Here is a 131,672-nt window from a genome sequence, read left to right as displayed (position 1 = left end):
TGGTAGCATGCTATCAGACAGCAGAGCTCTGAATTAGTACCATGTTTTTTCCATTTAATTGAAATGGCTAAGCTTGCCACTAAAATGTTTTATTATATGGTAAAAAATAGATTATTGTCGGTGTTGTTAGATCCCTGTAGTTTTCAAATATGTATCTTTGTTTCAAAGTGCACTGGTTTTTGCTCTGAGATGACTAATGGGGATTCATCTGTCTTCATAAAAATTGGTATTTGTTTCTATGTATTTCTTTTAATTATTTGCAGTACTACAATAAGTAGGTTAGGCATCTGCTCCTTTGTCTGAATTCTTACGAATATGTGTAAGCTTTATATCATTACAAACTTATTCAGCATTTTTCAGTCCCTGCTGATTCTTAGCTATTGCTTGATATTCCTTTCTTAGTTTCTTTAATAGCTGCTGGTACCTAATAGATGTAATTTTATTCAGTAAGGTTAGTTTTTTCAGAATTTTAGGAATGTTCAAGATTCTGTCAAACTATTACCTAAATCGTGAGGTTTTGGATCCAGAGCCTATATCCAAACCGGTGCTTGTTAATAGATGCACTGAAGTGAGAAATAAGTATACCCTACCATCTGAGTGAATGGGCCCATTCTATTTGTTATTCCTGTGAATCAACGTGTTATTCAATCAGAGTTGTATGTTGGAAATTTTTTTGTGTTATTGTCTCATGATCCATGTGTTATTCTGAACACCAGCCAATTATCTACCCGTGCCACTTTTATTTCCTGAAAGTTCTTTCTAGACTACAGAGTCCAATATTTGAAGTAGCAGCTAAGACCAAATTCTCAAAGTGGCATAGGTGAAGCTTCAGGACAGTAGATCACTACTAAAAAATGGTTTTTAGGGGTGGGTAAAAATATATTTTTAGGGATAGGTGCGGTACCTGCCTCTACTTCTCGTAGCTAAAAATACGATTTTTAGGGGCGGGTAACGTATCCGCCCGTGAAAATCGATTTCCAGAAAATAAAAAAATCAAAAAAATTGAAAACAGCAAAATAAAAATAAAAAATATTGCAGCCAACCAGCACCACCACAAGCTCTTTACTATCAAGTTATAATTTTTTTGATGAAATATGCACACTTGCATTACCCGGGGTTCAAACCGCATACCTTAAGCCTTACGCGTACCTTTCTCTCCACCGCACTGCACAGTCAATTATGACTCTATGAGGTATGTTATTTTTTTATATTAACTCTGAAATTGATTTGCAGGGGAGGGTGACCTAGAAATGGGGCGGGTGATGCTACCACTCGCTCCTAAAAATATTTTTCAATTTTATTCAAAAATTCATTTAAATCTTTCTATATAGCAAAACAAATCAAAAAAAGTAAAACTTCTACACTATGGTTATTGTGAACTATAGATACAAAGAAAAATATGACAAGTATATTTTAGTGTATATAAAGATTAAGATTGTTGAAACCTCCAAGTATGACTTGAGTTGTATGAGATACTATACAGTCATAGCCATATGTAGGTTCATAATAATTTTTTGGACCACTAAATAACCTTAAATGAAAAGTTAGCAACTACAAAGTTTTAGATCTTATCATTCTCTACAATTTTGATATAAAGTTTGACTTCATCCGAGATCATATGAAAAAGTTATAATTTTTTTGTGTGGAACCATTTTTAGGGACGGATAACGCTATCACCTGCCCTTAGAAATGTCACTATTTGCAGGGTCGGGTGATGGCGTCACCCGCCTCTAAAAATATTTTTCTAGGGACGGATCGGATGCTACAGTAACCACGCTCCATTTATAGAAGCGGGTTACATTTTGATCCGCTCCTGGAAAAAACAGAACGTTCCTACAAATTATTTTTTATAGTAGTGGATTGCTTGAAAGAAGCATCCCTGATCTGACTCTACTGGCTGAGGTGAAGTCTCTGAAACACCGAAACATTTACTCCATATTTATTTGATGCAAATTTGAGTGTACCGAAGGAATAAAAATTGAATTCCTTTGGCATGTCCAGTTAGGACTTTATTTTAAGTGATCTTCACTTCAGAGCGTGAGGGGAAACTCGACCGTTCTTTGATCAGAATATGCTAGATTATAGTTTTCAATCAACCTTGCAATAAGGTATAATCAACCCAAGATATTGTATTAGTAGGTAGTTTACCTAACACATAATGCTACCTGATAATTATCTTCGATCATGCAGGAATACACATCGGTCAGACTAGGGTGACCACTTCATGGAGGCATATTGAGTTAGCTCGTTTCATGTGTGAACGATTATATTGCTGGTGATGCTCTAGCTAATAATGTAATGAACATGTAATTAAGAGTCAGTTTCGTGGAATTATAACTATATTTGGAAGTCATTCAAGCATGTTTGAGCTTTTTTATAAGAGATAAATATACAGGAAGTTAGCTATATTTTCAAATGAGCTATACATATACATATATTGAGTAAAGTTATTAATGCACAAATGTAGCAGCTATGGACAATTTTGCATGGTAAAGAAATGATGTTTTGGCTATCTTATTACACTAAAAATATTTGACATCCGTAGCAACGTATGGACATACACCTAGTGATCTATGAATCGCAACTCAAGCTGCTAGTGGTTTGGGCTGAGTCCAGTTTCAATGGTTTGGTTTTGCTACATGGTCTCATTTGGTTTGGTGGCAAATGGGGTAAGATGTCTACCAGCCTGGTTTGGTCTGGTACAGCTCGTATAAGGACTGGGTTCGGTTCATGTTGGGTTTTTAAATGACTATTTACAGAATCAGCACACTTGAATTTTCCAGCCATTGGATGAAGATCCTACGGTTGGCCTTCATCTTCAACCTCCAGTCAAGAGCATCAAACAGGCTTCTTCCCAACAGAGCTCATCGGAAGCAGGCAACAGCCAACAGGCAAGCGGTGTAGGACGTGGCTTGGTCCTCCTCATGGGAGGAATCGCTCATGGTGCTCATCGGCGGCATGGACACCGGCGGAGGCGGGGGCTGCGGTGCTTGCCGCTTCACCAGCGTGAGCGAGCGGAGCCCTGGGCTCAGCAACCGGTGACGACGCCCACCTCAACCATGGTCATAAGCGGGTCGTAAGTTCATACAGTTTGGTCTTGGTTCGGTTGCTGAAGCAAGCAGGTTAGTGTGGTGCGGTTCAATCGATGAGCATACTAATAATTGGTTTGGTGTAGTTTTGGCTCGTGTCTTAGACCATTAGCAGCTTGAATCACAACTCTTTAATTCCCCACTATTTAGGCATGGTTGGGCCAAGATATTGAAATGGAAAAAAAAAATATTAGGGCAATAGAGATGTTTTAGAGATTGCTAGAGCTATTCTTCCAATACTGATAATTTTATTTTTTGAAAGAGGAACCGCTGGGGATGTTTTAAGCAAACGACCAATCCGCACCTGTAAATTGATTCCCCTAATGATCATTTTTTAATTATTTCAATTATTTATCTAATAACTTAATTAAACTAGAGGTGGTCGGTGGTGACCCAAACGCCAATCCGCACCTCTCTGAGAGTGAACTCTGTGAAATTTGGACGAATCAATTCAAGGGGCCAAGGAGGAACCACAATTTTGTATTAAGAATAACAGTAAAAATGCTGAGATCACCCTGTCCGTCCTATTTTCCTTCTATGATTATATCAGGAAGTGGGCGCCATCGACCTTCATGGCAGGAGGCCGGACGGCGAAGTGCGAGCCAGTGGCCAGGGGAGGAGGTAGTTGGCCGCGTGCGAGGCCGTGTGGCGTGCCATCCACTGATGGCCTAGGATAGGAAGGCGGTGGCCGGTGGGCGGCGGCGTGCGGGTCGGCGCCGAGGGCAACCCGATGAGCGGCATTCGCGGAGGAGCGATGCGGATGGCGCCTGTGTAGCCGACGACTCGCAGCAGCGCGGCCGCTGAGGTCTGCGGCTGTGACTGGCGCTAGCCAGAGCCTAGGGCGGCATGCCGGCATGCTTCTCAATGGCCTAGCTAGGCAGCCTCACAGAGAGTCGGAGACCCTTCACAAGCCCATCATGAGCATTTGACTTCTTCATCACAGGCTGCATGCAGCGCAGTCATCAAATCCACCATCTGCTCCCCAGGAACAGGGGTGGGTGCCTCAACTGCAACGGGAGCCACCTGATCCCTGCCAGATCAGAAAACTTTGGTGAGTTCGTATGCACGAAAGGACCTGCTAAGGCACAACTCAAACAGCTAGTATCTGTTACTTAGGATGCTTAAGTTCCAATTAACAAGGAACAGGGAACAAGGCAAAAGGCAGCAAGAACTTGAATATACGGAAGTCCATTCCTATAGCTCTTCGTAGGTTACCAATCTCATTATCTCGAATCAACAAGATAACACACTCACCTCTCGCGATAGGTTAGATTGGTGCAACAAATTTGGGGAAAGTATTACCACATGTAAACAAGGTAACCAGCTGTAAATCAAACCTAATCAACCATACAATTAGCCGGCCATTAAAACCGCTCATTTCTTTTAATTTGTGCCAGTAACTGGAAGCTTGAAAAATTGCATACTGAAGTGACTTCGAATTATTTATGGTACAAACTACAGCAAGCCAAGTACTTATCACCAAATATCCAATCATGAATTGTGAATAGACAGACTTGCAAGACATCATTACAAGAAACATCAATGCGGTCTGGCAGAAATATCCCTAAAATAAACAGGGCCAGGGTGCCATTACAAAGTTCCACCAATGTGATGATTGTGCACAAGTTCAATCATTCATGGTGCGGTTTGAATGGAGACCAAACAAAATATTTTCATCCCAAGCAGTACAGTTGGCACAGACCGCAACGAAACGAAACTCAGAGCAGGTACATCGCAGAAGACCGGCAACAGTTCAGGGCAGAACATTTACAACAATCTAGCACCGAAGCAATCAGGAGCTATTACTCCTTTGGCCGCTCGCGAAACCAAGATTTAAAAAGCGGGCAGCTACAAAGATTTTGATGGGAAATTTACGCCATCTTCTGCGCTGTGAATGAAGGGCGAACTGCCGGCTGCGCAGGGAGATCTGGAGCAGGCAAGCGAGAAGCCAGTACCGATATATTAGCGAGATAGAATGGATGAGGAGAGGGGAGACGGGCAGACGGCCATGTGTGGGACTTGTTTTGTTGTAACGCGGCTCTCTGAGGCCTTCCTGGGTCTAATGTTTCTCTGGGTTTATTTCTCCGATTTCATTCATTTTCCAGATTTAAGTTGTCGTTCAATTCATACTTATATAAATTATAGTTTCTTTATGTAAAAGATAAAAAATAAAGCAAAAAGGAACTTTGGGCTAGCACTTTCTTGATCCACGTAACATGTTGCTGCTAACTTTCTTGAATACTAACCAGGGTGAGCTCACCCGTAAGGCCGTAACCGTTTTTACTAAACGAGTTTGGTTTTAAGGGAAAAAAATGAGCTTAGGCATCCAGCACAGAAAAACTTGGGGTCACCGGGCAGCAGATACGCTGCCCGGTCTGGATGCTCATGCATCCATCCAGAACCAGGGCGTGGTCTGGGTCTCTGGGATAAGCAAACCAGAGCAAATTTTTCCCCTTTCACTATTCAAGCAACCTCAAGATGCACAGACACTTGTTGGGTAACAATCAGTAGTTATGTATCAAACATTAATTCCTTACAAAAAATATTAACTCATACTCAATCCTCCAAATTTGATAACTTAAGATACAGTATGTGGATGAAATGTTCAAAATAGGTCACACTGATAGGACATAAAAGTATTTGACATGCATGAATGTGTCAATTGATTTCATGGAAAATGTGACCCACTTAGCCTCTAACCCTCTTTGAAGTAAAAATTGAGTGAAGGATGGTTGGGATGATAATTAATTGTCTTCCTAATAGCATCCTGGGCTTTGGAGCGCTCGGCCCCCACTAACTCAATGACGACATGTTTTGTTTCACTCTTTGTTTATGACAATTGTTTTTGGTCTTGCTAGGCTTAACCTGCCTTTATTCTTGCTTGATTAAATCTCTAGGTGTATTGTACCGTGCCAATGCTATGTAGAGTTCATGTTTTTTCCACATGTAGCAGCAACCAGAGGTGTTTGTTGCCTTTGTTCATGTATTTTGTTTGATATGTCAAGCAATTCAGCCAAAAGTAGTTTCCCTAGCCTTGTAATTTTGACTAAAATTTACTTTTAAACCTGAGAAAGAAATTCAGTACAACTAATTTTTACAATCAACTGTCTTGTAGTGAACTGTCATTTACTTTTTCAGTACTGTTTGCGAAATCCGGTTTCTTGTACATCATTTCAGTTTTGCAGTTAAATTTAGCACCTTCACCTAAGTTCAGGACTCCACTGTTGATAAAAATTGATGATATGGCATGAGCCCATGCAGCTACAAAATTCCTTCACATTGCGGACATGCATTTCTGATGAAAACTTATGTTTTTGAACTTTCTAGATTTGAATAAACAAGATGCTTGGAGGGATACAATATTTTGTAGTTTTTCTTGTGAGCTTACTATGATTAGTTTAATCATCTATCCTTATTTGTTTTCTGATGATGATGCTATCTATCCTAGTTTGATTATCCATGGTGATTACTGGGGGGTATCAAAAGGCCCTGTGAGGTATCAAGTTTACAACTGGAAGAAGCCAGCGGTTCCTCGGACAGTGGCGAATCTAGGATTTCATGCTAGGGTGGTCCAATAATTTTTTTAAAAAAAATATTTAAGCGAACAAATTAATCTAATCTTATAAAATTATAATTCCTTACTTTTCACATTCTCAATTTAAGTATTAGTTGTTGTACACAAGAAAATAATAGTAGCAGCAAGTTCAGAGGCACTACATAATTCATTCAACAGCAGAAAAAATAAATGATGGAGGTTAATGGGCTGGATCTTAGGGTGGGCCGGAGCCCACCCAGCCCACACCCTAGATCTGCCCCTGTCCTTGGAAGAAGCTACCAGTTCTTGTTTATTCGTGATGATGTAATATAATTCTAATTTGAATATTTGATTGATGATAGAAGACACGGTTGTTCTGAGTATTAATGACCCTTTTAACTTTTGTTTTGTTTCAGTATTTTATTTTTTTATCAGCTATACTCGATACTTATTGGTTTAATCAAATGGAGTTGCACTGTGCAAGAAAGCGCGCTGCCTGTCCGGGCAAGCAAGCTAGCTGCCTTCAATGCGGGATTAAATTTTCTGCCACAAAGCCCACGACCGGTTTGTCGCCCGCGTGTTAAACTTTGTGGACATCCTCGGACCCGCAAAAATATATTAGCGGCGAGCTCTGCAGGTTTGCGGCTGGCCGCAACCCGCCCCGCCTGCAACCTGACACGCCAGACTAAATTTCTACCACGTCAGAGGTCAAGGCCTGAAGTTGTTCAGCAGCTTCAGCCATTCCTCAACTTTCTTCACAATCCCTTTAGCTTTGTCTTGATAAAGCCTCAATATCTATTACTATCCTCATGTAACATCCCTAATTAAACGATTCTATTCAATGTTTATACTCGAGATCTGTTAACTTCCCCACCAATTCTAGCACAATGAACAATTTGATGATAAACTCAGCTACATTGCTTTCGGAATATAAATCCCCACATTCTCCAAGAACCATTTGGTCCAGAGATTGGTTTGTACGATAAAATATGGTTCGATGCTGATAATGATTTTGTCCTGCTTTAATTAAAGAAAGAAAATCAAAGAGTATGTGATTTAAAGAAAAATTATCATGTCATGAAACAGTCAAGTATCTCGTCAAACATGAACTTCATCATTAGGAGAGCATTTACCAGTGATGTCCTCTGTAGCTCAGGGTTCAAGAACTCCAAAACTCGTGCAATGACATAGATAAAATTAAGATCAGCAACCAAAGTATCTTCAATACCAGGCTTTAGAACTTTAATCACCACATCCTTCTGAGAGCTCTTCAACCTAGCCGCATGAACCTGAGTGACAATGAATTATCTCAATGCTTCAACAGCAGACAGCATAATGTAATTCAAAAGTTCCCAAGAGAAACCTGTGCTATTGAGGCAGAAGCTATTGGCACCGGATCGATGTATTCATATATACTATCCAATGGTCGCTGCAACTCCTCACACAATATTGACTGAATCACATCATAAGGTACAGCTGGTGCTCGGTCAAAGCAGTTCTGGAATTCCTCGACGTATTCTGCAGGAAACAAAGTTGGTGCAGATGCTATGAACTCCACCATCGCACAGTCAGTTGACTATCAATACCCAGATAATTAGAAATAGTACATGGTTTTTTCAATGGAGCAGAAATGGTACATAATCATGGAATCAGAAAGTTATTCAGATTCGACCCCCGCACCCACCTCAAAAGACCATCCAAGAAAAGGTAACATGTTGGTTCAACCCAGGTATAGTAATCATCTAAGGATGCTATTTGCATAATCAATTTGTTCATTAGGAGCCTCTTTCATTTACCATGTACACATAATTACTACAACTAAGAATGTCATGAATTCAACTTAAACCACATTGATCACTAAACATTAAGAAATTTAAAAGATTTCTATTGGTATCTAATATATTGCGGATTACCATCAATCATAGTACAAAGTTTGAAGATGCCCTTACCTGGCCTAGCTTGATATAAGTTGCACCCATGCGCTCAAAAAGCCTCCTAAGGTAAAGAGGAGAAAGCAAACCAAGCTGCATCTGAGCTGGAATTCCTGCTGATGTGTTAGCAGTCTGTAATAGATTAAGAGCATGAAATGAAATTATGTTCCTGCTGAAATAAAAATTCATATCACTGATAAAAATTATCTCAGTCAAGCATGGCAATTATTCAAAACTCAACCTCAGGCTAACCTGCGACGATGGAACCTCCCTTCCACCTTGACCAGACTAATGTCCCTTAAAAGCTTACCCAATTCAAACAATCAGTATGGCAATAGTTTTATGCTGATCCTTCCATGATCAGCTATGACTCTTTGAGCCTTAGCATACAAGCATGTATGTGGGGCATGGGTGTGATTGCGCAAATGTGCACCACTGATGCATGCATTGTGACAGGAGACCTTTCATTTAAGCATGACCTCTCTTTTTGGAGAGCTACAACTACAAGAACACTAGCATTTTCAATCGCACCAGATACGCAAAGACAAAATTAAAGTATAAAACAGGAGAAGCCGAACCTTTGAGAGGTCATTCAGCCACTCCCCACCAACCCCAAGCACAGCTTGGATCCCTTGCGCTATCCTGAAAGCACCTTGGGGCCCTGTGCTAATCGACGTCTGGAGAAGGTCCTCCACTAGCTTAGGCAACTCACCAACTCTATCTGCGTATAAAGAAAAAAAACAAGCGAAGAACCAGATGATCAGTTCACAATGAAGAAACAAACTATAAGTCACACAATAATCTTGGTCACTCCACCCCACTGTTAAATAGCGTTAAAACCATTCGTCCACCCAACAGATCACCATTTAAACTATCAACAGCGCCACAAATTCTGAAAGAGCCACATACATATGGTACTAAACATCTTGATTTCACATCATCCCGACATTCTCCGTCCTAGCTAACTAGCAGATGCCATGGACACAGAAATTGCAGAATCGGTTTAGCTGAGGGCGACATATGCTTGCCAGGTGATAACTACAGCCACGGGGATCAATCGAAATCAGCTGGTTACCTTGGAGGCGCGTGGAGAAGTCCTGGGCCTGGGAGTAGCGCGCGAAGACCCTAACCCCGACCCTGGCCCGCCTCCGCCCCTCCTCCCGGCCGCGTCCGGGCCCGCCCACCCGGAGCGAGCCTCCCCCGCCGGACGGCACCTGCAACAGACCCCACCCCAGTCAAATCCGCCAGCCCCGCCGCGCAGTCGAATCGAGGGCAACCTCGCTCCAGCGCCGAGAGAACCCGGAGCAGCTGAACGCGACGGACAACTACTCTCCCAGGGAAAATGGCGAGATGCGAGAAGGGGGCGTACCTGGGGGAGGCGGTGGCGGTGGTGGTGGACGAGGAGAGGGGAGCGCGCCGCGGAAGCGGCCCTCGCGGCCGCCGCCATCGGTGAGAGGAGAGGCTAGGCGGGGGGCTCGCCGGCGACGGGCTGCGGCAGCGGCAGCGGCGTGGGTGCGCGAGGGAAGTGTGAAGGGTGTGTGGGCTTGGGTTTTTGGTGCCCCCGCGGGTGTTCACGGGGCTGTAACGGCGGAGGAGGCGACACGTGCGCCGGATAGCGGCCTCGCCTCTGTCCCGTTCCGCGCCGCGTGATATTCTTCGTTCTTCCCAGGTTCGGCCCGCGTGAGCTTGGTCAGAAACTCGAGCTCTCGCCTCTCGTGTCCCATGGATGATCCATGACTTGCCCGTAGTCCAAATTACTACCAGATTCCATATCTTTGTGAACTCGAAATTACACGTCTTCGAAACATCCTGTTTTGGAATTGCAGAACAAGAACTGACGACTAACAGTAACCATCTGTGGCACGAAACCAGCCTCGGATTTTTTTCGGTGTTCAATGGCACCGTATAAAAGAGCACTTTTATACCACATAATAGGATCATATACTACTATCTGAAAAGAATTTATATGTAAACATGGACGGTTGAGAACATTCTTCAGCGCACCTGCAATTTCCACTCCTGTAACATCACTGAAGTATCACAGGTCACATTCAAATATTCTTCTTCTTCTCCTAATGTTATAATATCTCTACTAATCTAACTCTTATGCATGGAATATACTAGTCGTAAATTTTAGACTACTAGTTTAATTTCAGATGAAAACTGAGGAAAAATTCTAGAGCTTTTCCCTTTTTACTATTGAATGATGTTCTGGAACTCGGCAAGTACCATCTTAGGGAAAACATTTTTGAACAGATATTCGTATATATTGTTTATTTTTCTCTGAATTTAGCATATGGGTCTTTTTCTATGTTTTTCTGAACATAAAAAATCAAAGAGTACTATAAACAGTGGAGCAAAAATCCCCCATTTCATTCATGCTCACCTCTTTCATCTCATCTTCTCTACCATTTTTTAGTAAAAACAAGCCAATTTTTCGTAAACTAAAAGGACAGCCATGTAAACCGGGGGAACTAATTTGAGAACTCAACATTGTATGGAAAACCTCTGGAACTTCAAGTGCTTTCAAGCAAACCCTTTTTGTTACTTCATTCGCCTTTTTATGGCATGCAATTTCCCATGTTATAAAGTTGGTTGTCATATCATTGGTGATGAAGCCTTGGGATTAGGCATTTTTACCTTGATGTGCTTATCCTCAAATTTGGGGAAGCTAATAGCTGCTCAACAGAACTTGCCAACTTTTTGTCTTTAGATGCCACCACCATTGCTACAATTTTAAAGTTAAATAACCGTGATCTTCAATCCAAATTAGCAGATTCAAAGTGCTTATGAAAGGAAGAAATCCAAAATACTAGCAGAATTTATCATTCTTAGCATTATTATGGTGCCTTGGATTCCACTGAATTTATTTTTACATACAGATATGTGAAAAGAAAAGATAAAAAGAATTCATGTAGAAATAGCTTAGCACCAATCAAAATAGGGCCTGAAGAAGATATAACAGGTTAACAATATGAAAAATAATATCAGCAAACCTGTAGGCAATTTGCTCATTAGTTCTACTGCAAAAGAAGGTCCTGATAGAACAATAAATGGTTGGCGTCGATTTCCCAATGCTCGTGGGATGATTTTAGACATTGTCCGAAGGGTATTGAGTTCCAGCCCTTTGCTAAGTGATATGAATGGCAACTTTGGATCAACATGTGTTGAAATACCTTCAAGAAAGGATGAACTGAACTGCCGCAAAAAATATCAGAGTCAAAAAGGACGAAATCCCTGCAGAACGCACAATGCTTCAAAAAGACATTTGAACACCTGAATCGGAACAGCATGGAAGCAGAAATCAGCTCCTGCTAAAGCATCAGCAGCACTTGTTGTTGCAACAATATTTTCTGGCAATCTGTGTTCTGGTAAGTATTTGCTGCAGTAAAATGACAAGCTGTAATGCAGATGACTCACATTATTTCCACGCTGAAATGAAAACAGGTATCTATAGACATGAGCAAAATATTTTATCTTGTTCTCTTCTGTGTGATGCCAAATAGTACATCTACATGAATTGCAATGCAGCATATTCTTGATAAAGCAAAATTAATATCCAGATTGACCATGTTGCAAGCAAAATGGACACTTAGGACAAAATGATAAATGACACGCAGTTATATGTACTCTTGAATTCAAGTCAGTTTAGATCAAATGTGGTGCCTTTGCACATTCTCCTCCCTCGGCAACAATGTCCATCAGATATTTTACCTAGGACTATTGCACTTTCAGGAGCAATATTGATGGGAATGCACAGTCGAAATCGATCCTAAATACTTGTGCCATGGGTGCTGACCAAGAATCTAAATTTTGATGGACAAAAATATGATCTTCCTAACAGATGCTCCGAGAATAAAAGAAGAATGTAGCAAACTGTTTCCCTGCACCGATCAAGAAAGGTACAAAGGAGGCAGCCATAGTTTTTTTTCTTAGGAAAAGGAAGCAACAATAGTTACGAACCAATTGATATGGCTGTTGTTGATGGACCGGCAGACGAGGTCGTCCCTGAGCAGCATGGACACCTCGAGGTCGGCCTTCTTAGCCGCCACGTGCGCCGCCATGGCCGTCCCGAACGACCCTCCCCCGAGAACCACCACCTGCGAAACCCACCCGCGCAGCCGCTCCCAATCAGATCCTGCAACCGCAAGGAAGCTAGCGAAGCGTCCCGGCCTACCTTGCGCGTGGTCTCGAGGACGTCGCTGCGGTTGCGGCGGCGCCAGGAGCGGGACCACCGGACCAGCTTCTCCCACGCGATGCGCACCGCGCGGCGACGGTCCTTGCGGGCGCTCCTGCGCGGCGCGGCGGCGTCGCCGTCGTCGTCGTCGCTGGAGTCCTCGTCCTCCGGCAGGGGCACGGCATTGGCGGCGCCCGTGAAGATGGGAGGAGGGCGGCGGACGGTGGCGGCGAGGCGGGGGCGTGGAGTCGGGAGTGGAGGGAGGAAGGTGGTGGTGGCGGCGGCGGCGGCGGCCATTGGAGAACGGAGCGCGATTTTGCGGGGCCTCGTTTTTGTTATCTTATCCGTTCCCGCCTTTTGCAACTTCGCTTCTCTATTTTTTTTCTCCTTTTTATTTTTTTATTAAAAAGGCTGTACCTTTTTTTCCTTACATGAGCATTTTCTTGTCTTTTTTTTTGAAAAATTACATGATCATTTTGTACCTCACGAGTCATGAGGTGCTACAAAGATTGTGCTTCGAATTAGAGCTAGTATTCAGGTTTATTGGGATCTTGGGTTTGCTTCTCAAGCTTACTGAAGGTGCAAGCTTCCTTCAGTACACAGAATTTTTTTTAATCCTCTGTTTACAGTAATTCTGATTTGATTCTGCTAGGCTGTCTGAGCATGCTAGATGAATGTGACAGCGGTGGATACAAACTATGATACATGTTTCAAGCGGTTTGAATTCTGAAAGGAAACATTTGGCATGTACCAATTTTATTACACAGAGAATCACATTGCTTGGTCCGGCGGATTGTAACCACTCCATCAGATCACCTGAATTGGCTGTGCAACTGATCAAACTTTTTACAACGTTGATTGTTTTCCTCTGCTGTTTCCAACCTCCATTCTCCGGAATAACAGTTCGAACATAATTTAACCTGCTACGCAGCACAAAAGCATTTTCATGGCGGCGTTTGCAATGTGGTTTCTGGTGAACTACAAGTAATTCGCAAAACAACAAATTATGCTTTCATAACCGCTTTAGGCAAAGCATAGTTCCTCCAATAAACATATCAGGAAAGTAGAAACTGCATTCCATAAGGAGCATACCACATACAGTTTCGTCAAATCAAATGCAACGCAACCAAACCAGTGCCATGCAAAGTATGACTGGCAGACATCAACATGGATATAAACATCAAAAGATAACCTCAGCTCTTGACGATTTTCATTAAAACCAGGTGACAGCACCATAAAAAAATCAGATGTCCAAATTGCCTGTGTCCTCCGGGCTCACCTAATAAATTGCTCTAATCTCATAGCAAGCCCCAGAACCAAGCTTGATATTAAGCCCAGGTCCAAAATGCAGAACATTACTGAAACATGCTATATCTAGTGCGATTTGACGTACTCCTGCACTATGTTAAGGCCCTCAGATTCTTCACCATAGTCCTGATAATAAAAAAAAACAGTGAAACGTCATGTTTTCTCCGATGTAAACCTAAATAGTTACTTGCAATAGGACAGTAGGTGATTGATATGTTACCTTGACAACGACACAGGAGCAGCCTACAACCTTCCTTGCCTTGCCCTCAGAGTCAATCTTGCAAAGCTGAAAAGCACCATAGATGAAGCTTGTAACATTCAAGACGTAACTTCGTACAACAGAATGCAGTAGAAAAGCTGTATACAGCATGGTGGAGAATGGCATGCTCGAGAAAGTTGAGCTCAACTGAATGCAATAAAAACAAATTGTAAACGCATGCCCTTCACAAACACTAGTAAATTTTCCCGTGTTGGTAGATGGAGAACTGTAAGCTATAAAATGAATGCTGGAAAGGATAATCTACTAACACCATCTAGGCAGCAACAATAATGCTATGTAAAAAGAAGTAAATGTTCTACAGAAGGATTTTCTAACTTACCCCAGCCCACTCGCCAAGAGTTTTAGCGCTAGGCACAGTGACCAAGTGAACATTGTGCTCACCGCACAGTGCCTTCACCAGCTTGACATAATCAGGCTGGTCGCAGTCCTCAGCAAGCACGCAAAGCTGTGCGGAATGCTTCTCAATGGCCTTGGCAGCCTCACGAAGACCCTTCACAAGCCCATCATGAGCACTTGACTTCTTCATCACAAGCTGCAGAGCAGTCATCAAGTCCATCGGCTCCCCAAGAACCGGGGTAGGTGCCTCAACTGCAGCCGGAGACTCCTGATCCCTGCCAAATCAGAAAATTTCAGTGCGTTGATTATGCACGAAACAACCTGCCAAACCATAGCTCAAACAGCTAGTATCTGTTACTTATGATGCTTAGGCTCTAGTCATTAACAAGTCCATTCCTACAATTCCTCGTGAGATACTATTCTCACAGTTGTTTAAATTGGTGCACTAAATTTGGGGCAAATCTATGTAAACAAGGCAAACTCGGTGTAAACTAAACCTAATCAACCACCAAATTATCCATCAAAACTGCTCATTTCTTTCATGCCAGCAACTGGAAGCTCGATTTCCCACTGAAGTGATTTATAAGCTAGAAACTACAGCAAGATAAGTAACTTATCACCCAATATCCAATCATGAACTGTGAATAGAATTGCAAGAAAACGTTACAAGGAACCCCAATGCACTCTGGCAGAACGTCCCTCCACCAAATAAACAGGACTAGCGCGCCATTACACAGTTCTACCGATGCGATGATTGTGCACAAATTCAATCATTCACGGGTTGGAACGGAGACCGAACAGAATCTTTCAATCCCAAGCAGTACAGTTGGCACGGAAGGCAACAATAATCTACTGAGCTACTACAACGAAACGAAATTCTCGAACAAAGAAGGTACATCCCAGAAGACCAGCAACACTTCAGGGCAAAACATTAACAACGATCTATCACCGAAGCAATCAGGAGCTATCACTCCTTTCGCCTACGCGAAACCAGGATTTAAGAAACGGGCAGCTACAGAGATTTCAATGGGGAACTTACGCCATCTCCCGCTGTGTGAAGGGACCGCCGGCTGCGAAGGGGGATCTGGAGCGAGCAAGCGAAAAGTCAGTAGAGATTAGCGAGATAGACGGGATGGGAGGAAGAAGAAGTGACAGGAGCGCGCCGCCACCTGGTGGGAGGGGAGGGAGGCCTGAGCTGCTGCTAGGGTTTCGGCGAGGAGAGGAGACGGCCGTGTGGTGTGGGGGACTAGTTTTGTCGTATCGCGGCTCTCTGAGGCGGGCCATTCCGGTCCTTCGTGGGCCTAATATTTCTCTGGGCTTATTTCACTGATCCATTCATTTTTTAATTTAAAGTTATCGTTCAATTTTTGCTCAAAAAAAGTTATCGTCAATTGATACTTATATAAATCATTATAATTTCTTTATGTAACAAATAAATAAAAATACGTGCATGATGTAGTTATTGGAAACACGTAATGAATAGTCATAAAAGTATTTGAGTTTGACATGAATGGATCAATTGATCTCATGGAAAATGTAGCACACTTAGCCTCTAACCCCATAACAAGCACATGACGAGCGACAAATCCCATAAGCTGCTTCCATCCTACAAAAGAAACAAGAAGAATTAGAATGGAGCCTTAACAATGTAGTAGTAGTTTCTTACTTCCACTATGTTAAACAACGGTAACACAAAGAAAAGATTTGCAGTTGGCTTGACAACATATTTTCTTAGCGCAAAAAAGAAGTGACAAAACGATGGTTTCAATCACAAACAAAATACCGCACGGGGACGATAGACAGGCCACATAAAATCAAACTATCTTGATGCAGAGGAGCCAGCTCTTACCTTCAAATCTTACATATAGCTAGGAAAAATCGAGCGATGGATGGTTGGGATGATCATTAATTGTCTTCCTAATAGCATCCTGGGCTTTGGGGAGCTCGTAATTAAAAAAGTCAATGACGACATGTTGGAGAGAAGGGAGGTTCTCGAATCCATAATCGAAGGTATTAGTCCGAAAATGCTCAGCGGTCTTTCTTGCATCAAAGCCAAGGCAGAATCTTTGGAGCTTCCGCATAGCCCCAGGTTGAAACTTAAGGAACATCAAGGGGCAGGAAATCCGAAGCTCTGTTAGACACGGGAATGAAGATGGACTGCTGTGAATAACGAGCTTTTCCTGCTCATGCGGTGGTGACAGTGCACGTATCCTGAGAAAGCGAAGAGATGGCAGCCCAGCAAGCTTGTCAAGGTGCTCAAGCTGTACACGCGCACGCCATAGAAGGATGGACAAGACGGTGAGACAAGAGAGCGACGAGTCAATCCACCTTGGGATTGCCATTAAGTGGATATTGCACATGAAGGTCTGTAGACCGGAAGGAACCCGTGCCATGAAATCCATGGAACGAAGTACTAGTGGAGCTCTTAGCACCAATACTTGTAATAAATTGGGGCACATTTGGAGGCACGTGCGAACCAATTCCTCCCAATTGTCAGTACTGGTCTCGGGTTCTTCCTCGATGAAAAGTTCAAGGGCCTTTAGCTCTCTCAGTTTACCAATCTCTGTCATGGCGTGCAAGGTAAGGCGTATGGCTACTAGCTCTTGTAGAGATTTCATATTCTCCAGAGCCACACCATCCGGCAGTTCCACGCTGTCAGCATGTAGCCGGACCAGTTTTCCTAGTTTACCAAAAGACAGTGGTAACATTATCACTGACTCATAGGCACCTCTGATGTCCAATGTTTCCAGAGACTCTAGCTTGCCAATACTCTCGGGGAGCTCGGTGACTTTCAAACCCTGTAGCCGCAGAAACTTCAGGAGGTACAAATTGCTGAGATCCTTCAGATGATTGTTATCCAGACCAGAACAGTCCTCTAGCTGCAGCACACGTAGAACGCAAAATCTTGACAGGACCGGCATCATTAAATCTGCACGGCCAAAGACATCAAGTGACCTCACTTTGGACAGCAGCTTTCTTTCAGTTATTGAGGCATTGGCGTTGCTGCTGTTGTGGAGGGATAGCCGCCTGATGATCTCCCTCTCCCTCTGATGCGAAGAAGCACCTGCTTGTTCACCATCTGACAACAAAGTGGTAGCAAAGCCTTCTTCGGCTGACAACTTGATAATAAGCTCAAGCACCATATCATGTAATTGGCAAGCATACGCACCCCTCTCTCCAAGCGGGTGAAAGTGACTTATAACGTTCACGGGCTGTATCAGGCTTCTATTAATAAGCTCATTGAAGTAACCCTCCCCTGTCTCCTGCAAGTTTGACCCTACACGTGTAATGAAACCCTCTGCTATCCAGCTCCATACCAAAACATCCTTTCTAATCACCTGATCCTCGGGATATTTGCTCAGAGACAACAAGCAAGTCTTCAAATGGAAAGGCAGATCATTGTAACTAAGCCTTATTATCGTGTTCATCTTGTCCACATGGGGGCTATTTTCAGATCCAGAACCAATAAAATTATTCACCTTCTCCCATTCCACTGAACACCTCGGTTTAGTAGCTAGTAAGCTTGCTGTAGTAATAATGGCTAATGGTACACCACCACATTTCTTTAAGATTTTTTCAGTAGCTTTGCTCAAATCAGGAGGAAAATTATCTAGAGAGTCGAATATCCGTTTGTAGAACAACTCTCTGGAGTCATCATTAGAAAGAGGCTTTAGTTCATAAATACCACCACCAACATGTTCCGCGACAGCCTTATTGCGAGTGGTTATGATTATCTTGCTTCCATGAGTACCACCCTGCAAAGCAAGTTTGATTGTATCCCACGGCAATTCTTTCCATAAATCATCAATCACGCACAAGCACCTGGTAATGGTCAATAGTATTCACAGTCATGACGTAATTGTGTGAAAGTCTATCTAAAAAATTATAGAAATAAGAAATCTGACATGTCACATAGTGAAAAAAGTTGTGATGAAATTAGTAGCAAGGTGAACTGCAAGATGCATGAATAATCACCTTACAATTCAGAAAGGTGGAACACTTAATGCAAAACATGAATTGGGGAAAGGCTTTGATCAACAATAGTCATCCTCGTCCTCCATCCCAAATGTAAGGCTTAGTTTGTTTCATTAAGAAAGGGCTTTGACCTACATTACTCCACTAATATCATTTGTACGATGCAGATCCATAATCATAAGTATGTACTTTTGAATATGAATCTAGCAACATTAGTTGTCAAAAATTTATACATTTACAGGGTAACTTTTGGTTAAGGTTTGTCCTAACAAAACAAACTATGTCAGTATATCTTACGGACTTTGCTACGGTACACCGAAATGACTGTAGACCGTTGATCTAATGTCATATTACCTCTTAGGATGTAACAGTTTAATATTTATTTATATATTTTAAATTAGAAAATAGGGAATTAGATCTAACTTGCATGCATGATTAGTTGAGATCTCATATTTCTGTTTTTTTCCCCAAGTGATGTGCCGGCCATGGGAATTAGATTGAGACTAGTAACATTTTTTTATCCTAACGTGACACACTTGAGCTGTAACATTTTTCCCCTAACGTGACAGTTGCATTATACAAAACATATCACTCTGAGTATGCATAACATATACTCAAACCCGTCTAATAGTATTTTTTTAACGAGGCATATGTGATTGTAGATACAAATACTCGTAAATATGGCATGCTTGTATGATCTATTTTTGACGTGACAACCTGTGTCTAATTATTTAAGAAAGTAATACTTGTTTTACACATATCACACATAACATTTGTTATGATAGCTAGGTCCAATTAATTTATTATTGGAGAAATGGTAGTTGCAATATATTGCGATTGATATGTAAAATTATTTCGTTGAGTGCCACGTGTCGAACTAAATAGACGTGAAAGCGTGATGTTGCTCAGGCCTAAAAAATCCATCGCACAGATCCATCTCGTACATATGCATGGACATCCAACAAACTAAAGAGGTAACAAACCAGAGACTTGCAAGCATGTCAATTAGCTAGAGAACTAAAACTATCATAGTAATTTGTTGCAATGCATGCATGCATGCTAATCCAAACCGAGATGCCGTGACCTCCGCTTCCGTGAATCATGGAGTACAGTTATTTACATTTCTTTTGCCTTTTATTTTGTAAAAAAATTAATGGTTCAGATTTATTTGTGTCCTTACCTTCTAGAAGGTAATCAGAGTACCTTAGCAAAGCCCATATCTTACATATAGCTACTACAAAGCACAAGCCAGGTATCCCTCCTACCTCAGATGAGAATGTCAATAAAATTTTTTACATTTGCAGTTTCCTTAAATAAAATCTGACCATTATTTTCTAATGATGGTTATCCTTGCTGGCATAGCATCCATGGCCAAAGACCATGATTTGAGTCCTACAGCCTACATGTAAGCTAATAATTTTGTTGGATAAACTATCAGCAAGTCTATGTCTATTGAAAGTTTCACAAAATAATCACTAATTAGTTTACCAAAAATGCCATAAATATCAATAGGCTAGAGAAGATACATGAAGGTGAAAACACCCGTTGCTTCATACATTATCGCTCAATGAAATGGAAAAGTTATTTATTTACGACGACGAAGAGTAGGTATAGCATAGAAATGTACCTTCTATTCTTGAGGAAATCTATAATTTTGTTGATGAGAAGGTTTATTTCCCATGCTTCATCTATGTGGCCATACTTGTTCTCATCTAGTTGGACAAGAATATTCTTGAAAATCTTCTTTATATCAGGATTAAAGGATACGGAGACAAAAAAGTGGCAATCAAATTTTGCCTTAAGGTCCTGAAGCAATGCATTTGCAAGAGTTGTCTTCCCCAAGCCTCCAACTCCAACGATAGAAATTATCTTTGGTTGCTGCAACGATGAGATGTCCTCATTCATGAGCCTCTTGACTAGCTCACTCTTTGGCCCATCAATTCCAACTATCTCTGCTGCCTTTCTGTACATAGCTTCTAGGCGAGGATCAACAGACACCAAACTTGGTCCGGCAGCAATGTTGTCAACCTTGTACCTATCACGACACTCACTGACCTTCTTGACCTGGTCCATGATGTCTTTGATAACGTTGTGGATCTTATGGTTATTCCTGGCCTTCTTGTACAAATTGGCAGCCTTACCAATGAGCCCCTTGAGGCTGGAAGTGTCTTGGCCTTCTTGCTCGCGGCCCTTGCCACGCAACATGAAGGTGTCAACAGCATCTTCGATGTCATAAGATAGCTCCCTCGCGTCACGGGCCCAGACCTTGACCTGCTCATCAAGCTGGTCTACCGGCACCTCAGATACCTTGCGGAGGGCTGCACTTATGTATGTCAGCTCTTTCTCGAGTTCCTTGATCTCTCCCTTGACACCCTTCTGCAGCTTGTATTCGCCCACCACCAGCTCCGCAAGCTTGGGGAGCAGGGTGTTCATCGCCCCTGTGGCGATGTTCATATTAGCCGATCTTCTTTTGGAGACAGCTCTTGCTCGTGTACGTTTCGCAGCAGCGAGTTATTGCGTTTTGGAGGTCCAGAATTGCTTGAGCAGGCACCCAGGAATGGTGGATCATCCAATTAATTACCCGACATACTCACGAACGGCCTGAATAAAGAATACATTGAAGATCAAAACAGAATGAGCAAGCTTTGGATTTCTCGTCCATCATGTCAAGCCAAAAAAAAGTGAGACTAAAAGCAGTGAGCATTACTCAGTTAATAGATTAGATACAACGGAACGCGCCGCCACCGCGAGAAGCTTCAATGCCGCTGGCGTGGAGCTCTACCGGATGTTCTTCGTTGGTTCCATGCAGTTCGCTGCAGCCAAACCAATTTGGAAGGCGTGGGCTCCGCTGAAGGTGAAGTTCTTCATGTGGCTTGCCGTCCGGAGTAATATATGGGAAAAGATACAGCTCAGATCCGAGGGAATGGATTCGTGCATACCTGTCGGCACCTTCTACTTTGAACTTTGAAGCCTAGCTGCCGTCCTGTGGAGCTATCTCGCCGGTGGATCGCTGGCCGTGTCGTAAGCAGATGCCGGTGTCGTTGGAGATCTGATGCGTGGCCTTGCTACCTCGCAGCTAAGGGAGAAACCGTGTTCTTTCCCCTGGACTGGAGCAGCGGTGGAGAGCGTCTAGATCTATAAGGTGCTGGTGCTTCGGTTGACGTTGACGAAGACCTCGAGTCAGGAGGGCAGGGATGAGCAATAATTGGTGAGGAAGGGATGGATCTTTTGCGGATGACAGGATCCTAGAGCACGCTGCTGCCAAGCAAATCCTAGCCCACTTTATCAATAAACAAAGGCTTCCCAGTCTTTGCTATCACTAGTCCATCAACCCATACACCACAGGCTACTGGTTTGTAGTCACATAGTGTTCTCTAAATAGAACATGAACAAAGAAGAGTTTAAATATTTATATGGTTTTATACTGTAATTTAGAATGAAGCGATTAAGTACAGAGATTATAGAAAAAGGAGTCTCCAATCAGTGACAACTTATATACCCTCAAGAAAAAGATAAGTACACTTAAAAATGGGCAATACAGTGTTCACAAATTTGTGGGAATGAACAGATTCAGTATACTTTCTCTTATATGAAGTAAGTACAGTGATCATAAGACACCAAAATCATGAAATTATTATGTCATATTAAAATAACGTAACCCTCTTCTATCACACCACAAATCGTTGTTAATCGTTTTCTTCTCACATTCAACATGTTTGCACAAACCATGCAAGTCAATCCATAATTGTCCCGCTTCTAAATTGGCAGGGTTACTTGAGCATGAGAACTCCCAATATTTCCAGTTCAAAAGAAATAGAAACGTTCTTAGCTGCACTTGGTTTTGTCAGTTTCATTGCAGTAGGACTATATCTATGCTCTCTCAGTTCATAAATACGGATATCCTAGTCACCGTCAGAAGCTTTATAACCTTGACTATACTTTATATGACCAACTATTTGTACTATCATTTGACATGTTCTGTAATTTTACAATATATAAATAAATCTTATTTTTTTAAAAAAGGTGGTGATCCATCTTATACAACATCGATCACCTCGTAATCTCATAGAACAAATATGATAACAAAAACCATAATTCCTATGGAATTTCTAAAAGTAACATCGATATATTTAATATGTTAATAGATCAATACCACATAAACCATTTAATATGTTAACTTTGGATATAAGGAAAACATTATACGCCAAACTCATTTGCACATGTGTATTTGTATTTTCCATGCCACCACTGGCTAGATGGGTGATTTGGCAGCAGCTCAGAAAAGGAGTTTCTTCTTGAGGGGTTTTAAGTGATTATAGGTTATGAATAACTTGTAGTCACAGCCTTTAATAGTTGTGAAAATAAAAACGAAAGTTACATTGTTTACTTAGAGATATATGGAACTGTTACCTTGATGAAAGGACCCTCACACCCATCACTGCAAGTGAAAGCTTAATGTTTAACTCTAGCTCTTGAGGGCTGCATAATATTCATGTGGTCCTCAGTGACTTATGACAGGTTGGCAATGAGTGTTACCTGGCATAATAAAAATAAACATAAGATCAAAAAGTCTGCCACTTAACAATAGAGATATCTTGCATATGCACAGAAGGCCACCAGAAAATTTGGCCATGTATGGTTCTGATTTCTCACATCTTGATTGGCTTTGTCAATCTAATATACGCAGGCTCTCTAGCGAATAATTGACCATATTAGTCCATCTTGCCCATCTTGGAGGTGGTGGTGAAGACAAAACTTTGGTATCAACTGTCTCAAATTAGGGCATAGGAAGCAATGGTTTTAGTGGGATATAAACAAAGATGATTGTCTTGGATGCAGGATCAACCCAAAGTTGCATGCATGAAGTCGTGAATGACTGGCCTCATCTGCTTCTTGTCCCAGGGAACTGCAAGTCAAAATGCAAGGCAATTGAATTCTTCTGAAATACAGTCGAAGTGTGCACGAGATCCTTGTCATTCAGGCGCGAGCAGAGATGACAGCGGCGCTGGCGCGCTCACCTTCGTGAGATTCAGAGAACGGCCTCGATGGCGTCGTGCAGGGCGGAGAAGTGCTCACCGTTGAGTAAGCCATCCACACCAGGTAGGCCCGGGACTGTCGGCCGTTCGCAGGTGGCCGCAGCACCACTCCACGGCCACGGTGCAACGCCATGCCGGCGGCCGCGAGATCACATGGTTCATTTTTTTTTTTATAAAGGAATATCCCGGCCTCGAAGGCTTGAGTGTCTACAACCAACATAGACGCAGTACGCAGACTGCAACCGAAACAGTTTTAAATATCAAACACAACCAGCAAAGTAAGGACTAGCCTAAACCTCCAACTGAAGATCAACCAGGTTAACCCCCAATCGCCTCCTGCAATTCCCCACGCTAGATGCGCCAAAATCCAGCAATACACCTTCCAAGCGCCTGCACATCTTCTTCAGGAATTCCCTCGTTTCCTCCTTAGATAACAGCGACCAAATTCTCGCCCAGTATGTCCCCCTGAAGACGATCTGCAGGTACGAGTTAGGCATGTTTCTGCTAAAAGCTGCATCATTTCTAGTTAGCCAAATAGCTCAGCATAAAGCTACAACACCAACTAACACTTGTTTTCCGAACTTGTGAGGAAAACCCTCGAGCCAGGAACCCAACAGTTCTAAAACATTAGAAGGGGACTAAATTCCAGACGTACAGAACAGAGAATTCCATACAAATTTTGCTATATGGCAGTTAAAAAAAAGATGTTGTATAGTTCATTAGAATAACAGAAACAACACATACCCTCCCCTTCCGGTTTCTCTTGATCAAATTATCCTTTGTGAGTGTCGCCCCTTTTTCTAGATCACAGGGTTCATAGTCGATTTTTTGGTTTGGTGGAGGTTGGGTCGTCACCACATTGATTAGGTTAGATTACAGATTAAGGATCAGATGTCTATATATGATTTCGGTGAGAGGGGATGAAGGGCTAGGTATTTTGCTTTTTTTAGAAAATTTCTAGGATTTCTTTTTTTTTCTAGAGTATCCACTTAGGATACTAGGCGGCTTCACGTGGAGTCTTCAAAGGAGTCTTCAAAGGGGTCTTCAAAGGGAGCCTCCAATTAGTAATAGTAAGATGCCATATTTCAAAGCCTGCTTTAAAACTTTATTAAAGCTGCTTAATGTGTCACTTGATTTTGAGATTCTACTCATAAGATGATGTACTACAAATAATTCTCATCCACCGCTTGGTTTTGTTGCAAAAAAACAACCCACCGCACTTGTGTTAAAATCATTCTGTTATTTTTCCCAACATGGAGCCACATATGCAACTTTAACCAATTAGATATTCCAAATATATAGGATAAAAATAATCACTATGAAAAGCACAAGCACGGTCACACTGAATAAGCATAATCCAAACACCAGAGCAAACTTAAGTCAGCTAGCATGGCTTCTAAGGGCTATAATAGGCTAAAATGGGTAGAATCAGCTAAAGCACATACCCCCTCAAAAAAAAAGAAAGCTAAAGCACATATGCAGTGGGGTAAACTTTGCAATGAAAGGGTGGACATTTGCAATTAAAAGGTCTATCAGTGTATTTTCGAAATCCAAGGGAGATATGAGGCGAGGTTTTTTTACCTTTTTTTATAAATTTGACTACAATCACCAAATCATATACTTGTAGCTGCATCTTCAGTAGTCTGAGACGCCTCTGTTCAAATTAACCATTCGAGGGATGGATGGTTAGGATTATCCTTAAGTGACTCCTTGACAGCAGCTCTGCTTTCTGATTGTACACAGGCCCAAAGTTATAGCACCCAATGGCAACATGTCGGGGAGAGTGGAGGTTCTCCAAGCCAAAATCATATTAGATGAAAAAATTGTTATAGAACAAAATGCTCTACTTGGGAAGGAATGTTCCACAAAGAAGGAAAAAAAAAGGACTTTCGGAAGAACAAAGATTTTTGGATCTCACCATGGGCCACGTATGCAATGTATTATTACTTCACATCAGCTGACCATGCTGCCTTCAATTTCAGGTTGAGGAGACCTGGTTTAAGTCCAATTCTTTCATGTTTTAACTCCAATTTGATTGGGGTTTGTTTTGAGAAGTTCCTCCAATTAAATCAAATTTAGAGTCCGGTATATATATGCCACATGCTCCGCTGTCAGTGGCGAGCTTTTGTTGCAATTCTGTGAAACGACAATCATGTATGAGAACATGATAAAAAGAGTAAATTTCGTGGCCAGTCCTTAAATTATTAGACGATTCTCATCCAAGTCCCCATACTACGTAGTTGCACTCGGAGGTCCCTAATCTATTTTACTGGGTTTATTAGGTCCAATTCCTTTCAAGAAATTTATACATATGCCAGATACTTCCATTCATATGTCTAGCTGAGTAAAACATTCTTTTGTAAGTCTCATAAAAGAATGTCCTTTCTCTTATGTCTTATGTATCGTACACTCTTAACTTATTCATCACATGATGATACAAGAATAACTATTACACGATACATTCAGCACAATGGAACGCAGCACGGCGCTACAAATGAATGACAACAGGCACAATGAAATGCAGCACGGCGCTACAACTGAATGACAACAGGTGATGATGTCAGATCAATGATCTTTGGGCAGATGCTGTCGACACAGCCTCTTCTCCGCAGCCGGCCTACCGTGGTTGGGGTAACCAGGTCTACCACGTCGCTTCCATCTATGATATGGCCATCACTATGGTCTGAACCAGCAGCATTGAACATAAACAATGGGGACAAGTCTCCTGGCTCATCTTCCATGGCTGTTCTGCAATCATCACCGCTCAGGCTCAAGGAACATCGAGGCGATGTTCTTGGTCCATCGAATTCTCTTCTCGTGTCAGGGATTTCGCTCCATTCCATTGGAGCAAACTCGTCAATGGAGTCCTCCAACGCGTCATGTCCTGCAATCCCTGTTTGCGCACCCATTGGCTGCGCTTGATCAAAGGATGGTTCCTGCCAACAGTGTCCAGAGTGTTCATCTTGATCAGAGGGCAGTTGCTGCCAGCAGTGTCCAGAGTGTTCATCTGGATCAGGGAATGGTTGCTGCCAACAGTATGCAGTGTGTTCATCTTGATCAGTGGACGTTTGCTGCCAATAATGTTCAGAGCGTTCGTCTTGGAGAGGCGAATCAGACAGTTCTTGCCGGTCTTGAGGCTCCTGGCTGAAGCCGTCCTCCTCTTGCCTTTCTTGAGGCTCATGGCTGAAGCCGTCCTCTTGCCGGTCTTGAGGCTCCTGGCTGAAGTCGTCGTCCTCAGACGAGGGACCCTCGGTGTTGCACTGCAGATCCTCCATCGCGCAGACGACAGTCTTCATCTGGCTCGGCAGCGACGGGCAGCCGGCGGTGAACTTGGTGTTCTTCGAGGAGAAGAAATTCACCGTCAGGTTCAAGCTGATGGATGACACAGAAACATGGCATTCCACATCAGACGTAGAACAAACAGGAAAGACAAGACGGATGTTCAAGGAGGGGAGGAATAAAGGAAGTGTCATTTTCTTACTTTTCCCATGAGGGGAGGTTGAGCATGGTGTAGGCGAGGTTGACCTTGTTCCCGATGCCGCCGAGCGACTTGAACTCGGCGGCGGCCTTGCGCACGGCGAGGGACTCTATGGGGTGCTGCCATGCCCACTCGAACTGCAGAGAGCACGCCAAGAAACAGGCTCCTCAGATCAGAAAGAACAGAGCAACCTCATCCAAAAAGTAAATCTTTGGAGCTCTGAAATCTCAATAGGCTCAATACTGCGATGAAAGAACTGGAGGAATCGCAAACAGGAATCGGAGCAGGGCGGGGTGCGGTCGCGTACCTGGAGCGCGGCGACGTTGGAGGGGAAGCCGTAGATGCAGAGCACCATCTCCCACGGCCGGCCGCGGCGGGTCCGCCAGGCGCCGCTGGCGATCTCGCCGTTGTGCTGGCGGATCCGCCGCCGCGGGTTCACCGTGAAGCCGATGTAGGTGCGGCTCTTGCTGCGCGGGCACAGGGACCGGAGCAGGTAGCAGCAGAAGAACCCGCCACCGCCGCCCGCGACCGACGCGGCGGGCCCCTGTCCCTTGGGCGGCGGGCGCCCGCCTTCCGCCGCGCCGCCGTCCGCGGCGTCGCCTTCCTTCGCCGGGGGCGAGGCTTTCCTCCTCCGCGGCCTCCACGCTCCCCTCCTCGCCATGGCTCCCCTCTCTCTCTCCTCTCCTCTCCTCTCCGCGCCGCCGGCGCGTGTGATTCCGCGGATGTTTTTTTAGAGAGAGAAAGGGGGAGATTTTGCGGGGCATGATTTGACCGTTGGAGTGTCTGCGGATGGGGAGAGAGAAAGAGACGTTGCGGAGGGGAGCGGGGACACGTGTTACGGTTTTAACGAAGACGCGCGTGTGGGCTTCACGTGGGCCCAATTTTGTGAGTGGGCCGAAAGCTCTGGCTATCAGCTTGCCCCGAGTTCTGACAATTAGGCCTGTTGGTGTTATTGGGCCAGGCTTTCACGGTTTCTCATTCTCAAACAAATGGATCAATCAACAGGAAGAAGCAAACGAATTTAGTGATAGCAGTGCCGATTTTGCTCGATTTTCGGTCGACCAAATCAAATCGCTGCAACTAATCTGGGTATTTCAATGGTTCAGATGCGTCGTGTCGCTCGGTGGACGGGCCTCGCCGGAGGCCGCTCACCGCCGGTGGATTCCCGGCAGCGCGCGTCGGTGAAGAAGCTGGTCGGCGCCACGGCGCCGACGGGGTTCCAGGATGGTCCTTGCTGGACGGAAAACAGAGATCGCCGGGGTCGTCGGGCCGGTTGCAGCCACGTCAGATCAATGCGCGCATGCAGGTGGGTGGTGCGATGCGACGACGGCGACGGACAACCAGTCCACCTGATCGATCCGCCATTACAGGCGCGTGTTATGTTGGTATGCCGACCGGCCACAAGAAAAGCGTAGGGAAGAGGGGACATCAATCGATAACCAAATTAATTCTTTACCATCGGTTAGAAAGCAAAGCCTGCTTCTCCTTGCCCACATGGAAACTGTCTTTGCCCATCCTGTTCAAAAATAAGACACGTCTTGGGATTGTCTTCAATAGGGATGAAAATGGTCGGCGAAAGGACTTTCACTTTCACATTTTTTCATCGGAAACGAAAACATACCATATTATCGGAAGAAAAACGGCATCGGTATTATGGTAATTTCGGAAACGAAAATATACGATCGAGAACACATCGATAATGATCGAAACCCATCGAAATGATATTTTAGAAAATGATAAATATATTAAACCATAAACCACAACGCTAACCATATAACTTGCTACATTCCATACACAAGTACTGAGTATCCATCCATCCATGACATGTATCTCATTTTATAGTATTAAAAATTTAGACATTAATCCCACTGTCCATGGAACAATCCATAGTCCCATGAATTCAGGTCGCTAGGTTGTGATTTATAGTTAGGTTAAATTAGTCATGACTCTCTAAAAATACAGATATGTTATTCTAAAAATATAGATAGCGGGGCATGTTGGTATTATACATGAATACGGTATTTCTATCGGTGGTAGAATAGCTCGAAAATACGATATTTCTTGAAAACGAACGGAAGACACTCAAATAATTTTTCTTTTTCACTTCCATATTTTTCTATCATTTTCGTTTTTAATTTTTGATAATTGTTTTTATTTTTGTTTAGCTCGAAAAGTCGATAAAATCTCGAAAACGATTCTCAAAAATTGGAAATTACCATTTTCGTCTTCAAGCTCAATTCGAAACAACTGGTTACACATTACTTTCTACTCCCTCTATCCTATAATATAGCTACTTCTAGAGTCTTTTAAACAGATTAAGGATGGAGAGTAAGAATCTATATTACCCTGATGCACTAATTAAGAGAATAATTATAGCTTTTCTATTTAGCTAATTAAGAGAATAATTATAGCTTCCTATTTAGTTAGCATGCAGATCTGCATGCCATAATTAATTTGCATACAAGGAAGGGCATTTTAGAACTCTTATACAAAAAATCCACTTGGGAACTCAAAATTAGCTTTGAATGATAAAAATAGCTATATTAAGGTAGTACGTGCTAAGTAAAGGTGTTTGAAAATAAAAAGAGTAGATTTATCTCAAAAATATAGTTTTACAAAATGTATGCTGTGCTACTCCCTCCTTTCAAAATTACATTAGTACATACTTCGTTTCGTCTTTTAGAAACATATTTCGTTTCGTTAAGATAAGCATCATTACGTCGTTTATTACACATAATCATAAAGCAAGTATTTTTTATGAATTTAATACCACAAAATTTCTGCAAAAAATCGTGTATCAGTAAGAAAGTAATTTTTGGTCGAATACTTATCCTCACGAATGAAATGAAATACGTCTATGGCAGCGCCAGCTCAGTAAAACCATCATTTTGCCAACTGGCAGTAAAAGCGGCATCCAGATAGGATAATCATCATTTAAACAGGATGCTTGGTTTATTTGAAAAACTAGATATTTTATTTGCAGAAAAGTGGGGCACTGCCTCTGCTTTGATGGTCGAATGCCATCATGTTGAAGCGTTCCCCCATCAGGGAAGACTTAAAAGTGATGCTTTATCAGTCCTAGGAGGCTGATAACACTTTTATTACATCAGATGGTACATCACCGTACAACCCTACGCGGTAATGGGCAGTGAAGCGCCACTATCGCGAGGAATACGATTAAAACCCACACTGCTACACTAGCTACGAAAAGAGAGTCGTCAGAGTCTTGTGCCATGTGGAACTCCAGCGGTGGCCCTACCACAGGCAAGGCTGGGTGCAGGACGAAACCCTACTCAACGTCTTCGGGGAGATAATCGGGATCTTCTGCTGTAAAAAGTAAGAGTGGGGTGAGTACAATCGTACTCAGCAAGTCCAATCACACCCACGGAGGGGGTATATCAGAGATCAATGCACAGGACAATCCAAGGATAAGGTTAGGGTTCGTTTGCGGAAATCTTGGTTATATGCAAGGGTTTGTTTAAAACATTTTCGAAATAAATGTTCTAGTACTAAAGAGCACATGATGTTGTTCCACTCAGGCTCCAAGTTTTAAGTCGCTACCGGACTCCCCGTCTGCCGTAGCACTCGACACTACTGTCGGACGCTTTCCGAACAACTCACACCAGCACAACCAATCCCATGGAAAACACTAGTTATGTGACCACACCATAACTTACCCAATACCGTGGGTACGGCTATTCGAATAGATTTTAACTCTGCAGAGGTGTGCAACTTTACCCACAGGTGGGGTACCGCAACACGATCACCGTAGTGTCGGTGCAGATCCCAACAAAGCCATTACCCACCTTAGCTAGACCCAACTAGCCACCACGGAATCCATCAAGGGGTCGTTTAGCCTATCTCCGAGGTGTAACCGGGGCATAAGTCACACAGAGCTTATTCCCTTCTCCTTGATCTCCCATTGCTCTCAGCTCTCCTGATGGCTAGCAGGCTAACTAGTGGGGTTTATGCTAAGCCGTTGCCCATACAACGGTCAAGTGGTTTGCACGACAGGAAGTTAGGTGAGATGACACATCAACTCGGTCCTTAGGGGTGACAGGACGGACATCTCCCCTCCTTGCTCAACCACACAGGTACGAGCACTCCAGCGGCAATCCCCACAGGAATGCTATCCATCCCGTCTAACTCGCCTTTTAAAACCACATTCATTTCCCTCCCACACACACACATACACATTTTTGTTCATAAAACGGGTGGTCAAGGAATGGTCATCACAAAATAAGGGGTGGTTTTCACAAAACAAGGGTAGCCTCCCTACCATGTTTTCCCAAATGAAACCATGCACTTTATAAAACAGGCCGACGGGTTGCGTTCATAAAACTAGGGCAAAAACATGCATCAAAGGGCGGGATTGAACTTGCCGTCCTCGAATCCTTGCGGGAGGTCCTGATCGAAGCACTGTCCTTCGGGTTCGGGGTCGCAAAACTGGTCCTCGTTCACTTGATCATGGTCGGGACCTTCCTCGTTCACTCCGTCTCCTAAGACGCAAACAAACAGGCACACAATCAAGCGAACGAACCAAAAGCTTTTACCGATGAGCTTGAATCGGAAATAATTTAGTTATGGAGGTAGAGGTAATATTTTTGGGTGGTTTCTGTATAGCGTGGTTAGAACTATACTAGAAAGGGCGTTATAAAGTTTCGGGTCGATCGGAGATCGTTTCACACATAAAATGACGAGGTAAAGAGGGGTTCAAGGGTTAAACAGGGGTCCAGGGGCTCATTTGTAACTTTCTGAAAGGAATAGGGCTTATTTGTAAATTCTAGAAATGTTAGGGTGCAGCAAAAAGTGTGAGGGGTCTATTTGGAAATAAGTTTATATAGTGGAGGAATTTAGTTTGAAAAATGGCAAAAGGGGGGGCTTTTCTGCAAAAATACCGGATGGGTGTGGGGGCTCTTTGACAGATAGGGGAGAAGGGGAGGACCTAGGGGCAAAACTGCCCCTTTCTTCTTTCTCTTGCCACAGGAAACAGAGGAGGGGGGGGGGAAGCTCGGCGCCGGCCAAATCCCGGCGGCCCGGGGCCCGATGGCGGCTCGGGGTTGGAGGGAAAGGAGGGGGCCCCATTCCTGGCCTCACCTCGGGCGGGGGTGACGTGAGGCGGCCGGCCGACGGGGCAGGCGGCGGCGGGCGGTGCGGCCCGGCGGGGCGGCGAGCGCGGCCTGGGGAGAGAGCGGGAGGCGGCGATGGGGGTTGTGGGGAGTGACGAGCTGCGCGGGGGCCTATTTATAGGCGGGGTAGAGCAGTGGAAGGGAGGGGCCGACGGCGGGGTGGCCGGCGGGCAGTGCGGGCGCCATTAATGGCGGCCCGGCTGCTTGCGGGCGTCGCGAGGTGGCATGCGGGCGGCGAGCGCGGGGTGAGGGGACGGCTCGGGCGGCGCGCGGCACAGGTGACGGCGCGAGCGGCGGGGCCGGGGCGCTTGTGGCGAGCGGTGCGGCGTGCCGTGCGTGCGCGTGCGCGCCGTGGTACGGCCGTGCGCGTGCGCGTGGGCCGGACGCGTGCGCGCGCGGCTCGGCGGTGCGTGCGCGCGAGGGACGGGGGCGGCGTGGCTGGGGCCGGAGGCCGGGCGGCGCGGTGGTGCTCGGGAGCAGAGGAAGGAGAGGGGAGAGGGAAGGAAGAAGGAAGAGAAAGGGAGGGAAAGAAAAGGAAAAAGGGAGGGAAAAGAAAAAGAGAGAGGAAAAAGAAAAGGGGAAAGGGGAAAAAGAAAAGAAAGAAGAAAAAAATAAGTGACGCGCGCCGGCGTTATTCGCGGCGGCGACCGCGGCTGGTCGGCCACGCGCGCGCGGTGTGCGCACGCTGCGCGAGGAGAGAGGACGTGACAGCGGTCGGCTTCGGGTTCCGGGGAAATTAGGGTTTCGACGAAAAGATCCTGCAAACGATATTTTGTCGCGTGATTTCTTTAGCGAATTTTTCCGGGATGTCACACATGTCATGTGACCTCTTAATTACATGTTGCCAAGAGGACCATCACTTGCCCAACTGCTATCACAAAGTGATGACCTGCCTTTCACATCCGAGTGAAACCAATGGTCTCAATCAGAGGGGAAAAAATACAGTGGAGTTATTTCACAAGTCCTAAGGGGGTATTGGATCCTAAGAGCTAAAATTTAGCCTTGTCACATCATATATTTCGATACCAACTAGAAATACTAAACATAAACTAATTATAAAACTAACTGCAGAAGCCTAAGCCTAATTCACGAGACAAATCTATTAAGTCTAATTAATCTATAATTAGCACATATTTACTGTAGCATCATATGATCTAACTATGAATTAATTAGGCTTAACAGGTTCGTCTCGCAAATTAGCCTAGGAGTTATGTAGTTTATTTCCTTATTATTTTATGTTTAATACTTCTAATTATCAATTAAACATCCTATATACCAGGCTAAAGCTTAGCCTGCCGGATCCAAATAGGACCTAAATACTATACGCGCCACACCGTTTTGGCAGCCAGATCGAAAGGTATAGAGATTGGGGAAATTTCTGGAACTTAGTTCTTCTCACTCGTCACATACAACATATACATGCCAACATAGTAGATGGGCTGTGAGCCCATGGGCCTAACTACACAAACATATCTCAACACTTCCCCTTAAGATGGACGATAGATATCTATCATCCCCATCTGGTTACATGCTAACTCATATTCTTTTAATCTTAAACCTTTGATTAGACAGCCTGCCACTTGTTCCTAGAAATTACATGACTCAACACAATAATACCAGCATCTATCTTCTCCTTGATGAAAAAATGATCAATCTCAACATGTTTAGTCCTATCATGCTGAACTGAGTTATTGGCAATGTTGATAGCTGGTATGTTATCACATTGCAACTTTGCAGGACCATTTCTCAGCACCTTCAGCTTAGATAAAATGTTCCTTACCCAAAAGATCTCGCATACCGCTTGTGACATTGCTCTGTATTCAGCTTCTGCAGTAGATCGGGACACAATTGATTATTTCTTGCTTCGCCATGACACCAAGTTTCCACCAATAAACACACAGTAGCCTAATATCGATCTTCTATCATCAAAATAACTTGCCCAATCAGCTTCACAATAGCCCTCAATATTTAGATGACCATCGCTCCTAAAAAAGTCCCTTTCCAAGGCTACTCTTCAAATATCATAGGATACGAAAAACAGCTTCCAAATGTCTATTCCTGGGTTCATGCATATACCTACTCACAGCACTCACAACATATGAAATATCAGGCCTTGTATGACATAAGTAGATGAGCCTTCCAACTAATCTCTGGTAACTCTTCTTGTTTACTGGATCACTTAACTCAGTACATAACTTGTGGTTCGGATCAATAGGTGTTGATGCAGCTCGACACCCAAGCATACCAGTCTCATTGAGTAATTCCAGAACATATTTCCTCTATGACTGGACAATACCTTTTAAATTTTGTACAATCTCAATACCAAGAAAGTATTTAAGTTGACCAAGGTCCTTGACTTCGAACTCCTTACTAAGATTCTCCTTCAGGCATTTGATCTCTCTTTCATTATCACCGGTAATAATTATATCATCTGCATATACAACCAATACCGTGACTTTGCCCCCCGAATGTTTATAGAATACAATATGATCTCCATTGCATTGTTTATACGCCATACCACATAATGCATGTCTGAACCTATCAAACCATGCCCGTGGAGATTACTTGAGACCATATAAAGACTTGTTTAGTCTGCATACCTTCCCAACCATCTCAGACTTAGAACAACTAGGTGTACACCTTCTCTTGGAGATCTTCATGCAAAAAAGCATTTTTTATGTCCAACTGAAGCAAGGGCCACCTAAAGTTCGCCACACAAGAAATTAGAGTTCTAACTGTGCTAATCTTTGCCACTGGTGCAAAGATCTCATCATAATCAATACCGTATGTCTGACTATATCCCCTTGCAACAAGTCCAGCTTTGTATCTTTCAACCTTACCTTCACGAGTATGCTTCACAGTGAAAACCCACTTGCAACTAACTGCTTTCTTTCCCACAGGTAGTTTTACAAGGTCCCAAGTTTTGTTCTTTTCAAGAGCTCTCAGCTCCTCCAACATGGCCTCACACCATTTGGGATCTTATTTTGCTTCTTTCCAATCTCTAGGAATTTTTGCAGATTGTAACGAAGCAATAAATGCTATATATGAAGGGGATAAAGATGTGTATAAGATATAGTTAGCTATATCATGCTCAAACCCATACCTCAAGGAAGGCATTCCTGCCTTGGTTCCTGTACCTTTCCATAGTGCAATGGGTAAATCATTTGATGGGGAATCTTGAACACCAATCTCAGAAGCCGAAGATGCATCAATTATTTCTGGTTCACTTTTGTGCACTGGTTCTAAAGGACATAGTTCAGATGTCGATTCTATGTCCAAATTTGTAGCCTCCATCTGAGATCTATACTTTTTTCTTGTATATTTTCTTGAAGTATCTTTGTTTTGCAACCCCTCATGTGTAGGGTTACTTATCTGTGTGGATGCTAAACTACCGGACACCACCTCCATTATTCCTTATTATTGTTGCTAAATAGGAACATTATGAACATTACTATTCTCTCCATCCTGATGAGGCTCACCTACACATGTATAATTTGGTTCATTCATAGAGCATGGAGTTGTCCCAATCACAATTCCCATTCGCCTTGGTTGGCTATCACTTTCTTTTGTTTCTGAAGCTTCTTTCTCCCCCTCTTGACAATCACCGTCTATGCTAGGAGAGTCAAGACTAGAGAACAACAAACTCAAATCTGTCTTCTCTCCATAAAAAGGCTCAGATTCCCTTAAATTTAACATCCATGCTCACAAAGAGGCGACGTTCACTGGGACTCCATCACTTGTAGCCCTTCTGTATTGAAGAATATCCCACAAAAATGCACTTTATTATACATGAGTCTAGTTTTCCCACTGAAGGTCTCTAATAAAACAAGTGCATCCAAACACCTTGAGTGGAACAATGAATTTATTCTTCCCAAATAACATTTCATAAGGAGTTTTCATATGAAGCACCCTTGATGGGATATGATTAGTGAGATATGTAGCAGTTAATACTGCCTCACTCCATAAGAATTTTGGTACATTCATTGCAAACATAAGTGATCTTGCTACCTCCAAGAGATGACGATTTTTCCTTTCAGCTACACCATTTTGTGGAGGCGTATCCGCGCAAGAAGTTTGATGTAATATCCCCTCAGCTGAAAGGAAAGTAGAAATCTTATTATTAACATATTCTGTCCCATTATCAGTTCTAATCATCTGAACCTGTGTATTAAACTGATTCTTAACACAAGCACAGAAATCCTTAAAGCATTTGAGTACCTCACTTTTATGGCTCATGAGATATACCCATGTCATGCGAGAATAACAATCAATGAATGTCACAAAATACTTCATTCCACTAATAGAGACCACAGGGGATGTCCAGACATCAGAGTGGACTAATACAAAGGGCAATGTGCTTCGGAGTCCTCTACTAATATAGAATGCTCTAGTATGCTTTCCAAACTCACATGCATCACACACCAACTTATTTTTGTCCACCTTGCTCATAATATCAGGAAATGCTTTGCACATAGTATCAAAGGACATATGACCCAAACGACAATGTTAAAGTATCACTTTGCACTCCTCTTCACTTGCAACAGCTGACAGAGGAGTAGATATGGATTTATCTGTTCTTCTATCCAAGAACCACAAGCCATTTCATCTTACACCATTCCCAAGCAACTTTCATGTCCTTCTCTCCTCGATTAAACAATTATCTTTATCAAGAGTAACACGACAATCCATATGGTCCACCAAAAAACTTAAGATACTAGATTAACTGAAAATGGGACATATAAAACTGATGACAATATGATTGATGGAGTGCATTTCACTGTACCCATACCTCTAACAGGCTGAGCCGTCCCATCGGCAGTTTGAAAAGTTTCTTTACGTGTGACAGGAAATGGAGTATATGATACAAACTCACTTGATGCCCCCGTGACATGTCTTGATGCACCAGAGTCTAGTATCCAATTTGCAGAGAAGCACCTGAACAAGGACGAGCAAGGTTGACAAGATTGCCAAAGATAGTCGCCTGCTCTGTTGACATATTCCTTCCCATTGGCACATTATTCCCTTCTGTGCCTCCATTTGATTGTCCCATTTCCTCCAATTTTGTAGCAGAAATTTTAATCATCTCATTTGACACCTTTTAGTATGACATTAGTTCTGAACTTTTTACTAGAAATAGTTGACCTAATTTCTCAAGCTCCTGTGTTGTAAGAATTTTAGCCAACTTCTCAAACATTTGCTCAATTCTTGTGCTCTCTGTCATTGCTTAATTGCTGCCACATTCTTGCCACCCAGCCACAGACCACGACACCTCCTCTTCTCTCTTCTTCCAACACACTCTACCGTAGCAACTCTGCTTGTATTCACGAGCACAAGTCTCCTGCTCTTTCAATTTCAGCCCCTAACAAACTAACACACACAAGAACTTCCCTGCAAGGCTGCAAATTACATATTTACAGCACCACCTCCTCTCTTCAGCTCAATAGCACCACCTCCAGACTTCTTCTTCCTCCTGCTGCTAGCCTGCTGCTTCTTCTTCCTCCTCCACGCGCCTCCTCTCAGTCCTGCCTACCTTGCCGGTGCTTGGACGCCGGAGATTGCTACGGTTGCAGCTCTTCGGTTCCTTCCATGAGCTCGCGGCTGGTATACGAGTCACCACCGCGAAAAACCACCCTAAATCGACCCCTCCACAGCTTCACAGCCTGCTATGCCTCACTGCTCCGCTCTTGGCCAAGGAAGCTCGCCGCACACTCAGGCTCACCACTCGACGGCGAGTTCCCGGCCGGTCGCCGCCGATATTTCTTCCAATGGCTTTGACACCACGTAGAGATTGGAGAAATTTCTGGAACTTAATTCTTCTCTCTCGTCACTACAAGATATACATGTCAAAATAGCAGATGGGCTGTGAGCCCATGAGCCTAACTACACACAACATATCTCAACAAAAGATCTACTATTTCTTTTTGAAAAACAGGTTTACTATTTCTTTTCTTTTCTTTTTTTAAAAGAAGGTCTACTGTTTCTCACCCCAAGCAGACTGGTGCAAAGCACACTACGGCAGCCGACCGTGCGACCCTGATCTGAGCCAGTGAGCCGAGCCAGCCAACAACGTCGGCTCGGGAGCTAGCCGTTGCCCCCGGGAGGTAGCCGTTGCCCGTTGCGAACCATGGGGCCTGGGGGCCTTCTCGTCATTCCCCTACGCGTGGGCTCGGGCACCCAGACGGAGCAATACGTACCTCATGGTGGGCCCTCCTGCGCGTGGGCCTTCTCCCTCGGTTGCGTGCCCTCGGTTGTGTGCGTGAGCTATGGTGTTCAAAGCCTTCGTCGCCTGCCCCACACCACACCACCTAAGCTTCTCACGCAGCGTGAGTCATGCTCTCATCCCTCCGTGTACCCAGGTAGCTTGCATCCTTAAGCTCCACCTCAGCCACTTATTGGATGGAAGTTCGTATCGTTGGTTGTGAGATGTACTTTAGCAGTTTACATACATATTTTGAGTTTTCTCAAAGTTGCACAAAATTTTCTCGGGTTTTACGAAATGCAGCTGCAAAATATTTTGGTTCTATATATAATATGCTAATATTGTACCCTTAAAAAGTATATGTCGCAAATAGAGACTAACACTTACAATCAAATGGACTTTTGAGAAAAATCATTCATACTGCTAATTGCTAACAGATATGCCGGCCATCCATATTTCCTTATACAATAGTATTGTTGTATTTCCTCCCTCTCTGTTCAATCGATACAACAATATACCTTTGCCTCCTTTTCATAGGCCGTGTTTAGATCCTAAGCGTAAAGATAAAAAAGTTTTTTTCAAAAGAATCTTGCCAATTTGAAGTACTAAATGAAGTCTATTTACAAAACTTTTTGCACAGATGGGTTGTAAATCGCGAGACGAATCTAATGATGCTAATTAATCCACGATTAAGCAATAATTAGCGGATGGTTACTGTAGCATCACTGTTGCAAATCATGGATTAAGTAGGCTCATTAGATTCGTCTCGCGATTTACAGCCCATCCATGCAAAAAGTTTTGTAAATAGACTTCATTTAGTACTTCAAATTAGCAAGATTCCTTCGTAAATTTTGCGTTACGATTTTTTTGCGTTTACGGGGTGGGAACTAAACAGGGCCATAGTAGGATTTCTACCTTCTCTCCTTCTTTTCGCCCGCGGATCCCCGCATTACCTTCCTCTCCTTGGGGTTGGCTGCCCCCTTCTCTCCATCTCATCTCTTCTCATATTGATAAAATAGAGGACTGAGCCAAAACAACCCCTACTTTCTTTTTTTTTCACATTAAAGTATAGTATTGCCTCGACTTAGAAGTTACTAAAGGTGCCATAGTGTGACTTATTGGTAGATTCTTTTTAACCAAAGTGGTTTATTTTTCCTTAAGATATGTTGTTTGATTTCTTTCTTATCGCTTACCTTATTTGGCAACGTACTATTTGTTAGACGCACATACACTATTACATTGCTATGCCCCCTCCTCAACTCCTCCCACCTGACAATAATCCTTCAGCACCCGTAGCTAGCGATGTAGTGGCCACCTCGCTGACCTACCATCAAGCCGGTTTGGCACAAAATAACCTCTTCTAAGCCGGGAAAAAACAATATCACTAAAGAAGAAAACTGTGCACAATCATGTCTATCTTTTTTTTTTCGGGTAACATTTCAGTTTCAATCACATGCACTATACCCTATAGAAAACCTGGAAGGAAAGATCAATTAAGTTTGATCATATGAGAAAGCAACTCATTTTCAGTCGCCTGGATTGCAGGAGGTTTGAAGAAAAAGCTCAACAAGTTTGACGGCTAACGGGCTCCTACCTGTAGCCATTGATTTAGATGTGGATGGCCTAGATTGGGAGAACGTCACACCTTGCCATCACCTGGTAACGGCAGAGGATAGTGGGCTTCTGTTCTGTCCGCGTTCACCCCTCCTCCCCCTTTTTACCCCTTTCTTCCGCTCACTCTCACTCTCTTCTCTAGTGGGCTTCCTTTCCTGGCGGCGGCGGACTGGGCGAGCGCGCCGCCCTTCGCCCAGGTCTTCGTCGCGCCCTTCGCCGGCGACGAGCATCCACCAGGTATGCGGGCGCCTTCCCTTCGCTTCGTTCTGTGCGAAATCAAGCGCCTCAAACCTTAATGCGAGCTATTTGTATTCGGATCTGACCCGATTGCAAGTAATACCTACAAGCTTCGATTTTTTTTTGTCCAGAAATTACCCTGGTTCTGACCATACTTGGGGCATTTCTTCATTGCTTTATTTGGTTAAGTGCTGAGCTAACATCGCATTACTGATGCTGGCGTGTAGGTTGCTGAGGAATAAAGATGTCCACTGGCGAAATCCTGAGGGCAGAGCTATCTTCCAGGACGCCCCCTTTCGGCCTGAGGCTATGGATTGTGATTGGCATTTGTATCTGGGTGGTAATCTTGTTTATCCTAGGCCTCATGTGCTTCTGGGCCGTATACCGGAGGAAGCCGAGCAAGTCATTCGATAAGATTCCGGTGTCTCAGATTCCGGATGTCTCCAAGGAGATTGCGGTAGATGAAGTGCGTGAGCATGCTGTTGTTCAAAGCTTCCAAGTGCAAGAAAGCCAAGCGCTGGCCGTGCAGGAGAAGCACTACGAAAAGGATTCGGGGAAAATGTTGGCGCACTTGGTTAGGAGCAAGTCGAGCGATGCTGATAATCTGAGCCAATGCAGCTCCGCGTACCAGTGTGAAAGAGCTGGTAGTTCGTATTCTGGCGACGAGGGCAGCTCAGGCAATCCTAGGAGGCAGTATTCTCAGTACGCAACTGTCACTGCATCTCCGTTGGTTGGCCTCCCGGAGTTTTCACATCTGGGTTGGGGTCATTGGTTTACTTTGAGGGATTTGGAGCATGCGACGAATCGGTTTTCTAAGGAGAATGTCATTGGAGAAGGTGGATATGGAGTAGTTTACCGTGGCCGACTCATAAATGGAACTGACGTTGCAATAAAAAAGCTTCTTAATAACATGTACGGACCTCTGAATCTTATTTTTGCCTAAAAAGGACACCTTCCATATAGAACTTGAAATATTGCTCTGCCCTTTTTTCATGGGCTCAGCCTATTCATAGTGCTTGATGTGTCACTGCAGGGGTCAAGCAGAAAAGGAATTCAGGGTTGAAGTTGAGGCAATTGGACATGTCAGGCATAAGAATCTTGTCCGCCTTCTAGGATATTGCGTCGAGGGAATCCACAGGTGAAACTAATTTCTGATTAGTTGCACTGACTTATGGCTAGCTTTCATCTCAGTTACTATATATATGTACTTGAATAGGAATTATAGGATGACTCTCGGTACATATACAACTGCGCTTTATGTTCATGATAAAACCTTTTTAAATCTTTAGAAAATCTAACACTTCATCAATTTGAGACTGCATGTGCTCTAGTAAATTCGTTCAACTCTTGAGACTTTTATCCATCAGATCATAATCATTAGGTAATATTGCCTCTATAGCACTACTGGCAAACTGTTTGCAAATGTACGACTATGTGAGTCCAGATTAATAGTTTAGCACTGCCTACTTTCCCCCTTTTGCTCTGTTATACCTCCCTGTCAACAACTCAGTGCTTGTAATACTGTCGTGTTATGTGCCTTCTTCGTACACTCTGTCCATATCCCATTGTTAATCGTACCCCAGGGCTCTAAGTATGACACTATGACAGGGCTTTGCTCAGAAGATTAGCTCTAATGACACCATAGAAAAGCATGCACATACATACAAAGCACCAACAGCTGTATCCTTCACTGAATTTGTTCGTGCCTGCTGATGCTTTTGTGCTATCCAAATATTTTGAAATGGAAGTTTAAATTGAACCACATATGCTTTTATAGTAATGTGCTCTTGGACACAACAAAACTCGATGAATCTCGGAGCAAATCCATGAGAACTTGCTCCAAGGAAACTAATGTGGTAGATAAGAAAAGTAGAAAATCTAAAGGAGAGGTGGAGTGATGCCATATATAACTTGCTGTCAGTCATTTCAGATGTAAGATGGTAACCCACAAAATCTTGTCTGTACTGCTGTTCTAGGCACTATCTACACAAGCCAGCCAATTAATAGGACATGGATCATCTGCTTCATTGATGCGTCCAGCACTGACAAATTTGTTCGCTGGCCAGTGTTGGTGTTACACAATTGAAGGCATTGAATTGATGAACTGAACTCTGCCTTGTGTGGGTGATAGGGATTATGCGTATTGGTAGTGTCAAATCCACAGGACCCAGGCTGCCCAGTTAATCATATGCATTGCTGCATTGTACAGTACTACTTGATGCCACATGTTACATGGATTTTTTATAACTAAAGTTATGATACCCTGATTTATGTTTTTTTAAAGAAATCCTTATTTGGCAACATTTTTACTCTTTTATTTTAGCTTCGCTAGCTGATATGTATTTGGTTGGATAGCAGGATAGATCGACTAACTCACCCTCATGCAGGAGGCTCTGAGTTCCTTTCTTTGATGTATTCATGCTTAATACAAATGATCTACTAGATTCCTCTTATAAAGCCAGTCCTAACAAATCAATTTGAGAAACCTGCTAACTTAATGGCTAAGCTAAATCCAGGCACCCAACTAACAAAGGGTAGCCAACAAACTAACAGACTGATCCTATCTCCTCTAAATGACATGCTCCTGCTGCTGCTGAACTAGTGATTAAAGTTGTTGTGCATTCTAACAATCTATGCTTTTTCCACCTCTCAAAAAACAAAGAAAATGTATATTTGTGGCAATGATCTGATAACTGTTGTAAACAACAGTATTTTTTAAATCCAGTTTATGTGAATTAAAGACAGAAGAATCATGCTCCTGTCCTTGGTTTTAGTTGTTAATGGTGCTGTGTGATTCTTGGTAGTTAGACATTTTTTATGAGCTTGATTTTAGTCTGGGTACTGAAAAAAAAAAATCTTGATCATGCTAACTTTTTATTTTTGCATTCGCCATCTAGATTCAGTTTTTGAACACTTCAACTGTTGAATGTAAACCATTAAAATCTATCTGTTTCGTACATCATTTCTGGTTTTGTATCTTCTTGTTCCAGGATGCTTGTGTATGAGTATGTGAATAATGGGAACTTGGAACAGTGGCTCCACGGTGCCATGCGTCAACATGGTGTTCTTACTTGGGAAGCTCGGATGAAAGTTGTTCTTGGAATTGCTAAGGCGTAAGAAATGAACGAATCATCATTTTGCTTCTTCTTTGATGCATATGTTTAGTTATGTAAGACATTTTTTTATAATTAACAATATGCAGGCTTGCTTATTTACATGAAGCCATAGAACCAAAGGTTGTGCACCGTGATATCAAATCAAGTAATATCCTAATTGATGAAGAATTCAATGGCAAGCTTTCTGATTTTGGATTGGCCAAGCTCCTGGGTGCAGGGAAGAGCCATATCACAACTCGAGTTATGGGAACTTTTGGGTATGTTGTTTTTCTTTCATTTTGTAGTACTTTGCTTTACTATCTGGAACATATGGTATTCACTTTTACAGTAGGAAATTTTACATGTTGACTCGTTGAGAACTTTGTTTTTCATGTTTTAGGTACCATTAGGTTTGTGGAGCTTGACATGGAAACAACTACTCATCTTTTATTTTGTAATTACTGTTTCAGGTATGTGGCCCCTGAATATGCCAACACAGGTCTGTTAAATGAGAGGAGCGATGTGTATAGTTTTGGGGTGCTACTACTGGAAGCAGTGACTGGGAGGGATCCAGTTGACTATGGTCGGCCTGCTAATGAGGTGAGCATCTACTATCATATCATCCGTGGTAAAGCTGTCCATACTAGTAACCATTTGTTTTACAGCAAAATAGCATCTACCGACTAGGGAGACACTATATTCAGGTGTACTGGTATATTGCATTTATGCCTAGTAGTCATTATATGGCAAGTGTATTTTTTTAATTTTTAAGCAACAAAGTCTTGTCACCTCTGAATGTTAATCAGCTATAACATGGATGGCAGGTGCATCTGGTGGAGTGGCTCAAAATGATGGTTGGCACAAGAAGAGCTGAGGAAGTGGTGGATCCTGACATGGAGTTAAAACCAACCACTCGTGCTCTGAAGCGTGCTCTACTAGTAGCATTGCGGTGTGTCGACCCAGATGCTGAGAAAAGACCCACTATGGGTCAGGTTGTCCGGATGCTTGAGGCAGAAGGTGTCCCTTCACGGGAGGTTGTACTTCTCCTTTGACCCCCCTGATACAGCCACTCTTGTGCAATAAGTCTGAATCTTGTGTTTTCATTCTGTGAAGGACCGCCGGAGCCGGAGGGGCCACAGCAGCAACGCAGACAGCGAGTCCAAGGCAAGCTCAAGTGAGTTCGAGATAAGCAGTGATCGAAGAGAGTCAGGGCTGTCTGCGAGGTTTCAGTCCAACTCCTGATGAGAGCACAGTGAATCGAGAATTGGAGGAACGGGGTGGATGGATATGGGGATGGCTGTGGTAGATTTAGGGAAGGCATTGCATTTCTGGAGGACATTGGATTTTGTACTGTAGGTATGCCTTAGCCAGCTTAGAGCGCAGAGCCAGATCAATCCCCTGAGAGATACAGTCTTGCTGTGAATCCTAATTGGTATTCTGTTGGTCCAGTAGCAGCTTGTACAGAAATTTCCTTTTCTTTTCTTTTTTTTTTCTGTTAGGAATTGTCTTAGCTGGTATCTGGTAGAAAAGAAGATGCTCTATTTCCTAATGTGATGAGCGACTTGAACCACCAACCTGTTCGTATTCATTTCTTACTTAGTGACTTGGTCCATTGATCAAGCTATAATTCTATGCAACTTGATGGTACTGCCCAGTTAAATCTTGGGTAAAATTATATGGTTGTAACAATAGATTATATTCTCTTTGGATGAATGAACTAAAATGAGTGCACCACTTTGTTTTTTGTTTGACTGTACGCAGTCAAGGATCAGCATAGTATATGTTGTCGGTCACATTTCAGACTGCTCACCAGTCACCATCAGAGGTCCGGAGCACGGTGAGACGAAATGGCAGCGCGATGAAAAAAAAAGAAAGGAACAAGTTGTGTTTACCTCCCTAAACTTTAGGATTAGGATGAGTTCGCGTTTCCTTGCTAGATAATAAAATTATTCGTTTGGACTCTTTGGATTTGCGACACCGGAAACAAGATCTCCCTAGCTGGTTTCTCTCAGTTGTTTTACTCCTTTTCTTTTATATTTATTTTAGTTGAATATTTGAAAAATCATAGTAAATAAAAAAATTATAAAATGAAAAATTTAATTTTGTTGGACTCCACATGAGTAGACATATGCAGCGAACATATGATATGATATAATTTAGTAAAAAAAATTTATTGTACTTTTAGATAATTAATTCATAGCTAATCATTATATCCTTGAGCTGTAGTAAAAATTTCATACTCATTTGATCATTTATGCTTGAGCAACTAAATTCCAAGCTATATCAAAAATTCTTCAGTTTCTCAAGCATACATGATCAATGAGCATGCATTTTTTACTACAGCTCAAGCATATAATGATTAGCCCACCATAAAATTTTTATCATAATTGGACTATAAAAACTGTAGCTATGAATTAATTATAGAAAAGTATATATCTAAAAGTACAACAAATTTTTTTACTAAATTATATCATATCATATGTTCACTGCACAGATCTACTCATGTGGAGTCCAACAAAATTGAATTTTCTATTTTATGATTTTTTATGATTTACTATGATTTTTTAAAGATTCAACTAAAATAAATATGAAAGAAAACGAGCAAAACCACTGATAGAAACCAGCTAGGGAGGTCATGTGTCTGGTATTGCGAGTCCAAAGAGTTTAGGCGGATGATTTTATTGTCTAGAAAAAAATACGTACTCATCCTAAAGTTTAGTGAGGTAAAAAAGATTTTTTTTCTGAAAAAGACCCTGGGACCCTGGCCTTGCCATGGGACGGAAACACGGAGCGGGGTGTCCATCAAGAAATCGGCCCAGTACGTACCTCCATCGTCATTTTTTTTCTTTTTTGTTTTGTCGCTGTCGTCTTCGTCTAGACCTGAATCCGATCGAGGCGTACCGACCAGATTTGAAGGTGAAGAAATCAAAACCCAAGATTTGAAGGTGAACTGACCGACCAGGGGTCAATATTTCAGCCGATCAATAATTGTTTGCAGATGGGCGACGACAAGGGACCAGGACCCCGTGGCTCGTTGATTGTGCTGTCCGTTTCTAGCATGTATCCGATCGGAGTTGGGCTCGAAACTAATAAAAACATTAGTTCTGGATACGTATTTTTTACGGGTTAGTTTAAAATAAAAGCATGCTATTTAAAGTTACATGTGCTGTATAGGTAGGGTGATAAGAAAATTATAGACCTTGCAGTTTAATTTCTGCAGAAATTAGTTGTGCTTACCAATACTTTTTTAAGGCGTTGCGACCTTTTAATACCGGTTCCTCAGCCGCCACTATTTCTGTACTAGTGATGCATGGATCGACGAGCACGAGTCGGTGCATGCGATCTCTCCTTGGTCCTTGCCATGATGGCGTGGACACATCCACCTCGCGATCTGATGCGGCCTCACCTGCGGCCCATTCTAGCTAGATTCCGATCCAGTCCACTCGGCAATGGGATAGCTCATACCGGGGATCGAGCAAACAACTGATGCTTCTTCATTCACGTGTTACATACACAGTCTATTACGTTGTTGGGACGCGTCCATCCGCGTACTCTCGGCATCCTCTCAAGGATGAAAGCCACGTCACCACCAAAAGCGCACCGAACGTCCGTGGCAGGTTGAGCCGGCAGGTTTTAAGATGGACGGAGTCAAATCACACGCGTCTCGCGCACTAAGCATAACTCAGCTGTTAAGATTTCCTATGGTATAAACTGTTTATCCGGATTTAAATTCTCGACTCGGTGCGGGTAGCCGTATTTTCTTGAATTTATTTTAAATTTTTTTCGACAACAGGGCACCTCCATTTCCATTATAGCATAACGGAAATACAAAGTATGTTCAGATAACGGGAGCGTTGACAAGCAGAAAGAAGCGGGGGAAAGGCGGGAGGAAGGGGTTACCAGGCCCTTCCACCGGCAACTGAGAGGAAGCGCGTTTTGTCGCACCAAAAGAGAAGAGCACACAGATCCTGCTTCAGGTGTGTGCAGTCCCAGCGGTCGATGAAAACAACGCGACCCCCAAGAGTGCCCAAGAGAAGAGGTACAACCAGAGCGAGTTATTACAGACCCAAAGTACGGCACCTAGACAGACAAACAGGGATCGGATGAGCTAGCGGACTACTCAAAAAGAACTGGACATTCTGCAAGGAGGTCATCGGTCTTCTCCCCACGCGCCGATCAAGCTTCCAAGTTCCGGTGATATTCTAAACTGAGTTGTCCATCGACGTTGACGCACCCACAATAATCTTATCAATCTCGAAAATTTACCGACTCAATCTTTCGAAGATGTTCGTAGAGGTAAGATTGCGCATAGATACACTAAGTACTAGATAGGGAATAATTAATAAAGATATCCACCCATAGACGAGCACTGTTCCGGGCCGTTGTTAATCGTTTATTTGAGACGCAAGGATGCAGGGATGAAGACAGTCGACCAAGATTCGCACGTAAAAAGGGTCTAAAGCTAGCTGAGCCATTTCTCCAGGTGCCCCCTTGCAACCAATTCCCTGCAGCATGGACGTACAGTAGGTGCACATTTGTCCATATCCATCTGCATTTCCAACAGCTGCACAACAGTCTAGATTATTCCGGCCGGGGCCTACTACCTATGCAAGAAAGCACCAAGCGACTCAGCATGGCGGACGCGTACTCACGCCACGACGAAAAGCAGATCCAACCTACCACGGTTTGCCGAGAGGAATGGAGGCAAACGGCGCTTTCTCCCACCAAAGCTACACTAGTTGGACGACGCTGGAGACGCTGATGGCTCGTACCCCAAACAGTGCAATAGAAAAGGAAAAATGCCTGCTTCCCTATAATTTTTAGTCGTCGTCCAAAGATTTAGTTCCTCCAGTGTACAAACTACAACCGGGACTAGCTAGCTTAATTAAAAATTGAAACATTACACATAAGTTATGTTGCCGTTGACATGAAACTTTTAGAGGTCCTTTAACTGTTTCTTTTGGCAAGCTCACCGCCTTTTAGATTAGAAACAAAGAAACTAACAAATTACTCATGCATGAGTCTACTACACACGCTACAAATTACTTAAGCAGGTACCAGCTTTCTCATCAGGAGCACGCATAGTGCACATATAATTCTAAATAGAGTTGAGTGCAGACTTGAACTATGATGCATGGATTAGTTTTAGATCCACAATACCTACCATTTGGACATAAGAAGCTAAAAGAGCTCTTGAAACAATAAGCTTTGATATTGTTTCAAAAAAAATAATAGTCTTTGATATAAAGGCTAATGGTTAGCCAGTTAAAGATTAACATTAACTCATTAATTATTAGCCAAAACCACGGCTACTATTAGCCCATTAGCGTGTTGAAGAGAGCTAATTTGGGCTAGGGACGGATCCATCTTTGGGTCTATGGGGGCATAAGTCCCCCTTACCACCTCACAATACCTACCATTTGGACATAAGAAGCTAAAAGAGCTCTTGAAACAATAAGCTTTGATATTGTTTCAAAAAAACAATAGTCTTTGATATAAAGGCTAATGGTTAGCCAGTTAAAGATTAACATTAACTCATTAATTATTAGCCAAAACCACGGCTACTATTAGCCCATTAGCGTGTTGAAGAGAGCTAATTTGGGCTAGGGACGGATCCATCTTTGGGTCTATGGGGGCATAAGTCCCCCTTACCACCTCACAGAAAATAGTCTCTCTTGAGTTCCCACTCCATTTTTAGACGTGTTTCCAGAAAGAGGAACGAAATCTAGTACCACTAGCTACGGGCTATAGCCACTTCACTACTGATTTACACGTGTTTAGACGAGCTAAAAATTAAAGTTTAGCTATGGCTAAAGTTTAGAAGTCTAAATTTTAGTTGACTAAAATTAGTCCCGTACTGTTTGGATGCCTGGGGTAACCCTTTAGCTATTGTGTACTACAAAAAGTTATTTATACCCCTGTAACTAAGCACGCTTGCGAGACGATAGGATTTGGCGAAGGTATTTTGGTAATTTGCTAACCACTGCCGTAAATTAGCTCTCATTAGCTAGGTTTGGAGAACTAATGGATTAAATTTAGTTGGAGAGTTGGCTAATTTTTAGCCCATGTGTTATCCCTTCTGTTTGGATTATTTAGAGCTAAATTTTAGCTGACTAAAAAAGTTAACCCCTGGATCCAAACGGACTCTAAAAGAAGCTAACAGTCAGCAAAGAGTTACTTTTTCCATCCCAACTACCCGCGTTTCCCTCTGACCAAGGGCAAAATACACTTATGTCAGGATTCCAACATACTATTAGCCAGTATCCAAACAATACATGGTTTATTTTAGCAAGCTAATAATTAGCTCTAGCAGATCTAAGTCTCCATGATTGATTACTTACTACATAGAATGGTTAACAAAATGTAACTAAAAGTTAATAAATTTCTTTTTGGAAAAAGTCCATTTTACTTCCCTCAACAATTCACTTTGTCCACTTAACCATCTAAATAAAATTTAGGCTCAAACTACTGCCTCAAACTATTTCAATTGGTCCAATCTACCCCCTAATGAGATTTCTCTTTTTTTTATTTCTCCACTTACAAGTGGAATTTGAACTTTAAATTTTGCAATATAACTTATAATATGATGCCCAAAGCTAGAAAAATATATTATAATTTTTTTCATAAATATTTTTCATGCAGAATTGTATTTTTTGATAAATTTCGTGTTAAATATTTTCAAATTATGAAAATAACCATGGAAAATTCTTAATATATTTTTTAACATATGACATCATGTTCTCTATCCACTCACAAAATTTGAACTTAAAATTCAATTCGTACGTGGAGAAATAAAAAAGAGAAATATCGTTAGAGGGTAGATTTGACTAATTGAAATTGTTGGAGGAGTAAACTGAGCATAAATTTTGCTCAAGAGGTGAAGCGGACAAAGTGACTAATTGGAATTGTTGAATGAACTTTTTTCTTTTTTCTTTTATCATTTGGAATGTAACACCCCCCGTCCCCCCAAATGAAGGAAGCTTTTCTCGATCGAGTAAAAAAAAAAGAAGAAGAGAAGAACTCCGACCATTTCCCGCGCCCAAAATCCAGGGGACTCGCGATGGCTCGTGTAGTCGTGTGTCAAGCTACATGCGTTGCTACGCATATCCACGTCTTCAGAATTGAACAGGACGGCATACCATGCGTCCGCGTCGAGCACCGGTCGCGTACGTGTTTTACGGCACAGCGACGGCGCCGGTGGTGGCGGCCTCCATCGCCTGCTTTGCCTGTTGGCATCACGTTTGTTCCCCGCGACAGCCACGACGCCGACGCCCTAACAACCCACATACTTGATTGAGTCCCATCCGATCCGTAGCTTGATTGATCTGACGCGCGTCATTGCAGTGGCTATCGTCTCTGTAAGAATCGCCAATTTGCTGGCTGAACTTGTTTTCCTTTCCATGGACACTACTGGTCGATTTGAGATTTACACGCGGTGATCTTCGAGTGCCATCAGAACTGAAACACCAAAGTTTCAGAGTTGAGCTGGAGCAAAACTGAACAGAAGAAAAAATCCAGCCAAATGTCTACAAAATCTTGCAGCTCTGAACATGTTATGTTGAAATTTCGAAGCTATGTTTCATCAAAAGAAAAAAACAAAAAACCAAGTTAAGGAAAGAGTTCCAGTGACATTCTAACAGAAGTTGCATTGAGAGAGGAGGGCATGGCGGAAAGAGGGCCATGTATGCCGATGTCTCATCGTCGGCAAAGCTGATGACGCTCGACTTCTGAAAGCGGTCAGTGAGTGGATGGATGGATCACCTGGCCGGAGTATAGGAGGTGCTTGCAGATAGTATTGGGGACAACTACTGGAGATGACTTGGATGATTATAGACGAAGCAATCTGAGGGTTATTTGCTTGCCGTCGTGTTAGCTTCGGTATGATCAGTACACTAATCTCTTGTCTTTCTCAACTCAACACTCAACAGCTGTATATACAAGGATTGATTGGGGGCTCTGTCTATGCAATCAATACCCTAGGTTTCTAGTGCATAATTGCCTAGGCTACATCTTGTTTCAACAGATTTATTTTAGAATAATTGGAGTTGCATAAGCTTGATTATATGCATATTTAATAAAAAATGGAATATATTTGAGACCACATCTAGGTGATGGACTGGACCTCTAGCTCTGCCACTGACCTACAAGGCACGTGCACATGAAGTATGCTAGCTATTACCAACTGCAGTAGTTAACTTTTACTCCAAGGCCAGCAACTTGGAAGCAACAAGTTGTAAAGTTAGCTGAACTAATCCACGACAATTTCGTGCCTGTTGACTGATAACATGATCCGGTCAATCTAATGCTTACAATACTCTCGTGATCTTTTGCACAACGACGACACTGTCTCTTCTTCCCTTGGTAAGATCTTGTAGAAGCTAAGTGTGCAATGCAGCCACAGCAAGTATAGACAAATCATGCTGGTCGTTAACGTGCATTCTTGTGTAATCAGCAGGTTGATATGGTCAAGTCTAATCAATGATCTCACTGTCTGAAACAGTCTGACGAAACGGCACTGCACTTGCAGCGTACACAGGCCTGTCAATGCAAGCTAGCATCCTATCGCCTTTATGAACGGACTGGCTCGTAAAAGTGAACCATGCATTTGGACTAGTTCGGTTCTTCTTGTCTTTGTACGCTCAGAATTCTTGACAGATTTGGTGTGACCCGGCCGGCAGAGTTATGAAAAGCTGGTCAATTGAAACCGCAAACTGTATATGAATTCGCTTGCAGTTGCAGCTTATCCCTTTCGTGCAAACTGTGTTTCCACGGTTCTGGTAGGGAGTGTTTTTCGCCACTATTGTTTTAGGCAGCTTTCGGTACTATTCTACTAGCTCGATTACAACAACATGGGCGTCTACCGACCTCCAGTTAGTGGGTTATTTGTGTGCTTATTCACTATGTTTTGCTTGGATTTGTGTATTCAGAAGTGTCAATGCATCTTAAGTAAACTATTTGCTAGGCAATTATCCACACACTTCTACAAAATACTATCTCTGTTGATAAATGGAAGATGTTCTATAAATCGTGCAGGCGAAGCTCCCAAATTAATTTAAGAAATAAAACCCATTAATTACATGGGCACTATATGATTGGATTAGCGAATGAAACATATTTCCATAATAAAATGTTCTTTCAAAATTTATTATGATTGTATATAAGTTGAAGTAGCGATCAAAAGTTGCAAGAAGACGTTAATAGCGAAACAAATGTAAGTAAACTAATAACTAGTAACACATACCCAACTTCTGCTTAGATCTATAGGAATCATGCACCGTAGTGAATTAATGAAAATCATATTCCCCCCATTTGAGTTATTAAGGATTGAGCAAGTAGCGCAAAAGCCGTTGCACGTCAATATATACGATATAGTATCTGAAATTCATCGTTGCATTTCGATGTGTACGAGGACAACTGATGAACTGATTGCTACAATATCAATGATTTTGTTTTGAAAGTTGCCTATTCATCTGCATAATACGATGGGTTAATTAGTGAGAAATAACTTTCATTTCCTGTGACTGTTCGTAGGCCTCTGTACCACAGGGAGACGATCATTGAAAGACAGTGGACAATCACGTGGCCAGATCCTTGGACCTAGCTACTATTCTTCCGTCTGTGATCTACTCCATATCTCAACCTATTTAATTCGACACTCTTCTGATTCGCCAGTTCAATGGTGCTTAAATATGTGTAACCTTTTTCCAGTTTTTGTAGAAGATTTCAATCCGCTAGAAGGGAGATCAAAAAGGAAGAAGTTGAACTTGTACCGACCATAGTACCTTACCGCATATCATCAGTTCACAATCTATGACCACCATTGTTCAAAGTCTCCCGGTTATGGACAAGCCGCTAGAAGCCACTAGGTTGAACTACTACCTCTCCGCTCCTGTTTCTGGTGACGCCGAAGCAAAAACCTTGGAATCAGACAACAAAGCAATAAAGCAAAAAAAAAGGTATTGTCTAATAATCCTGTTGCAAAAGACCTGCTTTTGTAAAAGGTCTTTAAGAGCATAAATTAAAGTACCCTGTACTAGTACTTAACGGGTGCATGTTGAGAGGGTAAGTAGTTGCAAGCTCAATTCGCGTATGTACCTTTCTGATCTTTGAAAGATTCCAAAATTCTTTTCTTCGCAGGGAAACATCGGGCGGATAAGTTAATCTGAACATTGGTCCTTTAGGTGGACATTTGTCACTAACCCTCCCCTGTTTTGATCCTTTAGTGCACTAATTTGCAGTATAGATAGGTAAGATGACACCATCAGGTAGGGATTGGTTAAGCTAGTTGATGTAAGTACAGTCCTTTTATTTGCTCCCTCGTACTTACTCCGTTTTTCCTTTTCTCGGGTCGGTTAGGACTTCTGAAGGAGTTTCACCGTATGCTCTTTAATTACATTCCTAATTATATGTCAGCAAAGTATTTGAATATTATAATATAGTACCACCTTTTGATGGAAAATATACTATTAACATTTTCCATGTGGCAAACATAAAATTTTTTATATATGCTAATGGTATCAGACAATTTTTGAAAGATTGGCATGCACCCTGGTATGTCAAATAAATAAGAAGGATTACAAAATTATCTCAACCAAATGGTGGTCGAGGATGAACTATACTTCTTTTACCAATTCTTTGTGAATAAGATGTGTGTCTATAGACAAGGTGGGCACTTGTGAAGTTTTTTTTTTCCATCGTGAGGTCACCTCTTCAACTTTTAATCTCTCCCCTAATTTCCTTTTGGATCCAACTTGGTACTTAGTCCACCATCTTCTTTAGACAACCATAAACAACTAGACACCATTTTTGCCTAACAATAATGCACCATTAATCATGGTCATTATCACCTAAGCTCAACATAATTGCCACCCATGCAGCAACACATTTTCCTTTTGCTAGGCACCCCAACAAATAACTTTTTGTCCCAGTACGTACTGTCTTCATCATCAAGCCAATCAAAAAAGCGATCCCAATCGAACCAACGGACCCATATATAAACAAACCCCTCCCTCGCATTCACATCCCTCATTCAATTGTGTACGTGTTGTGCCACACACCTTTGCTCGGTCGCTGCAACTTGTAAGCATCTTCGCAAAGAGCAAGACCCTCTCTCTCTCTCTCTCTCTCTCTCTCTCTCTCTCTCTCTCTCTCTCTCACTCTCATATGAGCAGATGAGCTCCGGTAAGCAAGAAGGGCCCAAGCTGTTCAGCTCGAGGATCCTCTCAAGGGATCGCTCAAACGTGGCCAACGCGTCCTTCAGGGTGTACTACAGCCTCGGCGCCGGCACCGTGCCCTTCTTGTGGGAGTCCAAGCCCGGCACGCCCAAGAGCTCCGTCACACCGGCCTCGGCCGCCAACGCCATGCCGCCGATCTCACCGCCACCGTCGTACCAATCCATGTCCCAATCCAAGGCCAGAAATTGCAGGAGGAGGTCAGCTTCTTGGCCGGCCAGAGGTTGGATCACCTGGCTGAACCTGAACATCAGGAGGCGGTCACCACCGTCATCGCCAACAGATCACCAGCAACGTTGGCTTGCCCGGGACCATGGCGGCGGTGACGAGCGGCGGTCATGGCGTTCCACCTTGTGCTTCTGAGCCTTCTGAGCTGTTGTCCTATGTGCGGTGTTAATGGAGTTCTGTCAGATATTACAGTGCCAGGATCTTGGTGGTGTTCGTACGTACGTGTTTTATTAGGTTGGACTCTTTTCCTTTTCGAGTGCTCAGCTTTGCATAGACATCTTACAGTGTTTGGTTGTTTGAAGCATGAATAATTGGGTCTGCATGATTGCTGTCTTGTGTTGTGTGCGTCCATATGCACATTATAGAATATTAATACTTCATATTTGTGTTTTTTTAAAGATCTACTTATACCCAACGCACTAGAAAATATTAAGTTACATCCAACGCCAATTTGAGTTTCTGCAAAAGATGTTTTACCTTCACTTGGAGAATTGTAATCTCGTGAATATGCTGATGTTGGCTTTTGTTAATGAAAAGAAAAAAACAGAGTAGACCCACATAAATCGGGGTGCTTGACCTTTCTCTGCGAAAGCTATATATATGCTCTTCGCAATTTATTCGCAAGTTTGGTGGTTGAGATTTAAGAACACTTTTGTCTTGAATCTTGCCCATAACTATAAGCATATATTTGGAACTTACTGGTATATGTATGTGTCACTATCGAAGATGGTTATTAGGAAATTTTCAAGGAAATGTATATTTTGGGAAGCCCTGAAGATGGTTATATATATTAACTAGTTTGAGTAGATATTAACCAACTAATTTCAATAGGTACTTGGAGATTAGAATTTCAGGTTGAGTACTTACAGGCTCAAACAAGTGTTCTGTTTACCTGAAGAAAGAAATGATTTATATATGTTGGCACACGGGAGGAAACATTGTTATCACTCATTTATTCTACCTTTATTTAGAGTAAATGTCAGAGACCACACTTTTTTTTGTGTAGTTTTTATGTGCTGGATTTGTGAAGTTTTAAGATGGATCCTTTATGTTTTCAGTGTTAAGCTTTGAACAGGTTGCTCCAGTACTGTGGTTGTTTTGTGTATGCATGATTGCTCTATGGTTGTATTGTGCTTGTATGCACAATACAGAAAATCATAACACAATAAAATTTGTGTCTTTTGTGTCAAATTCATAAGCAAAGACGTGAATACCAATTCATTATTCGAAAATTTCTCTTGGAGAATTGTAGTCCCCTGAATATGCTAATGATGGTTTCTCTTAAAATTAAAGAAAAGGAAGAAAGGCAACTTCCAATATAAGTTGGGTGCTTGACCTTTCTTTGTCAAGCTGCATGTGCTATTTCGTGATCAATCAGCATGTCTGATGGTTGGGATTTGATATCTTATTTGAATGTTTGATGGTTGGAACGAACTTCCATATATATGTATCTTGTACTTCTCTAAATATATATATTGTAGTTTGGGAAGCCCTGAAGAAGGCTGAATTAATGAGTTTCAGTAGGTACTTGCAGGTTAGGATTTCATCAGGCCGACTTTGCCTAAAATGAGTGCCATGTATGTTTTCTTTGCCTAAAATGAGTGCCATGTATGTTTCATGAAAAAAAAAGGTGTTTGGCATACCAGAGGACACATTGCTATCACTCAATTAATCTACCAATTTTCAAAGTAAATATCAGAGAACTGCACACTGGAGAAAACGTTGCCACCACTCATTATTCTACCATTTTTTCTTAAAAAAAAAGATAGATGAAACAATAAATGATAATATGTGTGTTGAACATCTTCTCAGCATCAACCTATCCTTTATGGTCCTCCCAACAATGTAAAATCTGTGGCAAATTAAGTCATTGCTCTAATACTCAAGTCATCCGCCCTGACCAAATTTTTCCAGGCAAATCTACAATAATAGCACAATTTTGCATGCAACCCTCAATTGGTTTACACTATAAATAACAGCATTGCAAGTTAGTTCTCAACGGCCTGGATCGCTGTGTACATGCTTATGCTTTGGTCATCTGTCTCTTTCATCCATGTGAATCTCGTGTAGCATCACAGCAAGAGCCGCGACGAACACGTAGTTGACGTTCGGGGACACGGTGACACTGAAGCTGTCCTTCCCGAGCAGTACGCCCGCGGCAGAAATCTGACGGCGCATCTGCACACACGCATCTCCAGATGATGCATTCATCATTGACAAAAAAAAATCTTCAAACCATGATCGGCCGGGGCCTTTCTCTGCACGGCGAGGAGGGGCCGGCCGGCGACGTCGACGAGGAGGAAGCGGTGGAGGAGCCGGAGGAAAGGGACGTCCATTCGCAACACGACGGCGCCGCCGGCGTCGGGGACGGTGCCGCCGCGCGTGAGGTTCATGGCCAGGGTCAGCGGCAGCGCGCGCGGCGCGCAGAACCGTGGGTCCACCACCGCCAATGGCCCCGCTGCCATTGGGATCAGCCGAGATCCTCCGGCGAACGGCGATGCTGTGTTGGGTGTTTGCTCTCGCGGTGCGCAGTCCTGGGGTGTCCTGGCGGAGGTTTTTCTTGGGACATACGTAGAGAAAATTGTTAGATTGCCCGCAAGAAAAAAATTGTAGATGGTGAATAAGGTGTCAGAGTTTGAAGTTCTTAATTTTGCTACATCATGCGGCAAGCTTTCTAACTTCTTGTTAAAATAGCCGACATTCTCACTTTGGAACAATTTTCCGAGTTCCTAGTCCTCCCTAATTACCTCTCCACCCTGAAATATAAGATGCGGCCTGACTGGGTAGTACGGTCTCGAAAACAAAGCCTTCGGCTCTTCAATGTTTGTAGCAATAAAATCGTAACTAATTTGGTCAAAGATCAAGCTCTGTGATGGCTTTGTATCTTATTTAGTGGATTCTGGTAACCTCAACCTCGAACGCTAGGGTTGAACCAAAATCTTTTGATGAGTTTATTTTCCTCTCCTCTCCTTAATACAAAGATACGCAGCTCTCCTACGTATTCGAGGAAAAAATTTATTTCCCTTTTTTTTCTTTTTGCCAATTCAAGATTTTATCAGCTTAGCTATGTACTTTCAAAGCAGGGACATGTCAACCGCTAGATTATGAAAATTTTCAAAGTAAAACATTCGGATTTCTGGTTCCTAGAATTTTTCATTTCTTTTCCATGTCAATGGCAAAATGAACTCTATATACTGCTGCCATGATGTCCACTTGCTTTAGCACTTTGCCTAATTTTGGTGCAGGGACTGACTTCTGTGAGCGCCTTGCGCCAACTTTTAGTAAAGAACCGGATTTTGTACCTTAGAACTGTACCGGATGGAGTTGAACAAGTATACTGCTCAAGTCAGTCAGCCATATACTAATTACTAAAATGATCAGTAAAATGCATCCCAATTGACTGGAACCGAAACAGAGTGTGAGGAGGCGAAAGTGATTTGCAATTGCAAAGCTTGGAATCAGAGGCTTGGAGAAGTAAGCAATCAATGTAGAGTTATTGGATCTAGCTTTCTTCCAAATTATCCATATTTTCTATTTAAAATAACTTAAAATATCATTAATATCTTCTTTTTAATGGAAGGGAAAGAGGGGCTCTCATGCAAGAGCCCTGGCTAAACACGTGCTCTGATTGAGTAGATGTAGAGGAGAGAGAGAGAGAGATATTGCTCTACCTTTTTGGTTCTGATACTTAAATCTTTTCAGTTTATAATTAAATCCTTAATATGAGAACAATTCTTTAGTGAAGCTTGCTAGCCCTTACAGGCCCAGGTTGATGGGCTAGCTTGAAAAGTGCCTACTGAAAAGTTTCATATTCAGACTCCATCTGACAGAGATTTCAGTCTGAACCTCCTGTGATTGGCTAACGTCAGAACTTTTTCCAGTACGAGGGTGTGAATGAATCACCTAGGCAGCAAAGCATCTGCCTATGTATATTCAAGCAGTAAGCAAATCTGCACTGGAGCAAGCAATTACTGAATAATGACCAGCCAAATCTAAAATATGCATCGAGATAAATCAGCATGAGTAAATGAGTTTGAACTAATCTTTGTCGAATTATTCTCCACATGCAATCCTGGATCAAATTACACTAATAAAAAAGAGAAACAATAATATCATCATATATATGACACGCCCACGCAACTCGATCGATGCACGGAAGCTTGGATTATCCCTGTGCTCATCAATCATTTTTATCCGTGTGAAGCTCCTGTAGAATCACAACAAGAGCTGAGATGAACACGTGGTCCACATTCGGAAACACGGTGAGACTGTAGTGGTCTGTTCCCAACACCACGCTTGTGGCAGTATGCTGACGGTGCATCTGCAGAACCAGATGGTATCACACTTTAAACAAACTTAGCTTTTTAATAAGTCTTCAAGCATGCATGATCAGAAGTATTTCTGTACTCACTTGAGCAATCAAGGTGTTGGTGTTACCAAGGTAGAAAGAACAAGCTCTCTCGTTGAAGCTACCGTTCATCTTGAAATCGCAGACCTCATGCGAGGTGTTCGAAGCCAAGTAGATGTACATCTCCGTTTTGAAGGGTTGGATGATCGAAGATTTCTTGACGGTGAAGAGCAGATCACTTGATTTGGTGCTGTCCCCTCTGTACACTTCCCATCTGTTGTGCATACTAATTACCTGTCAAAGCACCATAATTTAGTGGTGCTGAATAATTGGTATTCGCCATCATCAGAAGTTTAAATTAACCAGTTTGTGGGCAATTAAATATGAACGGTTGAGATATAGTGTTGTGGTGACAAATTAATTCAGAATTTGGAACCTTTTGAAAAGGAAAATAATTTTTGCAATGGTCTAGTATGCAAGGCCCAAGCTAAAAAAGATAAGAACCATCTGAAATGATGAAGCCAGGACCTCAGCAATGGTTTTTTACTCTCCTACGCTTTGACTAGAACAAGTGTTCATTTTTTTTTTCTTGGATCCTTCCTTCTTTCTATAGCCAGGGATCCATCTTCATCGATCCACTCCCATCAAGTGAATCTACAAAATTGTTTACCTTCTCCTTCATGCAGAGGAGGGGATTGCCGTAGGCGTCGAAGAGGACGCGGCGGTTGTGGATGCTGATGAAGGCGCCCTTGACCGTGATCACGACGGCGCCGTTGGTGTCGGTGATGAGGAAGTCGCCCTCCCGGAGGCCGAACTGCTCCTGCACGTTCAGCTGCACCACGTACGGCGCGCAGAAGTGCGGCGCCACCACCGGCAACGGGCCGACGATGCCTCCGCTGGGCTGCGGCGGCGGGGGCGCCGGGAACGGCGGCGGTGCCGCCATCAGGATCTCGCCGCGCCGGCCGGCGCGAAGCAGGCCGCAGTAGTGCTCGCTTGGGCGCCGGTGGGCTCCGACGGTTCGTTCTTGGCGTACGTGCAAGGATCAGCGAGCTTTGTGCGACAGCGATCGTTGAGGTCTTCGTTCTCTTATATTTGTTTTCCAAATATAGGGCGTACATTAATCTAACGTGATGTGTGCGCGGTGTGTTTTTAACTATTTTTTTCAGCACTTTTCATGTGCAGACTTGAATTAGCTGATTGCGAAACTAGCTAATTGACGGCTTGGTAAAAATTAAAGCATGTGAAACTAATTCGATAGCTTGGGGAATAAAAGCTTGAAACGGTTTCAGTATCTGCTCCTTTTTCTCTACTTCTTTTTCTCAAGGTATACTAGCTAAATCTCTCAAAGGCATTTATTATAAAGGACTGTGTTTTGAAAAAAAAAGAATCTATAAGAGCATCTCCAAAAGTGCCAAAAAATAGATATCCAAAATTGTTATTTTAGGACTTTGCCAAAAAGTATTAGGAGTAAAAAAAAAAAACTACCAAGTCCAACAGTTTCCAAAAGTTTGATCCTAAAATAGATCTAATTGCTGCCACATCATCCAAATATGGGCCCACCACACCAAGCGCCCCTCCTCTACATCCTTTCTCTCCCTACTCGAGCACATCTCAGTTTTTCTTCCCGACTGATCCGATCACTCAAGCTGCTTCTCATCTGTCTTTGGTGTCAAACTTACATCGGATACGCAAGAGCCTGATGCATTTGAGAAGACAACTCTCATATGCGTGCTCCTGGGAATGCTTGTGCAGATATAGTTCATGTTTATCTCTCCAGATTCATTCAATTCAACAACTATCTTCATTGGTGAATTCAGAAGGCATCTGCATTGAAAGTTGTTACCGGGAGCTCAGCTATGAATTTCTCATTCATCTTTGCCGATGGCCTGATGCCTAGTATACACAAAACAAAGCGGGGGTCTACAACAATTTTGGCATTAACTAGTAACCTATCCCAATGCCAAAGATGAGCTTGAGCACAAGCAACCTATATCTGCTCACGGATGGCACAAGCACGACGACTTCCCAGAGCTTCTTGGTTTGTGCGCCTGCAGAGGCATGAGTTGCTCCTCCTCTCCAACCACGCCCCTCCCCAGCTCATCGATTGGCTTCGATTCTGTCTTCTCCGACTTCCAGTGACCTCTCATGGCGGGGAGATGTGACGGCAGGTGGGGCGGCGGGATTGGATTGGAGCGGTGATGGGTGCATCCCAGGTCTCTTCCTCACTGCCCATGAGTGAGACGACGACAGCTATTGGGGAGATGCAGGGCCCGCACCATGGCCGCCTGGACGAGGAAGGCGGATGCATTTGGCGCCGGCGTCGTCTGTGAAGATTCAGAGAGGTCGACGGGCTAGAGAAAAAGCAACGGTAGGAGGTGAAATCGCACGGAGGGAAGGAAAAAAGCTGAAGGCCATCGGGGATTGGGAGCGCGGCCTAGCGGCGGAAACTTGGCTCGAGTTGCCGCTTGGATTGGGCGCGCGAAAAGATTGGGTACCGGTTTAGGCTACTGTTGGAGAGGTGTTTTTGTCATTTGCTCCTAAAACTAGTTTTTGAATGTGAGTTTTGGACACTCTTGGAGATGTTCTAATGTACTACTAATTGGATGCATGCATATTTGATGATTACATTCAGTTCCTGCCGCAAATGCATCAAAGACTACTGATCTTCTGGCACTTACATCTTGAGGGGGGAAATATATAATCAGAGATAATAGTATTCAGTTATCGAAAAGAAAAACTCGATGTGGCTTATTTTGGTTGGTATTTAACAATTCAAAAGCTTAAAGCAAACAAACATACGCACTTCAGGAAGTAATCACAGAAGAATAACGCTATATCAAAAGGTAAATTAATATACAATACTCTACATCAGCATAAACGAAACGAAGTCCGTCCAGTAGCTGATCTCGCTAGCATAATTTGGCACATATGCATATCCCACAAGCAGTTATTTAGCACGTTCACCAGAACAACCTGTGATAACTGATAACATGACAGGCGTAGAACTCGATGGAAGCTTGCTCGGATTGGTGTGTGGATCATCAGTAGTTTCGATCCCTGCTGTGGACCTCGTCCAGAACCACCACAAGGGCCGCGACGAACACATGGTCAACGCCAGGGAGCACGGTAACATTGAACGTGTCCTTTCCCAGCAGCACAGTGGAGGCAGTGTACTTCCGGCTAATCTGCAGCAGCAGCAGCACCAAACGGCGAACAAGTCAACTACAATTACTGTGCTAATTGCTATCTGAATATTCTGCAAACTCCCAAAGCTTGGTTATTACAATTTACAAGTAGAGAAACTCACCTGAGCGATCATGGTGTCAGAGTCGCCGAGGTAGAAGGCGCAATTCCTGTCGAAGTAGCTGCCCTTCATCTTGAAGTCGCAGGCCTGCGGCTGGGCGGTGTTCCCGGCCAGGAAGACGTCCATCTCCGTCCTCAGCTGCAGGAGCGTCGACCTCTTCACGGTGAAGAGCAGGTCGCTGGCGCTCGAGCTGTCGCCTCTCAACACCTCTCATGTGTTGTGCATACTAAGGATCTGGTAATGGTAATAATGGCGCTGTAATAAGCTGATGTTGAATTTGTTCAGTAATTCTACCTAACAAATTAGAGCATCCGAGAATTTGTTCAGAGAAATGGATGGCCGACGATCGATCTCGGTCGGTGGGTTTTACCTTCTCGTGCATGGAGAGGATGGGCTGCCCGGCGGCGTCGAGGAGCACGCGGCGGTTGCGGACGCTCCAGACGCTGCCCTTGAACTGCAGCACGACGGCGCCGTTGGGGTCGGTGACGGTGAAGTCGCCGCCGCTGAGGCTCGCGTCCTTCTTGGTCACCGTCAGCGGCACCACGTCCGGCGCGCAGAACTGGGGCGACACCACCACCACCGGCGTGGGCGCCTGCGGCAGAAGAGGTTCGTACCCGGAGGGGGACGCCATGGATCGCCGCCGGTAGCTCGCCTTACGCCGGCCGGTGCTGAGAGCTGATCGCTTGCTCGATGGACCTGATGATCGGGGGCACTGGTTCTTGCTGTCCTCTTGCAGCTTCCGTTTGCTGCTGACCTGCTGTCATCGGAGTTTACGTGACAGTCGAGTTGACAAGAGAACATAAGAGGTACTGGCTGTGGACCGTTGACTGTGGAAAGATCTTCTGTGGTGGGGCCCACAAAGCTCAAATAATTGGGGTGCAGAACAGGTCAAGGCATAATCTATCACCACAAATCAGTATTTTAGAGATCTTTTCCCTTGACAAATTAATACCTATAATTTAATATGGGCAACATCAACTGTTGAATAATGGATAAGAATTTTGAATAAGTTCATTTTCTTTGGCAACACTATGCATTCTTACGGTCCTTGATATTTCCTTGTGTTGTCTGTCGTTGGAGTGCACAAATCTGTATTTTAGGGGCTTTTTGTCTGTCAAATTAGCAATTTTGATTGAAAATAAGTTACACCGGCAGTTGAATGATGAATGAGAATTTTGATTTTTTTTTCTTTTTGGATTATATGAATATTGTGTAATGGACTTGTAACCTCTCATAAGTAAGAATAATTTAAGTAGTCATATTTAAACCAAGAAAAGTAGAGCAGTTTTGATTTTTGTCAAGTTTTCCTACTGAATGTTTCGAATAGCTGGTAGCGGTTTGGAAGTGGATGGATAGGGTGGCGATCATCAATACTGAGGCCTCCTAGAATTGACAAATGTGGAACAAGAAACCACAACTCCATAAGGATAAAATAAACGTCTCGTTTGGATTCCAAGCATTTTTTTTTGCGAGGAAAATATTTCAAGCATATGAATAGCAGAGAGAAGACGCATGAATGGTCCATAGGAAAATAACCAGGAATAATTTAGGAGTAAGAATTGAGAGACTAGAGATAGGGGGAGAAAAAGAGAGACGACATTTCTCACAATTTGGGCTGGTCTATCACCTTTTAGCTAGTTGTAGGGGAAAAACGAGAAATCTAAAGAGTCGAGACACACACGGAGATCGAGTTGGAGACGACTGCAGGGGCAAACGTGTGAACCAAAGAAAAAGTTTAAACATGACGGATGACGTCTTTGCGCAACAATCGATCATCCAGGCGCTCCATTAATGGAACGAAATGAGACACAGATTCATGTTGCGCGTGCCTTTATTTCCTTCACTCATGGCGTGGGAGAACCGAAGAAGGCTCCACCACACGAGTACAGGTAGTCCTATCACCGTCGGGGTAGAAACAGCAAACTGTCGATTCGACGACCTGTTAGATTAAGATCAGCGGTGATGGATTGGACCAACCAGCGGTGATACTTTTTTAAAACACAAAAAAATAGATAATCCGCTCGCACCGCACCTCCCGCGGCTCTGCCCGCCTCCGCACGCTCGCCTCCGCTCCGCGTGCGCCGCTCGCTCGCCGCGGCCCCTTCGTCGGGAGAGGGCCGGGGGAGGGGAGCGGCTGTGGTGTGGGAAGGGCGAGGGGCGGCTCCATGCCGTGGCCTCGCGCCGCCGTCACGCCGCGGCCCCTCGTGTCGTTGTAGGGGAGGGTCCGCAGGAGAAGGAAGGGGTGGTAGGGGAGGGGAGGCGGGGGAGTGGAGGAGCAGCGGGGTGAGAGAGAAGGAGATGGGAGTGGAAGAGGATCGTGAGGGAGAGAAAAAATAAAGAAATTTTTACCACCGTTGGACGACCGGCGGTAATACCTGTCGAACATATGATCCGGCGGCGACGCCCATTATCACTGCTGGTTTTATTTCTGATGGACTATCACCGCCGGTTTGCACCAAACCGCCGATTTGCACCAAACTGGCGATGAGCGGTGTTTGCTATAGCCATATTTGCTATAGCAGGTTCAAACCCCGAGTGATGCAAGTGTGCATATTTCATCAAAAAAATTATACTTAGATAGTACAAGGGCCTGTGGTACAATTTTTTTTCTTTTTTACTTTTTATTTTCTGGAAATAAATTTGTTAGGGCGGGTTATGGCATGACCCGCCTCTAGAAATTGATTTGTAAGGGCGGGTCACCTAAAAATAGATTTTCAAAGATGGACGTGTTATCCGCCTCTAAAGATAGCATTTCTATCTGCGAGAAGTAGAAACGGGTACCGCACACACCCCTAAAAATACGTTTTGACCTGCCAAACTTTTTTTTAGTAATGTTCCTTAATATCACGTGTGGTGGACGCTGTTTACAGAAGAGTCGGCAACCCGCAGCCGCAGGATCCATGGCGCCATTGCTAGCTGCCAATGTCGTCGGCGGTGAGCTGCCGACAGTGAAGTCGCTGACTGCCCTTCTTGGTCAACGGCGCCGGGGTTCTCGTCCGCGTGCGGCGCGCCACCGTCGACGTCCTTCTTCCGCGTTCCTTCTCTGCCCGTACGTGTCGCACTTGATTTTCTTTGGTCGTGCTCGCCGCGTTATAACGTCGAAGCAAAAGACGTGGATTCACGTGGAGCACGCAGCAACGACCTGGATTTCTACCGTTGGAGCACTCATGTGGAAAAGCATTATATTAAGAGTCTGACGTGTTGGATTTCAAAATTTGCCTACCAAATTATGAGCAGGTCAACAAAATATATGGGCATACTAAATTTATTTACCAAAACATGGGCAAGAATAGCAATTGGTTCAGTACCAAATTGTGATATCTAAAATTTTAGCTATTGATGGGTTTAATGCCAAAATACAAATACACCATAAGTGGAGATTGGCAAGACTAACCAAATTATAGGTGAGCTGAACGTTGCCGATTTGTCAATAAATTTTGGCATGCCAAATTTTGCGAACGCCAAAATTTATGAGCTTGCTCTTATTTTGGCGGGGGCATTTTACAACCCATCCAATCAGACTCTAAATTCACGCAAATATTTTGTAACGGTTGTTTGTTTGTGTAATGCTCCTCGCAAAAAAAATGGCTCTAAATTAAATTCACACAAACGCCTTTTAAAAGAATCTCAAATGAAAAATGAATGGTCTTTTTATATACCAATTAAAGCTAAAAATCTGGATTGCCAAAGTGAGAAGCATTTTTGTGTGTGGGCGCGCGCGTGTGGATATCCCCTACGGAAAAAAAATCATGCGGATGTGCACTCTCTCGTATATAGCCCATTTATTATGTATATGCCTATTACAGTGTAGTATAATATGATTCTTTTACTTCAATATTTGTAAAAAAAATACGTATATTATTTTATGATTATTAAGGATGGATGGGCACAATAGCTACACAAGGACACACGTGCATGGTGATATATGTGTTTATTTCGTTCCTTTTATGAGACGGAATTTCCGGTAATGGTGGTGAGAGTAATTCCTCTTCAATGTGTTGAGGATTCTTTATTTATGTATGTGGGTATACTGGTCTGTTATTAATTATTTATTTATATTACTGTTAGAATTTTAAATCATTTTCTAATGAACTTGTAGTTTAAAATAACTGTACATATATGTGGTCTTATTTCATCCATTTCAAATCGTTTTAGATGACATGCACGGCACTATTGAAACTGCGAAATAAACCCCGGCCCGGCCCCCACTTGAAATGGCCACTCGGTTTATAGACGCTATGCTGTGATGTCAGTGCTTATTTTAAAAGTTATCATGTTGAGAAGTTGCTATAGATAATCTACTGAAAATAGCATATATACCTTAAATAGCAGTAACTAAGTACTACTATGAGCTAATACATGCAGTATATACTACATCCTTTAATCAACGCATGCATAATATAATATGGTCCACACTAATTAAATTACCTTGAAGAAATCCGATCCTTTCATTGTTTAAGCTCTTTTATTACGCCAGGTACAAATCGGGCACACATGGACACATGGAATAATAGTACTACATGAGATTCTCAAATGCTCACGACACAAGTTCTCAGAACTGAGAAGAGATAAGGACGAGGTAAACAGATCGAGGAACAAATTAGGACAGTCCAGGAATGTAATCCTTGGCAAGCAAGCTCGTGATCTCTGCGCAGTCACATGATACAACAGTCTTCATCATCATCAGAAGAAGAAAACGCCCAATCCTCCAGCCGCTTTCTATGCTTCTCCACGATTTCTTTTGCTTTACGCACGAGCTCACTGAAGGACATTTCGGACAGGTCGCGCTTCTTGCAGATCCGTTCGGCTTTCGTCTCGAAGTCAGAAACCAAATCAGAATCTACGCTGATCAGCTTCTCGTTTACGGTATCACAAAGGGATGCCAACGCCCCGTGCAGTTCTACGTAGTTTGTCGACCGCCTGCTATCGGAGTCACCATTCAGTACTTCGTTTAGCACCTGCATGCGACATGAATATATAATTCAGCTTATTATATCCGTAGTAGTTGACAAGGATGGATAGATAGATAGATAGATAGATAGCGTACGTTTTCAATGTCACGGGTCATTGCAACTCTCAGATTGATGAAATCATCATCGTCCTTCCTGTAGTGCCTACACAGATGCTCCAGGATATCTGCTGCACTTTTTCTGTACTGCTTGTCCTTGTCCTTGTCCTTCTTGTCCTTTAGAAGAACAGTAGCAAGGGCATCAACAATGCCGACCTGTGCGTTGAGGATCAACTTGCAACTGTTTAGACTTGTAAGGGACAGCTGCGCCAGCGATTCACCTGCCAATTTTCTGAAGCTCCTGTCACTGCCGTCGAGAAACTTGAGTAGCAGCGACTTGAAGAAGCTCTCTCTGAGTTTCTTGTTTCTATCTTTGTTTTCCGAGGGCGGATTATTCTGCTGACTCATATTCATGGCGGATATTATCTGTGTTTCTATGCTGGCTTTCTTGTTCCTTTCTTTGTTTTCCGAGGATAAATTCTGCTGACTCGTATTCATGGATATTATCTGTGTTAGAGTCTTAATGAGCGATCTCTGCACCGCAGTGTCCGCTTTGCATTTCTGGCAGTCGAGCATATTCTGCAGGGTGGTGGTCCCATTTTCGTGCCCTAGGAATTCACTTAGCTGCTGCACATTGATGGATTTCGAGCTGGCGGACGCGGCGAGTCGGTTTATAAGCTGCATGCCCGGCCGTGCTATCGACAGCCATTCCTCATGTTCTTTGTCGTGGAGTTCCTTACACTTTACAATCACCGTGACGATCTTCCTGGTGATACCATCCGTGTTGCTCATGTGCTTGAAGTTTTCCTCGTCCTTGGCGAGCTCGGAGAGGATATGTATGCCTGTACTATACACTAGAAACACTTGGTATTTCTCCGAGTCCGATCCTTGGGAGGAGTCTGATCCTTGGTGTTCCAGCAGCGAACATATGTTCCTAATACCATACATGATCTTGTCCAGACGGATCTCGCTGGCAAAATGCGCCACGATCCTCATGGCGCGCAGCCTCATCTCGCTGATCTTCCCGCCATCTTCGTCTTTGGAATCTAGCATCTGAACCAGTATCTTGACGGCGTCGCTGGACAATGTGGACCCGATCATGTTCTTGATCAGGCTGTGCTGGCTCTTCACCACACGCCCCGGCAGATTGACGACCGTCAAGTTGAACCTCGTCCCGGTGATGTCGTCGGAAGATGACGCCGACGCAACCATTCTCCTTATCCGCCTGTGCTGCCTGTCCCCCGTAGGCTTCAGCTGCCGGATAAGCGTGTCCAAGATCCTCGCCGCGGAGAGGTAGTTGTCTGGGGAATTGGACGCCATCAGGTCCACGGCGTACGTGATGAGGTTCCTGCCCCTGGCAAATGATAGGTCCTTCTCGCATCCTTCCCTGATCATGCGCAGATAGTCTGACACTGATTCCCGTGCCTCGTCTTCCTCGTCTATCTCGTACGCTTCGGCCACTTGCTGCACCAGTGTCTTCTCCACGGATGCAGAGATGGCCCAGTAATAGAAGAGCACGCCCTGTAACAGAGCCAGGGAGTACAATACGAGTAGCGCCGGCTTCAAGTTTCCCTTTTCTCCGGACCACATGTAACCGTGCCTGACAATGATTGTACGACACAGACGCCAGAGAGAGATCCAGGGGGATACAAACAGCCCAAACATGTACAGAGTGAACAGCGGGCACAGCAAAATGGTGAACACCAGCAGTCGGACCATACCCTTTATACTGCACAGCCGGTACTGATCCTTCCGCGGCAACGCAACGGAGAGGGCAGCCTCCCGCAGGCGCGTGAAGGAATACCCGATATGGCTTATGTTCCTCTTCAGGAAAACGTTGAATACGCTGTTCAACAAGCAGAGATAGGATGATGGTAGGTTATTAGGTAACATGTGCATGGAAAAAAAAGCTACTCCCTCCGTTCCAAATTGTAGATCGTTTTAGCAAATCTAAATACATAGATTTTACTATATATCTAGATATACATTATGTCTACATACATAGCAAAATTTATATATCTTGATTTGCTAAAACGAACTACAGTTTGGAACGGAGGTTGGAACAGAGGGAGCGGTGTTCACTACTGATGAATGAGAGCCGATACGACACTATAACAAATTAGATTTCGGGAAAAGAGGTGCTAATTAAATTTGTTGCTCAAGCCTTATCCAACATGTAATGAGTGTCTTCGAGCAACCCTTGACACTATATCATGATGTAAGAAAAATGATCACATTAGGCCATTAATGTGATTTTGATCATTGAGTGACAACACAATCAATGGAACTAACAAAGTTTGTCAAGTGAATGATCTTAGGTCCAATGAATGAAATATAAGCCCTAGCAAAGCAAGAACGAAGAAAGAACTCAAAGAAGTCTAAAATTGGATAAGTTCAGCATGAACAGGATGGCCGCGAGAATGAACGGTGCGGCCTAATGCAGAATTCAGACGACAATTGAGCGAAGAGAAGCCTTCAGCGCCGGATGAACCGACGTTGTAGCGGATGATCCGGTATAGTTGCCAAGAGGCATCAGTGCAAGTGTGGTTTAATTATGCAGAGAGCATGTTTGGCGGTAGAAGGTTTTGGTAGAAAACCCTTCAGCATCGGATGATCCGACGGGTGTCAGATGAAGCGTCGGAGCAATGACCCAAGCAAAAGTGGCTTTCGGGAGAAACGGATCAACGGCTAACTTGATGAAATCCGATACCCACCCAGTTAGGGTATCGGTTCATCTGGTACTACTGCACTTTTCCTGGCAGTTGGAGCAACAGCTCTTTGGAGCTGTTGACTATTTATACCGCATCTACTCGCCCATTTGAGGTTGCTGGAGTCTAGTGGAAGCTCATACACATTAAATAAGATATTCAAGCCATCATAGTGCTTAGTGATCACATCTAAAGGCTTTAACACATGTTTTAAAAGTGTTAGTGCTAGGTTAGGCTTAGAGAGAATAAGAGAGCAAGGTATTTGTAACACCCTAATGTAATTTTCCCAAATTTTAAGGAATTTATTTGGGCTTAAATAAAATTTTCAGGGTTTTCTCTAATTTATCTTGCATTTAAAGTAATTTTATAACACAAGGAAATAAAATATATTATAGGATCAACTTACTTGTGCATTCATGCTGGCGCATTGTTTTCTTTATGTTGGGTGTATAGGGTTTGAATTCAAATTTGTTTGAATTCAAATAGAATTGTTTGAATAGTTAAGGGTAGGAAAAGGAAAGGAAAAGAAGAAGGAAATAAACCAGCCCAAACCCTCTCTCAGCCCGGCCCACTCCCCTCTCCCTCTCTCCTCTCCCCCTTTCCCCGCATGGGCCACGCCGGCCCACTTCCCTTTCCCCAGCCCGAGCGCCGCTCCTCTCCTTTCTCTCTCTGCCTGGCCGGCCCCGCGTGTCAGCGCCTTCTCTCCCCCTCTCCTTCTTCCTCCCCGGCACGCAACGGCCCGAGATCCCCGGCGACCTCCCCTCCCCTGGGCCGCACGCCAAGGCAGCGCCGCCGCCCTACAAAAGGAACCTCCTGAGCCCCCAAACCCTAACCCTACTCCTGCGTCGCCCGAGGACCTCCAGCACCGCCGCCCCTTTCTTCCCCCGCTCCGGTCACCTCAGCCTCACCGTGGTCCGGGCGCTCCGCCGTGCCTCGGACCGCCACATCCCCCGCAAAAGTTTCCCCTCGCCATCCCGAAGCTCCCCGAGCTCAGCGCCAAAGCCCTACGCCTCGGTATCGACGGGAATTCGCGACGAAGCCGCCGCCGGTGAGCCGCTCCGCCGTCCCGATTCATCACCGCCGGCGCTCGTTGCTCCCTCTTAACCCACGCAACATCTTCACAAGACCTTCACGCGTTGATCTCCGGTGATCAGGAGCCCGGAGACCCTCGGCATCACCTTCCCCCGCGAGAGCCCGATCCCCTCCGCCGCCGGTCGTCGTCGACTTCCCCCGTCCGCCGCAGCCCCGGCCTCCACAGCCCCTCGGTGAGCTTCGCCTCTTTCCCCTGGTCCTTTTGCACCAGAATTCGTAGCCTTTAGCTACCCGTAGCGCCCGGAACGCCGTTCGCCGGCGATGTCCACCGCCCCGAGCCGTGGATGGCGAAGCCAGGGCCCCTCTAGGCCCAGCTGTAGCCCTAGATCGGTTCCCCGTGCCGTGTTGGTGCTCCCTGGCCTGAAGTCGTGAAGCTTTGGCCCCCGGAGCGGTGGGAACGCCGAGCTCCGGTGAGTTCCGAGCCGCGCCGCCGCGGGTTTTGGTCGCCGGCGTCGCAGCGCCGCCAGCCCGCGCCCCCTTTTCCCCTGCGCCGTCCGATCGGTGTTGAGCGCGTGAGATTAGATCTCGCGTACCGTTTCGCTCCGAGCCGCTAGATCCAGATCCGAGCGCCCAGATTAAAGCGTACCGCTTCGGCCTGGCGTTCTTGCTAAAGAGCCCCTGTCTTTTAGAGAAATAAACCCGCAGTCCTAGTTAGTTGAGAAATAATTCCAGAACGACCCAGAATCTTTGCTTGACCCCCCTGAGCTTTCCGGTTTTCGAACCCGCAGTCCATGCTTTGGGTTTTCACGTGCTAGTCCCTGTGTCTACATTTTATTTGCGTTTAAACCCTCGGTTTTTGCACAGAACCCCTTAGAACCTCCAGTTTTCTTACAAATAGGTCCCTGGATCTTGTTTCAAGCGTAGTTTTCGCGTCTTAGCTCCGTTTTAGGTGTTCTTTATGTCCACGCGATCGTTGTAACGCGTAGAATAGCTTTAGAATAGTTTTGTGTGCTGTTTCTATGTAATGTTGTACTGTTTCTTATAGTTTGCTATTGTTTGTGCATGTGTGTATGTCTGGACCATGCTTGATGATCGTGAGTAGACGCGGAGCCTTTGGACCAGTACCAGGAACCGCCATCTTCTGAGCAGTTTGAGCAGCAGCAGGAGAGTTTGGAGGAAGGCAAGTATAACATGAACCTCCTATCACTTTTTAATACAATTTCATACTGCATTTTAATTCTGTATGCCTATAAGGATTGCCTAGCCACTTTATATCCTATATATATATCCTTTGGGTTGCATTTTGGTTAGTTGTGCTAGGTTGCTGCGCTATAACACACTTGGTCCTTTTCAATTAATTTGATTAATGGTCGTATGCAACTTAATCCTGAGAGCGGCCCTCTGTGCTGTGTGCTTGAGTGGCTCACGTCTCCTTAAAATACGTTTTTGTTAGAAACATAGTTTAGGGGGCCAGCACGGTGCTTAGTGCTTGGTTGGCCACTCTCCATAAGGACCGGTTTATAGAGCGACAACCTGGGACAACCGCGCAACCATGAGACTGGAATGGGACGGTCTTGACTTACTAATTAGGTCGTGTTGGTTCGGGAGTAACTTACCTGCGTGGGCAAGAGGGGTGGTAAGCTTCAATGGTCCCTGCTCCTCCGGCTTGGTCTGTGCTGTGTGTCTTGTACCCCCCGGAGGTGGGCTCCATCGTCGCTGATCCAGAATCCTTAGCGGTTACACCTTACCAACGTGTCCTTTGTAACAGTCTCGTAGTGCGCTTGCTAGCCATCTCACCTAAGAAAGTGTGATGAACAACTAGCGTAGCTCACGACTTGTGGGTAAAGTTGTGCAACCTCTCGAGAGTGTAAAACTGATATATCAGCTGTGCTCATAGTCATGAGCGGCCCAGATCCTCTGTCTGATTAGTGGGGTTATCAACCTTTGATTAGGGAGATTCCCCGGGTGGTTTTGGGTTTGGATGGTTCTCAGTAGTTCTTAATTAATATTGATTAATTTCTTATGCAATTTGGGTTATGGTAATTCATCCACTTATAGTAAATATTTTTAATAAAATTTGCCAAGACTAAAAGCTAATGCAGTTGAGTCAGCCAGCCTAGAGCCTCATAGTTTGTGTTATACTTGTTGAGTACTAGTTTGTACTCACACTTGCCTCTCTACTCTTCTGTTCTATTTCGAATATCTTCGACTGCTGCTCAGTGCCCGGCAACGTGGAGGACTACGTCAGCGGCTTCGACGACTTCTAAGCGTTTGTCTCCCAGTCGACGTCCCTGTGGCGCCCTACTCTTCATATATCTCTTTTACGCTTCCGCAACTCTTGAACCGATTCTTGACTCGGTTGTAATAAAATAATTCATTTACGATTTATTTACGATTTATATTATTGTTATACGTGCTATGTGTTATGATATCTTGATGATTCTGTTGTATATATGCGTGACTTGATCCTGACGCATATATGATTGCTCGATTTATGTTCTTTATAAATCGGGTATGACAGAATTGGTATCAGAGCCATATCGACTGTAGGACGAAGCCTAGATAGATCTGGACGAGTGTAGGACTTCTTTTCTCTTGCCTTGCTTCTGCAAATCTACAAACATCATTTCCTGCCTCTATTCCTTGAGTCTTAAGCCTTGATTTGCTACCTCTCTCCTGTCTTCTCTGAGAAACAGCTTGAGTTTTCCGTAGACGTTGGCCTGAGTCGCCTAATCCTGTAATTTATAAGTTTAGGCTGTCCCGATGAAAATACGCTAAAACGAGTGTGTTGGTCGAGTAGTGTGAAAAACTCGACTAAGTTGTGAATATTGGATGCTTGTTATTGTGCAAATGTTTGATTTGGATTTTTGGTTGATTGCATAGTTTAGTAGTTAAACTTGTTCATGCAAATCGATCCTAACACAACTTGAACTAAATAATAAAATTGAGTTAGAACGTTGGGGGTACAACATATCTTCCTTCTCTATCTGTCATATCTTTCCGAAGTTTCATTTCCGCAGCTGCACCATATCTTTTCTCATAAAATTTCGTTTGTTGCAATCAGATGGTGAACACTAGTTCTTAATTAATATTGATTAATTTCTTATGCAATTTGGGTTATGGTAATTCATCCACTTATAGTAAATATTTTTAATAAAATTTGCCAAGACTAAAAGCTAATGCAGTTGAGTCAGCCACCCTAGAGCCTCATAGTTTGTGTTATACTTGTTGAGTACTAGTTTGTACTCACACTTGCCTCTCTACTCTTCTGTTCTATTTTGGATATCTTCGACTGCTGCTCAGTGCCCGGCAACGTGGAGGACTACGTCAGCGGCTTCGACGACTTCTAGGCGTTTGTCTCCCAGTCGACGTCCCTGTGGCGCCCTACTCTTCATGTATCTCTTTTACGCTTCCGCAACTCTTGAACCGATTCTTGACTCGGTTGTAATAAAATAATTCATTTACGATTTATTTATGATTTATATTATTGTTATACGTGATATGTGTTATGATATCTTGTGATTCTGTTGTATATATGCGTGACTTGATCCTGGCGCATATATGATTGCTCGATTTATGTTCTTTATAAATCGGGTGTGACAGTATTGCTACCTTGTGTTTGTTTATAGAGTGAACCACCACTCCAATCTTGTTGTGCCGGACCCTTGGAGTCTTAGTGGCCCATCGGTAAGTCATCGACCCTCCAGCTTGGTGTGGAGCGGCAACAACGACTGTGTTCGGGGAACAAGGAGATCCCTCCTTCATAGGAAGCTCTGTAGTGAAGACAGTATCAAGGTGACCGATGTAAGAGGTGGTGAGCATTGTCTTTGTGGCAAGGTCCTCACCTACGTGGCGTGAGCCTTAGTGGCGAGACCAAACTCTTAACGGAAGAGACTTGGTGACTAGGAGCATATCCTTGGTGGAGCTCAAGCGTGGGCTAGGGCAGGCTTTTGCCCACCGATACTACAGGAAAAAAATCGACGTGCTGACTTTGCATTTCCCTAACCCACTCCTTTACGTTTCCACATTCATACTTGCAACTTGTATACTTTTACTTTCTTAGTGTACTATCTTGTTAGGATTGGCTATAACTTGAATTTTTTTATTTGGGTGGTTTGAATCACTAGACGAACCTTAGTTGCACATTTAGATAGCATGTTCTAGTTTTTGTTTTGTGGAAACTAGATGGAGACCATAGGTTAAGATTTCAAGTTGCCAAATTCATCCCCTCAGCCTCTTAGGCAATGAGCGCGGGTTCCTTTCACATGATCTGATGAAGCACATTAGAACCTTTTGGTCGGGCTTAGAAAAGGGGAAAAGGAAGGTGCAATATAATCACCAAGCTCCTGGGTCAATAAGATCCAGTATAAGGAATGGGAACAAGGTACGGTATTTGGGATAGATTTTACAAGAGGAGGATAAAAATGCATTTTTTTAGAAGCCCCCTGTTCTTAGGAAACGTTGAGAAGTTCACTACATCTAATATTGGCAACAGGTACTGTAGCACCCGATTTGCCCCAAAAAGTTACGAGCCACGGGATGAACCGCCCCTGCAAATCACCATCATTTTTAGGGGCAGACCAAAACATGAACCGCCCCTAGTACAAGGATTTCTAGGGCGGTTCGGATCATGAACCGCCCCTGAAAATCAGTTCGCCCATGAAAAATAAGATTATTTTTTATATAGTTCTTATTAAAAATACTACATGTTTTCTCTCATATACCCAAACATATTTTACATGTAATATATTACATAAAAGTTCTTGTGTATAAGTTCCAAGAACTTTTGAACTGATTTGTTTTTTTCTTTTATTTATATAAATTTTTGTGGTCTTAGTTAAAGTAATTTCAATTTGAACTACTAGTATATAAAATTATATTCAAAATATATTAGAAAAATATTTTTAAAGACATATGTCTTATTTAGCTCATATCCTAAAAACTGATGAAGGGTTCCATTGTTCATTCAAACTCAAAATTATATCTTTATTGCAAATAATACTAACACTACCTAAACACCATATGAAAATTTCATAAATTAGCTTGGATTCATTTTATAGGTGCATAAGCTTTTCATCAAAAATTGAAACCATTTTACAAAGATTAAATTATACATTCATAAATGGGTACATTTCTTACATTGTTTCATATAACTTAAGGGAAACTTTGACATTTTTACACACTAGAACTATATTTCTGCTCATATCCACATAACATAGTTTTTACACTTCATTTCGTACATAAAAGTTGTTGTGAAGGATTTTCATTAATTTTTGAACTAAATTTTTGTTTTTATATTTTAAATGAATTTTGTATAGTTCAAATACAAAATGAGGAAAATAGTTTTAGTGGGCGAGTGGGAATGTCACCCTCCCCTCAAAAATGTATTTGTAGGGACGGGTTGAAATATCACACTTCCGTGAAAATACATTTCTATTCGGTAGATGATATTTCCACCTGCTCCTAGAAATCCTTCTTTATAATGATATGAAACCCTCTTTGCACGCGTTTTAGGGGAAATACTACCAAATTTTCAAGGACGTCTCCTCTCCTCTGCTCCCCATGCCGTCACCCATCACTGCCAAGGTCAAGAACTTCCATCCATGCCTTGTTATTTTTATTTTGATTGGATCGATGGGGTGGAGGGTCACAGGCGCGCGCGCACGAAGAGACGCTGCATGCGGGGGGGGGGGGGGGGGGTGGGCTTGCATAGTGGTGGTGGGGCACGGGCGGTACGGTGGAGGGGCAGCGGGCGGGTAGAGGAGTAGACGTGCTGAGGGGCGACGTGGATGGGTGTAGACGGGTGGTGAAGGGTCTGCGGGGCGGCGCAAAGGAGGCAGTGGGAGCGTGGAGGGGTGGAGCGGGCGCCACTCCCCCGTGCCGCTCTCTCCCTTGCTCCGCCCTCTTGCTCCAACATCTTCTCTACCGACGCGTCGCTATCTCTACTACTAAAAGGGGGCTAAGGGTGATAAAATTTTCTGTTGTCTTACAACCCCCCCCCCCCCCCAACTCGTATCGTCCGTCGTCCAGCGAACGTTGATCGTCAGTTACAAATTTGTTAGCATCTACGGTAGAAAATGGATTCCCGGAACGCCCGCCGCCGCTAATTTGTTTCAAAAATCCTATAGCTGGGGCCACCTTCCGATAATGGGGTGAGCTAAACCCTAATGCCTAAAACCCCACATCGTTTTACGTTTAGCCCACCGTTACGCCTTCGCCACGCCGCGCCAGGGACACGCTGTTGCCGCACCGCGCCTTCGTCACGCCGCGTCACGACTCTCCCTGGCCGCAGTCGTGAGCGTCGATTGCTCCAGGCCATCGTAGCGAGCGCCCACTGCAACAACAGGCAACCATCACGATCGCCGACTGCCCCGGGCCGTCGACGCGAGCGCCGACCTTCATCTTTGATCTTTGATCCATAAAATCAGTACACGAAGATGAGGATCCTTCTTTAATTTGTTACCACGTCGTGATAGCTGGTCAGACCTGAAGCGTGACTTCACCTGGGTACAGGCCCTGGGCGTCACCTTCGGCGCCGGCCACCGCCTCTACGTCGGCGGCGCCCGCAGGTCCGTCGAGTGAGACGAGGACGAGGACCACATCCAGATCACCTTCGACGCCGAGCCTGTCGACATTGACGACGTCAAGAAGGCCCGCTGGGTGTCCCAGGCTTTGGACGGCCTCTACGTCACGCGCATGGACACCGTCAACACCGTCATGCTGGAGCTGGATGGCGTGTTCAGCATCTCCGCCAACGCCGTGCCCATCACCGACAAGGACAACCGAATCCACAAGTAGGGCAAGACGGAGGGCGACAGCCGGCCTGGTGCACCTGGACCTGGGCTTTCAGTTCCATAACCTCATTAAGGATGTCAACGGCGTGCTCAGACTGCTCGCCGGGCAGACCTATGCCAAGGTGCGTGTTTTCTCCATGGCGTAGGACGTGAAGCAACTTCGTCCAGGGATTTAATTTTAACAATGTTTGTTTTTTGTTTTGCTAACTGATGCCGGCCTTCACCTTTATTCTTTGTTTCATTAAATCAGGGTACTGTCAGGATCCGCCTGTGTTTCCCCATTGTGGTAGCCCGTCAGATCCTGACCCCCACGTTGCATGTTGTATCAAGGTACTTGCATTGTTTTCTCCATGGCGCGGGACATCAGCAACTTCGTCTAGGGATTTTATCTAACAACGTTTGTTTTTTGATTTGCTTGAATGCATCAGGCCATGAATTCTTAGAGCACAGATCTTGGCGAGATTTTACCCCCAGGTATAATTTTTTTGGTGCACATAAAATGTGTAAATTATCTGTACCCTTGATCAATTCGAATTATCAATGCACATGTTACATTTTACTGTATTTCTAGGTTCACAAATTAATGATGACGCCATTGAGATTAGAAGACAACAAGAGAGAATTCGGTCTGCCGCCATGACTGATAAAGAACAAAGGAATGAAAGAAATAAAAAGTAGCGTGAGGCTTCTTATAGGAGGAAGAAGGATGACGCACACAACAAAAAAAAATGTGTCAGGTTGGTATATAATTAGCTGAGTAGTTATAGCAATTATTTTTTATTCATGGTAAAGTGACGTTATGCCCAACTTCTGACCACCAATGCAAGCTGTACACATGTACGTGGGACTTTTGCACTCGTACAAGCCAACAGCATAGTTCCCCATGATCATGACCACCAAGCCGAATCGATCCACAAGAACTTCTCTACTCAACCTGTCTACTATCAATTCAGTCAGACACCACTGGCCATGTACCACGTAATGATAAACTTTTATTTCTTGTAGCATTGGCGTCAACTCATTACCGCTTTTAGGTGACCGTCGTCTTAAGACGTTGTGAACTTTCTATAGATGGGAGCCTAGATCCAAGTAATGCGAATTGGCGACTAGAGTAGATGTTACAACCAGCGCAGCCATTCCTACCATAACCGAACTGAACACCTTGTGGGTATGTGTGGCCTTTTCCTTCTTAATTACACTTATCTTTATTTGATGTATTAAATTTATGGGTTTAGTATTTGTCTAATATGTACTTGATCAGATACAACATCAGACAACACGGGGATGCTTGATTTTTCTGATGTCTACACATCATTCCCACCACGTACACTACACCCCATCTGACTGATTTTACTTGTTCTTGATGTTGCTCGGGGTTTTGAACTAATATACTCATTTGTTGTACACTTATCTTTGTTGGATAAATTTTCTGTGGTTTGTGACTGTTCATTATGTCTGGATTTTTTTAAAAAAATTGTATTTGTTATTGTTTAATTATGTTTAAATATGGATTCCACAATTGGATTGTGACTGGTTCAAAATTTAATACTTTTAATACTAGGCAATGAAAATGATATCCAAGTGTCAATCTAAACTTAACCAATCATGCAGAGAGCCCGGGAGTGAGAGACAAAGCATGTACGACGGCAACGACTGACGAACAAAGGGTCGTAAAAATAAATGGCATCGTGAATTGTATCACGCAAAAAGACAATCATCATTAGTGTCTCATGTAGAGCAAAGCGTTAACAGAAATCAACGGGATCGAGAAGCATACCATGCAAGGAAGTAAGCAAGCCAGATGTTAAATGAAAAAGCCTCAGTCTAAGAAAGGTGTGGAGTGGAACAGATCATGCGCGAGTGATCCAAACCCGGGATGAGAGCCATATCCTAGAATTGCTTGGTATGATAAAAAAATAGAGGGATGCGGGCGTTACTGCCGTAGTGGTGATGTTCACGTGGATCGGCAGACGGATCCAGCCACGGCAAAAACAGGCAAGGTTTGGCTTCGACTATCTTGGAGTCTTAGACCCTTCTTGGTTTTCTGAAGAGCCGATTCAGAAATCAGATGTTGTAGTTCGAGTGAGCCGGTACTCATAGGCGCTGAGACAGTGCCCTATGTCCCGAAGATGTTCTCTGCTAAGGACCCTCCAAAGCATGTAACTATTCGTATCCTTCTGTACTGCAATCTTGTCTTGAGTGATACTACATCTATCCATTTTATTGCAACAGGATATGGATGTATATAGAAGTATGCCGTCGATGCCGAATATCACACGTCCGCGGCATCTGGTGCCATCGGCGTACCCGAAGCTGGTCTTTCATCCTTCCCATGATCCAGTCAGTACAGACGACGATCGGGACAGCGAGGATGGTCGCACCTTGGCTGAAGTGATAAAAAGCCAGGGTAAGAGGACCGCCCAGGAGGGCAAAAGCGCTCCTGGTGATAATTTTTTCCCAGCCCTCCACGGGGACCAAGAGCCACCGCTCGGAAGCGCAAGGCGAGCGTGTCACCAGCTGGCAATGACATCGGACCATCCAGGTGAGTGCTTGTCATTGCATTCCGATTACTTTTTCTGCTTTCGCTTGGGCGTTTTCTGAGGCTTTTTCATTTAACATCTGGTCTAAATCTTGTATTCCTTGCACTTTCAAGTTCCTGATCTCGACGACACCCCACCTACAACCTACCACCTCGGGGTATCCCTCGGTGGGCTTGGAGGTTAAAACACCGACAGCCTACACAGATGATAGAAAGATTTCCGTGCCAACAATCTTCATCTGGAATCCATCGCAATGGAGAATCAACATTTTAGGCCTGAGCTTATACACCCTAATGTAGTAGGGCCCAGAGTCCAATTTGAAGACTGGGTTGTTTCGGATCTAAATGGAACAGCATCGGAATAGGCTGCTCATAACTGCCCGGATGAAGATAACCCAGTGTCATCTACCACTCACCCAATTGCAAAATATTATGTGCATCAGGGAGAGACAAACCTTATTGGCTCGAGCAATCGTCAATTTGAATCGACCATCAGTAGAAGAATAATAGGGTATTTTGCCAATGCTACCAACGAATTAGAAGACCCAACGCAATCTATTGTTGACAACAATGGTGAATGCAGCCTCTTACTTGATCTGATTCATTTTATGATCAATATTATATTTCATTAAAGCTTTACTCTAGTAGATAAATTAATGTAAACGACGCCATAAAGGCAGGAATGAGGGCACATTGCCATAACGTATCCCATAACGATGATGAATTAATACATATTTCATAAATTATAATTGTAATTGAATGTTTTTAAGGAATATTGGAAATTATTTTCTGCTAGCATTAAACACTATCTTAAGCGCATCACAAAAAAAATGATATAAAATAGGTTTTGTTGGTCGTTGTTCCATGAATGGATTTTATTGGTTAATTGTCTCAAAAAAAAGTTTATTGAATCAACCATTTTTGTGTTACATGTTACACTATGGTAAGACAATATTTATTATTTTGGTGAATGATCTTTGTGCTGCGGTAATAATTTTTTTGTGCCCGTAGCAACGCACGGGCACGAACCTAGTTAGATTATAATTTTTCACATGCAATGCATGTGTAGAAAGTTGTAATTAGTGGTGAGTAGTGTTCATTATAATTTTTTCTAGCAATTCATGTGATGAAATTTCAAGTCTAATCATATCGAGCCATGGTGGACATGGCGGTCATCACGACGTAATGGAGGATGCTGGATCTGCAGTACTCCTATTGTGGCCTAGCCTCCAGGTGCTCACTTTCTAAATAGTTTTCCCCACGTGCAGCCTCGCAACTCCAGCCAATCAGCGCCCTAATAGTAAGATCCTCATCTTATTATAATTATTTTGTTTGATGATGGATAACTAAATTTAATCTACTTTATGTAGGTTCTCGATCTTATAGATGGCTTACTAAAGTAGTCGTAGCATTAGATGGTGTACTCAATGGTATATTGTGTACACAACTTTATGCAATTAACTATCTCTTTTGAAATATGTATCATTCCATGATGGTCCAAATTGTAGGAATCGATCAATCATCACCTATAAGATATAATTTTGAAAAATTCTCTGTTTAAGCGTGCCTAGCTTATGGAACTGGGTATTTTGTATCAAACTTCTCGTATTATCGGATAAAGAGGCTTGAAGAGGGTGAAACAAAATGTGACTGCGATTAGTGAGAGGTTTGCACGGAAGAATCATAATAATATGGTATGGAATGTTTTATTGGTGATTTTCATCTTATAGAATTTTTAATATGCTACAACTTTTTTTGATTGATCATGTTTTATTCACTCTTATAGAATATGCTTCTAACAAGCATTGCATCTCATTGAGCTTTAGTGCTATTTTCTCTCAAGCCATTAAGATGTTGGGATGTCGTTGGCATAGTGGAGGGTTTGATCACACTAGTCTAGATGACAAGTGGCGGGACCATGTCAAGTTTCATACAGAACCATACTCTACTACAGTGTTTACCATCTATGAAAAAAGTAATTGATCATCTTTTGAATTGAGGGAGAGTGCACTTATTAATGCTCTAGTTTATATTGACGAGGTACTTAGCTACAACATTAGAGGTATCAACTATGTTCGATATTTAATGAGGCGTAGTGAGATGTGACTTATATTGTTTGTTATATTGGCGATGTTAAGTATTGAAGTATGGACATGTGATGCTTGTTATATATGAGACTTTAAATGATGGTGTATGAACTTGTAATCTGTATTATATTAGGCATCTTAATTATTGATGTATGAACTATTGATTGTTGTAATATATATTCAGTATACAAACTTTGAGTACATCAACATTGGCAACAATCAAAACTTTAAAAATTTGACATGAAGAAAACTAAAATATAGTGGGAAATAAAATTACAGGGGCATTCAGTGTCACCGATTGCCCCTCGAAAAACATTTGCAGGGCGAGTGAAGGTCTGGACCATCCCTGAAAATGCATTTTTAGAAGCGGGTGATGATATGGCGTGACCTATCCCTAGAAATACATTTTCAGGATGGATCAAGATCCGCCACTACAAATTCTTTATTTGTAGCTGAAAAAGTAGGAACGGGCATCTACCCATCCCTATAAATGTCGTTTTACCCGCTCTACAAATATTTTCGGTAATAGTGTTCCTAGTTATATAGAGGTGCAATGGGTACCTTGGGAGAACATGATTATGCCAAAAGAATTTGATGTGATGGGTTTCAAGGATTTGAGATTGGCTAATCAAGCTCTACTAGCTCGATAAGCTTGGAGATTGCTATTCTTAAAGTCAAGTATTCTCCTCAAGGAAATTTAGTTGTCACACCCTAAAATATATTTACTTTTAGGATGTGAATATCTTTAAAAATATATTTATCCATCATTTAGGTTTTATAGAAATTTTTCAAAAACTTCTAGCATTTATTCTCTTTTCTCCTAGAGTTAATCCAACTTTTGGAAGCTTCTATAGTTCTTTTTACGAGCACCAAGTATTTTATTTGGACTCCTCATGTCCCAAGCAACACCTAGGATTTATTTTAGATTTATTTTAGGGACATGTGGACGTTGGGCGGTTGGCGCGGCGCCGGCCGTCAGCCGGGACTGTGGACGAAGGGGGCGGAGGTGGGATCATCGGGAGGAAGAAGAAGACGAGAAAACAAGATTAGGAGATAATGGGCTTGGTGGGCCGGAAGCTAACTATGTTAGCGGGCTTCCAGTCACCACAAGGAACCTGGATGAGATAGGGCAGGACACTAGATTATACCAGTAAATAATGTTAATCTTCCCTAAAAAAAAGTAAATAATGTTAACCACGAACCAAACAAAGCTAGCAATTCCTTCTCGCAACTAAGGAAATAAGTAGTCATAAAAGCAGTGAAATAATAAAACAAAGAAACATGATTGTCTGAACGAGTGTAATCACCGTGAGACTCCAGAAGTCCTCCCTGGCTAGATTGGTGACAAATCCACCTAGGAGGACAACGGTGGACCATGTGAAGACCAGGATGCCTGTCCCCATCACAGCCATTGACAGGTAACCCATGAACACCGCATAGTCGTTGATGAAATGAACTTCTGGCCATTTCCCGTCAATGAGCCCGAGGTAATGATGGCGGCTGGCATCTCTCTCAACTACGGGGGCCATTCTTTCTCTAGATATTCGATTCACGACATGTAAGCAAGATGCTGGTTAGGCGCCCAAATAATTAACATGGTTGCAGTAAACGATATCATAAATACAATACCAAATAAGTATACCATGAGAATACATTTCATGATTTATTTGATAATACTAATTTGGTGCCAAGATATTGATATATTTTGATGAAAATTTGATCAAACCTAAGATCATTTGACTTAAGGAAAAACTTAAAAATAGCAATATTTTGGGAAAGGAGTAAGTATGCAATGCAAATCAGGCTCCTAAAAGGTTGTCACATTAGTCGATGCAACAACTCTCTTTTTGGTAACAGCTTCTGCTCTTGTGGGAGCTGATGTGCCGTCGTATTATATATGATGCTTCAATGACGTGTTGCATGCCACCAGGTTCACCGTTGATTGGGCGGCTGAACTACGAGGTGCACTGCATAGTGGAGCCCAAAGAATAATATTCTGCAGTACTTCTACCATTGGCTTTGTGTAATGTTTTTTTTTGCCTAAGGTAGTAATTAAGACAGACAAATTGTTGTCTGTACTCATGTATGTGTTTGTGCATGTATTTGAATAAAAGAACAAAACCTATTTTCAATTCATATTTTCTTTGTTTTGTTTACTTAGGGGCTGTTTGGATCCACCCCTAAATAGCAAAAGGGCAAATGGTAAAATTTTTGCTCCTATCACATCAGATGTTTGGACGCTAATTAGAAGTATTAAATATAGTTTAATTAAAAAACTAATTACATAGATGAGGACTAAATGACGAGACGAATCTATTAAGCCTAATTAATCCATAATTAGCAAAATTACGGTAGCATTTGCCCTTTTGCACTTTGGGGTGTTTGAATCCAAAAGTGCAAAAAAAATGCAAAAGAACAAAAGTTTTGAACTTTCTCTTTCTCTTTCCGTTGGATCCAAACAGGCCCTTAAGCACATGTTACCGACGCGAGACATGCATGGTGACCCATCTAACCTAGCAAAAGGTGAGACAGGTAATAAATATTTCAATCAATATGCCTGAATCATTGTAGAGATGGTTCGTATAGTGGAGTGGTTCATAGCAAAAAGTACTCATATTATATCCTAATAAACTGTCCATAAAAATAAAATAATAATTTATCTCGCTTCCCCTCCTCCCTTTCTCTCACTCTGTCCTTCCTCCTCCCTCTCATCGTCCCCTTACTACCACTTATTTTTGCACTGACCGTTGTGAACATGCGATATCTATAGCCTATTGTTATTATGCCCACTGCTAAGAACTATTTTGTCCGAATACATTGGCTTCGTCCCGGGTGAAAGAGTCTTTCAAGGCGCTAATTAAGTGACGCACCACAGTAACATTCTCCCACATGTGTTGCCTCTGCCACAGCTATTTGTCAATAGTGACGAGGTTTTGCCGGTCGCCTTTTACAAATCGTGAGAGTGGATGAGAGGCGCGATTGACGAACGATGCCGGTCTCTAATGACTGGTCTTTTTTTTTCTTCTCGTAGTGGATGCCAACGCATGTCTCGATGTTTGTGGCTTAAGCTGGCTGATGGTGGTGACAGTCACGTGCCCACGTGCTGCAGATGGTGGTGACAGTAACGTGCCCACGTGCTGCAGTTCTGTGCGGCAACGCCGGGCCGGGCCCCGCTCGGACTTCAGTTCCATTATTGGTCGATCGACTCAAGCACCGTAACGCCACCGAAGTTTGGAACAGCGAGCCAAGTCCCAACTTGGTGGGGCTCGAGGCCTCTCCTAGTTTATTTCTGGTGGTACGGGTGAAGGAGTACTACGAACTTTTTAGAGAGGAACTTAAACTTAAAAGTGGATCGGAGCAATCACAAACAGATCGACCTCTCTAGAGCATAAAGAGTTTATTTCCAGTTTTATTTGTGATGATTACTCCCCTTGTAATAGGATTTAGTGTGCGGGATGGCATGTCGATTAACATGCATGCACTTTGGTTACATGCTGTGTTGATCTGGTGCTACCTTCCCGCGGATGGATATGATAGCAGAACCTATGTGTGTGGGGGGGATGCATGGCGAAGACAATATTCATTCCACGCACACAAAACTACTATGATGGTTTTGGGAATGTATGCTCGATAAATATCATGTTTTCTAGCTACACTAACAGCTTGAGGGTTTGACGTCTCTGCCGCGGTGGATGACCATCTTCTTTCCCACGGATCAGATAGGAACTTTTAACCTTTTTTCAGGACAGAAAGAGCATGTTCCCGTCGAGACACAAAAGTCAAGGAAGGGCTGCTGCTTTGCCGGTCATCCAGATTGAAGTGCCCTAGATCCGTTGAAATTCAATATATCGGAGGTTGCTCGTATATACCGCACACGACGTGCGAGTCCCGTACGTTTTGCAATACATAGGAAAGACACACAAAACCAACTAGAACAAAGAACAAGTACGCTAGCACATGAGAACGCACGATTGAGGTTATTACTGGCTGGTTGTGTGCGAGCGAGCAAAGTGCATGTGCAAAAAGGAATTGGATCAGTGGCTCACCAGGAGAGGAGGAGATCCACGACGTACGGCGCCGGCCGCCGTACGTGATCCTAGCCGGAGGGAGGAAGGAGTCGTCGTCGCCGCAGCTAGCAGGAGCGCGCAGATCTCTGCGGTCAGCGAGGTGAGTAACACCAAGTGTCGTCCCAGATGTGGTGAGGAAGCTTGCCAGAACGAGAAGGGAGGGATAAGCTAGCGTGCTCACCGGCGGCGAGCGAGGTCCGCTCTCGGTGAACGGTGTTAGTATTACAGATTCCAGTTGGCTCCCGAGATGAGCAGGGAAGCCTACGTACTCGCCGAGGAATGTTATTTTGCTAGTGGGCGGGCTGAACTACGAGGTGCACTGCATATTGGATCCCAAAGAATAATATGATGGGACACTCCAATGGCAGAGAACACACATGGATGTTTACTGACACTATAGGATCAGTTATAGAAATGTTTATTCTGCAGTACTTCTACCATTGGCTTTGTGTAATGTTTTTTTTTTGCCTAAGGTAGTAATTAAGACAGACAAATTGTTGTCTGTACTCATGTATGTATTTGTGCATGTATTTGAATAAAAGAACAAAATCTATTTTCAATTCATATTTTCTTTGTTTTGTTTACTTAAGCACTTGTTACGGACGCGAGACATGCATGGTCTAACCTAGCAAAAGGTGAGACAGGTAATAAATATTTCAATCAATGTGTCTGAATCATTGTAGAGATGATTCGTGTAGTGGGAGTGATTCATAGCAAAATGTACTCATATCATATCCTAATACACTGTGCATAAAAATAAAATAATAATTTATCTCGCTTTCCCTCCTCCCTCTCTCACTCTGTCCTTCCTCCTCCCTCTCCTCATCCCCTTGCTACCACTTATTTTTGCACTGACCATTGTGAACATGCAATATCTATAGCCTATTGTTACTGTGCCCACTGCTAAGAACTATTTTGTCCGAATACGTCCCGGGTGAAAGAGTCTTTCAAGGCGCTAATTAAGTGACGCACCACAGTAACATGCTCCCACATGTGTTGCCTCTGCCACAGCTATTTGTCAATAGTGACGAGGTTTTGCCGGTCGCCTTTTACAAATCGTGAGACGCCTATTGGATGAGAGGCGCGATTGACGAACGATGCCGATCTCTAATGACTGGACTTTTTTTTTTCTTCTCGTAGCGGATGCCCACGCATGTCTCGATGTTTGTGGCAGGCTGTTCCCAGCAGGGAACCTATCCGGCATCCGATGCGGTAAAAGGGTGCTGAAAGCCACTGTTCATGCACCCAGCAGACAACCGATCCAGCTTCCGAAAATCCGGACAGCCTCCGACGCACCCCAAACTGGCGCTGCCTCTCTCCTGTATCGGATCGGTGGGGAGGGCCTCTTGCAGCGACACGTGGTGGAGGGACCAGGGAGAGGGGTGAGCAGCAGTGAAGAGTTTGACGTGGGGACCACAGACCACTCATTTCCGCAACGTTATACGAGAAACTGCTGGAGAGTATCTTTCCTATCCATGCGGGGTCCACGCTGGAGCGGTCCTTCAATGGGTATCCGCTGCCGCACTCTGCTGGGAACATTAGGCTGGCTGATGGTGGTGGCAGTCACGTGCCCACGTGCACGTGCTGCAGTTCTGTGCGGCAACGCCGGGCCGGCCCCGCTCGGACTTCAGTTTGGTTGTTTAGGACCCGGATACCGGTTGATATAATTTAGAATGTACGGTGTGCAACTATGGTTCATCTAACGTGAACTCTTATTCTAAAATAAATTTTGTAACATATAACCAATCCTATCAAGATACTACACTCCTATCAAGATACTACACTAAGAAAATAAAGACATACAAGTTGTATGTATGAAATGCGGAAACGTAGAGAGGGATGAGATGAAGCAAACTCTTAATGCGAGGATTTATCTCGTGGTTTCGGTAAGCACTAAGCCACCCCTAGTCTACATTGTTGAAACACTCACAAAGAATATTGCTTCCCAGTCACCAAGTCTCTTCCGAGACTCTTCTTGACTTGCCACAAAGGCTTGTCCACTAAGGCTCAGCCAAGTCCTCGGTCATCTTGATGCCGCCTTCATTACGGAGCTTTCCACGAAAGAGAGGTCTCCTCGCTCCCCGCATAAAAAGCTGCCGTCGCCGCTCCACATCAAGCCGGATGGTCGAAGACTTCCCGACGAGCCACAAAGACTCCAAAGGGCTGGCATACCGAGATACAAGCTTGATGGAACCAGCGCAAGGTCACAACACCTTGCTCTCACACTCTCTCCAGAGGTAGCCTAGCACTACATCTCACAAAGCTTGTGCTAAACCTAAGAATTTGATCAATGAGCTCTTTATTTGGCTTGTGAACTTCTTCAGAGTATGGGTGCTGCACACAAACTCCAGCGATCTCAAATGATCCGGGGTGAGGTCTTATATAGGCTAGAGGGTAGCTCATAGCCGTTGCTTACTTTACCCAGAAAAGCATAAAGCGTCGGTTCAACCGTCGCCACCGTCGGTTTAACCAGTCACACTGACCCTGCCTACTAGCCGTTGAACTCCAACTGTCATCTTCTGCTCACGTCATTGCACCGACACCTTCCGACACCTTGCACTGACGGGTGTCGGTTCAACCGGTGCTGAAGACCTTCAGGCTTCTCCAACTCCAAACGCTTCTGTATCATAAACTACCAATGCACCGACGCTTAACTCAAGGGCGTCGGTTCAACCGGTGCCTCTGGTATTTTTCCACTTGATCGCCATGCCTTCTCCTCATTGCACCGACGCCTCCCTTCATGTAGCGTCGGTTCAACCAGTGCTACTGACTTGATCACAGTAGCAATTCTCCAATGCACCGGTCAATTCAGAACTAGGGGCATCGGTTAAACCGGTCGCCTGTTTTCTACTGCAATTTGTCCAATTCATCACTGTGGTCATTTGGACACATCAAATATATTCTATCTTTACATTTTCACTACAACTTGGGTGTCTTGACTACAATTTGAACTGCCTTGTATATGGATTTGATTCCATCCATGGGACCTAGAAATCCTACAAACTTGAGCTCACAAACTTATTAGTCCCATTGACTATGTTGTCACACAATCACCAAAATCACAATCATGACCTAATGGGGTCATGTTCCTTACAGCGTAGCAAATAACGGGCTATAGCAGCGCTATAGCGTGTGGACGAGGCTACCGCTACGCAAATCCAATTTCCTCCGCTACTTCAGCTACAAGCGATTTTGCGTCATTTAGCGGCGCTAATTGCTGTAGCGGCCATGCGATTTAGCGGTGGCCTGTGCTCCACTACTACAAAAAATATTTTTAGGGACGGGTAAAATGGCATTTCCAGAGGCGAGCGCGATACCCGTTCCTACTTCTCAGAGCTACAAATGCTGTTAGTAGGGGTGGGTAACGCGACTGCCCGTGGACAATTTCCAGAGGCGGGTCAAGCCATCAGCCGCTCTTGAAAATCCATTTTCAGGGATGGGTCACCCCATCACCCGTCCCTGGAAATCCATTTTCAGGGGCGGGTCACCGCATCACCCGCCTCTGCAAACTATTTACTGTTTTCTAGGGGTGGGTGATGGCTTCAGCCGCCCTTGGAAATGTCCTTCACGCTAAATTTTTTTACCTTTTCTTACCAAATTTTTAAAATGGGATTCTCAATTAACCCATTCAGATCTAACACTCAAATAACACTGTATATGCCATGAAATTATATAACCAATTCGGACCTCAATAAGGAAAGAGTAAGGGTACATCCATGCCGCTGTTCTTACAATAGTGCAAGTTTGTACATCAATACTTTAGGTCTTAAGTTATTACAATACTACAAGTTCAAATCCATAAGAAAGGGTAATGGTACAACAATGCATATTACACATTCATGCTCCTCCGACCCGCTTCTGTAGATATGGAAGATAGTTAAGGTCTCCAATCGTCCAGCCTAGAACTTCATCAAAATAAGCTAAAGCATGGACATAAGTGCACTCTCCTCCGCTTGCCAATGATAGACACATACAGTACTATAAATATCGAACAATAGAGTGTTAAACTGATTTGACCTCTAGAAGGTGAGTTTTGCTTGAAACTTCAAACCTCTGGTGAAGAATAGCTCTCGACCCATGTAAGTTACATCCACCGCTTCAATGGCTTGATCCATAATCGCTCGAGAGCTCATTGCACCTTGGAGGAGATCCTAAAAGGTGATAATAACATTATGAAAGTTGAAAGATGTGACATAACTAGATTTAACAATGATAAAAAGAATATCGTATACCCTGTTATCTTGGTTAAGTTAGCAAAGCCTCTCAGCAGTATGAATAACATTGCTTTCTCCCACCTCGAGCTGCTTTATTCAAAAATATGAAAAGTCAGGCACAAAATACCCATGATCTTGAAGCTGCTCTAGGCAGGCCTCCACGGCTAGCCTCTCATAAGTTACTCAATTTGGTGTAACTCCACCCATTGCGGCAATTGAAACCATAGGGATGGCATCTCCTGGTGCCATCAAGGTGAAGTCTATGTTTTGAACAGGTACTTGAAAAGAGATATATACTTATTTGAAATGAGGTTGATGAACAACTTCGGTTTGCACTACAGGAGTAGTACCACCCACAACTTCGACAACATCTTTGAGGCATCTAATATTGTTGATAAGCTGCATTGTATGTAACTAAATTTAGAAATTATTCAAGTGTAGTAAAAAACTATATTAAAAGAAGGAATGAATCTTACAACGTTGGGAATTGATCTGCGCATTCGATTGCACAATGGCAAGCCAATGGCGCCAGAAAAGTGAAGTCCTGGACTATGAGGCAACGCGTCCTCGACCATACCTCCACGGCCACCAAAACCACCGCGGCGGCCACCACCACGGAACATCACTAATTCAAATTGAGCATACAAAATCAAGCAAATTTACTAACTAACTCACTAACTGTATTCAAATTTACATCGTTAAAATGAAATCTTTGAAATGGAAAAAAACTAACTAATTCAAACAATATCAAATACACTTCTCATTTACTAACTAAATCACTAACTAGTTTGTGTGCGCACGTGCGCGCGTGTGTGCTAGAGTGTGTGTGCATTGAAATGGAAAAAGAAAGGAAAAAAAATCAAGAACATACCGGGAGGGGAGGAGGCGCCGCTAGGTCCGCAGGAGGAGGCGCCGTCTGGACCCGCGGCCGTAGATCCACGGGAGGAGGCCGGCGGGGAGGAGGCGTGCGGGTAGGTGAGGCCGGCGGCGTGGGGCGAGCGGGGCTGCGGCGGCGTGAGGAGGCGGTAGCGCGGGGAGGAGCGGCGGCTGCGGCGGCTCGAGACAAAATTTCGGCAGCCTCTCGACGTAGCCCGCTTCAAATCGAAAATTTGTCCAAATCCCCGCCGCCGGTTCCATATACAGAAAGTGCATTTCCAGGAGCGGATGGGGGCGTCATCCGCCCTTGCAAATTGATTTCCAGCAGGGTGACGTCCCTACCCGCCCCTACAAATTTATTTGTAGGGGCGGGTGAGGCCACCACTCGCTCTTACAAATGATTTTTAAATTTATTCTGCAAATTTAATTAATTCTCATACAACTCAAGTCATACTTTGCGGTTTGCACACTCTTAAGAATTATATATATTGAAATATATTTGGTATATTTTTTTCTAGTTCTATAGGTGACAATAACCTTAGGGTACAAATTTAAATTTTTTATGTGATTTGCTATATTTTTAGAATTAATTGGATTTTCTGTATGATTTTGAAAAATTATTTCAGGGGCGGGTGCCACCGCCCCTGGAAATTCTATCTTTAGGGATGGGTGGCGCCCCTAATGATATATTTTTAGGGGTGGGTTAGCTGCTCTAGTATCCCTGCTATTTTTGTAGAAATGGATTATATTCTGACCCGCCTGTGGAAAAGTCCTAAGTCCACGCGTTGCTACGAATGGTTTTTATAGTGTCGTCGCTGGAAGGGAGGAAAGTGATAGCCAAGGCCTGGGCATGATGCAGCGAGCTCTGGCTGGTGAGCGAGGCTCAAAGGCAGCTTGGCAAGCTCAAAACAGCGAGTGGAGTCCTGGCGCCGCGGCGACCTCGGGGCGGCGTCGCGAGCTCAGGGAGGCCTCCCATGGCGAGCTCTAGGTGGGAAGCGAGCTGCTGCCTCCACGGCTCCATCACGACGCGTGGGCTGCCACCGGTGGCTGCCATCAAGCTCGAAGGCACGTAGGCACATGCGGACAGCCGCCACCGGTGATTGCTGTGTCCAAGGGCGGGGACGACACGGCATTTTCGGCCAGGCACGGCCGCATGGGGATCACCGAGCTGGTGATGGAAGGCAGTGATAAGGATGAGTGGTGGGTCCCACGTCCATGTCCTTGCGTCTGACGTTTGTTTAGCTCCTTACTTTTCAGTTTGCACTTGTAGCATACCTCTTTTTTCGCAATAATAGACGTTTTAGTCCCTCAACTTTAAACAGAGAATCAAATTTATTTCTCAACTTTTAAATTGGACAATATAATCTCTCAACTTTTAATTTTTTTATTAAACTCGTCCTTATGCTGATATTATACTCCATAATAATATGAGATTTATGTAAAATCCTCTTTACCCTTAGCCCAATCCCTTCTAAATTTATTTAAGAGCTGAATATTACAAATATTTAATTTGGAACATAGAATTTTATTTATTGCTGACGCATAGAGAGTAAGTAATGTTCAGCTTCTACGTTGTATGACAGACTTCACATATAGTGACCTATTTGTACACATAAGTCGAACTTTGGACTCAACAATTAAGATGTTTAAACTGGAAATTCAGAAGCTTTCAAGTCATGCGGGAAAAAATCTTTGGGTCCAATTCAAACATGGACCAGAAAAAAATCCAAAGTTTTCAAGGTCATATGGCCAAAAGTTCATATGTTTCAACAGCTTAGGAGTCATGATCTGAAAGGTAGATTCAAATATTTAGGTCTTCCAAGTCATTTGAGAGAAGACTTTAACACCAGGATTGCAAAATTTTCAAGGTAGAAACCAAAACTGTTAAGTCATATGACCAAATAACTTAAAATGAAATCTTATTAATAACTTAGGCAATGTGCAAAAAACTTTGGCTCATGAACTCCGCATTGTTCCACTTAGAATTTGTTGCCGTAAAAATCAAACGGTGAATCTTGCGGAGCACGACATACTAAGGCCTGAGAGCTCTACTTATCTCAAGTGCAGGTCCTGCAAATTAGGTTCGGGGCGTACCAATCAATTTGACCTGCAATTGATAGGAAAAAAGAAATTTAACCAGTAAAATAACAGGAACGCATCGGCTGGAATTCCGAATAGTTCCAAAGATCGCATCGGCCGAGATGTCCGATTCCTACATGTCCATCGGCTACAAAAAACCGAAGCATATGAAGCAAGATTAAGGACAAAATCTGCACAATTAAACATGGTTGTTTAATCATACTAAATCTACCGTCACCATTAGTCGGATCGAACTTAGCCGAGACAGCGCTAACAGCAGGGCGATAAACTGAGAAGAATTAACCGATGCATCTAACCAATGAGATTCAAGGCAAACGGATTTAGTTGGCGAGATTTGACCTAACATCATCACTCAAGAATCGGACCCAACCGAGACAGCCTGAGATAATTAAGCTAGAACAAAACGAACCAACTGATATTGGCTCGTAACAAAGCCCACGATTCTTGATCACTTGATAGTTTTAGCGAGTATCAACAAGTAGATCGGCTACTAAAATTACTGCGTGGAAAGATTAACCAAAACCGATAACTCTATGATAAACACCAGATAAATATAAAATATATTAAGGACTAGCAAGAGATCACACGATACAGCCTTACAAGAACTTGATAGAGATCGACAACTCGATAGATTGAACTAGACGAAACTACAGCGATGCGTTAGTAATTAAAGCCTAGATAATCCGATAAAAACAAACTTACCAGCGAGCCGAAGATCGAATCGATGCAGCCCTACATGCTGAAGAGTTCGCCGAGATAGTACTTTATTGCTACTCCTGGGGTTTTAGCGAAGTGCCAAGAAAAATTGTATTAAATGATGATTGTCTTTTACAAAACCCTAACTGCTATTATTTATAGCCTGATACTAAAACTTTTGACTTAACACGACTCTAACAAACTTGAGCGAAAAAATAACTTAAACCACTGTATCTACAAGATATTTTAGAAGGAAACTAGACTTTCGTAAGATCTTCTGCTGACGTCATCTACTAGTCCGATTCAAATTTCCTCTAACAGCTTCTTGACCGAATCTGCATCATCTTTGACCAATGTCACGTCTCCTTTGACGGCAGCTTCTAATGATTTTTCTAGATCACCCGTACTTTGAACAAAACAACCATCGGTCTTCCTGAAAGCCTCCATCGGCTCTAGGCTCTAGTTGTGCTCCGCAAAATTATACTTGCAAAATTTTAACGTTAACAGAATTCAAATTTTATATATAATAAAAAATTATGAGAAGGTTGCTTCGTAAAATCATTCTTTTAAATTTCACATCTGCATGCATGTAGTGTGGCATCATAAGTTTTGTCTTTGTTGGATGTATGCATACTTTTTTCTCATCCGTAGGCATGTGATCCTACAGGCTGGAGAGACAGAGTAGGACGGCAGCACATGATAGTAGGCCGGTGAGAGATTCTCAGTCGCGTGCTTAACAGGTCCGAGAGAGGTTTTGGGCCGCACGCTTTAGACGATAAAGTCCGATTTTGTCACTGATGCGATATCTAGTCGCTCCCTGCGGGCAGGCGCACAGCACTGGAGTGGATGAAACAAAGCCCATGCGAGGATCTGCCTTTCCTGCCTAGCTGGGCCGGCAGGCAATGCTCCCTGGGCCGAATTCTCGCTCAGAGCAGCCAGTCCAGAAAATGGTAAGCCGGCAGGAAACCACGACAGAGAAGACCCAAATTTACCACCGAATTTAATAGAATTATGGTCTGGGAAGAGCGCAGTTAGATGGGGAAGAATTTGGGGAACAGGAAATCGAAGGGAAAAAATCAGTGTATGTGGTAGAGATTCCATGGCTCCTTTGTGTTTCTTTGCCCCTGTGCAGCCAAGTGGGCCTAAAGCCAACTCATATGTCCAGCCCAGAGGCCGAAACAGCTTACGGCATAACCAATATAAATATTTATTTCAGAGTTTCTCTTCCCCCAAAAAAATGCTTTTAGTTGGATATGGATATGGATAGCATAAAAGGCCATTGAATTGGATGGATATGTCTCAAAGGGTGGCTCCCTTGTACACATATGGGCTGGGTTTTTTTTTCTCTTAAAGTTCCAGCCTCATTCATTCTTGAATGGACTGGTCCGGCCATTTCAAGGGCCGATGCCGGCCGCGGCCCAAACAAGTCAGTGCACTCCGTAGTCCGGGCGAAGAAACAGAAAGAGGTAACCGAATAGCCCTCAAATCCAATTGAAAAAAAAACAAATCCAATTGGAAAAAAAACAAATAGTATAGTACACATAATCGAACGTTGGCATGATAATACAGTATGAAATAAAATAAATCATCAAAGTTCTATAGTTGTTGTTCCTGCTAGCATAATTTCACAAGCAAAACCCTGTACCGGAAAAAGGCAGTTTACACGAGCAACGTGCGTCCAACTTGATGGAAGCTTTGTTGGGGCTGGCCTGCTCATCAGTCGGATCGTTCCCTGTGAATCTCATCCAGGATCACCACGAGAGCCGCGACGAACACGTAGTCGACGTGCGGGAACACGGTGACGCCGAACGTGTCCTTCCCCAGCAGCACATTCGAGATGGTGAACTTCCGGTTCATCTGCAGCATCGATCGCCAAACGGCAAGCACGTCATCAGCTAGACATTTGCCAGATCGACTCCAAAACATGACCAGAACACAGAACCAAATTCTTCTTCTTTTTTTGTTGGTACTCACGCACCTGGGCGATCATGGTGTTGGAGCTGCCGAGGTAGAAGGCGCAGGACCTCTCGAAGTAGCTGCCCTTGATCTTGAAGTCGCAGGCCTGCTCCGCGGTGTTCGAGGCCAGGAAGACGTCCAGCTCCGTCTTCAGCTGGATGATTGAGGATTTCTTCGCGGTGAAGAGCAGGTCGCTCGCGTTCGTGCTGTCCCCTCTGAACACTTCCCATCTGTTGTGCATGCTAAATACCTGATGATGCACAAGGGTGAGAAGATGCTGGAATGGTATGATTAGTCTACTTACAGGGCACCTTTTTTAAAAAAATTACTGCAATGTTAGCCTCTTAGGAGGATCTGATTTGAAAAGAAAAACGCATGCACATTGGGTGCGTTTGTAACAGAATGAAGTCTTGCAGAGCTCTCTACAAGACCCCGGTTGTGACAGTACAAGCTAATACAGACGGTTAGAATACGTCGCTGGTACAACAAAGTTCAGAGATTGAGATCTTTTTATCACAACACGTATTTTGAGTAGTCTATAACTTTCATCTTCCCACCGCTGCTATATGACGCTAAACTTTGTGATATCATACTCAGTCTGAATTCTGAAGGAGTATGTAGTATTCCAAACTTCTCAATAACGTCGCAAAGCCCGGTTGCGGAAGCATCCCAAAGCCTGAAGTCCAAATCGTAAAATTTGTTTTGAATCAGAAAGGTTGTGACAGAGATTGCACAGGGAACTAAATTATTGCAATCGTTACCCAATAACCTCTGGTCAACTTCAGCCACGTAGACGATGCAGACGCGCTTCCATGCCAGGAACTTGACGCTCAGATTATAGTAAAACTGATTCTGTTATAAAAAATTGCAGTTCCCCTGAATTTGACTCCCTCATTCATTCCAGACTGAAACCTCACAGTTTATACTTCTATACTGATCAAGCAGTGGAATATACTATTTCTTTATCAGGATTTGAAGCACAAATTCATTGCTCAAATCGATCACATCCTGCTCCTATCTTTCCTCTCCAAATGGACCCTCGAGTCAAAGTGAGAAACTTTGAAGAACGAATAAGGGGAAAATACAGAGAATAGATCAAGAGTGATGTTTCTTTTCTTTTTTTTGTTCCAGGTTCTTGGACCTTTGATTATTTATAGGAGTCAACACGATCGATCCCCTGAACTCAGATCAAGCCAATCGAAAGAAAGAGACAAAGAAATGGATGGCGGATCCGCGTTTATTTATTAATATTTATTACCTTCTCCTGCATCGAGAGGACGGGCTGCCCGGCGGCGTCGAGCAGCACGCGGCGGTGGCGGACGCTGAAGACGGCGCCCCTGACCCGCAGCACGACGGCGCCGTTGGCGTCGGTGACGGTGAAGTCGCCGTCGGAGAGGCTGATGGCCTTCTTGGTCACCGTCAGCGGCACCACGTACGGCGCGCAGAACTGCGGGGACACCACCGCCACCGGCGCCGCCGCCGGAGGAGGAGGAGGGGGGGCTCCGTAGGGCGCCGCCATCGGATCGGGATCGCCGGTCCTCTCCTGCTGCGGCGGCTTGCTTGGTGGATTCGATCGGCGCCGGTGGGGCGGTGAGCAGCTAGCTTCCGCGTGCCGTTGTACTCTAGTTGACTTGGCGGAGTCCGGGCGCGCGGTTTATCTTGCCAACGCCGCCGACAAAAGGTGGTGGAGGTAGCAAAGGAAGCGAGGCGTCTGTGGGCCCACCGAACTGATGCCAGAATACCAGATATTTTTGGATTTAGCATTACAATTTGTACTGAAATGGTACATCTTTGTTTTCTAAAAAGAAAAAAACAATTTTGTATGGAGATGGTAAAACGGTAACAGTATTTTTGACGAAAATAAGGACATTGCATGACACCCCACGATAAGCACACTTCCATTGTTAACACAGTTGAACGATGGAAGCTTGTGATCGGCATTGTCGACCATCAGTCGAATCGCTCCTTGTGAATCTCATCCAGGATCACAACAAGAGCCGCGATGAACACGTAGTCGACGTGGGGGAACACGGTGACAACGAAGGTGTCCTTCCCGAGCACCACGTTTGAGGCCGTGTACTTGCGGTTGATCTGCATCGCCGTCCAAACGCCAAAGACATTCACTGAAGATTTGTAAAGTACAAAAGAAGATTCGAAATAAATCAACCGAGCAAAGTTTTGCACTTATTACTTGAGCGATCATGGTGTCGGAGTTGCCGAGGTACAAGCCGCATGATCTCTCGAAGTAGCTGCCCTTGATCTTGAAGTCGCAGGCTTGCTGCGCGGCGTTCCCGGCCAGGAAGACATCCACATCTGTCTTCAGCTGGAACACTGAAGCTTTCTTCACAGTGAAGAGCAGGTCGCTTGTGCCCGTGCTGTCCCCTCTGAACACCTCCCATCTGTTGTGCATGCTAAATACCTGACGTAATAAAATGCACCGTTGCTTATTAGGTATTTGGCATACCCACTCTGCTTACTGAAGAATATACTGGCAGTTTTTGTTATGTTTATTGGAATTTAAGAAATATGTAAAATGGGCAGAAGCAGTAGAATTTGTGTGTTTTCAATATGTCGACAACACAGCTTATTTGACCTTGCTTTTTGTATTGCTAATTCGAATAACCATTTGTAATAGTACTGCAACCTGTTATAGTGTTATGTGATGCTGCCATTATCTTTGGTCAAAAGTTTCAGGCTAGATAGAGTAGTTAGTTAGATATATCTGCTCTATACTATATTCTTCACAAGGACACCCTGAATCAGTACTGCCTCGAAAAGTCTATAACGGTAAGCTGTTTTGAGAATAAAATAAGCCTGACAGATGATCATAGACTAGAAGATCAAGTCAACGACCGATCCTACTGAACACGGTCCGGTCGAGCCGTGTACGTGTTTACTTTATGAGTTTGTCATACCACCTTCTCCCGCATGGCGACGAGGGGCTGGCCGGCGGCGTCGCGGAGGACGCGGCGATCGTGGATGCTGAAGACGGCGCCCTTCACCCGGAGCATCTCGGCGCCGTTGGCGTCGGTGGCGACGAAGTCCCCGCCGGAGAGGCTGATGGCCTTCTTGACCACCGTCAGCGGCACCGCGTGCGGCGCGCAGAACTGCGGGGACACCACCGCCACCGGCGCCTGGGGCGGAGCTCCGTCGCAGGGCGCTGCCGCCATTGGGGATCGCGGTCGCTGGTAGCTCGACCTCCTCGGCGGTGGATTCGATCTCGCTGTCGTGTCCTAGCAGTAGAAGTGGCAGCTCTTCAGCTGGCCATTGTGGTTGGGGTCTGGACGATCTCAATTTATAAACAGGAGCAGGCGCGCGCGCGCGGCATAGAAGAAATTTCGCGTGGCCAGCGGTATAAAAAGGATCCATGTTCTGTGCCTGCTGGAGCCCTGGACCAACCAAAACACGTTTCCTCTAAAACAGATCCGTGTTTCTTATCCTCACGCGTAAGCACATGCCTGTGCAATCAACCGTAAATCAGATTATATAAATAATCTATGAGGCAAACAAACAAATCTTTAATATATATATATATTGTAAATTTTGGATTTTTTTTTATTTCACAGGATGACGGCAAGCAAGCAGCCTAGCACTCATTTGGATTTGGTGCCACCACGTACATGGGCCTGTGTTGATGCGTTTTCTTTTTCCATTTGGGCCATCGTACGTAAGCGCACGAATGGAGGGCCCGCGCAAGTAAATTGGGCTTGGGTTGTATCAAAAAAAGATCTGTTTTGAACTCGGTTTATAGGGCTAGCTCCCCATTTTTTCAGTCCTCACGAACATCTTCAAGTATTTCTGACGCTCTTTTCCTTGACACGCGTGCATACACAAACGGGCACCAAAGTTCACCATGATTATAGCTACAGATTGTTTCGTATGTTGCGGTTCAAACACGGAGCATCGGCGTCGAGCTCAACTGGGCCTGCTTCTTCTTCCCTAGGCTCAAGCAGGTATATATAAGCCCAAGCCCAAGCCCAAGTAGATGTGCAAATTTTCTTTTCGAGGTTTAGTGGTAGGCTAAAGGTTGTATTATATTTATCCTAAGTTAAATTTGATCAAATTTAATCAAACCTATAGAGAATTTCTCCATCAAGTTGTGATTGCGTGGAGCCTCATGATAATCCCACAGCATGGCAAGGGATGAAAGTCTCTATTGGAATATCTAGAAAGTGGAAAAACGGCAATGCTTTTGGCCGTCTGCTAGTCCCCTTGGATTGAACCATGGACCCAGCTCAAGTGTCCCGTCCCATCCCGTCCTGACCCCTGATTGCCGTGCCACTGGTGCGTGCCGCTAGCTCGAACGACGGATGGTGCCGGAGTTCCACTCGCCACGCGTCGCTTCTCCGTCACAACGGTCATGTTCATTCTCCCCGTCGCCATCACCATTGATGGTTGGTGCGCGCTCGCTGCAAGGGAGCCTTCGCCATCTACAAGTACCTACACCCGGCAGAGGCCATAGGCGTGTGGACGACGTGGTGATGAAGTGTCACACCCTAAAATATGTAAATATTTTTAAATATATTCATACATCTTTAGAATTTTTCAAGAATATTCTAAAATTTTCTGGTAATTATTCTCTTATCCGTAGAGTTAAATCCATTTATTAAAAAGCTCTAATTTTTTTTTCACGAGCTCTAAATATTTTATTAGGACTCCGTGTCCCAAACTATCTTCTGGAAAAATTTTCCAGAATTTTTGGATCCTTAGGATATATTTTCATGGTTTAAAATTTCTGACTTAAAATCTTAGCGAATTGTCATAAGTTAGGAAATCTTTGTAAAGGTCTCGTAGTGAATTCCTTACCACTCACCTCGGAAATATTTAATAGGCTAGTTACCTCAGGCAAATCGGAAGACACAAATTATAAGTAAAATGTACAACCTCTGCAGAGTGAAAACTGATATATATATAAGCCGTGCTCATGGTTAAGAGCGGCTTGAATCCTCACATGATTAATAAATTTGAAGATGAAATAAATCGTAGACCATTAATAAATTTGAAGAGCGGTTATATTTCTGGTATACCTGTTCTGTTTCTTTTAATGTAGGTTGGTATCAACTTATATCCTTAGTAACCAGAAGCATTAAATCTAATTATAAAACTAATTGCAAAACTCCTCGACTAATTCGCGAGACGAATCTAACGAAATGAGGTATACTAATCCATAATTAATGGATGGTTACTGTAGCAAATCATAGATTAATTAGGCTCATTAAATTCATCTCGCGAATTAGCATCCATATGTGAAAAAAATTATAAATAGAGTTTATTTAATACTTCTAAATGGTAAAATTTTTTTATGATAAACTAAACTTTAGTCTTTCGGAACTAAAAGGCCTGCAGGCTGTGCCGTCTGCGCTGCCAATTTCGATGGTATACTTTTCGATAACTTCCCTCGTTGGATAACTTTTGAGCAAAGCATTTACAAAAAGAAAAAATTTTATGTTGTCAGAAGTTCTTATGTACAACTTCTAAGAACAAGTTTTCATGATTACTTTAACACAGATTTTACCAGGATTTTGTCTTAAGAATCTTTGGGGAGATGTTTTTGTTTAGTTTTTGAAAACTTTTTAGAACACGTATAGTTCTGTCACAGCTCAACTTCTCGCAGAAAACAAATTAAAAAGATAGTACAAATCATTCATTTAAGTTTTGTACATAACTTGTTTAATATAACACGATCGACCAACTTTTTACAAAACTTTTTGAATAAGATTCAAACATATAGTCGTCAAAGACGACCTATTATTATTCAAATAAGTTATTAAGAAACTCAAACTTTGTTTAAAAACAGGGGTACGTCATAGAATCAATATGGATAGATGATATACATCTGTTTTTTGGAGTATCACTTGAGTTTATCTTGGAACCACAAGAATTCATGTATGGTTGGATCCTCCCCCGAATTTAATGAACGTTTGGGCCTTGTGGTTTGTCTTAGTAGGTACGATGAAGACGAGTGGAAAACGAGTAGAAGAAGAGAGAACCTGAAAGAAAAAGGAAAAGAGCTGGCGAATCTGGAGCACTGACCAATCCAGACAACACCCGCACCGCCACGGCGGCGGCTGCTCGTTTCTTTCCCGGCGCCAGCTTCCCCTTCTTTGCCCGGTTGCCCCCACCAACTCCGTCCTTCCCTCCCTCGTGCGCCCAAGGCTGGCACGAATCAAGAATCCGATTTCGCTACGTGAAGCTCACTGCTCACTGCTCGCCTCGCGGCCCTCCCTCCTGTGCCCGAGTGTTCGCCCGGCCGCGCCGGGGATGGCGGCGGCGAAGGCCGCGGACGGCTCGGCTTCGGCGGCGCCGCTGCTGCTGGCGCAGGAGGACGGAAGCCCGAGACGCGGCGGGGCGACGCCGGCGCAGACGCTGGGGAACGTGGTGGTCTCCATCGTGGGCACCGGCGTGCTCGGCCTCCCCTACGCGTTCCGGGCAGCCGGGTGGCTCGCGGGCTCCGTCGGCGTCGCCGCCGCCGGCTCCGCCACGCTCTACTGCATGCTCCTACTCGTCAGCACCCCTTCCCATCTCTCCCTCCTCTCCTCACCCTGCTTTCTGCTCAAGAGTACAGTACAGTACAGTGCAGAGTCCTCTTTCCCGTGAACTCCGCAATTGTCTGCAGTTCGTTCGTCTTCTTGCAGATCCGAATCGTTCGTAAAAATAAAATTTGGCTAAGGTCGAGACAGCACTGCTGTTGCTACTCTGTCCAGATTCCCGATGCTGAGAAGAGAAAAAAAAACAAAATCGGCTCAGTGTTTTCGCTTGAACTCTCAATGCTGCAGTAGAAATTTCAGGCTCTGAAATATAAGTGTTTGCTGTAGCAATACAAATGTCAGACTCTGGTTTACGGGTGGTAGGTACAGTAACAGTACTTGTGTACCAGCAAATTGGCAATTTGTGATTGCCTATGATTTTTGAAGAAACTGAACGCAGAGGACCTTCCATTAGTAGTAGCCCAAAAGAAAGAAGAATCTACTGGAAGTCAACAGATTACTAAGACTTTGCCGAGTATTAGCCCAAAAAAAAAACAAATTGGTTTTGCAATTGACCAGCTATTGGATTCATTTTAAATTTGACTGCCAAAATCCAACGGTTTTCTGACAGAAAAGAAAATTGCTTTCGACAAAGCCAAAAATAATAGTTCTTTTTACTTTCATCTGTTTAGATTTTAATTGTACTTCACTTGAGAATTTTGTTGGTGCTACTCCACATTTGACAGTATAATTATGACTGTGGCTTACCTAAATCAAAGAAGATTTCTTTCTGAATCGAACAACTTTGGACTCATTAATTGCTTTCTGTTTAATTTACTTGGTGTCATTTCCAATTTGAAGGTGGACTGCAGGGATAAACTCGAAGAGGACGAACCTGAAGAGTGCTGTCAGGGTCACTATACATATGGGGATTTGGGTGAAAGGTGCTTTGGGGCTATAGGTCGGTGCTTGACAGAAATCCTCATCCTTGTTTCGCAGGCGGGTGGTTCTGTAGCCTACCTAATATTCATTGGCCAAAATCTTCATTCCATATTCAGCCAGTTGATGTCCCCAGCTGGCTTCATCTTTGCCATCCTCCTGCCTGTGCAGATTGCACTCTCCTTCATCCATTCACTGCCTTCTCTTTCTCCATTCAGTATATTTGCAGATGTGTGCAATGTCCTTGCCATGGCAATTGTGATCAAAGAGGATCTTCAACTTTTTGATCATCCCTTTGCAAACAGAAGTGCTTTTAATGGACTTTGGGCAGTGCCATTCACTTTTGGGGTTGCAGTCTTCTGTTTTGAAGGATTCAGCATGACCCTTGCACTGGAAGCTTCAATGGCGGAGCGCAGAAAGTTTCGCTGGGTACTTTCTCAAGCAGTTGCTGCCATTATAACCGTGTATGTGTGTTTTGGAGTGTGTGGGTACTTGGCCTATGGTGACGCCACCAAAGACATCATAACACTTAATCTTCCAAACAATTGGTCGTCAGTTGCAGTTAAGGTTAGTGCAGTTTTCATTAGTTTGCTTCTTCAGTTCTTGTTGCTTACTTAGGCATGCAGTTTGATTTGAAAATGCAAGATAATTATTTGATATTTTAATATATATATATATATATAAGATCTGATCTTGTAAGTCATCAATTATGCACATGATCTCCTTTTGACAAAATGTGAAACGAATCACTGTCACACTGGACACAGACAAGGATGAATACGCGTAGTAATTTGGACTGTCTTGAAATTTCATGACCGATTGGCTTTGCATTGAAGTAGCATTCATATTCGCCATCGACGAGAGTAATCTTTTCACACGGGACTTAGATGAAAATTGATATTTTTGAATCACATTTTTTTCCTTAACAATCTGAAATCAATTGGCAGGTTGGCCTATGCATTGCGCTGGCGTTCACGTTCCCAGTTATGATGCACCCGATCCATGAGATTGTCGAGACAAGATTCAGATCAAGTGGATGCTTTCAGAAGCTCTCCCACAATGGCGCTGAGTGGCTAGGCCTGCCCTCAAGCCGCATCCTCGTGGTGGCCATCCTGACTGTGGTGGCATCCTTCATCCCTGCTTTTGGGTCGTTCATCTCATTCGTCGGAAGTACGATGTGCGCGCTTCTCTCCTTCGTGCTGCCTGCTCTCTTCCATCTCAGCATTGTAGGCTCGTCAATGTCCTTATGGAGGCGGGTGCTGGACTATGTCATTCTTCTCTTTGGTCTGGCTTTTGCCGGATACGGTCTTGTTTCTGCTCTGTCCTCACATTAGACAATAGCCCAAATGGCCAAGATGTGCATATCAGGATTTGAACCCTAGACACTAAGGAAGTCATCAGCCTGACAGCGCAACTGACAAATCTGGATCTTGGCTATGATATTCATAGCATTTTATATAATATACAGATGATGCTGGGATCAAGGCTATGATGGGTTGTATTGTAGCTTAGATGTATCTTATGCTTTTTCTGCACGTGGCCCCCTTCAGTTAATCTCCATATGTTTAACTGGCAAGTGCACATGGGCTGTAAATGGTTTATAAACAAGAGTATATTTGGATTGATTTCAACTTGATTTGCTACAGTTCTGGTATTTTTGACCGGGTTTGTTGTGACATCTCTGTAACTTAAGTCGATCCTAGAGACAGAGGTTTTCCTAAGTTTCGTTGATTCCTCTAAAAAAAGATAATAAATATATGCAAAACATAGCAATACTGAGGAATATTTGATCATATCTGTACCTCTTATATCTTGAACATTAAAAATCCAAATATAATCTCTTGGTCAAATTCATAGTTCTCAAAATTGAGAATCAGTCATGAATGCTTCACAAACCTGGCTATCAAGTTCTACTCTTTTATGTCACCGGAAAATCCTCCTCCTATACTCACATTTTCGATCCAGTTTTTGAAATAATTTAATGACTTCCATTTTATCTCAGGAAACAAGCTAAACTCTTGAAATTCACGTGAAATAAATATACCCAAACTTCTTCCTTCCTCGACCACCGCCCGCTCTGCTCATCTCCCGGCACCCGCGCCGCCGCGGCCCTACCTCGCGCGCCCCCGCCTCGCCCTGCCGCCGCGTCCCCGTACTGCGCCCCGCGCCACGCCGCGACCCTGCCCCCGCGGTGCGACGCCGCGCTGCGCCGCGACCCCACTCCCGCGCCAGGACGTCGCGCGCTGCGCCACCGTCACCCTACCGCGACATTGCCGAACAAATCGTTTATTCGCCCGGAACAATTGGTTCTTCACGCGGAACAACTTGTTGACAACATCTCAGGCGTTACCGTGTACCATTTCAAATTTGTGCAAGTACATTACTCAAAAATTCTAACAAAAATATATGAATGGATAGTTCATGTCACATTCTACCATCATGCAAAAATTAAGATGCAACGGAAACTTGTACAAGATGCAACAAAAAAGTAATCATGTGTCAACAGTGCAAGTTGCAATGGTTCATCTAAGACCCATAACCCGCTACTATTCATAGGCTGATTTATTTTTTTTCTCATTGCACAAGTTTCAATTGCATCATAATTTATGCATGATGATAGATGCTTGCATGCTCTATCCATTTATATTTTTGTTGGAATTTTAAATACACATATAAAGGTGGTATCGTGTTTGATAATACACATATAAACCCTAACACCAGAGATATTTCCACAATTTGTTTCTTCGTCCGGAACAATTTTTTCCTCCTTGAGGAACAATTTTAGGAAGAAAGAAGAAGAAGAACAACTAACCGAACTATGCTATTTTTGCTCCTTGGGCCGCTGCTGGGCTGGATGCCCCAACGGCTTGCTAGCGCCCAAGTGCCATATAGGTCTTTACAATTCGTCCCATGTTTTTTTCAGAAAGTGTATCTCTCAACGTCATGAGCGTGGGGCTCCTATATGGCTTGTGGAAGCCAGATAGGAGTGGTGGCTTTGAGGTCCACCACCGGCTCACCACGGCTCCTTCTTCATCTGGCCCCGCCTCTTCGTCCGTCGCGCCGTCTGCCCATCGCCCGCCTCCGCCCCCTCGACCTCGCCCTTCCTAACAAGGTGGGTGTTCCCGCCCCCGCTGCCGGCCACCGCCCACCGAGAATCCAGTCCCACTCGGCCGGTGGCGCTTCTGCACCGCCTCACCCTCCGCCGACCGAACCGTCGCCGCCACCCATCCTCCGCCGCCCCGGGCCCCCTCCTATTCTATGGCTGGAGGCCATTACCCCACCCCGATAACCCCAAAGCATAACTGCCGCTGCCTCCACCACCTCCCCCGGTCGGCGGCGACCTCACCGTCAGCCGCTCACCTCACCTCCCACCCCTCCACGCGCCGGCGAGTGAGCTGCGGCGGTGCGGGTGAGGCGAGGGAGATGGATGGAATCTGGAGAAGGTAGAAACCATATAGCTCCCGGAAGCTATAGGTTTGGCGACGAGCGCGCGATGCGCAGTGCATGGCCCGGCCTGCTATTCTACGTGGGCCTGGCCCATTAACTATTGTTCGTCAAGTCCAACAGGACATCATCACAGATGCCAATGGCCCACCATAGTTTGCGTGGGCTGGGCAAAACATCGCCGCCACAACGATGCTCCTGCGCAACCTGCCCAAGCCTACGGACCCTCAACAGCAGGAGATCCACCGCCCGCCCACCAACATCATCAAGTACACCGGGGAGACGAACCCTATTGTATGGTTGGAAGATTTTCGGCTCGCCTGCCGAGCCAGAGGGGTGGATGATGACTACTTCCTTATCCAGTACCTCCCCATCTGTGTCGGGGAGCACGTTCGAGTGTGGCTCGAATTCCTGCTGCCCAACAGCATCCGTAGCTAGGCGGAGCTCAAACGGGTCTTCGTTGAGAATTTCCAAGGGACGTATGTGTGCCCTGGAAACTCCTAGGACCTCAAGAGCTACAAACAGGAGCTGAGTCCCTGCGGGACTACATCCGCCAGTTCTCCAAGCAATGCAATTCTCTCCTTGACATCATCGACGCAGACGTCGTCAGCGTGTTCCTCTCTGGGACCACCTGCAAGCCCCTCGTTCACATGCTCGGCTGTCGAAAGCCGTGCACCACCCGTGAGCTCCTGGATATCGCCACGAACCATGCCTCTAGTGAGGAGGCAGTCGGGGCGGTCTTCACCGACGGTCGGGCTAAGGGCAAGGCCAAGCGGGAGGACCAGGATGAGGGCCCCTCCGCAAGGCAGGAGAAAAGGAAGAAGGACGGCCGATGACGCCTCAACGCACCAACGGACAGGTCGAAAGAGCGAACGGTATGGTCCTCCAGGGACTCAACTCTCACATCTTCGACCAGCTCAAAAAGTCCAGCGCTGGGTTGAGGAACTCCCAGCCGTCCTTTGGAGCTTGAGGACAACTCCCAATCGGTCCATAGGATTCACCCTGTTCTTTCTAATATACGGGGCGGAAGCTGTGCTACCCTCCGACTTAGACTATGGCGCCCCAAGGGGCAAGGCCTTTGACCCTGATCGAGCCGCGGAGGCTCAGCAGGATGCGGTTGACTTGTTGGAGGAGGCCCGGGAGACGGCCTTGGTTCGCTCAGCAAGCTACCAGCAGACCCTTCACAGGTACCAAGAGAGGAAGATCCGGGGAAGAACCCTCGAAGTCAGCAACTTGATGCTGAGGAGAACGCAATTGACCAAGGATAAGCACAAGCTTACTCCACCCTAGGAAGGACCGTACAAAATCACGAAGGTGGTTTGGCCAGGAACCTACTGACTGAAGGACAGTGACGGCAACATTCTCACCAACACTTGGAACATTGAGCAATTACGTCGCTTCTTCCCCTAAATTCAATCCTTTCATGCGCTTTTGTTCAAAAGATGACTCCTATAGCACTCCGGCCTGAGCACTCTCGGCCCGGGTCGCTCGGGGGCCACGTGGGGGTACACCGCCATGTGCACCGTTACCCCCTCTCTCCTTTTAAAACTCACGCACAAAAAGGCAACCTCTTTTCACCCGAATGGGGCAACCCATTTCCCAGCGCTACCTAAGTGATTTCTGTCGGGCCACCTAACCTACCGAGCCCTCATCACAACCTACGGCGAACTAGCAGCTGACGCCACTCGGGCTAGCCCCCAGCTACACGCTGCAGCCTACGGCTAACGAGCAGGTTCGAAAGGAAAAGTGCGAAAGCAGAAATCACTCTAGGAAACAAAGGAATACGGACGGGACCACCTTCCCAACAACAATAAAACGAAAGCGATTACAAGCACTTAAAGTTGTTCAGTTAGGGGCCCGTCAAGACCCCCGCACAAATTGTTCTAGAAAGGAAAGCTAACTACATGACAAATGCTTTTTATTGCGGCAACCCGTTTGCGTTGGCTGACGATGTGGATGGGAGGGGCCGTGCTGCAGGTTCAACAGGAGGAGCCTCCTAGCTAGGGACCAACATAGTTGCGGCGGCGCTCAACCCAGCTTCTGTTGCTTGGACGCCGCTGCTGCCCAGGGCTGTTTCCCTCTCCACGCGGCGAGCTGCCTTCACCCACTCAGCGGTGGTGGCCTCCACAATCGCCGTCGCGACCGGCACCCAGCTCTATCCAAGATCACGGAGCTGGTTGGCGGCACAAGGGGACCCACCATGATTGCGGCATGGATGCGAAAAATGGGGCAACCCTCCAACTTCCCAGGTAAGCCTCAACGGGCCACATCCCTAGTCAATAATCGCATTAATTTGCTCAATTCTTGAAACACATTAAAACTACCGAAACAAAGATGGCGTGGCCGTAAAAAAGCGTGCTAACGGGTCCCGACTTGGGAATCCGACCGACCGAGGTTTGAAGGCCGGTCTGGGGAGGACTCGAGGCTGCCTCGCGTCAAATAGAGCTAGGGGAGAAAATGCAGATGAGCCCCCAGTGGCCTTTGCCCGACCTGCTCAGGCAGCGACTCGGGTCATCTCAACCTTCTCATCCGATCCGGACCTCGAGCCATGCCCACAAAATCTCCATCGAGGAGAGGCCAGCGGGCCACCTGAGTCGGTCGGACGACTCTGGCATCTGTCGGGAGGCGGGTCATGGAGCAGTGGAATGCCACCTGTAGGCTATGCCGACCCTGTCACGAATGACGGACCCGGATTCCACTCAGATGTCTGAAATTTTGCCCGGGCACACTCGTTAGGAGCTCACTGAGCCCGTCACTCGAGCCATCGAGGCAAGTGACCCGGCTCAACTCCTCCAGTCGCGGAGACCGTGGACGAGGTCACCTCCATGCATACATGCACACGATGCCGTCGACACGACCACCCTCCTTTATGGCCGGAGTGCGGCAAGTCGGGGAGCCGCATTCCCACTCGAGAAGGACGACAAAATTCCAGCCCCCGACCAGACTCACGGACGGGCGCGATAAATACAATACACCCCGAGATAAATGAGCTTTATTCTTGGCGACTAAATATTGCAAAGTACAGTCGGCCCATGGCCGTTACAAAGTACGAAAACCCGTTACCACCACCAGGGTGGTAACACTGGTAACCTTTGGAGGGCTGCTGCAAGCGTGGGAAGACTGGGAGGAACAACTTCCTTACAAGTCTCCTTCTTGCATCCCCTCCCCCAAGGACACCTTGGTAGGAGGCGAAGGCAAGTAGTCCATCTGCTGCCGACTGAACGCCCACGCCGCCTCGGGCAGGCCTCGTGATTCTTCACCAAGAGCACACAGCTGGAGCCACTACGGCTCCTTGATTACGCAGACAAATAAGGGCAACCCCGATTGACTCACGGTCACAAGGGGGAGCCTCTCCTACACGGTGTCTCTCTACGGCTAAGACAGAGTGATGCGACCTCTCACTATGAGCAAAAGCACGGCGCAGTAAGAATAGCGCCTTCGCGATTAAACAAATTGCAAAGCCGCTTGGGGCCCTCTGATGGGTCCAGGGACCCGGGGTCCCCAGCGGGCTCACTTCTCGTTGACCAGCCCACTCCCTCCACAGGGTCACAGTCCCCTTTGCTGTGGCAGCAGCAGCCGCTATTCTACCTGCTCGTCCTCGCAAAGGAACGGGACGTAATGTTATCATGATATGTCCGGCACGCCCCCGTCACGACGGAGTGACCGAGCGTGGCGCCAGTGACGGGACGTGACAGTCGTACCATACCTATCAACGTCCCCACGACCTCCAACCGACGGAGCATGATGCGCAGGGACAAGACAAGACACTTGCCCCACGATGCAGGACTTGGACGGTGGTCATCGGAAGACTCCGACTAACGGGATGGGCAGACCCGACTGACGAAGCTGGCGACTCCGACCAGCGGAGTCGGGAGTTCTCTCTTTCTATCCTTACACTCTTAGTTCCCCTGTAAATAAGATCCCCTTGGACTGTAAAAGGGAGGGCCCTCCGTCTAGGATACCAGGGACGATAGACTCTCAAATCTCACAACTTCTGCTCGAAAGCTAGTAACTCCCCAACTCTTACGAGCACCTGGGCTCAAGCAATACATCCGACTAACCCCGATTGGACGTAGGGCATGATTGCCTGAACCATTATAAATCTTGAGTCATTGTGTGTTAGACCATATCCGATCACGACGCGTGATATGCACACACTTCAAGTAGGTTTAGCTGCCGGCCATTTCTGAAACCGACAAATAAGGTCTCTTGTGGTGGAACCTGCACACTCGGGTTCATCAAATCCTAGACTTGGCATGGGCGCTCACATTTACGGCTAATTATCCTTCCAGTGAGAGGCGACATCTCCATCGATATTGAGGTGTCTGTGATGACTTCTTGAACCAGCCGACCTAGTGTTTCGATGTCGTTCATAGGGGTAGAATGTGCACCTTCATAGGGGTAGAATGTGCATGTGTGCGTTCATAGGGATGAATGTGTACATGGAGCCTGCTAATTATGCCTGTGTGCTGATCTATCATAATTAGCAGGCTCTATGTACGTTTTTTATTTGTTTTTCACAGGTGGATGTATGAGCTACAAATATTGTTTGCAATTCTCCACTCCAAAGCCCCAGTACACAAGTGACAAAAATCAACTATAAGCCTGCTGCAGGCTAATTGAAGGTCAACTGAATATCGGAGCCTCAAAGATCAAATTACGTGTTTCATTTCCAATCCCTAACCTCCTGATCAGCCGATCGACCTTCTTTGCCACAGTAGCAAGCATCATCTTCGTATATTCATCTCCAAATACGTTACCAGATACGATTCCTTTTAATTTTTTTGACATTGTCTATGGTAGGATTCATTTGGCATGGCTTTGCCCGGCTCTATCTCCACCTTTCAATGCACACTTTAGAGCTACTGAAGCATGAAGCGGTTCCTTTCTCTCCCCCATAAATAAACTAGTTTTTTTGACAACTAGAGCAAGTAGCTGAACTATGAGAAGCCATTCCCAAACACGCTTGTAGACCCATAATTTTGTTGGTCATGCTATTAGAATCGTACATACTCTAGTACTCTAAAATTATCCTTATGAGGTCTTTTATACTCAGCGTCTTAGCTTGGCCCCCTCTATGGTCAAATCCTGATGAGATTAAGTGAGGAGCTAGAGAAGGATACGTGGCTCACGTTAACCAGGACAGTTTGAGGCAGGCGACCGCACCGTCTCACTTTCCATTTTCATGTCCCGACCACACCGCGCACGCCTTGTGATCCGGCGCACCACGCTGAACTTCGGTGAGCTTTGCACAGGCGAATACCTCCCCCCACCACCACCTCCGACGCTCTATGCTTGCAACCAGTGGCGGAGCCACTGAACACCCCGGCCGCCATCATAATTTACCAAGTATAATTGGTTAGAATATAATACATAATAGTAGGTTGTAGATTTTAAACCTAACTCCGCAACGAGCTCGCTGCCTGCCCCCCCCCCCCCCCCCCACCCAACAAACCACCAGCTCTTCTTAACCTAAGATTTTTCTACTTTTAGCAACTGTTTGAAAAACCGAAGACGTTTGCTACTAGAAAGGAAGAACGTTTCTTTAATTATATGGCCTGTTAACTAAAGATCATGGTCTAGTTAAAATAAACAAGTAGCTAGAAGGGTCTTGTGCGCATGAAAGAAAGATATATAAGATACATACCTCGAGAGGTCCACCCTGAAGAAGTATTGGTCGATAGAATCCTGTGCGTCAAACACGGCATCTCGGATTTGCTGCACCCATGCTCGTGTGAACTCGTCGGACATTGCACGACGGCGAAGGTCCGCATCCCAGAGGAAGGCCTGAATGAGGATGAGCTTGTCACGGAGGCTCTGAATGTCCTCGCTTACAGCCGCCAACTTCCTACCCTCGCTCACCACCAGCTGCTGGATCCTCCCCAGCAGCGGCCCAATGACGGCCTCCGCCATCTATCTTCTCTTGTCTCGTTACGGCCGGTTCTACCACCAGCGGCGTTACCTACCTATATGAAGCTAGCTAGTGGCATCTGCTTTGTGTCTCTGTCGAGGGAGGAACTGATCCCTTCGTGGCCCATGCCCCATTGCATGCAGGGCATTTGCTTTTAAAAAAAGGCTAGCTGCAGGGGTAGGTCTGTCGAGCGAGGACCTGGTTCCTTTTTTAGTTGCACACGCAACGAGAAACATGAGGAAGGCGGCACGCTGGTACCGTGTGCATGCTTTTCCTCAATGTACACGCAGACGAATGCATATAACTGCAGTACAAATTGCACGGTGGTTTAGTACCCATAAAACTACACGTAATAGATACTACCACGGCTAAGTTCCACGAATGCATGTCAAAACTGCAGTACAAATTGCATGGTGGTTTAGTACCCATGAAACTACACATAATAGATACTACCACGGCTAAGTTCCACGAATGCATATCAGAACGGTGCGGAAGGATCTTTAGATTGAAGGAACCTCGTTCTGCGCCACTTGTGGTTCTTGTAGCGGCAGAGCATTTACTGTTGAAGATCTCCTCCACGCGCCTCTTATAGGAGTGGATCTTCTCCTATTGTGCGACGGTAAGCAGACCGTACCATCGAGCGAGGTCATGTGCTGGAAGTGGCGATTTCATAGGAGCTGCAGTGCTGGGGTTGGATGCATGGCTCGCTAGGGTGGGCGGAGGCCATGGGGATGGCGGGCCTACAGGGAGGGAGGAAGCATAAGGAGGGCGCCAGGGCGGCGCAGTTCAAGAGGCGCCACTAAGGGTAGCGGTGCAATTGTGGGAGATATCACAGGGGCGGGGGATATAGGAGACATCACGAGTGGGAGGTGAGAGATGCGATTGAAATTTTTGCTTGCGCGCGTAGATGAAGGGAGACACTCCTGGTGGTTAGAGGCCAACAAGAAAGCCTTTAATTTCCTATTGGTTTTCTACTCGTTGATAGGACTAAGTCATAGGCTCCGAACAATTTACAGGTTCCTGAGGTTCATTTCAAAGCCGTAGGGAGTAGATAGACTCATGATGGTTTGACAACAACCGATAGTATTTGTATCTCTCTGATCTATAACATTAGCAATATATGAGCCACCGACCATGGTAGATTTCTCAAAAGCTGCATATATCTCCTTGGGTATACAAATACATCAAGTCTCAAGAGAAACCAGCTACAAGCCGTGTGAAATGCACATTCATATTCAACAATCGAGGTCTTAACCACAAGTAACTGAGTAACAATCTCAAACTATTTCTCATTGTGAACTCGAGACTTAACATGCATGCAGGGCTCCGTGTAGGTGCATGCCGGAAACAATGGAGGCCCATCTGGCAGCTGGATCGGAGTGGGTGCCCCATGGATCGCTGGGTCTGCCTTGCAGTGGCTCAAAGTAGTTGGCAAAACAGCACAGGAATCACGGCAGCGACGACCTGGCCGTTCGCGTGATTGGGGGACGGTAGCCGTTTCGTTTTTTTCCTTTTATAAATTTCTTTATCTGATTACCTCCTAAAAATAAAATTAATCAGAGTACCATAGCAGCCAGCTCCCTCATGTTTAATTTCCTTTTTAGGTACTCTGGAGTGGTCACCATGTTGGGAGCTACTCTAGAGGAGCGGCGCCATGGCGGAGCCTAGCAACGCGATGTGCGATGCGTTCAGTGGATGAGCCAAAGGTCACAAAGTTTTGATAGAAACCCTGAAAACAGCAAACTTGGCATTCCGCTATTCGGGCTGATCAGATGAGGCGGTGGATTGATCATGGCCTCATGGGCGAGGCAACAAATGCAGTATGAGCTAATCTTGATGTGGTTAATTATATTGCTCAATGCGGTATGAGCTAAATGAACAGCAACAAATGATGCTAGAATGCACATGCAAATATACAAGAGCACAAAATTTTGATAGAAATCCTGAAAACAGCAAACTCGGCATTCCAGCGTCGTCTTTTGATAAAACTGAAATGCATGCTATCTTCGAGGAACGGATTCCTGATATCGAGCCCTCAGTCCGGCGGATCCGCGGATCGGATGCCCTCACCAGCACGCGCGTGCACAATAAGTTCTGTGCGATCGATCTGCCGCCTCCTCGTGTCGTCGTCGTCCTTCGTTCCAAGCTCCCCCCACCGATCGAAACCTCGCCGACGTGCTCGGGAATGTCGACCCCTGGCGCGTGGTGCGCGATGGCGGCCTCCGACGGCAAGCCCAACTGGTCGCAGCTTCCCCCGGAGCTCCTGGACCGGATCGCCCGGAAGACCCGCGACGACGTGACCGCCGGCGTCACCCTGTTCCGCTCGGTCTGCCGGGCGTGGCGCGCCGCCGCCCGCGCCGCGCCGCGGCTCCTGCTCCCGGCCCCGCCGCGCGCCGGCTCCGACTACACGCTCGTGTTCCCACTGGCGCGCGGGTGGTCGGCCGTCGTCGACGTCCGTGACACGTCCTGCCGCCTCTCCCACCTCGCCACAGGCGCCACGGCCCCCCTGCCCAACCTCACCGCCGTCCGCGCCACGCCCACGTCCCGCGTCGTCATCACCGGCTACGAGCACTTCGACGCGCCCGCCGCCACCCCGGAGGCGGCCGCCGCGCGCGTGCCGCGGCGCCGGCGGATCAGTTTCCTGCTGAAGCTCAGGTTCCGGCTCCGCACGGCGGCGGCCGTCGCCGGCAACCGGTGGCCTCGCGCTCGCCGGCGGCGATCATCACGCTGGCAGGTTCGCATGGACCCCGCGTGGGTGAGGAGCCTCCGCCTCCGCCGTTCCGTTCCGAAGCCGAGTCCGTGCGCGGAGAACAAGATCCAGGTCCAGTCGCAGCAGTACACCTACTTCTACATCGACACCCACCTCCAGTTCTCCGGCAGCATCCGCTTCGGCTTCCACGCCGCGCCGGCGGGGGGCGCCGACGGCACGCTGATCCTGATGTACCACCCGCTGCACGGGCAGACGGGGCTGGTGTTCTGCCGGCCGGGCGACGCCGCCTGGACGAAGCTGGACAACACCGTCGTCGAGGACGACGAGGACGCCTACAACGGCGCGTCCCTGTTCAGCTTCGCCGACTTCGCCTACCTCGGCGGCAGGATCTTCGCGCTGGACATCAACGGCGGCACGGCCGTGTTCGACGCCGCGACGCTGGACGTGCTCGACGTCGTGGACGTGCCGCCGGGGACGACCAACTTCGCCACCAAGATGTGGGGCTGCTGCCACCCCCAGGGCGACATGAACCAGCGGGACTACCTCCACCTCGTGGCGCTGCCGAGCAGGCTGCTCTGCGTGAGGGTCCGCGTGAGGTCGAGATCCTCCGAGCCGGTGAGCTTCGACGTCTTCGAGCTGGCGCAGGACCGCCACGACGGCCTCGCGTGGCGCAAGGTGGTCGTCGGTCTCGACGGCATCATCGGCGGCGGCGACTACGACCTGTTCCTCGACGGCCACCACGCCACCTTCCACAGAGGCGGCGGCGGCGGCAGGATTTACTACGTGCACGACCTGTTGATCGGAGCTTGTACAGCGGCGGCGTACTGCTACAGCATGAAGGACGAGACTCTGGAGTGCGTCTACAGGCCACCAGCGAAGAGAGACGGCGAATACTCAACTAATCCCAGTTGGTTCGTCCCATAGATTATGGCATAACACTTCAGGCAGGGTAGTACCTAGTATTTTTATTATGTTGGTTTCTGAAAAAAAAGATTTTTTTTGGATATGTCCACTTGAATTTCGATTAAGCATTTGTTTAGGTCTTGTGTGAACTCTCTTTTTATTTCAAGAAGACAAGGAGAAGAAAATCCTGCTGCTGGTCTCCTTTTGAAACAAATGTTCCTGGCTGAAGGACGATTTTTAATTTTGGGAAAGAATTTTAGTAGAAAAATTGTTTAAATGTGTAGTAAACAGTTGACCCCTTTCCCCACCGTACTCCCTGTCCGAGCGTGCCTCCTCAAGTGCACTCCAGCATGACCCCTTCGCCCCAGCCCCGCAGCCACAGGCCACAGCAGCCCCTCTCCCCGTTCTCGCACAGGGCGCAGCCAGTCTGCTCGACGAAATGCGTGTAGGGGCTCACGATCGCCTCCCCTGGACGGGCACGGACCCTCTGCAAGTTGGTGGCGGCGGCGCTCGCTGCGCACCATGCCCAAGCGAGATGGACCCAATGAGAAACGTCTGAAGGAGGGTGGGACGTCCTTCCTAAGATGCAGGCTCCCAGCATGCAAATGATTCGGGTTTGCACACGCTCGGCTTATTACCTCTACTCATCAGACTGCTCAGCTTTTGCAAATGTAACATGCATAATGTTGTTTAGTAGTTTCATCAGTGGCGTTGTTTTTCACCCAAAAAAGCAAATGCCTTTTGCCTGCTATAAGCCTACAAGCCCATCATAGCAAGCTGGGCGAATGGCAACACATTGCAGTATATAGCCCCATTCTTTCTTTGGATCCCCAGTCAGCTGGCTTGTTTCGTACTGCCTACATAGCAAATGTTACTGGCCGTATCCCCTTTTCTTTTCGATGCTCTGCTGTAATCGCGACACAAGTTCCTTTGGTGACAAGTCACATGAAAGTAACTTATATATAATTATATATTTATATCTTTGAAAGAGAGTACGAAGAAGTGCTATTCGTTCTGTCGAGTGATTGAAGGGCATGTTATTAAGAACATCACATTTCCTCAGGCAAAAGGGAAAAACAGAGCAGGCTTCATTGTCACTAGAAATTTAGACAGGCTGTGAGGCATTGAGAAGCTCCAATATTAGCCTCTGGGCTCTGGATCAAGTCGGGCTAACAAGCCCAAACAAGTTAACTTAGGTTTTTCTTAGTTCAGGCAGTGTGTAACATGCTTTTTCCTCAATAGATGTTTTTTTATAACCTAGGAACTACTTAACAAGCACAATCAGTTTCTGAAATTTGTGCAGATAGTGTGTTTTATTGAATTGATGATAAAAAAGACTTGTTTGATTGATCATTGTTTGTTTGCCATTGATCTGGCCTGTTGAAGAATTCTCTGGCCTATTCAGAACCGCAACTTCTCTTTCTCTCTTAACCATATTACATCCCTTTTGTTCTATGCTGATGGATAGATCTCTGGTCCTTGCACCTGCAGTTTTCTTATTGGATCGACATACACGATGGTAGCTTATCAGTATATGGAAAGCAATCAGACTCATCATATCAAAATTATATTAGTGGATTTAATATTCAATGTACTTCTACATCATTGTGTTGTTAATTTCAAACATATAATTATTGCAACCAGCTTCATCGGGTTCACAGACCACTTTAAGTTATTGATTCATGGACAATCCGATCATAAGCCCGTATATATCAGAGAAATAAGGGGAGTATAATTGTCCTCACATACAAGGGATTATAGATTATACCTTCCATTAAGAAAAGGACGAAGTTGAATCTAAAATACAAATGTTTAAGCCTGCAATTGCTATTGGGCATTTGGGTATTGAGTGGTAGAAAACCAAACAAGTTAGAATTTTCCCTGGTCTGACATGATGCACACATCAACCCACTTTACTATAATGTCCTTATCAGCTACATGTGCTCCCATTTTCAGGCCATCCAATTGGTATCATTTTTTTATCATAGTTTAGTGAAGGCATAACACCTACGGAAATGAAGGTTGGCGACTTGGCATGATTGATTCTATGTTTGATGGGCTACCAAGGAGTTTTGCTTGCGTGATGGTCTCTGAGGCATCCATCCATCAGTTCAGCAAAAAGCTCTAAACTGAGGCATAAGGAACATGGAAAATGGATAAGCTTTGACGGAGGAATCTTGTTCTGATCTCAATTCATGGAAAAGGTAAGAGGATACCTTGCACCTAATTGCATGGTTCGAAACTGAACTTCGCCGTTTATAGATGCTCTAAAATGTCATCTTCTTGCAGAGCATTTTGTTTTCTTCCAAAAGTTTTCTGAAATTTCTATAGTTCCATCAGCCAGAAAATAGAAGTTTCGCTTTGGAGACACACATACCTTCAATAACCTGAAAAGAAACATAATCACCACGTTTTCGCTTGCAAAAGGGTCATGTTTTCACACTATAGCGTGCACTAGCTATGGGAGAAGAATTGACAGCATATCTTGGATAGGCACCATTAGCATGCAAGCTTCCTTTGCAGTCCTCAATCATACACTGATTCGGAGAATACCGATTCGACACATTATCTAGAGGAAGCCTCTGCAATCTTAGCAAAAATTGAGTTTTAGTTGTTTTCAACTTGCTTTTATTGATCCCAAACAGATCGACGTCAGCACTCGATGGTATGTTATTCTCACTTTTGTACTTATATGTAGTTCTCAGACAGGCAATGGGGAGTCCAGAGAGCCAGAGCTCTTCTTCAGCCATGGCTTCCGGGTTCGTTCCTGACATCTGGCAGTGAATCAGAAGCCTGCCAGGGCAGTGGAGAGGAGGATCACACTCTATTCCGATTTGCAACTCTCCATCCACAAATCAATCTCTGAATCTTGTGATCAGCAAGCATTCTGAAACCCAACCACTCAGCCTCTCTTTCTCCATTTACTCTGAGTTGCATGATCCGATCTCAGTCTGGAGCTCCAATTGTTCTACACTGAGATCGGTTCATACCACGGATCTTCCTGCAGGTTTCTTGCATGATATCATCTGTGGGGTTCTCAGGTACGGACCTTACTCTAACAGCCGGTCGCTCTTCAGGCTGCCAAATGTGCAGATATAGGACTCCAGCAAGATCTTCAACTTGGCCGCCTTCACTCTTGCAATCCTGGTCTCCATCTACGAAGCTCCATCAAACCTCCGTCACGAGTTCATCAAGAAGATCAGCGCGCAACTGATGCGTGATGAGATGCGGTGTGCAGCCAAGAAGCTGATGCTCATGCTGGGGTCCAACGTCGAGGAGCTGTGGATGCGGTCGGTGAACCTCGGCGTCACCAACTGGACCATGGAGGGTCGCTGGTCAGGTGACGGATCACCGTCGCCTTTCACGGTGTTTCCTACGCTCTTTCGGCGAGCAGGCTGTGGAAGGTCCAGGTGTACTGCCCTGTTGTGGCCATGATCATGGAGCACCCCTCACGTCAGACCAAAGATGAGAAGATGCTGTTCTCACTGAACTACCAACAGCTCGAGGGAGTCATCCAGTTCGTGTACAGAGTCACCATCAAGGAGAACTGGATCGCGACAACATAAGGTCTCTTTTTCACTGAATTGAATTCACAGTTGATCCTTGCACACAATCAGAACATGTCGTCGTATCACATGATTGTTGGCTGTTGCTGCAGGTGTGATCTGGTCCGGCTGGTGTCCGAGGCTCTGATGGCGAAGCAGGGGTACGGCTCGGACGAGAAGCACTTCCCCTCGCGCGTGTCCCTGCAGCTCACCCCCATGGCTCAGCCGGACATCCTCTCCCTCTCGGTGAGCCGGTCGACGGACAACCCGGTCCTCGAGGTTGGCGGCCTGGACGCGTCACCGGGCGTGATGCCGGCGCCCATCGGCATCGGCGTGTCGGCGCACGAGGCGGTGACCCCGATGCCCTGGAAGTTCGAGCATGCGGTTCACGGCAACACGCATGGTCGGAGGACCCAATGTGGCCCGGTATTACTTGGGCAATACCTTGGCCCAGCCCAAGAAGGGTAGCAGGGCTTAAAAAAAACTTACCTGCTCGACTCGCCCGTTGCCCGTCCGCCCGCACGCCCCGTTGCCCGCACGCCGCCTCCGCCCGTCCGTCGCGGCACCACCAGTGCTGGCCGCCTTCCCCGCCTCCCCCAGACCCCCACCTCCCCAGTTCCCAGATCCGGAGATACCCCGTTCCCGGCTGGCCGGATCCCCACCTCCCGGCAGACCGGCTCGCCTCGAGCTGGTGGCCTGGTCGCCGGCTCGCCGCCTCCCCACCCCAAGCCCAAGGCCGCCATCCGACTCCGCCACCTCCCGAAGCTCCACGCCAGCTCTGCGGTCTGCCGGTCTACCCGAGTGCCCGACCATGTCCGGAAACAACCAGAACCAGGGGAGAAGAATTGGCCAAAGAGCCAGAGGTATGTTTGCCATTTGCCAGCAATTGTTGATTCCATTCCATGAGTTTGATTTCAGATTTGCTGTAATGTCTAATACATATAGTTGTTTGATTACAGGGATTTACAGCAGTGGTTAAGGTGGACCAAGCACCCATGCTAGTGGACCAAGCACTCATGCTAGTGGACAAAAGTTGGCTTCTCACAGTGGAGGAATGTGTACACGGCATTTCCAAAATATGTTGGTGGGCCTAATAGCATACACAATGTTGCAACAACAGCATTCCATGATTTTCGTCACCAAAGGTCAAATATAAGTCATAGAATGTCAAGTTATAGTCAAGATGCATTGGTCAAATATGAGACCTGGTTGGAAGCTTCCTTAAGTATTGTAAATTATCTTGCATTGCAAGGTGAACTATTTCGGGGGCATGATGAGACTAGCACTTCCTTAAATAAGAGCATTTTTTAGAATTTCTTAATTGGTACGAACAAAGAAATGAGGAGGTTAGAAAAGCTTTTGATGAGTTGTGTCCGAAAAATGCCAAAGTGATTTCTGGAATGATTCAAAAAGAACTTGCAAACTGTTGTGCTGAAGCAGTCACACAGGAAATAAAAGAAGAAATAGGGGATTGTCTATTCTCCATTCTTGTTGATGAATGCCGTGATATATCAGTCAAAGAACAAATGGTTATAGTTGTGAGATTTGTCAACAAAAAAGGAGAAGTAATAGAAAGATTTTTGGGTATCAAGCATGTGAAGGACACAACATCAGAGTCATTGAAGAAAGCATTAGTTGAGATGTTAAGTGATCATGGATTAGTTGTTGCAAAATTTCGAGGGCAGGGATACGATGGTGCTTCTAATATGAGAGGTGAATTTAATGGTCTTCAAAAATTAATTCGAGATGAGAACCCATATGCTTTCTATATCCATTGCTTTGCTCATCAATTGCAATTGGTAGTTGTTGCTGTCTCAAAATGTTGCTCATCCCTTGAGGATTTCTTTGAGTATGTAACATTGATTGTGAGTAGCACTAGTGCTTCTTGCAAAAGGAAGGATTTATTGTTGCATAAACATCGCTTGAATCTCTTATCTAAGTTGGAGAGTGGAGAAATTTCATCAGGGAAAGGCAAACAACAAGCAACAACATTGTCAAGACCCGAAGATACAAGATGAGGATCTCATTATAAGACTTTGCTTCGTATTGAATCAATGTGGCATTCAGTAATAGAAGTCTTAGAAATTGTGCATCAAGATGAGCGCAATCCATCTGGTGCAGGTGGCTTTGTTGGAAAAATGGAGTGTTTCAGCTTTGTGTTTATGATGAAGATGATGTTGCAAATCCTCCGTATCACAAATGAGCTCTCTCTTCTCTTGCAGAGGAAGGATCAAAATGTTGTCCAAGCTATGTCGTTGGTTGTGGATGTGAGAACACGTTTGATTAATTTAAGAAGTGAGGGTTGGGAGCTATTGTTGGGAGAAACCAAAGCATTTTGCCTTGCAAATGATATCCCAAAACCAAATATGTGTGATGTTGTGCCACGGTTTGGCCGATCAAGGAAAGGTGGGAGAAATAATATCACTCAAGAACATTTTTATCGTGTGGATACCTTCTATGCTGCTATAGATTCTATCACCACAGAGTTTGATCATCGCTTTAATGAGCTATCTTCAGAGTTGCTTGTGTGTTTTGCTTTCTTGATCCAAGAAATTCATTCTCTAAGTTTGATGTGGAGAAGCTTGCTCAGATTGCATATATCTATCATGAGGATTTCTCTTTTGATGACCGCAAGACTATAAAAGATCAACTAAGAACTTTTATTATTCATGTGCGAAGAGTTGAAGAATTCAAGTCTTGTTATGATCTTGCGAGTCTATCAAAAATAATGGTTCAACTTGAGAGACATATTGTGTTTCCATTGGTCTATCGTCTCATTAAGTTGGCATTGTTGTTACCGGTAGCAACCGCAACTGTTGAAAGGGCCTTCTCGGCTATGAAAATTATTAAGATTGAATGCGCAACAAGATGACCGATGGATGGTTGAATGACTTGATGGTGTGCTACATAGAAAGAGAAATATACAAACGACTTAATTTTCAACAAATTAAAAAGGCATTTCAAAATAAGAAAACTAGACAAATGCAATTGCCTAGGTCTCCTAGACCTAGACGTAATTATAGGTATTTTTTATTTCACAAGTTTAACATTTTTTTTAGATTTGACTAGACAAATGCAATTGCCTAACTCATATTTATTTATTTATTCAGATTTAAGAGCTATGTAGCCTAATATAAATGGATAATGATCACGATGACCTCATTATAAGGTATTTTCCGCTTTCATTGTATATTTTTTTATATTAGTTGGTCTAGATTGTGTTGTAAATTTTATTCTCTTCGCGTTAGCAATACCTTAATTTCGTCGCGTCCTCCGCCACTGGCAACACAGCATCTCTGGGCAGGTTCCTCCACGACGGCGCCCGTGGCGGCCGGGAGGTGTCCACCGGTGAGCCGCGCGGGCGGCGGCTGCCCCGGCCGCGGCCGTGGGTCCGGGGCCGGTACATCAGCCCGGGCCGGCCCTTCACGTGGGGCGGCGGGATGATCTTCACCGGCGGCGAGAGCGTGTGCTGGCGGATGCGCCCGACGGCGGCCGGGAAGACCGTGGAGTGGGAGGTGCGGACGAGGGTGTGGGTGACCTACTGGCCCAACAAGAAGACGCAGCCGCTGCACACGGAGACTAGGACGCTCGAGTTCAGGGAGTTGCTGCATCTCACCGTAGCAGAGCAGGCGAAACATTCCAAACATTCTGTCCTAAAAATCACGAGGGTACAATTGGAATTTAGGATCTTCCAGTTCGGGACCATTTGAATCTTTTTTTCACCACGCAACTGTTTCGTGCTTCCTCCGTAAAAGAAAAAACTCATTCCAGAAATTCTAGAACAAATTAATAAGAAGGTAAAATAATTATATTTGCCCATATTTATTACTTATATTTGATGCTAATTGATTCTTACATGCACGTGCACTTTCTTCTAAATAGGGTAAGATGTACTTATATTTAATGCTAATTGATTCTTACATGCACGTGTACTTTCTTCTAAATAGGGTAAGATGACTTAATTTTTAGATAAATTTTAAATTCTAAAATGATTTGTTTTTAGAACGGAGGGAGTATGCGTGTGCGCTCGTCTCCTCATCCAAATAACTTCTACAGTATGAGCCCTCGGCCTAAAAATACTCCGCTCTTGTCTTCTCTAACATAATCACATATTCTTTATTTTATTATGATCTCCCATGTATTTCTTCCATATCTATGCAAACTAAGTAGAAACACCAGAATCCATGGAATAAGGAGGGTTAGTGCTATGCACCGAATATGGACTTTACCCGTTTATGAGCCTGATTGTTGGTGCTTGATATGGGATTACCTACCACCAACACTAGTCACGCCCATAATTCCAGCTGATGATTCTTGCCTGGCCCCAAAGGGTTGCGAGAACAGGGAACCTGCTTCATGGATTGAAGAAGAACAAGAATATGCAACCGTGCAATTCAAATCACGTTCAGCATAGCGTGATAGTACATACGTATGGCATTTAACTATAAAAATCCATGAGCAACCTATAAGCATATTTGCTAGTATCAGGTGATACGCAAACATTACAATTTTGGTGGTGGTGAAAAAGTTACCCTCTCAATTCCGGCCAAAACGACCTACGATTTAGAATATTAAATATAAATAATGATCTTATGGCTATAATGAATAGCACTAATAGTCTTTCTCACCACTGCTTCTGGCCATGAACCGACTATACAAATACCCATTCGTTCCTGCGCATTTGGTTACCACATAAAATTCATAGTTTTCACATGGAAAAATCTTAACTTCGTTGTCCAAAACATAAAAAAATAAAAGGCTATGTGCTAATGCCTAGCACAAGCCTCCGCGGTGATCTTTTTTTCTTTTGAGTATCTCTTTTTTTCCTGCCATGATTTTTTTTCTTTTTGAGTATCTTTCCTTTTCTATTTTTTTCTTTTTTTTCGCTCAAGATAATCCCCCCTCTCTCTCTTTCTGAGCTCATAATTTTTTTCTCATTTTTTCTTTTTTTCTCAAGATACTCTCTAGCTCATGGCTTTTTTTTAAAGTATTTTTTTCTTTTTTTTCCACCACACGCGGAGGCAAACCTGTTTTCCGAAACTTGTTGATAAGCTAGCTAACCAACAGTAGACTTCACGATGCGGTACTATTAAGTATTAAAGTTTGGGAAAGCAATCCGGCCTGGCACCCCGGAACGGCAGCGAGTTGACAGGGCCTAGTCTAGCACGACCCCACAACCAGAATTCACAGGTGGACCGCGAAAGCTCCAATCTTTGTGGCCGCCGTCGTTATCGTTGTCGCTGCCGCGGTCCTGTTGCGTGCTCCTCGCACACTCCCGGCTCCACCTCCGGAATAACCACCTCGGCTCTGTCGTCGTTGACTTCCAGCCGAGCTGTGAGCTCTCGCTGTTCCTGCTGTCCTGTCCTTCGATTCCGTCCCGTGCGCCGGCCAGGAGAGCGAAGGTGGGCCCCGGCGATGATGGGTGGTGCCGGGAGGCCGGCGGGGGCGCCGGAAGCCGCCGAGCTCGAGGAGAGGCTGCTCCCGCTGGCGGCGCCGGGGATCGGAGATGTTGACGGCGGCGGCGGGAGGAGGAGGGGGAAGTGGGAGAAGACGTACCTGGACGTGCTGGGCGTGTGCTGCTCCGCGGAGGTGGCCCTCGTCGAGCGGCTGCTGGCGCCGATCGACGGCGTGAGGGCGGTCACCGTCGTCGTCCCCTCCCGCACCGTCATCGTCGAGCACGACCCCGCCGCCGTCTCCCAGTCCCGCATCGGTAACCGACCTCTCCTCCGCCTCACTCCTCAGAAATCACCATGCCTCTGGGCTGATCCCGCCTCCTCCTGTCCGGAATCAGTGAAGGCTCTGAACAAGGCCGGCCTGGAGGCCTCGGTGCGCGCGTACGGCAGCAGCGGGGTCGTCGGCCGGTGGCCCAGCCCGTACATCCTCGCCAGCGGCGCCCTCCTCCTCGCGTCCTTCCTCGCGCCGCTCCTGCCCCCGCTGCGCTGGCTGGCCCTGGCGGCGGCCTGCGCCGGCGCGCCGCCGATGCTGCTCAGGGCGTTCGCCGCGGCCACCAGGCTCGCCCTCGACATCAACGTGCTCATGGTCGTGGCCGTGGCGGGCGCCGCCGCGCTCGGGGACTACGCGGAGGCCGGCGCCATCGTCTTCCTCTTCACCACCGCCGAGTGGCTCGAGACGCTGGCGTGTGCCAAGGCCGGCGCCGGGATGTCGTCGCTGATGAGCACGATCCCGCCCAGGGTCGTGCTCGCCGGGACGGGGGAGGTCGTCAGCCTGCGCGACGTCAAGGTAGGCGCCGTCGTCGCGGTCAGGGCAGGGGAGGTGGTGCCGATCGACGGCGTGGTGGTCGACGGGCAGAGCGAGGTCGACGAGAGCAGCCTCACCGGCGAGTCCTTCCCGGTGCCAAAGCAGCCGCCGTCGGAGGTCTGGGCCGGCACCATCAACCTGGACGGTAAAAGCTGCTTTTGTTTCCCAGTTGCATTCAGAAGACATCGATCGCAAAAATGTTCATGTGGTGATCATACTCCAAAGACTGACGTTGCAGGTTACATTGCCGTGAGGACAACTGCTCTGGCCGAGAACTCCACGGTGGCCAAGATGGAGAGGCTGGTGGAGGCGGCGCAGAACAGCCGGTCCAAGACGCAGCGGCTCATCGATTCTTGCTCAAAGTACTACACACCCGGTACGCGCCACCATCACCTTCAAGATCTTACCATGGTCTGAAAACGTACAGTTCACAGCAAATTCAGTAGAAAAACTTGTAGCAAATTCAGTAGAAAAACTTGTTCTTTTGCAGCCGTGGTTGCTCTTGCAGCAAGTGTGGCTCTTGTCCCCCTGCTGCTGGGAGCACAGGACATGAAACGTTGGTTTCAGCTGGCTCTGGTGCTTCTGGTGAGCGCGTGCCCGTGCGCGCTGGTCCTGTCGACGCCGGTCGCCACGTTCTGTGCGCTCCTGAGGGCGGCGAGGATGGGGGTGCTCATCAAGGGAGGGGACATTCTTGAATCGTTGGGCGGGATCAGGGTTGCGGCATTCGACAAGACGGGAACTATCACCAAGGGGGAGTTCAGCATCGATGGATTCCATGTGGTTGGGGACAAGGCTGAAATGAGCCAGCTTCTTTACTGGTACGGTTGAGGCATGATTTACCTCTCAAAATTTCTTTTTGGGTATGTTAATAAGAAATTTGATTTTATAATCATGTCCCACGTGTTGAATTAGAGGGCTCCAACTGATAGAACAGAGACAGAGCCAAAGGATACATACTTGCACCTATACTGAGCATGTGTGACCCAACTCTTATAAATTTGACGAATTGATCACTGCTCAGTTCAGTTTAAGTGAAATTTGATGCTGAATTTTTTTTCCCATGTAACTTTCTGTTGTAGGGTGTCTAGCATTGAGAGCAAATCAAGCCACCCAATGGCAGCTGCACTTGTTGAGTACGCTCAGTCCAAATCCGTCCAGCCAAACCCGGAAAAAGTCACTGAATTTCGCATCTATCCCGGGGAGGGCATCTATGGGGAGATCAATGGCAGACATGTCTACATTGGAAACAGAAGGATCATGGCAAGGTCCTCATGCCAAACAGGTGAGCCATCACACAAACAGGTTCAGAAAATGAGCTTCCACACATTCATGGACATTCTGAACTTCCTGATGAACTCTGTTTGACATACAGTCTCTGAAATTGATGGTGTCAATGTCGCATCGATCGGCTATGTGGTCTGCGACGGTGATCTCGTGGGGTCGTTTTCGCTCTCCGACGACTGCCGGACGGGCGCGGCGGAGGCGATCCGGGAGCTGAGATCAATGGGCATCAAGTCGGTGATGCTGACGGGGGACAGCAGGTCGGCGGCCATGCGCGCGCAGGAGCAGCTAGGCGGCGCCATGGAGGAGCTCCACTCGGAGCTCCTCCCGGCAGACAAGGTCGGGCTCGTCGGCGACCTCAAGGGGAGGGACGGGCCGACGCTGATGGTCGGCGACGGCCTGAACGACGCCCCCGCGCTGGCCATGGCGGACGTGGGCGTAACCATGGGCCTGTCCGGCTCGGCGGCCGCCATGGAGACCAGCCACGCGACGCTCATGTCCAGCGACATCCTCAGGGTGCCCGCGGCCGTCCGGCTCGGGAGGCGCGCCCGCCGGACCATCGCCGCCAACTTGGCCGCCTCCGTGGCCGCGAAGGCCGCCGTCGCCGCGCTGGCCGTCGCGTGGCGCCCCGTGCTGTGGGCGGCCGTGCTCGCCGACGTCGGGACGTGCCTGCTCGTCGTCCTCCACAGCATGACGCTGCTGAGGGAGCCAGGGACGGCGCGGAGGGGCAGCAGGAAGGAGGACGAGGCGTGCCGCGCCACGGCGAGGTCGCTGGCCATGAGGTCCCAGCTCGCCGGAGCATCAAGCACGGCAACCGCAAGTGCCGGAGCACCAGGTGGCGGAACTAACGGCTGCCATTGCTGTCAGAAGCCAACAAGCAGGTCGTTTGAGCAAGCGCACTCGGTCGTGATCGACATACCGGCGGCATCATCTGCTGGGCACCAAGAACTCCAGGTTCCTCGCACGGCGGCGGCGAACGGCAACGCCGGTGGATGTTGCAGCACCGGCAGAGCATGTGGTGCTTCCACGGTGACTTCTGGAACTCGGGCGCCCCGAAAATGTTGTGCCCGTAAAGAAGACGGCTCCCGTGTTAGTGTAAACACAGCCTGCTGCAGCAATGGAGGAGGTTCGCGTGATTCTCCTAAGAAGACAGGGCAAGGTTGCAGGGATGCAAGGTGCTGCTCTGGTGGTACATGAGATATCTCAACTCTGAACTGCAAGTGAAATACTGACTGTTCTTGCAACAACTGCAAAATCTAGCCGGGTGCATCGACCATGTGTGTTCAAATGGACTAGGCAGCTTGATCTGTTGACTTTTGTAGTCAATTTGTATTGGAGTAAAATACATCTCAGCCAGCCACTGTACTCAGGGAGTGTAAATCATGGTCATTAAATTTGCCCAACTATGTCAGTATGGTCAATGGCTTGTTAATAGTTAACCACACGTATTTAGATGATGTAGAGTAAACTTTCATGTCTTATCATGCAATGTGGCAGATCATAACTCACACGTTTTTATTGATGATTTATTTTTTTTCTTTTATGCCATCCTCTTCCCTTCTTCTTTTTGATTTCCTTCTATAACATTTCTCTGTAGCCCCTTAGTGATTGTGGAGGGAGGACCATAACAGAGATGGTTGTGTTGCCGGTGGTGTTTGGCAAGTGTTAAGATTGATGAGCAGGGACACACATCCACATGCGGCGTAGGTGACGTGGGGCAAGGTTCAATGCTTATTTACCATGATTCTGGCTCACCTGCATTCCTGCCTATTTATCTAACTATCCCTTGCCATGGCTTCAGCTCTCTTAGTTCTTCTCCATTGACACCACTCTAATATACGTGAACAAGTCTAATGGCCACGATTTACACTTTTTTCAGTTTGATGGCCAAATTGAAACAAGTTGATACGTACAATGGCCAAACTGACATACGTCAACAAATCTAATAGCCACAATTTTACATTTTTTGAATGTTGTGGGTACATCCATCCGTCATAGCCGTGAGGATGGAGGCGCCCTTAGCCCCTCTTCCAACAAGGATGCATGTCGCCTGCTTCCGTCATAAAAAACGAGCACACCCACGGAAATGAGACAAATGCTTATGCATGGTTGCCAGAAGTGATGAAAATGCTACCTACGACTGATCTGATCAGAGCCGCGGTAACTATATACTCCATTGTTCTAAATTATTGGTCGTTTTGACATTTTTATGTACATAGTTTGTGCTATGTATTTAGATAAAGGTGTATATCTATGTATATAATAAAAGCTATATATGTACCTAGAAAACCCAAAACAACCTATAATTTGTAACGGAGGAAATAGCAATTTAGTACGTGCGGAGGAAGACGCTACATGAGAATTCATTTTAGAGTCCATTGTCCATGCATTGCTTCATTGAGAGGTATATAGCTGATCTCGATCTTGTTAAACCTGAACAAAGAGTAACAAGAGGGGTCCACCAAAGAGGGCCCAGGTGGATTTGCCCACCTGCGAGCACGATGAAGATTAACGTGGATGCGACAATCTCCAAGAACATGGCCAGATCAACTGCGGCAGCAATAGCACGGAATGGCGCAGGCTCTTTTCAGGGTGCCTCAATGCTTGTTATCCAGGGTATCACGGATCCAAAATTGGTGGAAGCAATCGCCTGTAGAGAGGGGATTGCCCTTGGCAGAGACGGTCCGGCTGGCCCGCGATAATGTGAATTTGGTAAGAAACATCAAAGGTGATGGCAAGGAGATCTACGGATAAATTATCCAAGAGATCAAGGCCAGGGTGGGAGACTTTGATTTTTTTTTATTCTGTTTATGAAGGTTGAGCATCCAATGTAGACGCTCATAATCTAGCTAGAAGTTCAGTTTATTGTGAGTTAGATAGACATTTGTGGTTGTTATCACCGCCTCAAGGCATTTGTATATGTGTACCCAAAATTAATCAATAATGAGTGGTGATTTTTTCAAAAACAATACCACGGAAACTAATGATTTCTCTTCTTTTCTTTTAACCCTTTTTCCCATTAATAACAAAATGGATTTTTTAAATACATAAAATATTAATTCCAGTAGTCTTTGCTACTATAAATTTTCCAACCATACCATTTTATTCTGCTCTTTAGTTTCATATAGAAATAACAAATTATGATGAATATTAAAAAAGTGGATTCCTGCGTTGCTATTGTTCCCTTTTAAACGGCAAGATTCCTGTCTATACAATGAAGCCCTTTCTCTCATTTTATGAAAATTGTATAGTTCACATTCTTAATGCCATAGTGCCCATGATGGAGGTCGTCGTGGCTCCCATCAACGGGGCCACCGTGATACCCTTTTTCAATGTCTCCATTGTAGGTCCTTCAAAGAACCAGGTAGATCTAGTGTAATGCCATGGGTATTCTTATTATTTGCATCCTAGAATATCGTATAAATATACATGTTAGGCCTCTACAAAAGGATTCAGCATTCATTTTCCACAAGTTATCTTGTGGCATCATAAGGTGCAAGGATCGTGTCAAGTGACACCAACATTCAACAGGATATTTTGGTTTCACAGCTATTTGTAGTCAAGACTTTGTTCTTTTTTCCAAATTTGAAGAAGCCAGCGAAAACTC

At 45.0% G+C, this 131,672-nt stretch overlaps 14 protein-coding genes and 1 pseudogene across 32 annotated transcripts; 5 read left to right on the top strand and 10 right to left on the bottom strand.

Moving 5' to 3' along the window:
- Positions 1-3,505: 3,505 nt before the first annotated feature.
- Positions 3,506-10,148, bottom strand: LOC112880405 (uncharacterized aarF domain-containing protein kinase At5g05200, chloroplastic-like). Of its 4 annotated transcripts, none has more exons than XR_003226315.1 (7): positions 9,925-10,148; positions 9,631-9,769; positions 9,134-9,276; positions 8,574-8,687; positions 7,988-8,176; positions 7,758-7,899; positions 3,506-4,119 (listed from the first exon to the last, which is right to left on the bottom strand). XR_003226315.1 is itself a non-coding variant. In XM_025945014.1 (7 exons), exons 1-7 carry the CDS (start codon positions 10,000-10,002, stop codon positions 4,093-4,095), a joined length of 846 nt encoding a protein of 281 aa, XP_025800799.1. In that variant the 5' UTR covers positions 10,003-10,148; the 3' UTR covers positions 3,506-4,092. The 4 variants fall into 4 exon arrangements, 2 of the variants coding, with proteins under 2 accessions (XP_025800799.1, XP_025800798.1); XM_025945014.1 differs by having other exon boundaries at positions 7,758-7,913; XM_025945013.1 differs by lacking the exon at positions 3,506-4,119 and adding an exon at positions 4,563-5,016 and having other exon boundaries at positions 7,758-7,913.
- Positions 10,149-10,319: 171 nt separating this feature from the next.
- Positions 10,320-13,158, bottom strand: LOC112880404 (glycerol-3-phosphate dehydrogenase [NAD(+)], chloroplastic-like). Of its 4 annotated transcripts, none has more exons than XM_025945009.1 (6): positions 12,733-13,158; positions 12,519-12,655; positions 11,832-11,955; positions 11,552-11,753; positions 11,196-11,283; positions 10,320-10,585 (listed from the first exon to the last, which is right to left on the bottom strand). In XM_025945009.1, the coding sequence occupies exons 1-6, from the start codon at positions 13,027-13,029 to the stop codon at positions 10,345-10,347; spliced, it is 1,089 nt and encodes a 362-aa protein (XP_025800794.1). In that variant the 5' UTR covers positions 13,030-13,158; the 3' UTR covers positions 10,320-10,344. The 4 variants fall into 4 exon arrangements, with proteins under 4 accessions (XP_025800794.1, XP_025800795.1, XP_025800796.1 ...); XM_025945010.1 differs by having other exon boundaries at positions 11,832-11,937; positions 12,733-13,153; XM_025945011.1 differs by having other exon boundaries at positions 10,358-10,574; positions 12,733-13,155.
- A 742-nt stretch (positions 13,159-13,900) lies between these two features.
- Positions 13,901-21,814, bottom strand: LOC112880282 (40S ribosomal protein S12-like). Of its 6 annotated transcripts, XM_025944824.1 has the most exons (7): positions 21,571-21,814; positions 21,339-21,479; positions 20,259-21,232; positions 16,506-18,478; positions 16,214-16,262; positions 15,826-15,982; positions 15,691-15,740 (listed from the first exon to the last, which is right to left on the bottom strand). In XM_025944824.1, the coding sequence occupies exons 3-4, from the start codon at positions 21,083-21,085 to the stop codon at positions 16,525-16,527; spliced, it is 2,781 nt and encodes a 926-aa protein (XP_025800609.1). In that variant the 5' UTR covers positions 21,086-21,232; positions 21,339-21,479; positions 21,571-21,814; the 3' UTR covers positions 15,691-15,740; positions 15,826-15,982; positions 16,214-16,262; positions 16,506-16,524. The 6 variants fall into 6 exon arrangements, with proteins under 6 accessions (XP_025800613.1, XP_025800612.1, XP_025800611.1 ...); XM_025944823.1 differs by lacking the exons at positions 15,691-15,740; positions 15,826-15,982 and adding an exon at positions 14,794-14,931; XM_025944825.1 differs by lacking the exons at positions 15,691-15,740; positions 15,826-15,982 and adding an exon at positions 14,794-14,931 and having other exon boundaries at positions 21,339-21,444.
- A 4,106-nt stretch (positions 21,815-25,920) lies between these two features.
- Positions 25,921-28,699, bottom strand: LOC112883620 (structure-specific endonuclease subunit SLX1). 4 transcript variants are annotated; one of them, XM_025948956.1, is made up of 5 exons: positions 28,520-28,699; positions 27,453-27,711; positions 27,149-27,282; positions 26,927-27,039; positions 25,921-26,887 (listed from the first exon to the last, which is right to left on the bottom strand). In XM_025948956.1, exons 1-5 carry the CDS (start codon positions 28,639-28,641, stop codon positions 26,199-26,201), a joined length of 1,317 nt encoding a protein of 438 aa, XP_025804741.1. In that variant the 5' UTR covers positions 28,642-28,699; the 3' UTR covers positions 25,921-26,198. The 4 variants fall into 4 exon arrangements, with proteins under 4 accessions (XP_025804741.1, XP_025804742.1, XP_025804739.1 ...); XM_025948957.1 differs by having other exon boundaries at positions 25,921-26,654; positions 26,700-27,039; positions 28,520-28,698; XM_025948954.1 differs by having other exon boundaries at positions 25,921-27,039; positions 28,520-28,697.
- An 11,489-nt stretch (positions 28,700-40,188) lies between these two features.
- Positions 40,189-45,132, top strand: LOC112883401 (probable receptor-like protein kinase At2g42960). The gene is made up of 8 exons (XM_025948700.1): positions 40,189-40,324; positions 40,552-41,236; positions 41,358-41,462; positions 43,315-43,437; positions 43,527-43,697; positions 43,890-44,019; positions 44,244-44,453; positions 44,533-45,132. The coding sequence occupies exons 2-8, from the start codon at positions 40,569-40,571 to the stop codon at positions 44,659-44,661; spliced, it is 1,536 nt and encodes a 511-aa protein (XP_025804485.1). The 5' UTR covers positions 40,189-40,324; positions 40,552-40,568; the 3' UTR covers positions 44,662-45,132.
- Positions 45,133-54,590: 9,458 nt separating this feature from the next.
- On the top strand, positions 54,591-55,013 carry LOC112880810. The gene has a single exon (XM_025945559.1). It carries the CDS (start codon positions 54,591-54,593, stop codon positions 55,011-55,013), a length of 423 nt encoding a protein of 140 aa, XP_025801344.1.
- A 3,942-nt stretch (positions 55,014-58,955) lies between these two features.
- LOC112880809 (protein LURP-one-related 10-like) lies at positions 58,956-60,169 on the bottom strand. Its single transcript, XM_025945558.1, has 3 exons — positions 59,897-60,169; positions 59,290-59,520; positions 58,956-59,199 (listed from the first exon to the last, which is right to left on the bottom strand). The coding sequence occupies exons 1-3, from the start codon at positions 60,167-60,169 to the stop codon at positions 59,059-59,061; spliced, it is 645 nt and encodes a 214-aa protein (XP_025801343.1). The 3' UTR covers positions 58,956-59,058.
- A 1,869-nt stretch (positions 60,170-62,038) lies between these two features.
- Positions 62,039-63,484, bottom strand: LOC112882305 (protein LURP-one-related 15-like). 2 transcript variants are annotated; one of them, XM_025947330.1, is made up of 3 exons: positions 62,901-63,484; positions 62,534-62,795; positions 62,039-62,411 (listed from the first exon to the last, which is right to left on the bottom strand). In XM_025947330.1, the coding sequence occupies exons 1-2, from the start codon at positions 63,159-63,161 to the stop codon at positions 62,757-62,759; spliced, it is 300 nt and encodes a 99-aa protein (XP_025803115.1). In that variant the 5' UTR covers positions 63,162-63,484; the 3' UTR covers positions 62,039-62,411; positions 62,534-62,756. The 2 variants fall into 2 exon arrangements, with proteins under 2 accessions (XP_025803115.1, XP_025803116.1); XM_025947331.1 differs by having other exon boundaries at positions 62,534-62,764; positions 62,901-63,426.
- Positions 63,485-67,185: 3,701 nt separating this feature from the next.
- LOC112880808 lies at positions 67,186-87,061 on the bottom strand. Its single transcript, XM_025945557.1, has 6 exons — positions 86,947-87,061; positions 86,745-86,851; positions 83,985-84,234; positions 68,797-69,386; positions 67,578-68,706; positions 67,186-67,488 (listed from the first exon to the last, which is right to left on the bottom strand). Exons 3-6 carry the CDS (start codon positions 84,225-84,227, stop codon positions 67,186-67,188), a joined length of 2,265 nt encoding a protein of 754 aa, XP_025801342.1. The 5' UTR covers positions 84,228-84,234; positions 86,745-86,851; positions 86,947-87,061.
- Positions 87,062-96,142: 9,081 nt separating this feature from the next.
- On the bottom strand, positions 96,143-98,279 carry LOC112880322 (protein LURP-one-related 15-like). The gene is made up of 3 exons (XM_025944873.1): positions 97,866-98,279; positions 96,630-96,857; positions 96,143-96,508 (listed from the first exon to the last, which is right to left on the bottom strand). Exons 1-3 carry the CDS (start codon positions 98,124-98,126, stop codon positions 96,368-96,370), a joined length of 630 nt encoding a protein of 209 aa, XP_025800658.1. The 5' UTR covers positions 98,127-98,279; the 3' UTR covers positions 96,143-96,367.
- A 56-nt stretch (positions 98,280-98,335) lies between these two features.
- Positions 98,336-99,777, bottom strand: LOC112880324 (protein LURP-one-related 15-like). Its single transcript, XM_025944878.1, has 3 exons — positions 99,526-99,777; positions 98,799-99,026; positions 98,336-98,698 (listed from the first exon to the last, which is right to left on the bottom strand). The coding sequence occupies exons 1-3, from the start codon at positions 99,775-99,777 to the stop codon at positions 98,558-98,560; spliced, it is 621 nt and encodes a 206-aa protein (XP_025800663.1). The 3' UTR covers positions 98,336-98,557.
- A 75-nt stretch (positions 99,778-99,852) lies between these two features.
- Positions 99,853-113,387, bottom strand: LOC112880323 (putative disease resistance RPP13-like protein 3). 3 transcript variants are annotated; one of them, XM_025944875.1, is made up of 2 exons: positions 113,105-113,387; positions 99,853-100,065 (listed from the first exon to the last, which is right to left on the bottom strand). In XM_025944875.1, exons 1-2 carry the CDS (start codon positions 113,368-113,370, stop codon positions 99,903-99,905), a joined length of 429 nt encoding a protein of 142 aa, XP_025800660.1. In that variant the 5' UTR covers positions 113,371-113,387; the 3' UTR covers positions 99,853-99,902. The 3 variants fall into 3 exon arrangements, with proteins under 3 accessions (XP_025800660.1, XP_025800662.1, XP_025800661.1); XM_025944877.1 differs by lacking the exon at positions 99,853-100,065 and adding an exon at positions 100,076-101,103; XM_025944876.1 differs by lacking the exon at positions 99,853-100,065 and adding an exon at positions 103,123-103,321.
- On the top strand, positions 102,601-105,667 carry LOC112880321 (amino acid transporter ANT1). The gene is made up of 3 exons (XM_025944872.1): positions 102,601-103,111; positions 103,936-104,580; positions 104,961-105,667. The coding sequence occupies exons 1-3, from the start codon at positions 102,869-102,871 to the stop codon at positions 105,345-105,347; spliced, it is 1,275 nt and encodes a 424-aa protein (XP_025800657.1). The 5' UTR covers positions 102,601-102,868; the 3' UTR covers positions 105,348-105,667.
- Positions 113,388-119,729: 6,342 nt separating the features above from the next.
- Positions 119,730-124,236, top strand: LOC112880807 (annotated as a pseudogene).
- A 1,517-nt stretch (positions 124,237-125,753) lies between these two features.
- On the top strand, positions 125,754-129,608 carry LOC112882069 (cadmium/zinc-transporting ATPase HMA3-like). Of its 2 annotated transcripts, none has more exons than XM_025947047.1 (6): positions 125,754-126,236; positions 126,318-126,929; positions 127,023-127,160; positions 127,275-127,602; positions 127,864-128,066; positions 128,157-129,608. In XM_025947047.1, the coding sequence occupies exons 1-6, from the start codon at positions 125,942-125,944 to the stop codon at positions 129,260-129,262; spliced, it is 2,682 nt and encodes an 893-aa protein (XP_025802832.1). In that variant the 5' UTR covers positions 125,754-125,941; the 3' UTR covers positions 129,263-129,608. The 2 variants fall into 2 exon arrangements, with proteins under 2 accessions (XP_025802832.1, XP_025802833.1); XM_025947048.1 differs by having other exon boundaries at positions 126,110-126,236; positions 126,323-126,929.
- The last annotated feature ends 2,064 nt before the right edge of the window (positions 129,609-131,672 follow it).

Source organism: Panicum hallii, chromosome 2 (assembly GCF_002211085.1).
Source record: "Panicum hallii strain FIL2 chromosome 2, PHallii_v3.1, whole genome shotgun sequence".
NCBI lineage: Eukaryota > Viridiplantae > Streptophyta > Magnoliopsida > Poales > Poaceae > Panicum > Panicum hallii.
The sequence above is the reverse complement of the archived record's forward strand: the minus strand, read 5'-3'. Positions and strand labels throughout refer to the sequence as shown.

What these genes read in the sequence shown, in the direction of transcription:
- LOC112880405 (XM_025945013.1), bottom strand. Translation starts at nt 10,002, where the DNA reads ATGGCGGCGGCCGCGAGGGCCGCTTCCGCGGCGCGCTCCCCTCTCCTC. An exon ending in ACCGCCACCGCCTCCCCCAG is followed by an intron (nt 9,770 to 9,924) that starts GTACGCCCCCTT and finishes GGTCTGTTGCAG; the next exon opens with GTGCCGTCCGGCGGGGGAGG. An exon ending in CTTCTGCCTCAATAGCACAG is followed by an intron (nt 7,914 to 7,987) that starts GTTTCTCTTGGG and finishes ATTGTCACTCAG; the next exon opens with GTTCATGCGGCTAGGTTGAA.
- LOC112880404 (XM_025945009.1), bottom strand. Translation starts at nt 13,029, where the DNA reads ATGGCCGCCGCCGCCGCCGCCACCACCACCTTCCTCCCTCCACTCCCG. An exon ending in TCCTCGAGACCACGCGCAAG is followed by an intron (nt 12,656 to 12,732) that starts GTAGGCCGGGAC and finishes TGGGTTTCGCAG; the next exon opens with GTGGTGGTTCTCGGGGGAGG. An exon ending in AACAACAGCCATATCAATTG is followed by an intron (nt 11,956 to 12,518) that starts GTTCGTAACTAT and finishes TCTGCATTACAG; the next exon opens with CTTGTCATTTTACTGCAGCA.
- LOC112880282 (XM_025944823.1), bottom strand. Translation starts at nt 21,085, where the DNA reads ATGAACATCGCCACAGGGGCGATGAACACCCTGCTCCCCAAGCTTGCG. An exon ending in GATTTCCTCAAGAATAGAAG is followed by an intron (nt 18,479 to 20,258) that starts GTACATTTCTAT and finishes GACCATTACCAG; the next exon opens with GTGCTTGTGCGTGATTGATG.
- LOC112883620 (XM_025948954.1), bottom strand. Translation starts at nt 28,641, where the DNA reads ATGTGGGCAAGGAGAAGCAGGCTTTGCTTTCTAACCGATGGTAAAGAA. An exon ending in CCAACGTCGCCGCGCTCCAG is followed by an intron (nt 27,283 to 27,452) that starts GTACGCGACCGC and finishes TGCTCTCTGCAG; the next exon opens with TTCGAGTGGGCATGGCAGCA. An exon ending in AACCTCCCCTCATGGGAAAA is followed by an intron (nt 27,040 to 27,148) that starts GTAAGAAAATGA and finishes GTCATCCATCAG; the next exon opens with CTTGAACCTGACGGTGAATT.
- LOC112883401 (XM_025948700.1), top strand. Translation starts at nt 40,569, where the DNA reads ATGTCCACTGGCGAAATCCTGAGGGCAGAGCTATCTTCCAGGACGCCC. An exon ending in AAAAAGCTTCTTAATAACAT is followed by an intron (nt 41,237 to 41,357) that starts GTACGGACCTCT and finishes GTGTCACTGCAG; the next exon opens with GGGTCAAGCAGAAAAGGAAT. An exon ending in ATGGTCGGCCTGCTAATGAG is followed by an intron (nt 44,020 to 44,243) that starts GTGAGCATCTAC and finishes CATGGATGGCAG; the next exon opens with GTGCATCTGGTGGAGTGGCT.
- LOC112880810 (XM_025945559.1), top strand. Translation starts at nt 54,591, where the DNA reads ATGAGCTCCGGTAAGCAAGAAGGGCCCAAGCTGTTCAGCTCGAGGATC.
- LOC112880809 (XM_025945558.1), bottom strand. Translation starts at nt 60,169, where the DNA reads ATGGCGGCACCGCCGCCGTTCCCGGCGCCCCCGCCGCCGCAGCCCAGC. An exon ending in TCCTCTGCATGAAGGAGAAG is followed by an intron (nt 59,521 to 59,896) that starts GTAAACAATTTT and finishes GTGCTTTGACAG; the next exon opens with GTAATTAGTATGCACAACAG. An exon ending in CCAACACCTTGATTGCTCAA is followed by an intron (nt 59,200 to 59,289) that starts GTGAGTACAGAA and finishes CTGGTTCTGCAG; the next exon opens with ATGCACCGTCAGCATACTGC.
- LOC112882305 (XM_025947330.1), bottom strand. Translation starts at nt 63,161, where the DNA reads ATGGCGTCCCCCTCCGGGTACGAACCTCTTCTGCCGCAGGCGCCCACG. An exon ending in TCCTCTCCATGCACGAGAAG is followed by an intron (nt 62,796 to 62,900) that starts GTAAAACCCACC and finishes ATTCAACATCAG; the next exon opens with CTTATTACAGCGCCATTATT.
- LOC112880808 (XM_025945557.1), bottom strand. Translation starts at nt 84,227, where the DNA reads ATGGCCCCCGTAGTTGAGAGAGATGCCAGCCGCCATCATTACCTCGGG. An exon ending in TGATTACACTCGTTCAGACA is followed by an intron (nt 69,387 to 83,984) that starts ATCATGTTTCTT and finishes TGCTTGTTGAAC; the next exon opens with AGCGTATTCAACGTTTTCCT. An exon ending in TGACCCGTGACATTGAAAAC is followed by an intron (nt 67,489 to 67,577) that starts GTACGCTATCTA and finishes TGTCGCATGCAG; the next exon opens with GTGCTAAACGAAGTACTGAA.
- LOC112880322 (XM_025944873.1), bottom strand. Translation starts at nt 98,126, where the DNA reads ATGGCGGCGCCCTACGGAGCCCCCCCTCCTCCTCCTCCGGCGGCGGCG. An exon ending in TCCTCTCGATGCAGGAGAAG is followed by an intron (nt 96,858 to 97,865) that starts GTAATAAATATT and finishes GTGCATCATCAG; the next exon opens with GTATTTAGCATGCACAACAG. An exon ending in CCAACACCATGATCGCCCAG is followed by an intron (nt 96,509 to 96,629) that starts GTGCGTGAGTAC and finishes TCGATGCTGCAG; the next exon opens with ATGAACCGGAAGTTCACCAT.
- LOC112880324 (XM_025944878.1), bottom strand. Translation starts at nt 99,777, where the DNA reads ATGGCGGCAGCGCCCTGCGACGGAGCTCCGCCCCAGGCGCCGGTGGCG. An exon ending in TCGTCGCCATGCGGGAGAAG is followed by an intron (nt 99,027 to 99,525) that starts GTGGTATGACAA and finishes TTATTACGTCAG; the next exon opens with GTATTTAGCATGCACAACAG. An exon ending in CCGACACCATGATCGCTCAA is followed by an intron (nt 98,699 to 98,798) that starts GTAATAAGTGCA and finishes ACGGCGATGCAG; the next exon opens with ATCAACCGCAAGTACACGGC.
- LOC112880321 (XM_025944872.1), top strand. Translation starts at nt 102,869, where the DNA reads ATGGCGGCGGCGAAGGCCGCGGACGGCTCGGCTTCGGCGGCGCCGCTG. An exon ending in TCTACTGCATGCTCCTACTC is followed by an intron (nt 103,112 to 103,935) that starts GTCAGCACCCCT and finishes TCCAATTTGAAG; the next exon opens with GTGGACTGCAGGGATAAACT. An exon ending in GGTCGTCAGTTGCAGTTAAG is followed by an intron (nt 104,581 to 104,960) that starts GTTAGTGCAGTT and finishes ATCAATTGGCAG; the next exon opens with GTTGGCCTATGCATTGCGCT.
- LOC112880323 (XM_025944875.1), bottom strand. Translation starts at nt 113,370, where the DNA reads ATGGCGGAGGCCGTCATTGGGCCGCTGCTGGGGAGGATCCAGCAGCTG. An exon ending in TTCAGGGTGGACCTCTCGAG is followed by an intron (nt 100,066 to 113,104) that starts GTATGTATCTTA and finishes TTGATTGCACAG; the next exon opens with GCATGTGCTTACGCGTGAGG.
- LOC112882069 (XM_025947047.1), top strand. Translation starts at nt 125,942, where the DNA reads ATGATGGGTGGTGCCGGGAGGCCGGCGGGGGCGCCGGAAGCCGCCGAG. An exon ending in CGTCTCCCAGTCCCGCATCG is followed by an intron (nt 126,237 to 126,317) that starts GTAACCGACCTC and finishes GTCCGGAATCAG; the next exon opens with TGAAGGCTCTGAACAAGGCC. An exon ending in ATGAGCCAGCTTCTTTACTG is followed by an intron (nt 127,603 to 127,863) that starts GTACGGTTGAGG and finishes TTTCTGTTGTAG; the next exon opens with GGTGTCTAGCATTGAGAGCA.